This window comes from Phalangium opilio, unplaced genomic scaffold (genome assembly GCF_054372755.1).
Source record: "Phalangium opilio isolate 3A_F unplaced genomic scaffold, DU_Popi_V2 ptg000105l_1, whole genome shotgun sequence".
Classification (NCBI taxonomy): Eukaryota; Metazoa; Arthropoda; class Arachnida; order Opiliones; family Phalangiidae; genus Phalangium; species Phalangium opilio.
This window is the reverse complement of record NW_028324207.1, coordinates 11,508,996-11,653,174: the sequence shown is the minus strand read 5'-3', so window position 1 is coordinate 11,653,174 and position 144,179 is coordinate 11,508,996. Positions and strand designations below refer to the sequence as shown.

General features: G+C 37.0%; 3 protein-coding genes and 6 long non-coding RNA genes across 34 annotated transcripts; 3 read left to right on the top strand and 6 right to left on the bottom strand.

The window, feature by feature from the left end:
* The first annotated feature begins 39,918 nt into the window (after positions 1–39,918).
* LOC149630000 (uncharacterized) lies at positions 39,919–41,299 on the top strand. Its single transcript, XR_016374451.1, has 3 exons — positions 39,919–40,169; positions 40,286–40,494; positions 41,143–41,299. It is a non-coding gene; the product is annotated as an uncharacterized LOC149630000 (long non-coding RNA).
* Positions 41,300–47,123: 5,824 nt separating this feature from the next.
* Positions 47,124–48,816, top strand: LOC149629999 (uncharacterized). Of its 21 annotated transcripts, none has more exons than XR_016374449.1 (6): positions 47,124–47,804; positions 47,892–47,970; positions 48,056–48,148; positions 48,245–48,365; positions 48,422–48,500; positions 48,568–48,816. XR_016374449.1 is itself a non-coding variant. In XM_089851680.1 (6 exons), exons 1-5 carry the CDS (start codon positions 47,727–47,729, stop codon positions 48,424–48,426), a joined length of 249 nt encoding a protein of 82 aa, XP_089707806.1. In that variant the 5' UTR covers positions 47,129–47,726; the 3' UTR covers positions 48,427–48,500; positions 48,589–48,816. The 21 variants fall into 21 exon arrangements, 11 of the variants coding, with proteins under 11 accessions (XP_089707807.1, XP_089707806.1, XP_089707805.1 ...); XM_089851680.1 differs by lacking the exon at positions 47,892–47,970 and adding an exon at positions 48,222–48,244 and having other exon boundaries at positions 47,129–47,804; positions 48,316–48,365; positions 48,589–48,816; XM_089851679.1 differs by lacking the exon at positions 47,892–47,970 and adding an exon at positions 48,222–48,244 and having other exon boundaries at positions 47,130–47,804; positions 48,316–48,365; positions 48,592–48,816.
* LOC149629998 (uncharacterized) lies at positions 48,589–51,515 on the bottom strand. Its single transcript, XR_016374450.1, has 2 exons — positions 51,476–51,515; positions 48,589–51,418 (listed from the first exon to the last, which is right to left on the bottom strand). It is a non-coding gene; the product is annotated as an uncharacterized LOC149629998 (long non-coding RNA).
* Positions 51,516–52,657: 1,142 nt separating this feature from the next.
* Positions 52,658–55,286, top strand: LOC149629997 (uncharacterized). Its single transcript, XR_016374439.1, has 2 exons — positions 52,658–53,412; positions 53,506–55,286. It is a non-coding gene; the product is annotated as an uncharacterized LOC149629997 (long non-coding RNA).
* A 9,894-nt stretch (positions 55,287–65,180) lies between these two features.
* LOC149629996 (uncharacterized) lies at positions 65,181–73,071 on the bottom strand. 2 transcript variants are annotated; one of them, XM_089851666.1, is made up of 2 exons: positions 72,943–73,071; positions 65,181–66,423 (listed from the first exon to the last, which is right to left on the bottom strand). In XM_089851666.1, the coding sequence occupies exon 2, from the start codon at positions 66,344–66,346 to the stop codon at positions 65,798–65,800; it is 549 nt and encodes a 182-aa protein (XP_089707792.1). In that variant the 5' UTR covers positions 66,347–66,423; positions 72,943–73,071; the 3' UTR covers positions 65,181–65,797. The 2 variants fall into 2 exon arrangements, with proteins under 2 accessions (XP_089707792.1, XP_089707793.1); XM_089851667.1 differs by lacking the exon at positions 72,943–73,071 and adding an exon at positions 69,686–71,450.
* Positions 71,932–74,824, bottom strand: LOC149629995 (uncharacterized). 5 transcript variants are annotated; one of them, XR_016374429.1, is made up of 3 exons: positions 73,603–74,276; positions 72,027–73,155; positions 71,932–71,991 (listed from the first exon to the last, which is right to left on the bottom strand). It is a non-coding gene; the product is annotated as an uncharacterized LOC149629995 (long non-coding RNA). The 5 variants fall into 5 exon arrangements; XR_016374432.1 differs by lacking the exon at positions 71,932–71,991 and adding an exon at positions 74,666–74,824 and having other exon boundaries at positions 71,998–73,155; positions 73,603–73,694; XR_016374430.1 differs by lacking the exon at positions 71,932–71,991 and having other exon boundaries at positions 71,998–73,155; positions 73,603–73,694; positions 73,765–74,278.
* Positions 74,825–80,163: 5,339 nt separating this feature from the next.
* LOC149629994 (uncharacterized) lies at positions 80,164–82,137 on the bottom strand. Its single transcript, XM_089852056.1, has one exon. It carries the CDS (start codon positions 81,880–81,882, stop codon positions 80,164–80,166), a length of 1,719 nt encoding a protein of 572 aa, XP_089708182.1. The 5' UTR covers positions 81,883–82,137.
* A 999-nt stretch (positions 82,138–83,136) lies between these two features.
* Positions 83,137–86,988, bottom strand: LOC149629993 (uncharacterized). Its single transcript, XR_016374597.1, has 2 exons — positions 86,747–86,988; positions 83,137–83,288 (listed from the first exon to the last, which is right to left on the bottom strand). It is a non-coding gene; the product is annotated as an uncharacterized LOC149629993 (long non-coding RNA).
* Positions 86,989–104,513: 17,525 nt separating this feature from the next.
* On the bottom strand, positions 104,514–105,191 carry LOC149629992 (uncharacterized). The gene is made up of 2 exons (XR_016374486.1): positions 104,669–105,191; positions 104,514–104,599 (listed from the first exon to the last, which is right to left on the bottom strand). It is a non-coding gene; the product is annotated as an uncharacterized LOC149629992 (long non-coding RNA).
* Between the last annotated feature and the right edge of the window lie 38,988 nt (positions 105,192–144,179).

Sequence of the window (144,179 nt, the reverse complement as noted above, 5' to 3'; positions counted from 1 at the left end):
ATTCGTAGACAATTTATGTTCAATAATAATGACAATTATCTTTTTTAGCTATAAAAAAATCCAAAAAAAAAAGGTAGTTAAGATTCGTAGACAATTTATGTAGCAGAAACGAATTAAAAAACGAATGTATCATTTTCAATTGAAATTAGTGTCATCTAGTTCAAGCAGCTCCAGCTCGCCTTTTTCCAGCTCTGATTCTAGTTCTGATTCAAGTTCTGATTCAAGCTCAGATTCAAGCAATGAAAGTGAAAATGGCAAAAGGCCTGGAAGCCGATCAAAAGGTAAGGCTGCTAGTGCGGCTTAGTGCCTCAAAAGATTAAAAGGGAAAGTTATCATGTTATGCTAATCATAACGAGTTTTTTCAGCATCGTCAAGTGAAGAAGAAAATATTGAAGTTGAAAAATCAGAAAAATGCGATGACAGCAACGCAGCTGAAGGTAAAGAATAAGCGGAAAGCTTACAATAACGTGATAACTGTTGTTAATTAACATCTATTTCAAGGAATTGCTGATCCGTCCGAAATAGAATCAACGGAAAAACATGATGAAAAGGCGGGGGAAATTTCAATTCCCGAAGTTGGAAATGAAATTGAAATTGGCAATAATGAAACAATAAATGCGGTGGCGTCCATCAATAACGAAAGAGATAATGAGGCTTCAAATGAAACTCAAACGATTGTTGAAACACAGTTAGCTTTTCGTAAGTCTGCGTTAAATGAAATTTGATAGTTTACAAACATTTACAAATTTAATTTATTACAAATTAAGTAGAACAATCAAAGGGTACGAAAAGAAAGTATAAAAAAAGTAAAGATCAACAATACGAAGAGGAGGGGGAAAGTGGAATTGAAAAATTAGGTACGGAAATAGTCCCACGAGAAAAAGCTCTTGAGGCGTCCACCCCTCGTAATATTGGTACGGAAATAGTCCCACGAGAAAAAGCTATTGAGGCGTCCACCCATCATAATATTGATGCTCAGATGTCGGCAAGTAACGAAAATGAAAGAAATAAGGGTACGAAAGGAAAGAAAAAGAATAAAAAACATTGTAAGATACAATCCAAACCTAAAATGTAAAATTTTGTTTTCCTATTTGATAATTTCCTTCTTTTTTACAGCAAGAACCGAAAAAAAAATGGAAGCCCAAAATCAAAAAAAAGAAAAAAACACGATTTCAAAAATACTCAAGATTGAATTTCAAAAGTGACAAAAATAGACATTGTAATTAAAAAAATTTCTAAACATATTTACTAAAAGTAACTAACAAAAAAATGTAAAAAATTAAAAACATTTTCAAAAATTTCATATTTAATAAAATGTTACAATGTTTAAAATGACGCAATTTAACAAAATGTTTAAAAATTAATAGAAATTTGAAATATTAAAGAATTTTGAAATGTTAAAAAATTTTGAATTGTTAAATCATCATCTTCAATTAAGTCTTTCGTTTACGATTTATTGGTTTCAAACTTGCTAGAACCCAATTGTTAGGTCGCTATTTTGCAATATCATAGATCATAGCTATATAACATGTCACTGAAAACGTCTCTTGCAACACTTGACAACTAAGTAAGCACCATGAAACTTTTAGTTCGCGTTTGCTTAGCAATATCCCAGGTCATAGCTATATAGACACTTGCGCCATCAATTCGATTTTGGATTGCAATATCACAGGTGATAGCTATATAAATTATGTCAAACAGAACGTCGCTTGAAATCCTTTCCTAAAGACAATGCAATGAAAAACACAGTAAAAGTGCTTTACTGTAGTATTTAAGAGGCTTTGTATTTTCGTGTGTTTTTCCTATGCTGTAAAAGTACCAAGCCCCTCAAATACTCTAGTATAAGTATACATCCTCTCCATGGAAACAGAAAGTAACAAGCCTCTAAATTCGCTTTTGGTTAGCGATATGCCAGGTGTTAGCTATATAAAATAGGTCATTCAAACTCGCTTGTAACCGAGGGGGAAACCACTAAGAAAATTTTGTACACCTGATTTCAGATTTCAAATGACTTCAATTGAGCTATCATAGACTTCATTTGACTTCAAAGACTTCACTAACTGTATTTGATTTCAAATGACTTCAATAAAATTTATAAAGACTTCAAGGGACTTCAATATAATTTAAAAAGACTTCAAGTGACTTCAATATAATTTATAAAGACTTCAAGTGACTTCAATATAATTTATTGACTTCAATATGACTTCAACATAATTTATAGACTTCAATGTGACTTCAACATAATTTATAGACTTCAAGTGACTTCATTAAAGTTTGTAAAGATTTCAAGTGACTTCAACAAAATTTAAAGACTTCAAGTGACTTCAATATAATATGTGAAGACTTCTAGTGACTTCAACATAAGTTAGTGACTTCAATAGAATTTATAGACTAAAGGCGATTTCTATTTTTTCTCAAGACTTCATTAAATTGCAATAATTGAAAAGTATCTATGGACTTTGCTATTAAGTACTATAGGTGCAGAGCAACCGAAAGCAAGTATCGATGCCGAATTATATGGCGCAGATATAAGCCCGAATATAATTGGTCCATTTGATCGCCGCTTATGTCTCACTCTCTAGAATTCTGCGGCGTTATACGCGGGAAAAATATGATCAAGTGATCGGCCGCCATTTACGGAAAGAAGATTTTATATGGCATAGCTAACTCGATCACGTTCGTGAGCGCGTGGGCTGTGTTTTTGTAAGTGATTATCGTCTGATTCATACTCGTATTCATGGTTCAGAGAACTAGATGGCGCAATTTTTAAATAGGCAGCTTTTATATCGTATTCTCTGACCTTTTATTATTTTCTTACACATTTCGAAATTAAGGTTCCCAATTTAGTTAAATAATAGTTTATTAAGCCAATAGGTGATTATATAAAGTATTTGGTCTTGCTGAACTTGTTGAAAATAAGAAATCGTCATCAGGCCGCGATTTTTTACGTGACTTGACACGTGATTTATAGTTAAGCCATGGATAAAGAATGCGCGAGAGGAAATTTGTTTTCAAACTATCCTACAACATGAAAACAAATTTCCTCACGCGCATTCTTTATCCATGATCTTATGATTCTGAGCGCGAGCGCCATTTCTCCAGACTAGATACGTCACTCGATAGTGACGATTTGTTATATTTTTCAATTAACTTATCCTTCTATAAATATTTACCTATAAAACTTCGTCACAAACAAAAATATATCGTTTACGAATATTCTTTGAAAACGGAATGATTAGCCGCCGACAATAAGTCCCAAAAGGCAAAAAATACTGGGGGAAACTGTCTGGCACCGTGGCACGAGGTTCTGGTTGCCTTGCACCTCCAAAATCGGCCAAAAATTGAGTGGCCTCTGTAGAGGAGGCGTTACTCCAAAACGGACCAAGACTCTTGAAAATAATAGTTGTAGAAGAGGAAATTTCCAGCTACGATTTTCCAAAAAAAAAAAAAAAAAAAACCCCGCAAGCCTTAAACATTACTATCGTATACTTTGACTAACATAAGCTTGACCGCAAACATTAGAAGTGAAGTGCGAAAGAACCTCAAAATTTCGCAAAGTAAGCTAGTCACTGGTGTATGTATTTGTGTCAATCAGGTGGAATATCGCTCCATTCCAAACCTAGCGACCCAATCTTTAAGAAACGAAAAGAGAGAAAAAACTCATATGCAAGGAACTTCATGAGACTTGAATAGATTTGAAACGGAATTTCAATAGACTTCAAGACATTTTTAACGGATTTCCTTGGACTTCAAGAGATTTTTCAAGAACTTCATAAGATTTCAAGAGATTTTTCAAGGACTTCATATGACTTCAAGAGATTTTTCAAGGACTTCATATGACTTCAAGAGATTTTTCAAGGACTTCATATGACTTCAAGAGATTTTTCAAGGACTTCATATGACTTCAAGAGATTTTTCAAGGACTTCATATGACTTCAAGAGATTTCCAACGGACTTCATCAACTTCGAGAGATTTCAAGGGGACTTCGTATGACTTCAAGAGGACTTCGTACGACTTCAAGAGATTTCCAAGAGACTTCCGAGAGACTTCGAGAGATTTCCAAGAGACTTCGCATGACTTTAAGCGATTTCCAAGGGACTTCGCATGACTTCAAGGGATTCTCTAGGGACTTCCTAAGACTTCCGAGATTTCAACCAAATTTTGCGATTTATAGAGACTTCAAAAATGGTTTATGGACTTCAATCGTGATTTCAAAAATTTTGTACACCTGATTTCACAAGTGGTTTCCCCCTCGCTTGTAACACTTGCGCCATCAATTTATAGTTCGCTTTTGGTTCGCGGAAGCAAGAAAAGTTCAAGAAAGAATGGTTCACTTGGAAAGTCTGTTTGGTGGATAAATAGGGTTACCAGGCTTTAATATTTCAAGTGTGTGATCACCTTTATTGTAGAGAATGTGTGAAAGAGTACTTTGCGGTTCAAATTAAAGAGGGAAATGTTCAACGCATAACTTGTCCCCAAGAAAAATGTTCGACGCTAGCTCTTCCACAACAAATAAAACACACATTTCCTCTATAACGACACTAAAATTTTGCCTATATATGAAAATTTTAGGTTTTGGACTTGGTTAGAAAATATTTATTCGATCGTTATGACAAAATGTTGTTGGAGTACTGGAACTATATTTTTTGAAAAACGAGTAATATTCGTTTGAACGAATACTCGATTCGGATTTCGAATAGGAGACTTACTATTCGATTCGTATTCGATTCGGTTTGAAAAACAACTATTCGCACAGCCCTACCTATGGCGAAAACCGTTAGTTTGGTGCACCTATTTAGATATCGGGCTCTCTTAAAATGCACGAGGTTCACAACAACCCTTAAGACAATAGTTATGATAACCAATAACTCGGTTAAAAAGTTAAAGAATTGCCCACAGTATATGATACCCACTATGCATTATTTTACTTTGGGCAAAGTTTGCTGTGCCATTAAGACAAACTTTCCTATTTTGTCTACTAGATACCACCTGAGGATTATTCCCACCCTAACGTTAGCAAATTACCCTGGGGGTTTTAAGTTACGATACGACACTAAAGTTAATTTTTAAACACAATGGTGGATTTGAAAATTTTATTTATTATTAGATTGTACATTTGAAATGAAAATCTTATTGACGGACATCATCAACTCTGGATGGCCCTGGGTTTGGGGTATTTTCCGATGAAATATTCTGTTAAAAAAATTTATTTCATTTTCATATCTATGCAAAAATGTCTTTAAAAAACGATTTACCATCTCAATTCCTTTTGGAGAAACTTTGACGCTGGCACTTTCAGATCTTTCTTTATACACGTTTTCGACGTTGGCACTTAACAATCTTTCTTTTACCATGTTTTCGACGTTGGCACTATCCAAGCTTACTTTTACCTCGTTTTCGACGTTGGCACTTTCCAAGGTTTCTTTTACCACGTTTCCTTTTTTTCCCTTGGTTGGTTCGTCCAAAAAAGCTCCTAACTTAGAAGTTTTAGAATAAAATAAATAATAATTAAAAATTGAAATAAGCGTATTTACCATTATATTCGGTTGGACGTGTTCAAAGAATCGATGTTTTAATTTTCTTGCGGATACATTCTTCAATGTTTCAGTTTCTCGTAATAACTCTCGTACTTTGTGCCAAATTTTACGTTTCGTGAGGTCCAGTCCGAAGCATGATCCATTTAATTTCTCAACAGAGGCTAACAAAAGTTTATCATCTTTTAAAGTGAACATTTTTTTTTCCACAGTTTTTCTAAATTGCAAAAAAATCATTAAAATAAAGTATGTATTATACTTGTCGCTACCAAACTCACGAAGTGGAGTATTTTTCCGACGTGATTTTTCCAAATTTTTTTAATGTTTTATCTTTTACTCTAACTGATTTATCTTTTAGGTTTGGTTCAGAGCTCATTTCGTCTCCCTTTTCGACTACGTGTTTTTCTTTGGAAACCTTTTTTCCTTTCGTAGGACGTGATTTTGAGCTACTACCGTCGGATGACAAAACACCGCACGAAAGTTCTTCATCCTATAACGTAGATTTATTGAATAACAAATTTTTACAATTAACTAAACGTATGATAATTACCGATTTAGTATTTTCATGTTTAAAGTTTGTCGTTTTTACTGATTTCACCTTTTTTCTAAATATCAAAGACAAAATTGATGAAACGAAATTACTAATATGACTGGCTAGCAAACTCACGCTTTTTCAACTCTTCTGGCCTTTTTTTCTTCACGAACCGATTTGTCCTTTAGGCTTGGTTCATCGTCTATTTCGTTTCGCATTTTAACTAAGAGATTTTCATTCTCGAAAACTCTTTCCCCCATCTTAGGACGAGATGTTAAATGTTCGGCACTAGCAGTACTTGACTTTGAACTACTGTTGTCAGATGACGAATCATCAGATGAATGGTCATTATCCTATTATATAGTATAAGTCAACGTATTTTTTAAAATGTAGTACACGTTTAATATCTACCAATAAGAGCGGTTTAATGTGATCGAGGAATCGAAACTTGAGGCTAGTAGCTGATCTATTCTTTAATCCTGGGATATGATGCAATCTAGCCTTGATATTATTCCATAAATTATACCCCGAAAGACCAGGTCCGTCGGTTCGACCGATTTCATCGAGCACCGCCTTCTCTATTAGCTTGTCCTCCTTTTCAGTGTATTTTAATCGTCGTTTTCTAGAAATGGGTTATATAACATCTATTAAAAGTCTAAAGACAAATTTTGCCAAAAAAGCATTTTAAAAGAAACTAACTTAGCCTTTATCTCGGTTGAGTTTTCTTGGTTCGTTCTCTTGCGGAAATCCATAACGATCTAACTATCTGAAACTTTTTCTAGGAAATGCGAACTTAGCAGTATGTGAATTTTATATATAGGATTTTCTTTCAACAAATAGCGCCACCTAGCGTTTAATAGCGACATCTAGTGCCATTTTGTGGCAAAACTGGTAAAGGGAGATGAAATTGCAAAAAGGTGAAATAGAGAGGAAAATCTATTTATATTTTCAATTCTAATCCAAGTAAGCCGTTTAAATTTAGTCAACAAAAACCGTAAATACAAGCATTGCCTATTATAGCGTTAATTTATCCTACGGCTTCCTAAAGGCTGTGAAATCAGTCTTAACATATTTCATCTAAAGTTATCATATTTGAATTGAAATTTTACTGGTATAGCGTTAATATCATCTCGAAAATAACATAACATCTTGTTCAAACATAACATAGCATCCTCATCTTCAAACGTTACATAACATAACATAACACCGATGATGACTGTCTATCTGCGATATTCATAGTCAGAAAGATCGAACAACCATGTTCACGCATACGAGCATCTGAAATACCGACGCAAAAGTAATCGAACATCTTCGCGCTAAGAAAATTTCATTTTGTTTATATTTATCAACAATTTAAAAAATTTTGATTATAAGAAGGCAATTTATTTCAATTAAACTGGTACAGTTTACTCGTCTACAAATCAATGTATGGAAAAACTATTTACTGATAACCTCCATGCCATCCCACATTGTTGCTTCCGTAGACTTCTGACTGAAATTAAAGTTTCTAATGAGTTACGGTTAGATCATGGAAAATAATTACATTTTACTACCTCCAGTTCAGCAATATTTTCCTTCACTTTCTTCCAAATATTGAAAATAAACGTAGAATATTTTAAATAAAGTATTGGATTTTTCTTTGCAGATTCTTTTTTCTCGAACGATTTTAAAAGTTTGCCGTGCGTTTCCATTAACATACTGGCCCAGTTTTTTAAGTAATTAATTCTTTCCAGTTTTTCTCTGCGTATGCCGCTAAAGCAAAAAATTGTATTTAAGAAATAGAACTCATAGGTACTCTAGTTTCAAATTTGCAAGAAATTGTTTTATAACCTACCTTAACATAATACTGAACGATTCACTGGTAGGGACGGCAGTAGCAATTCCGTCAACACTAAGGTAACTTTTCCTATAGTAAGACATTGTCCTGAACAACGTCCTCACGCCAATACTTGGTCCAAAATGAGATATAAAATAAAAGACTTGATGGGTAATTGATTTCTGTCAGGGCCCCCTAGCAACGGAAAAAAAATTATATTACAATCTTGCCACTTAATGTGACATATGGCGCTTACGACTAAAAAGTAATGAAATTGGACAAATTAGTGTGCACGATTCTATTTCACTAACCTTACATAGATATTTATGGGTTCCTTAACGTACTTTATTGAATGTCTTGTGCGTGTAAATCACCAAACAACTTCGGGCATTCAATAAAGTACAAAATAAAAAATAGAAAACGTTAGAAAAGTTACCACAATTTAGAAAACGTTAGAAAAGTTACCAGAATTTTACCAAACAAATTATTCGAAACGTACGAATCTTATCTTACTTAAATGCTCACAAACTTAGTATGACCTTAACTATGCCGTGAAAAATTACAACACAAAGAAATAAGGGTTGCACAGCCTTAAAGAATATGGTTCGTTACTAAAAAAATTTAAAAAACCACAAGTCAAAGCCAAACCTAACAAAAGAAAACACTAATACTTTCTATTACGTAACTGGAAACCTAACCCACCCAAACATAATACAGCACGAACCCGTGTATAACAAAGCCAATTCACTGTGTTTATGGATAAATTAGTGAACAACTAGCGCCACTTGTAGATGGTACTTGAAATAAGATTTGTATTTAACCACTGGACTTATTCTTTTTTACAGTGTTTATAATAAAAAGGGACATATTCTCGTAATCTTTAACATTAGAATCTTTAACATGAAAATGGCTATGACAAGGTAAATAACTACAATTCAAATTTATGAAAACTTTTGACACCTCACATTTACAGGCTTTCGTTGTATTTGGCCAATATCTTCTCATGAGAAAATCGAAGGAACGTTTCATTGCGTGGATTAAATTGATGGTCAACGCTAACATTAAACAAGCCAAAGACTGCTGGGAAGCATTATATGTTTACGGCGAAAATTGTGTTTAGTTTCTTTAATTAAGATTTTATAATTTGTATATACATCCTAAAACTATTACAAAACCACGGGCTTTTCGTGACTTTAAAGTAAATAAATATATAATTCTTATAGCTCAATCCGTGAATTAGAATTTAATTTGCGTCTATCTAATAAAGTGACAATATTATTTACAGTTCAACCCGTCTATTAGACTTTATTGCGCCAAGACGTCAAAGTGAATATTGGTATAAGTTCCGATGTTTTACCTACAAATTTTTTCATGTTGAAATATGCAGTTACGTGTAAAATTATATTGTTTCGTCTTCTCTTCGCTTTTGGCAGACATAAGCCTAACGGATAGAAGTTCCCATATTTTATCTGCAAATATTTTCCTCTTGGAATATGCAGTTATGTGTAAAATTATATTGTTTCGTCTTCACCGCGCTTTTAGCAGACTTAAGCCTAACGGTTAGAAGTTACCATACTTTATCTGCAAATTTTTCCTCTTGAAATATGCAGTTATGTGTAAAATTATCTACTTTCGACTTCAATTCATTTTAACAAACTTAAGCCTAACCGATATGAGTAACAATATTCTATCTTCAAATATTTTCATGTTGAAATATGAATTTATGTGTAAAAATATCTTGTATCGTCTTCACTTCGCTTTTAACAAACTCAAGCCTAACGGATATGAGTTCCCAAATTTTATCTGCAAATTTTTTCCTCTTGAAATATGCAAATATGAATAAAAATATAATGTTTCGTCTTCACTTCGCTTTTAGCTGATTTAAGCTTAACCGATATGAGTTACCATATTTTATCTTCAAATATTTTCATGTTGAAATATGCCGTTATGTGTAAAAAAAATTCTTGTTTCGTCTTCACTTCGCTTTTAACAAAATTAAGCCTAACGGATATGAGTTACCATATTTTACTTGCAAATGTTTTCTTCTTGAAATATGCAGTTACGTATAAAAATATCTTGTTTCGTCTTCGCTTCGCTTTTAGCGGATTTAAAAACAACCGATATGAGTTCCCATATTTTACCTACAAATGTTTTCATGTTGAAATATGCAGTTATGTGTAAAATTATATTGTTTCGTCTTCTCTTCGCTTTTAGCAGACATAAGCGTAACGGATATGAGTTCCCATATACTATATGCAAATGTTTCCAGCTTGAAATATGCAGTAATGTTTAAAATGTTTATGTATTATATTGACATTAGTCGTCGTGGCGCTTGTTGGTTTTTAGGACATAAAACATTTCTATATAAACAATTAAAGCATCAAACATTCTACATAAAGACTTCGCCATAAGCTAAAAATTTGAGAATCACTTAACTAGCTGAAAAATATAAAAAAGCATGAAACCGTACCAATATTTCGCCTTACGCGAACTGAATACGAATTGCTTAACACGCTAGGGTGAAAAGTCAAAGACTTCTAAATACTCGGAAAACTTCGCACATTACATACTACATAACGTGCAAAATACTAACTTGCCAGTGTGTTCCGAGTGAAAAGCGCTTTAATGCCTTCTAGCGCATGACGGCTCAGAAATTTGGGTATTTACACAATTCGCCAACACTTCGCCTTACGCGAACTGTATGCGAATTACTTAATTTGCTAAAAATGAGTAGCATGAAATGTACTTCGCTTTTAACTGACTTAAGCGTAACCGATATCAGTTCGAAAATTTAATCTACAAAAGTTTTCCTCTCTGTTATGTATAAAAATATCTTGTTTCGTCTTCACTTCGCTTTTTGCTGATTAAAGCTTAACCGATATGAGTTACCATATTCTCTCTTCAAATATTTTCATGTTGAAATATGAAGTTGTGTAAAAATATCTTGTTTCGTCTTCACTTCGCTTTTAAAAAACTTAAGCCTAACGGATATGAGTTCCGAAATTTCATCAGCAAATGTTTTCCTCTTGAAATATGCAAATATGAATAAAAATATAATGTTTCGTTTTCACTTAGCTTTTAGCTAATTTAAGCTTAACCGATATGAGTTACCATATTTTATCTTCAAATACTTTCATGTTGAAATATGCCGTTATGTGTAAAAAATTTCTTGTTTCGTCTTCACTTCGCTTTTAGCGGATTTAAGGGTAACCGATATGAGTTCCCATATTTTACCTACAAATATTTTCATGTGTAAATATGCAGATATGTATTAAAATAACTTGTTTCGTCTTCACGTCGCTTTTAGCGGATTAAAGGGTAACCGATATGTGTTCCCATATTTTGCCTGCAAATGTTTTCCTCTAGAAATATGCAGTTATGTATGAAAATGTATTGTTTCGTCTTCACTTCGCTTTTAGCTGACTTGAGCGTAACCGAAATGATTTCCCATATTTTATCTGCAAATGTTTACCTTTTGAAAAATGAAGTTACGTTTGAAAATATATTGTTTCATCTACACTTCGCTTTTAGCTGACTTAATCGTAACCGAAATGAATTCCAACAATTTATCTGCATATGTTTACCTCTTGAAATATGATGTATGAAAATATATTGTTTCGTCTTCACTTCGCTTTTAGCTGACTTAAGGGTACTCGATATGAGTTCCCATATTTTATTTGAAAATATTTTCATGTTGAAATAAGCAGTTATGTGTAAAATAATCTTGTTTCGTCTTCACTTCGCTTTTAGCCGACCTAAGGGTAGCCGCTATGAGTTCCCATATTTTATCTGCAAATGTTTTCCTCTTGAAATATGCAGTTATGTATAAAATATCTTGTTTCGTCTTCACTTCGCTTTTAGCTGACTTAGGGTACTCGATATGAGTTCCCATATTTTATTTGCAAACATTTTCAAGTTGAAATATGCAGTTATGTGTAAAATAATCTTGTTTCGTCTTCACTTCGCTTTTAGCTGACTTAAGCGTAACCGATATGAGTTCCCATATTTTATCTGCAAATATTTTCCTCTTGAAATATGCAGTTATGTATAAAATATCTTGTTTCGTCTTCTCTTCGCTTTTAGCAGACTTAAAGTGTTAGAGCCACGTTTTTTGAAAAGTGGCTAATTTTCGTTTTAAAACATCAATTGGGTTATAATAACAGTAGATCCAAGGTAAAAAGTCTAATAGAAATTTATTCACTTTGTAATATGAAATAGAAAATTGATTTTATAATTTAATAATATTTGAAAAATTATAATGCATTATATAAATAGATATTCTGAATCAGAAAGATTTGATCTTTCAGATGGGAATAAAACCTTTTAGTTTTAAAAATAGCGATTTTTGGTGACTCTAACCCTTTAAGCCTAACGGATATGAGTTCCCATATTTTATCTGCAAATGATTTCCACTTGAAATATGCAGTTATGTATAAAAATATCTTGTTTCGTCTTCACATCGCTTTTAGCCGATTTAAGGGTAACCGATACATCAATGTCACTTCCCCCTTTCATTTTTCCACACGCCATCTATGGCCAAATCTAAAAACTTCGCAGTGTGAACAAATGAGGAAAAATGTGAACAAATGAGAACAAATGAGGACAAATGTGAACAAATGAGGACAAATGTGAAAAAATAAGGACAAATGTGAACAAATGAGAAAAAATGTGAACAAATGAGAAAAAATGTGAACAAATGAGGACAAAAGTTGTAAATTTATAAACAATATTGCTCTATGTTAGCAACTTTCGTTGTAACGTATGCTAATAATATAAAATTATTTCAGCCCTTGAAATGAATGAGATAGACCTTATTAATTCGAAATAAATCAAATCCAGCTTGAACAAAATTTATAATAACTTCACGGACTCGAAGCAACCATCCTTCATTTATTTATAATTGGCGCGTTATACTCGACAATAGCATGATATATAAAAATCTTATTTGTAAACATGGTACATTCATTCACATCACATTAGGTTTGGCAGGTCATACAAATTACACAAACAAACGCGTGCAGCACTTGCCTACAAAAATTATTCATACAATTTTCTATTCGCATCTGTTTAGCCATAGACCAGGTAATAGCGAAGTAAAATTGAGTTTCGATAAAAATTTCCGTTAAACTATTCCAAATGCTTGACGCAAGAAAATCCCAAGAACAACAGAAGACAAAAATCTACTGTCTATCACTAAGAAATGAATTGCGTTAAGCGTTGCCTATAAACGACAGTAACACACTCAAAAACCAAAGCATGTTTTTAGAAATTTTCCAGTTAAATTTTATGCCGATGAAAAAGACCTTCAAACGCTTCAACGTACAGATTGTTGATTGACCTAAAATTTTTAAACTTTTCAACGTTATTTTGCATTTGAAAGTCGATTTACCTACATAAATAGACCGTGTATAACATCACCGTTTTCAACACTTAGAAATCTATCAAGAGTTCGACTGATTTGTCTATCGTTGTCGTTTATAGCTAATTCGCTGTCACTTCTGACATGGTATACAGCGTCAAAAAAAACCCTAAAAATTTCGAGATTTGATAAAAAATACATTAGCAATTGAAGAAATCAACGAACAGGTGCGCTTTACGTCCAATATCTCTTAAATCTTCATTTTCATGACGCTTTAACAATATCAAATAATTAAGCCATTTTTCGAAGAAGGCAATTTCTTCCATTTACAAAAATTTCCTAACGTTAAATTGTGAAATTAGTATGCAACTTTTATTTCACAGTGCGTGTGATTTGGGAATGTTTTGTATCCAAAATTTATGACGGCTGCTCTTTACCAGGATTTTATACTAAATGCGTAAAATTTCACGTTACCATCACTAATTATAAAAAGGTAAACAACTGCAGGGCATTAAAAATTTCCCTTACCAAAGGGGATTAAATAGTGGGGATCAAGATACATCTCTACTGTAGGTTACTACGAGGTATTTGAATTACTCACTACGTGGTGCGCTAAATATTTTCAGAAAAAAACTTTCGATCACTGTTTTAACCGTACGGACGTTCAACGGACGGTCAATTTTTGTCTCACATTATATAAAAAAATATGTCATCGACTTCTAAGAAACACCAGAAATTTGTTAGTGAACCGATGAAGAACAAACCTGTACACGCTATACCCGGTATAGGTCCTGCAATTCGTCACCGCCTAGAAAAGCATGGTTTTGAAAAGGTAAGCATTTAAAAAAATTGTGAATTTCCAAATGAAAGTTTCTGTTTCAGGCTTACATGGTTTTCGGACAATATCTTTTGCTAAAAAAATCGAAGGAACTTTTCACAGACTGGATAAAAGATATCGGTGGCGCTAATTCTAAACATTCCACTGACTGTTACAACGCCTTGAGCGTTTATGCAATGGCTTTTCTATAAGCCTTTCAAATTTAATAATGCCTTCAACGAGTTTAAGAATTTTACGTATTGAAATGTCTTTTAAATATTTTAAATGTCAAACATTAACGAATACATAATTTTTAAGTGTAGTATAAAAACTGAAATGTTGAGTTCACTTCTAGAAATGTAACTGTTTAGCTTTAGTGGGAATAAAGAGTGAAACATATGCAATCATCTTTTGTAATCTTACACATTGCCTGTATAGCATTTCCCCATCGGATAACAAAAAATACATAGCAAAAGGCCAGAGGTCTTGCTAATTTTCAAGACAAATGTTTTCCTCTTGAAATATGCAGTTATGTGTAAAATTATATTGTTTCGTCTTCACTGCGCTTTTAGCAGACTTAAGCCTAACGGTTAGAAGTTACCATATTTTATCTGCAAATATTTTCCTCTTGAAATATGCAGTTATGTGTAAAATTATCTAGTTTCGACTTCATTTCGCTTTTAACAAACTTAAGCCTAACCGATATGAGTAAATATATTTTATCTTCAAATATTTTCATGTTGAAATATGAATTTATGTGTAAAAATATCTTGTATCGTTTTCACTTCGCTTTTAACAAACTTAAGCCTAACGAATATGAGTTCCCAAATTTTATCTGCAAATGTTTTCCTCTTGAAATATGCAAATATGAATAAAAATATAATGTTTCGTCTTCACTTCGCTTTTAGCTGATTTAAGCTTAAGCGATATGATTTACCATATTTTATCTTCAAATATTTTCATGTTGAAATATGCAGTTATGTATAAAAATAATTGTTTCGTTTTCACTTCGCTTTTAGCCGACATACGCCTAACTGATATGAGTTCCCATATTTTATCTGCAAATGTTTTCCTTTTGAAATATGCAGTTGTGTGTAAAATTATCTTGTTTCGTCTTCACTTCGCTTTTAGCTGACTTAAGCGTAACCGAAATGAATTCCAAAATTTATCTGCATTAGTTTACCTCTTGAAATATGACGTATGAAAATATATTGCTTCGTCTTCACTTCGCTTTTAGCTGACTGAAGCGTAAACGATATGAGTTCCCATATTTTCTCTGCAAATATTTTCAGGTTGAAATATGCAGTTATGTATAAAAATACCTTGTTTCGTTTTCACTTTGCTTTTAGCTGACTTATGGGTAACCGATATGAGTTCCCATATTTTATCTGGAAATATTTTCATGTTGAAATATGCAGTTATGTTTAAAAATATCTTGTTTCGTCTTCACTTCGCTTTTAGCGAAATTATGCAGATAAAATGTTGGAATTCATTTCGGTTACGCTTATGTTTACCTTTTGAAATATGATGTATAAAAATATATTGTTTCGTCTTCACTTCGCTTTTAGCTGACTTAAGGGTAACCGATATGAGTTCCCATATTTTATCTGCAAATATTTTCAGGTTGAAATATGCAGTTATGTGTAAAATAATCTTGTTTCGTTTTCACTTCGCTTTTAGCTGACTGAAGCCTAACCGAAATGAATTCCAACATTTTATCTGCATATGTTTCCCTCTTGAAATATGATGTATGAAAATATATTGTTTAGTCTTCACTTTGCCTTTAGCTGACCTAAGGGTAGCCGCTATGAGTTCCCATATTTTATCTGCAAATGTTTTCCTTTTGAAATATGCAGTTGTGTGTAAAATTATCTTGTTTCGTCTTCACTTCGCTTTTAGCTGACTTAAGCGTAACCGAAATGAATTCCAAAATTTATCTGCATTAGTTTACCTCTTGAAATATGACGTATGAAAATATATTGCTTCGTCTTCACTTCGCTTTTAGCTGACTGAAGCGTAAACGATATGAGTTCCCATATTTTCTCTGCAAATATTTTCAGGTTGAAATATGCAGTTATGTATAAAAATACCTTGTTTCGTTTTCACTTTGCTTTTAGCTGACTTATGGGTAACCGATATGAGTTCCCATATTTTATCTGGAAATATTTTCATGTTGAAATATGCAGTTATGTTTAAAAATATCTTGTTTCGTCTTCACTTCGCTTTTAGCTAAATTATGCAGATAAAATGTTGGAATTCATTTCGGTTACGCTTATGTTTACCTTTTGAAATATGATGTATAAAAATATATTGTTTCGTCTTCACTTCGCTTTTAGCTGACTTAAGGGTAACCGATATGAGTTCCCATATTTTATCTGCAAATATTTTCAGGTTGAAATATGCAGTTATGTGTAAAATAATCTTGTTTCGTTTTCACTTCGCTTTTAGCTGACTGAAGCCTAACCGAAATGAATTCCAACATTTTATCTGCATATGTTTCCCTCTTGAAATATGATGTATGAAAATATATTGTTTAGTCTTCACTTTGCCTTTAGCTGACCTAAGGGTAGCCGCTATGAGTTCCCATATTTTATCTGCAAATGTTTTCCTCTTGAAATATGCAGTTATATATAAAAATATCTTGATTCGTCTTAACTTCGCTTTTAGCTGACATAAGGGTAACCGATATGAGTTCCCATATTTACTCTGCAAATATTTTCAGGTTGAAATATGCAGTTATGTGTAAAATAATCTTGTTTCGTCTTCACTTCGCTTTTAGCCGACCTAAGGGTAGCCGCTACGAGTTCCCATATTTTATCTGCAAATGTTTTCCTCTTGAAATATGCAGTGTGTAAAATTATCTTGTTTCGTCTTCACTTCGCTTTTAGCTGACTTAAGCGTAACCGAAATGAATTCCAAAATTTATCTGCATACGTTTACCTCTTGAAATATGATGTATGAAAATATATTGTTTCGTCTTCACTTCGCTTTTAGCTGACTTAAGGGTAACCGATATGAGTTCCCATATTTTATCTGCAAATATTTTCATGTTGAAATATGCAGTTATATATAAAAATATCTTGTTTCGTCTTCACTTCGCTTTTAGCTGACCTTAGGGTAGCCGCTATGAGTTCCCATATTTTATCTGCAAATTTTTTCAGGTTGAAATATGCAGTTATGTGTAAAATAATCTTGTTTCGTCTTCACTTCTCTTTTAGCCGACCTAAGGGTAGCCGCTATGAGTTCCCATATTTTATCTGCAAATGTTTTCCTCTTGAAATATGCAGTTATATATAAAAATATCTTGTTTCGTCTTCACTTCGCTTTTAGCTGACATAAGGGTAACCGATATGAGTTCCCATATTTACTCTGCAAATATTTTCAGGTTGAAATATGCAGTTATGTGTAAAATAATCTTGTTTCGTCTTCACTTCGCTTTTAGCCGACCTAAGGGTAGCCGCTATGAGTTCCCATATTTTATCTGCAAATGTTTTCCTCTTGAAATATGCAGTTGTGTGTAAAATTATCTTGTTTCGTCTTCACTTCGCTTTTAGCTGACTTAAGCGTAACCGAAATGAATTCCAAAATTTATCTGCATACGTTTACCTTTTGAAATATGATGTATGAAAATATATTGTTTCGTCTTCACTTCGCTTTTAGCTGACTGAAGCGTAAACGATGAGTTCCCATATTTTCTCTGCAAATATTTTCCTCTTGAAATATGCAGTTATGTATAAAAATATCTGGTTTCGTTTTCACTTCGCTTTTAGCCGACTTAAGCCTAACCGATATGAGTTCCCATATTTTATTTGCAAATATTTTAATGTTGAAATATGCAGTTTTGTGTAAAATTATCTTGTTTCGTCTTCACTTCGCTTTTAGCTGACTTAAGCGTAACCGAAATGAATTCCAAAATTTATCTGCATATGTTTACCTCTTGAAATATGACGTATGAAAATATATTGTTTCGTCTTCACTTCGCTTTTAGCTGACTGAAGCGTAAACGATATGAGTTCCCATATTCTATATGCAAATATATTCAAGTTGAAATATGCAGTTATGTATTAAAATATCTTGTTCGTCTTCACTTCGCTTTTAGCCGACTTAAGCCTAACCGATATGAGTTCCCATATTTTATCTGCAAATGTTTTCCTCTTGAAATATGCAGTTGTGTATAAAATTATTATGTATTATATAGACATTAGAACCTTCGGTCGTCGTGGCGCTTGTTGGTTTTTAGGACTTAAAACATTTGTGTATTAACAATAAAAAATGAAAACAGTTGTGTATTAAAAATTAAAGCATCAAACATTCTACGTAAAGACTTCGCTTTAAGCTAATTGTTTTTATATATTTTCAGAGCTTTTCAATTCTTTATTTAAAAGCTAATGGTTTTTATAGTTTCATAGCTTTTAAATTCCTAAAAACCAACGAGGGTCAAGACAATCAAAAGTTAAATGTTATACGCTATGAATTCGCCAAACACTTAATATTAGCCCATCGCCCCACTTTATGTAAAATAACAATAAATGCGTCAAATATTCTACCTAAAGACTTCGCCATAAATATTTGAGAATCGCTTAACTAGCTGCAAATAAAAAAAACATGAAACAGTAAAGACTAACTATTAGTGTCTGCTATATAATTTCAAAGCTTTACTGTTCTAATATTTTATGTTGTCCTATAATTCAAAGTCACAAGTTCACAACTGAAGGTTCTAATTGTATACGATAAGAATTCTTCGGACGCTAAATATTTGCTAAACGCTTAGCTAGCTGCTAAAAACTAAAAAAAAGAATGAAACATACTACGTTTAGTTCGCTTTTGGTTTGCCATATGCGAGGTCAGCGCTACATAAAATAAGTCAAACTTCATTTGCCACACTAGCCTACAAAAAATGCTTCCATGTAATTATTAGTTAGTTTTCAATTCGATATATCCCAGGTCATAGCTTTATACACCTGCCTACTAAGCACGCACCATCAATGTTTAGATCTCTTTTAGTTAGCCATAATGTCAGACTTTAGAATAATAAATGAACGAACATTTCATTTGTTATTTTTAGCACGCTGATTGAGACTTAGTTTTCTTGAAACATACAAGGCAAAACTGGAGATCCTATAAAGCATTCTTTATTACCGCGATTTCTATGTTACGAAAACCGAGTATACCACAATGTCTGTATTACGTAATCCGAGTATACCACAATTTCAATGTTATAAAATCCTTCGATTGCAAGAAATGTCACAGGGGCAGGATCCAATATACTTCGCCAACACATAGCCTTACGCGAACTGTTTGTGAATTGCTTAAATTGCTAGTACATAACAGCGTTAAAATTAAAAAGACTTCTTAATACTCGGAAAACTCTTCGCACATTATATACTACCTAACGTGAAAAATACTAACTTGCCATATGTTTTCTGAGAGAAAAGCACTTAAATGCCTACTAGCGCATGACGGCTCAGAAATAAAGGTACTATAACAATTCGCCAACACTTCGCCTTACGCGAACTGTATGCGAATTACTTAATTTGCTAAAATACGTAGCATGAAATGTACTTCGTTAGGACATCGATTTGCAAGAATTCCTTAGGTTTTGCGAAAATTTACACATGATATAATGAGGTATACTCATATAAATAAGAAGTAAATCCGAGTATACCCGAGTAATCATTCAATTAATCGGAGCATAGTCAATTATATATATGTGATAAATCCGAGTATACTAGAATATGTGAGAAATCAGAGTATACCAAAATACATACGTTATATATCCGAGTATGCTCGAATATGTGATAAATCCGATTATACTCGAGTACGCTATAAATCCAGGAATACCCATATATATATGATATAAATCCGAGTATACCCAAAAACATGCTACCAATCCGAGTATACTCGAATATGTGATAAATCCAAGTATACCCTAATACATCCGAGTATACACAAATACATCCGAGTATACTTGTTTCTCTATGGGTGTTCAACATGGGAATATTTCTACCGTGAGACACCAAAGGCGTTGCGGGAAATCGGACTCAATCCTCGGGAACAAGTTAAAACACCGTTGACTATGTGAACCGGGGAATATGGTGTGAGAATATGTTAAGTGACGAAAAATCCCCTAGACCTAACCTAACCTAACCTAACCTAACCTAACCTAACCTAACCTAACCTAACCTAACCTAACCTAACCTAACCTAACCTAACCTAACCTAACCTAATCCTTCATCCCCCTAACCTAACCTATCCCCCTTCATCCCCCTAACCTAACCTATCACCCTTCATCCCCCCTAACCTAACCTAAACCCCTTTATCCCCCCTAACCTAACCTATCCTTCATCCCCCTAACCAAACCTATCCCCCTTCATCCCCCCTAACCTAACCTATGCTTCATTTCCCTAACCTATTCTATCCTTCATTCCCTCTAACCTAACCTATCCCCCTTCATCCAACCTAAACTACCCCCCTCTGTCCCTTCATGCCCCCTAACCTAACCTATCCCCCTTCATCCCCCCTAACCTAACCTATCCCCCTTCATCCCCCCTAACCTAACCTATCCCCCTTCATCCCCCCTAACCTAACCTATCCTTCATTTCCCCTAACCTAACCTATCATCAAAAGGGTCCGCAAGAAACCACAAAAAACCGCAAAAAACCGCAAGGAACCACAAAAAACCGGAAGGATCCGCAAAAAACAGCAAGGGTCCGCAAGAAACCGTAAAAAAACCGAAGGGGGATAGGTTAGGTTAGGGGGGATGAAGGGGGATAGGTTAGGTTAGGGGGATGAAGGATAGGTTAGGTTAGGGGGGATGAAGGGGGATAGGAGGGATGTAGGGGGATAGGTTGGGTTAGGGGGATAGGGGGAATGAAGGTGGATAGGTTAGGTTAGAGGGGATGAAGGGACAGAGGGGGTAGGTTAGGTTAGGTTAGGTTAGGTTGGATGAAGGGGGATATGGGATAGGTTAGGTTAGGAGGATGAAGGGGGATAGGTTAGGTTAGGGGGATGAAGGGGGATAGGTTAGGTTAGGTTGGATGAAGAGGGATATGGGATAGGTTAGGTTAGGAGGATGAAGGGGGATAGGTTAGGTTAGGGGGATGAAGGGGGATAGGTTAGGTTAGGGGGGATGAAGGGGGATAGGAGGGATGTAGGGGGATAGGAGGGATGTAGGGGGATAGGTTGGGTTAGGGGGATAGGGGTAATGAAGGTGGATAGGTTAGGTTAGAGGGGATGAAGGGACAGAGGGTGTAGGTTAGGTTAGGTTAGGTTAGGTTAGGTTGGATGAAGGGGTATATAGGATAGGTTAGGTTAGGAGGATCAAGGGGGATAGGTTAGGTTAGGGGAGATGAAGGGGGATAGGTTAGGTTAGTTGGGATGAAGGGGGATAGGTTAGGTTATGGGGATGAAGGATAGGTTAGGTTAGAGGGACTGAAGGATAGGTTAGGATAGGGGGGATGAAGGATGGGTTAGGTTAGGGGTGATGAAGGTGGATAGGAGGGATCTAGGGGGATAGAGGGATATGTTAGGTTAGGGGGATAGGGGGAATGAAGGGGGATAGGTTAGGTTAGGGGGGATGAAGGATAGGTTAGGTTAAGGGGAATGAAGGGGGATAGGTTAGGTTAAGGGGAATGAAGGGGGATAGGTTAGGTTAGGGGGAATGAAGGATAGAATAGGTTAGGGGAAATGAAGGATAGGTTAGGTTAGGGGGATGAAGGGGGATAGGGGTATAGGTTAGGTTAAGGGGGATAGGTTAGGTTGGGGGGGATGAAGGGGGATAGGTTAGGTTAGGGGGATGAAGGATAGGTTCGGTTTTGGGGGATGAAGGATAGGTTAGGTTTGGGGGGATGAAGGGGGATAGGTTAGGTTAGGGGGATGAAGGATAGGTTAGGTTAGGGGGGATGAAGGATAGGTTAGGTTAGGGGGGATGAAGGGGGATAGCTTAGGTTAGGGGGATGAAGGGGGATAGGTTAGCTTAGGGGTGATGAAGGATAGGTTAGGTTAGAGGGAATGAAGGATAGAATAGGTTAGGGGAAATGAAGGATAGATTAGGTTATGGGGGATGAAGGGGGATAGGTTAGGTTAGAGGGATGAAGGGGGATAGGATAGGTTAGAGGGGATGAAGGGGGAGAGGGGGATAGGTTTGGTTAGGTTAGGTTACGTTAGGTTGGATGAATGAGGATACGGGATATGTTAGGTTAGGTTAGGAAGATGAAGGGGGATAGGTTAGGTTAGGGGAGAGGAAGGGGGTTGGTTAGGTTAGGGGGATGAAGGGGGATAGGTTAGAGTAGGGGGATGAAGGATAGGTTAGGTTAGAGCGAATGAAGGATAGAATAGGTTAGGGGAAATGAAGGATAGGTTAGGTTAGGGGGGATGAAGGGGGATAGGTGAAGCTAGGGGGATGAAGGGGGATAGGTTAGGTTAGGGGGGATGAAGGATAGGTTAGGTTAGAGGGAATGAAGGATAGAATAGGTTAGGGGAAATGAAGCATAGGTTAGGTTAGGGGTGATGAAGGGGGATAGGAGGGATGTAGGGGGATAGGTTGGGTTAGGGGGGATGAAGGGACAGAGGGGGTAGGTTAGGTTAGGTTAGTTTAGGTTGGATGAAGGGGGATATGGTATAGGTTAGGTTATAAGGATGAAGGGGGATAGGTTAGGTTAGGGGAGATGAAGGGGGATAGGTTAGGTTAGTTGGGATGAAGGGGGATAGGTTAGGTTAGGGGGATGAAGGATAGGTTAGGTTTGGGGGGATGAATGGGGATAGGTTAGGTTAGGGGGATGAAGGATAGGTTAGGTTAGGGGGGATAAAGGGGGTTAGGTTAGGTTAGTGGGGATGAAGGGGGATAGGTTAGGTTAGGGGGATGAAGGGGGATAAGTTAGGTTAGGGGGGATGAAGGATAGGTTAGGTTAGAGGGAATGAAGGATAGAATAGGTTAGGAGAAATGAAGGATAGGTTAGGTTAGGGGGGATAGGTTAGGTTAGGGGGGATGAAGGGGGATAGGTTAGGTTAGGGGGATGAGGGGGATAGGTTAGGATAGGGGGATGAAGGATAGGTTAGGTTTGGGGGGATGAAGGATAGGTTAGGTTTGGGGGGATGAAGGATAGGTTAGGTTTGGGGGGATGAAGGGGGATAGGTTAGGTTAGAGGGAATGAAGGATAGAATAGGTTAGAGGGAATGAAGGATAGAATAGGTTAGGGGGGATGAAGGGGGATAGGTTAGCTTAGGGGGATGAAAGGGGAGGTTAGGTTAGGTTACGTTAGGTTGGATGAATGAGGATACGGGATAGGTTAGGTTAGGTTAGGTTAGGAAGATGAAGGGGGATAGGTTAGGTTAGGAAGATGAAGGGGGATAGGTTGGGTTAGGGGGGATGAAGGGACAGAGGGGGTAGGTTAGGTTAGGTTGGATGAAGGGGGATATGGGATAGGTTAGGTTAGGAGGATGAAGGGGGATAGGTTAGGTTAGGGGAGATGAAGGGGGATAGGTTAGGTTAGGGGGATGAAGGATAGGTTAGGTTTGGGGGCATGAATGGGAATAGGTTAGGTTAGGGGGATGAAGGATAGGTTAGGTTAGGGGGGAAAAAGGGGGTTAGGTTAGGTTAGGGTGGATGAAGGGGGATAGGTTAGGTTAGGGGGATGAAGGGGGATAGGTTAGGTTAGGGGGATGAAGGATAGGTTAGGTTAGAGGGAATGAAGGATAGAATAGGTTAGGGGAAATGAAGGATAGGTTAGGTTAGGGGGAATGAAGGGGGATAGGTTAGGTTAGGGGGATGAAGGGGGATAGGTTAGGTTAGGGGGGATGAAGGGGGATAGGTTAGGGGGGATGAAGGGGGATAGGTTAGGGGGGATGAAGGGGGATAGGTTAGGTTAGGGGGATGAAGGGGGATAGGTGAATTTAATGGGGATGAGGGGTGATAGGTTAGGTTAGGGGGGATGAAGGATAGGTTAGGTTAGAGGGAATGAAGGATAGAATAGGTTAGGGGAAATGAAGCATAGGTTAGGTTAGGGGGGATGAAGGGGGATAGGTTAGGTTAGAGGGGATGAAGGGACAGAGGGGGTAGGTTAGGTTAGGTTAAGTTAGGTTAGGTTAGGTTGGATGAAGGGGGATATGGGATAGGTTAGGTTAGGAGGATGAAGGGGGATAGGTTAGATTAGGGGAGATGAAGGGGGATAGGTTAGGTTAGTTGGGATGAAGGGGGATAGGTTAGGTTAGGGGGATGAAGGATAGGTTAGGTTAGAGGGACTGAAGTATAGGTTAGGATAGGGGGATGAAGGATAGGTTAGGTTAGGGGTGATGAAGGTGGATAGGAGGGAAGTAGGGGGATAGAGGGATAGGTTAGGTTAGGGGGATAGGGGGATTGAAGTGGGATAGGTTAGGTTAGGGGGGATGAAGGATAGGTTAGGTTAGGGGAGATGAAGGGGGATAGGTTAGGTTAGTTGGGATGAAGGGGGATAGGTTAGGTTAGGGGGATGAAGGGGGATAGGTTAGGTTAGGGGGATGAAGGATAGGTTAGGATAGGGGGGATGAAGGATAGGTTAGGTTAGGGGTGATGAAGGTGGATAGGAGGGATGTAGGGGATAGAGGGATAGGTTAGGTTAGGGGGAATGAAGGATAGGTTAGGTTAGGGTGGATGAAGGATAGGTTAGGTTAAGGGGGATGAAGGGGGATAGGTTAGGTTAGGGGGTTGAAGGATAGGTTAGGTTAGAGGGAATGAAGGATAGAATAGGTTACGGGAAATGAAGGATAGGTTAGGTTAGGGGGGATGAAGGGGGATAGGAGGGATGTAGGGGGATAGGTTAGGTTAAGGGGGATAGGGGGAATGAAGGGGGATAGGTTAGGTTAGAGGGGATGAAGGGGGACCCTAGCGGTGTTTTGCGGTTATTTTGCGGTTTCTTGCGGACCCTTCCGTTTTTTGCGGTTTCTTGCGGACCCTTGCTGTTCTTTGCGGATGAAGGGGGGATGAAGGGGGATAGGTTAGGTTAGGGGGGATGAAGGGGGATAGAATAGGTTAGGGGGATGAAGGATAGGTTAGGTTTGGGGGGATGAAGGGGGATAGGTTAGGATAGGGGGGATGAAGGATAGGTTAGGTTAGGGGTGATGAAGGTGGATAGGAGGAATGTAGGGGATAGAGGGATAGGTTAGGTTAGGGGGATAGGGGGAATGAAGGGCGATAGGTTAGGTTAGAGGGAATGAAGGGGGATAGGTTAGGTTAGAGGGAATGAAGGATAGAATAGGTTAGGGGAAATGAAGGATAGGTTAGATTAGGGGGGATGAAGGGGGATAGGTTAGGTTAGGGGGATGAAGGGGGATAGGTTAGGTTACAGGGAATGAAGGATAGGTTAGGTTAGGGGGATGAAGGGGGATAGGTTAGGTTAGGGGGATGAAGGATAGGTTAGGTTAGAGGGAATGAAGGATAGAATAGGTTAGGGGAAATGAAGCATAGGTTAGGTTAGGGGGATGAAGGGGAATAGGAGGGATGTAGGGGGATAGGTTGGGTTAGGGGGATAGGGGGAATAAAGGTGGATAGGTTCGGTTAGAGGGGATGAAGGGACAGAGGGGGTAGGTTAGGTTAGGTTAGGTTAGGTTGGATGAAGGGGGATATGGGATAGGTTAGGTTAGGAGGATGAAGGGGGATAGGTTAGGTTATGGGAGTTGATGGGGGATAGGTTAGGTTAGTTGGGATGAAGAGGGATAGGTTAGGTTAGGGGGATGAAGGATAGGTTAGGTTAGAGGGACTGAAGGATAGGTTAGGATAGGGGGGATGAAGGATAGGTTAGGTTAGGGGTGATGAAGGTGGATAGGAGGGATGTAGGGGGTTAGAGGGATACGTTAGGTTAGGGGGATAGGGGGAATGAAGGGGGGATAGGTTAGGTTAGGGGGATGAAGGATAGGTTAGGTTAAGGGGGATGAAGGGGGATAGGTTAGGTTAGGGGGATGAAGGGGGATAGGTTAGGTTAGGGGGGATGAAGGATAGGTTAGGTTAGAGGGAATGGAGGATAGAATAGGTTAGGGGAAATTAATTTGAAAGCAGATTTAAATAGAGCACTTTAATTTGAATGATAATTAACTTAATTACAAGCAAAATAAACTTTCAATGTATTTCCTATGGCCCCTTGCTGGGTGTCTTCCCCGCTATACATATCTTAAAATCGCTATATCTTTTAAACCGTAATAGATAGCGTTAATTTGAAAGCAGAATTAAATAGAGCACTTAATTATCTTCATTAGCTGTAATGTTCATTAAATTTAAATGATAATTAACTTAATTACAAGCAAAATAAACTTTCAATGTATTTCCTATGGCCCCTTGCTGGGTGTCTTCTACGATATACATATCTTAAAATCGCTATATCTTTTAAACCGTAATAGATAGCGCTAATTTGAAAGCAGAATTAAGTAGAGCACTTAATTATCTTCATTAGCTGTAATTTTCATTAAATTTAAATGATAATTAACTTAATTACAAGCAAAATAAACTTTCAATGTATTTCGTATGGCCCCTTGCTGGGTGTCTTCTACGCTATACATATCTTAAAATCGCTATATCTTTTAAACCGTAAGAGATAGCGTTAATTTGAAAGCAGAATTAAATAGAGCACTTAATTATCTTCATTAGGTGTAATTTTCATTAAATTTAAATGATAATTAACTTAATTACAAGCAAAATAAACTTTCAATGTATTTCCTATGGCCCCTTGCTGGGTGTCTTCAACGCTATACATATATTAAAATCGCTATATCTTTTAAACCGTAATAGATACCGTTAATTTGAAAGCAGAATTAAATAGAGCACTTAATTATCTTCATTAGGTGTAATTTTCATTAAATTTAAATGATAATTAACTTAATTACAAGCCAAATAAACTTTCAATGTATTTCCTATGGCCCCTTGCTGGGTGTCTTCTACGCTATACATATCTTAAAATCGCTATATCTTTTACACCGTAAGAGATAGTGTTAATTTGTAAGCAGAATTAAATAGAGCACTTAAATATCTTCATTAGCTGTAATTTTCATTAAATTTAAATGATAATTAACTTAATTACAAGCAAAATAAACTTTCAATGTATTTCCTATGGCCCCTTGCTGGGTGTCTTCAACGCTATACATATATTAAAATCGCTATATCTTTTAAACCGTAATAGATAGCGTTAATTTCAAAGCAGAATTAAATAGACCACTTAATTATCTTCATTAGGTGTAATTTTCATTAAATTTAAATGATAATTAACTTAATTACAAGCAAAATAAACTTTCAATGTATTTCCTATGGCCCCTTGCTGGGTGTCTTCTACGCTATACATATCTTAAAATCGCTATATCTTTTACACCGTAAGAGATAGTGTTAATTTGTAAGCAGAATTAAATAGAGCACTTAAATATCTTCATTAGCTGTAATTTTCATTAAATTTAAATGATAATTAACTTAATTACAAGCAAAATAAACTTTCAATGTATTTCCTATGGCCCCTTGCTGGGTGTCTTCTACGCTATACATATCTTAAAATCGCTATATCTTTTAAACCGTAAGAGATAGCGTTAATTTGAAAGCAGAATTAAATAGAGCACTGAATTATATTCATTAGGTGTAATTTTCATTAAATTTAAGTGATAATTAACTTAATTACAAGCAAAATAAACTTTCAATGTATTTCCTATGGCCCCTTGCTGGGTGTCTTCAGCGCTATACATATATTAAAATCGCTATATCTTTTAAACCGTAAAAGATAGCGTTAATTTCAAAGCAGAATTAAATAGAGCACTTAATTATCTTCATTAGGTGTAATTTTCATTAAATTTAAATGATAATTAACTTAATTACAAGCAAAATAAACTTTCAATGTATTTCCTATGGCCCCTTGCTGGGTGTCTTCTACGCTATACATATCTTAAAATCGCTATATCTTTTAAACCGTAAGAGATAGCGTTAATTTGAAAGCAGAATTAAATAGAGCACTTAATTATCTTCATTAGGTGTAATTTTCATTAAATGTAAATGATAATTAATTAATTACAAGCAAAATAAACTTTCAATGTATTTCCTATGGCCCCTTGCTGGGTGTCTTCTACGCTATACATATATTAAAATCGCTATATCTTTTAAACCGTAATAGATAGCGTTAATTTGAAAGCAGAATTAAATAGAGCACTTAATTATCTTCATTAGCTGTAATGTTCATTAAATTTAAATGATAATTAACTTAATTACAAGCAAAATAAACTTTCAATGTATTTCCTATGGCCCCTTGCTGGGTGTCTTCTACGCTATACATATCTTAAAATCGCTAAATCTTTTAAACCGTAAGAGATAGCGTTAATTTGAAAGCAGAATTAAATAGAGCACTTAATTATCTTCATTACGTGTAATTTTCATTAAATTTAAATGATAATTAACTTAATTACAAGCAAAATAAACTTTCAATGTATTTCCTATGGCCCCTTGCTGGGTGTCTTCAGCGCTATACATATATTAAAATCGCTATATCTTTTAAACCGTAATAGATACCGTTAATTTGAAAGCAGAATTAAATAGAGCACTTAATTATCTTCATTAGGTGTAATTTTCATTAAATTTAAATGATAATTAACTTAATTACAAGCCAAATAAACTTTCAATGTATTTCCTATGGCCCCTTGCTGGGTGTCTTCTACGCTATACATATCTTAAAATCGCTATATCTTTTACACCGTAAGAGATAGTGTTAATTTGTAAGCAGAATTAAATAGAGCACTTAATTATCTTCATTAGGTGTAATTTTCATTAAATTTAAATGATAATTAACTTAATTACAAGCCAAATAAACTTTCAATGTATTTCCTATGGCCCCTTGCTGGGTGTCTTCTACGCTATACATATCTTAAAATCGCTATATCTTTTACACCGTAAGAGATAGTGTTAATTTGTAAGCAGAATTAAATAGAGCACTTAATTATCTTCATTAGGTGTAATTTTCATTAAATTTAAATGATAATTAACTTAATTACAAGCCAAATAAACTTTCAATGTATTTCCTATGGCCCCTTGCTGGGTGTCTTCTACGCTATACATATCTTAAAATCGCTATATCTTTTAAACCGTAAGAGATAGCGTTAATTTGAAAGCAGAATTAAATAGAGCACTTAATTATCTTCATTAGGTGTAATTTTCATTAAATTTAAATGATAATTAACTTAATTACAAGCAAAATAAACTTTCAATGTATTTCCTATGGCCCCTTGCTGGGTGTCTTCAACGCTATACATATATTAAAATCGCTATATCTTTTAAACCGTAATAGATACCGTTAATTTGAAAGCAGAATTAAATAGAGCACTTAATTATCTTCATTAGGTGTAATTTTCATTAAATTTAAATGATAATTAACTTAATTACAAGCCAAATAAACTTTCAATGTATTTCCTATGGCCCCTTGCTGGGTGTCTTCTACGCTATACATATCTTAAAATCGCTATATCTTTTACACCGTAAGAGATAGTGTTAATTTGTAAGCAGAATTAAATAGAGCACTTAAATATCTTCATTAGCTGTAATTTTCATTAAATTTAAATGATAATTAACTTAATTACAAGCAAAATAAACTTTCAATGTATTTCCTATGGCCCCTTGCTGGGTGTCTTCAACGCTATACATATATTAAAATCGCTATATCTTTTAAACCGTAATAGATAGCGTTAATTTCAAAGCAGAATTAAATAGACCACTTAATTATCTTCATTAGGTGTAATTTTCATTAAATTTAAATGATAATTAACTTAATTACAAGCAAAATAAACTTTCAATGTATTTCCTATGGCCCCTTGCTGGGTGTCTTCTACGCTATACATATCTTAAAATCGCTATATCTTTTAAACCGTAAGAGATAGCGTTAATTTGAAAGCAGAATTAAATAGAGCACTGAATTATATTCATTAGGTGTAATTTTCATTAAATTTAAGTGATAATTAACTTAATTACAAGCAAAATAAACTTTCAATGTATTTCCTATGGCCCCTTGCTGGGTGTCTTCAGCGCTATACATATATTAAAATCGCTATATCTTTTAAACCGTAAAAGATAGCGTTAATTTCAAAGCAGAATTAAATAGAGCACTTAATTATCTTCATTAGGTGTAATTTTCATTAAATTTAAATGATAATTAACTTAATTACAAGCAAAATAAACTTTCAATGTATTTCCTATGGCCCCTTGCTGGGTGTCTTCTACGCTATACATATCTTAAAATCGCTATATCTTTTACACCGTAAGAGATAGTGTTAATTTGTAAGCAGAATTAAATAGAGCACTTAAATATCTTCATTAGCTGTAATTTTCATTAAATTTAAATGATAATTAACTTAATTACAAGCAAAATAAACTTTCAATGTATTTCCTATGGCCCCTTGCTGGGTGTCTTCAACGCTATACATATATTAAAATCGCTATATCTTTTAAACCGTAATAGATAGCGTTAATTTCAAAGCAGAATTAAATAGACCACTTAATTATCTTCATTAGGTGTAATTTTCATTAAATTTAAATGATAATTAACTTAATTACAAGCAAAATAAACTTTCAATGTATTTCCTATGGCCCCTTGCTGGGTGTCTTCTACGCTATACATATCTTAAAATCGCTATATCTTTTAAACCGTAAGAGATAGCGTTAATTTGAAAGCAGAATTAAATAGAGCACTGAATTATATTCATTAGGTGTAATTTTCATTAAATTTAAGTGATAATTAACTTAATTACAAGCAAAATAAACTTTCAATGTATTTCCTATGGCCCCTTGCTGGGTGTCTTCAGCGCTATACATATATTAAAATCGCTATATCTTTTAAACCGTAAAAGATAGCGTTAATTTCAAAGCAGAATTAAATAGAGCACTTAATTATCTTCATTAGGTGTAATTTTCATTAAATTTAAATGATAATTAACTTAATTACAAGCAAAATAAACTTTCAATGTATTTCCTATGGCCCCTTGCTGGGTGTCTTCTACGCTATACATATCTTAAAATCGCTATATCTTTTAAACCGTAAGAGATAGCGTTAATTTGAAAGCAGAATTAAATAGAGCACTTAATTATCTTCATTAGGTGTAATTTTCATTAAATGTAAATGATAATTAACTTAATTACAAGCAAAATAAACTTTCAATGTATTTCCTATGGCCCCTTGCTGGGTGTCTTCTACGCTATACATATATTAAAATCGCTATATCTTTTAAACCGTAATAGATAGCGTTAATTTGAAAGCAGAATTAAATAGAGCACTTAATTATCTTCATTAGCTGTAATGTTCATTAAATTTAAATGATAATTAACTTAATTACAAGCAAAATAAACTTTCAATGTATTTCCTATGGCCCCTTGCTGGGTGTCTTCTACGCTATACATATCTTAAAATCGCTAAATCTTTTAAACCGTAAGAGATAGCGTTAATTTGAAAGCAGAATTAAATAGAGCACTTAATTATCTTCATTACGTGTAATTTTCATTAAATTTAAATGATAATTAACTTAATTACAAGCAAAATAAACTTTCAATGTATTTCCTATGGCCCCTTGCTGGGTGTCTTCAGCGCTATACATATATTAAAATCGCTATATCTTTTAAACCGTAATAGATACCGTTAATTTGAAAGCAGAATTAAATAGAGCACTTAATTATCTTCATTAGGTGTAATTTTCATTAAATTTAAATGATAATTAACTTAATTACAAGCCAAATAAACTTTCAATGTATTTCCTATGGCCCCTTGCTGGGTGTCTTCTACGCTATACATATCTTAAAATCGCTATATCTTTTACACCGTAAGAGATAGTGTTAATTTGTAAGCAGAATTAAATAGAGCACTTAATTATCTTCATTAGGTGTAATTTTCATTAAATTTAAATGATAATTAACTTAATTACAAGCCAAATAAACTTTCAATGTATTTCCTATGGCCCCTTGCTGGGTGTCTTCTACGCTATACATATCTTAAAATCGCTATATCTTTTACACCGTAAGAGATAGTGTTAATTTGTAAGCAGAATTAAATAGAGCACTTAATTATCTTCATTAGGTGTAATTTTCATTAAATTTAAATGATAATTAACTTAATTACAAGCCAAATAAACTTTCAATGTATTTCCTATGGCCCCTTGCTGGGTGTCTTCTACGCTATACATATCTTAAAATCGCTATATCTTTTACACCGTAAGAGATAGTGTTAATTTGTAAGCAGAATTAAATAGAGCACTTAAATATCTTCATTAGCTGTAATTTTCATTAAATTTAAATGATAATTAACTTAATTACAAGCAAAATAAACTTTCAATGTATTTCCTATGGCCCCTTGCTGGGTGTCTTCAACGCTATACATATATTAAAATCGCTATATCTTTTAAACCGTAATAGATAGCGTTAATTTCAAAGCAGAATTAAATAGACCACTTAATTATCTTCATTAGGTGTAATTTTCATTAAATTTAAATGATAATTAACTTAATTACAAGCAAAATAAACTTTCAATGTATTTCCTATGGCCCCTTGCTGGGTGTCTTCTACGCTATACATATATTAAAATCGCTATATCTTTTAAACCGTAAGAGATAGCGTTAATTTGAAAGCAGAATTAAATAGAGCACTGAATCATATTCATTAGGTGTAATTTTCATTAAATTTAAGTGATAATTAACTTAATTACAAGCAAAATAAACTTTCAATGTATTTCCTATGGCCCCTTGCTGGGTGTCTTCTACGCTATACATATATTAAAATCGCTATATCTTTTAAACCGTAATAGATAGCGTTAATTTGAAAGCAGAATTAAATAGAGCACTTAATTATCTTCATTAGCTGTAATGTTCATTAAATTTAAATGATAATTAACTTAATTACAAGCAAAATAAACTTTCAATGTATTTCCTATGGCCCCTTGCTGGGTGTCTTCTACGCTATACATATCTTAAAATCGCTAAATCTTTTAAACCGTAAGAGATAGCGTTAATTTGAAAGCAGAATTAAATAGAGCACTTAATTATCTTCATTAGGTGTAATTTTCATTAAATTTAAATGATAATTAACTTAATTACAAGCCAAATAAACTTTCAATGTATTTCCTATGGCCCCTTGCTGGGTGTCTTCTACACTATACATATCTTAAAATCGCTATATCTTTTACACCGTAAGAGATAGTGTTAATTTGTAAGCAGAATTAAATAGAGCACTTAATTATCTTCATTAGGTGTAATTTTCATTAAATTTAAATGATAATTAACTTAATTACAAGCCAAATAAACTTTCAATGTATTTCCTATGGCCCCTTGCTGGGTGTCTTCTACGCTATACATATCTTAAAATCGCTATATCTTTTACACCGTAAGAGATAGTGTTAATTTGTAAGCAGAATTAAATAGAGCACTTAATTATCTTCATTAGGTGTAATTTTCATTAAATTTAAATGATAATTAACTTAATTACAAGCCAAATAAACTTTCAATGTATTTCCTATGGCCCCTTGCTGGGTGTCTTCTACGCTATACATATCTTAAAATCGCTATATCTTTTACACCGTAAGAGATAGTGTTAATTTGTAAGCAGAATTAAATAGAGCACTTAAATATCTTCATTAGCTGTAATTTTCATTAAATTTAAATGATAATTAACTTAATTACAAGCAAAATAAACTTTCAATGTATTTCCTATGGCCCCTTGCTGGGTGTCTTCATCGCTATACATATATTAAAATCGCTATATCTTTTAAACCGTAATAGATAGCGTTAATTTCAAAGCAGAATTAAATAGACCACTTAATTATCTTCATTAGGTGTAATTTTCATTAAATTTAAATGATAATTAACTTAATTACAAGCAAAATAAACTTTCAATGTATTTCCTATGGCCCCTTGCTGGGTGTCTTCTACGCTATACATATATTAAAATCGCTATATCTTTTAAACCGTAAGAGATAGCGTTAATTTGAAAGCAGAATTAAATAGAGCACTGAATTATATTCATTAGGTGTAATTTTCATTAAATTTAAGTGATAATTAACTTAATTACAAGCAAAATAAACTTTCAATGTATTTCCTATGGCCCCTTGCTGGGTGTCTTCAGCGCTATACATATATTAAAATCGCTATATCTTTTAAACCGTAAAAGATAGCGTTAATTTCAAAGCAGAATTAAATAGAGCACTTAATTATCTTCATTAGGTGTAATTTTCATTAAATTTAAATGATAATTAACTTAATTACAAGCAAAATAAACTTTCAATGTATTTCCTATGGCCCCTTGCTGGGTGTCTTCTACGCTATACATATCTTAAAATCGCTATATCTTTTAAACCGTAAGAGATAGCGTTAATTTGAAAGCAGAATTAAATAGAGCACTTAATTATCTTCATTAGGTGTAATTTTCATTAAATGTAAATGATAATTAACTTAATTACAAGCAAAATAAACTTTCAATGTATTTCCTATGGCCCCTTGCTGGGTGTCTTCTACGCTATACATATATTAAAATCGCTATATCTTTTAAACCGTAATAGATAGCGTTAATTTGAAAGCAGAATTAAATAGAGCACTTAATTATCTTCATTAGCTGTAATGTTCATTAAATTTAAATGATAATTAACTTAATTACAAGCAAAATAAACTTTCAATGTATTTCCTATGGCCCCTTGCTGGGTGTCTTCTACGCTATACATATCTTAAAATCGCTAAATCTTTTAAACCGTAAGAGATAGCGTTAATTTGAAAGCAGAATTAAATAGAGCACTTAATTATCTTCATTACGTGTCATTTTCATTAAATTTAAATGATAATTAACTTAATTACAAGCAAAATAAACTTTCAATGTATTTCCTATGGCCCCTTGCTGGGTGTCTTCAGCGCTATACATATATTAAAATCGCTATATCTTTTAAACCGTAATAGATACCGTTAATTTGAAAGCAGAATTAAATAGAGCACTTAATTTTCTTCATTAGGTGTAATTTTCATTAAATTTAAATGATAATTAACTTAATTACAAGCCAAATAAACTTTCAATGTATTTCCTATGGCCCCTTGCTGGGTGTCTTCTACGCTATACATATCTTAAAATCGCTATATCTTTTACACCGTAAGAGATAGTGTTAATTTGTAAGCAGAATTAAATAGAGCACTTAATTATCTTCATTAGGTGTAATTTTCATTAAGTGTAAATGATAATTAACTTAATTACAAGCAAAATAAACTTTCAATGTATTTCCTAAGGCCCCTTGCTGGGTGTCTTCTACGCTATACATACATTAAAATCGCTATATCTTTTAAACCGTAATAGATAGCGTTAATTTCAAAGCAGAATTAAATAGAGCACTTAATTATCTTCATTAGGTGTAATTTTCATTAAATTTAAATGATAATTAACTTAATTACAAGCAAAATAAACTTTCAATGTATTTCCTATGACCCCTTGCTGGGTTTCTTCTACAATATACATATCTTAAAATCGCTATATCTTTTAAACCGTAAGAGATAATGTTAATTTGAAAGCAGAATTAAATAGAGCACTTAATTATCTTCATTAGGTGTAATTTTCATTAAATTTAAGTGATAATTAACTTAATTACAAGCAAAATAAACTTTCAATGTATTTCCTATGGCCCCTTGCTGGGTGTCTTCTACGATATACATATCTTAAAATCGCTATATCTTTTAAACCGTAATAGATAGCGTTAATTTGAAAGCAGAATTAACTAGAGCACTTAATTATCTTCATTAGGTGTAATTTTCATTAAATTTAAATGATAATTAACTTAATTACAAGCCAAATAAACTTTCAATGTATTTCCTATGGCCCCTTGCTGGGTGTCTTCTACGCTATACATATCTTAAAATCGCTATATCTTTTACACCGTAAGAGATAGTGTTAATTTGTAAGCAGAATTAAATAGAGCACTTAAATATCTTCATTAGCTGTAATTTTCATTAAATTTAAATGATAATTAACTTAATTACAAGCAAAATAAACTTTCAATGTATTTCCTATGGCCCCTTGCTGGGTGTCTTCAACGCTATACATATATTAAAATCGCTATATCTTTTAAACCGTAATAGATAGCGTTAATTTCAAAGCAGAATTAAATAGACCACTTAATTATCTTCATTAGGTGTAATTTTCATTAAATTTAAATGATAATTAACTTAATTACAAGCAAAATAAACTTTCAATGTATTTCCTATGGCCCCTTGCTGGGTGTCTTCTACGCTATACATATATTAAAATCGCTATATCTTTTAAACCGTAAGAGATAGCGTTAATTTGAAAGCAGAATTAAATAGAGCACTGAATTATATTCATTAGGTGTAATTTTCATTAAATTTAAGTGATAATTAACTTAATTATAAGCAAAATAAACTTTCAATGTATTTCCTATGGCCCCTTGCTGGGTGTCTTCTACGCTAGACATATATTAAAATCGCTATATCTTTTAAACCGTAATAGATAGCGTTAATTTGAAAGCAGAATTAAATAGAGCACTTAATTATCTTCATTAGGTGTAATTTTCATTAAATTTAAATGATAATTAACTTAATTACAAGCAAAATAAACTTTCAATGTATTTCCTATGGCCCCTTGCTGGTTGTCTTCTACGCTATACATATCTTAAAATCGCTATATCTTTTAAACCGTAATAGATAGCGTTAATTTCAAAGCAGAATTAAATAGAGCACTTAATTATCTTCATTAGGTGTAATATTCATTAAATTTAAATGATAATTAACTTAATTACAAGCAAAATAAACTTTCAATGTATTTCCTATGACCCCTTGCTGGGTTTCTTCTTCAATATACATATCTTAAAATCGCTATATCTTTTAAACCGTAAGAGATAGCGTTAATTTGAAAGAAGAATTAAATAGAGCACTTAATTATCTTCATTAGCTGTAATTTTCATTAAATTTAAATGATAATTAACTTAATTACAAGCAAAATAAACTTTCAATGTATTTCCTATGGCCCCTTGCTGGGTGTCTTCTACGCTATACATATCTTAAAATCGCTATATCTTTTAAACCGTAATAGATAGCGTTAATTTGAAAGCAGAATTAAATAGAACACTTAATTATCTTCATTAGGTGTAATTTTCATTAAGTGTAAATGATAATTAACTTAATTACAAGCAAAATAAACTTTCAATGTATTTCCTATGGCCCCTTGCTGGGTTTCTTCTACAATATACATATCTTAAAATCGCTATATCTTTTAAACCGTAATAGATAGCGTTAATTTGAAAGCAGAATTAAATAGAACACTTAATTATCTTCATTAGGTGTAATTTTCATTAAATTTAAATGATAATTAACTTAATTACAAGCAAAATAAACTTTCAATGTATTTCCTATGGCCCCTTGCTGGGTTTCTTCTACAATATACATATCTTAAAATCGCTATATCTTTTAAACCGTAATAGATAGCGTTAATTTGAAAGCAGAATTAAATAGAGCACTTAATTATCTTCATTAGGTGTAATTTTCATTAAATTTAAATGATAATTAACTTAATTACAAGCAAAATAAACTTTCAATGTATTTCCTATGACCCCTTGCTGGGTTTCTTCTACAATATACATATCTTAAAATCGCTATATCTTTTAAACCGTAAGAGATAGCGTTAATTTGAAAGCAGAATTAAATTGAGCACTTAATTATCTTCATTAGGTGTAATTTTCATTAAATTTAAGTGATAATTAACTTAATTACAAGCAAAATAAACTTTCAATGTATTTCCTATGGCCCCTTGCTGGGTGTCTTCAACGCTATACATATATTAAAATCGCTATATCTTTTAAACCGTAATAGATAGCGTTAATTTGAAAGCAGAATTAAATAGAGCACTTAATTATCTTCATTAGGTGTAATTTTCATTAAATTTAAATGATAATTAACTGAATTAGAGCCAAAAAACATTTTCAATGTAATTCCAACGCGAAAACCCTTAGTTAGTTTGGTGCTACGCCATCTATAGCGAGATAAATGAACTGCGTTAATGTTATTTAAACTTTCAAGTTTCAAAGAAATAATTGCGTAGTTAATTACGACTATTTAAGCTTCAATTGCCTCTGTAATCAAAATAATTAAACATTGTAGTTTTTAACATCGGCGCTTGCCTTGTATAGATGTCGCCACACTATTATCCGAATTCTATAAATCGTTATATCTTTTAAACCGCAATAGATAGCGTTAATTTGAAAGCAGATTTAGATAGAGGAGTTACTGGGCATAATTATCTGTAATTTTCATTTAATTTGAATGATAATTAACTGAATTAGAGCCAAAAAACATTTTCAATGTAATTCCAACGCGAAAACCGTTAGTTAGTTTGGTGCTACGCCATCTATAGCGAGATAAATGAACTGCGTTAATGTTATTTAAACTTTCAAGTTTCAAAGAAATAATTGCGTAGTTAATTACGACTATTTAAGCTCCAATTGCCTCTGTAATCAAAATAATTAAACATTGTAGTTTTTAACATCGGCGCTTGCCTTGTATAGATGTCGCCACACTATTAGTCCGAATTATATAAATCGATATATCTTTTAAACCGTAATAGATAGCGTTAATTTGAAAGCAGATTTAGATAGAGGAGTTAATGGGCATTATTATCCGTAATTTTCATTTAATTTGAATGATAATTAACTGAATTAGAGCCAAAAAACATTTTCAATGTAATTCCAACGCGAAAACCGTTAGTTAGTTTGGTGCTACGCCATCTATAGCGAGATAAATGAACTGCGTTAATGTTATTTAAATTTTCAAGTTTCAAAGAAATAGTTGCGTAGTTAATTACGACTATTTAAGCTACAATTGCCTCGGTAATCAAAACAATTAAACATTGTAGTTTTTAACATCGGCGCTTGCCTTGTATAGATGTCGCCACACTATTATCCGAATTCTATAAATCGTTATATCTTTTAAACCGCAATAGATAGCGTTAATTTGAAAGCAGATTTAGATAGAGGAGTTAATGGGCATTATTATCCGTCATTTTCATTTAATTTGAATGATAATTAACTGAATTAGAGCCAAAAAACATTTTCAATGTAATTCCAACGCGAAAACCCTTAGTTAGTTTGGTGCTACGCCATCTATAGCGAGATAAATGAACTGCGTTAATGTTATTTAAACTTTCAAGTTTCAAAGAAATAATTGCGTAGTTAATTACGACTATTTAAGCTTCAATTGCCTCTGTGATCAAAATAATTAAACATTGTAGTTTTTAACATCGGCGCTTGCCTTGTATAGATGTCGCCACACTATTATCCGAATTCTATAAATCGTTATATCTTTTAAACCGCAATAGATAGCGTTAATTTGAAAGCAGATTTAGATAGAGGAGTTACTGGGCATTATTATCTGTAATTTTCATTTAATTTGAATGATAATTAACTTAATTAGAAGCAAAATAAGATTTTATGGTATGGGTGTTTTCGGATCTCAAATTTCAAAAAAAGCAGCTGCGTTAATAGTGTGGCGACATCTATGCAATACAAACTCAAATATTATTTGAATTTAAAACTTCAATGTTTAATTATTTTGATTGCAGGTCATACTATACCTTACTTAATCATAAGTAACTCTGTAATTAGTTTTTTGAAACAACAAAGTTTTAATTAATCACAATGCAGTTCAATTTTCCACATATAGATGGCGAAACCCGCCTATCAAGATACAAGTATAGACGGAGTAGCAAGAATATGTATAGCTAGATCGAGAATGGAGAAATTATTGCTGGAATCGCCTTCTTTGTGTCGTTACTGCCGTCGTGACGTCGTAATCAATCAAAACTACGCAATATTTATTGGCCAGAATGTCCAGTGAGCCCCTCTTTAGTTTTTAAAAGCATTATAGGACATTAAAATATTATTAAACAATGCTTAATTCTCTGTGCTTATTTCCGGTCCTATCTGTGGCCGGCATCAGCTGAGTTCATCATGGCAGCCTGTGCTTAGCTCCTGTGTGACATTTCGTGTTTGCACCTTTATTTAGTTTAATTAAACCAAGTTCTTTCGTTAATTGCAATTAAAAATGGTTAAGAAGTGTTCAAACCATGATTACGCGAAAGAAACTTTAGTTTTTTATTGAGTTTTAAAGGCCAAAGGTAATCGAAAAAGCAATGTTTATAGAAAAGTACCAAGGCTTAAGCAATGTTTAGATAGTGTAGAACACAAGATAGGGCTATTTAAATGTAATTAACGCGTTTTAATTTAATATTAGGGGCAACCCGCTGCAATAATGGATACAAAACAACCCCCAAAAGTACTTGGGGCGTTTAAAACCAGTCGTGTTATCCAAGTAGAGACTGTTATCAAAAGACATGCATGGCAAGGAGCTGTACAGCCGCTACATCGTTCTCCGCTGAAAGATCACTTTGTGTGGGCTCCTACAGTTTGAAGAAACTCAAGAAACACTTCGCTTAATGCCTGGTAAGTACCTCTTTAATTAATTATAGTGTCCAATTAAATAGCAATAGCATTAAAATAGAACTAACTCAAAAGATACAGGCTCCAAATGGTTTACGTTAGGCTTAGGTTTTATGGCTCGTAACTCTGGTTCTACTAGAGATACGGGATTGTCCTTTGAGTATGTTATAGTCCAATTTGTCACCTTTCCATGGATACTTAAAACGTAGGAATAGGACAAACAGGGGCCGAGATATTAAGCAAAACGTAAACAAACCCCCCTCCATAGGAATAACATTACACCCAACTTTGGAGGCTTATAACTCCGGTTCCGTTATAGATACCCGGATGTCCTTTGAGTATGTCATAGTCCTATTTGTCCCCTTTCCATGGATACTAAAAACATAGGGCTATGACAAACAGGGGCCGAGATATTTAGGAAAACGTAAACAAACCCCCCTCCATAGGAATAACATTAGACCCAACTTTGGAGGCCTATAACTCTGGTTCTACTAGAGATAGGGGTTGTCCTTTGGGTATGTTATAGTCCTATTTGTCCCCTTTCCAAGGATACTAAAAACTTAGGAATAGGACAAACGGGGGTCGAGTAATTAAGAAAAACGTAAACAAAGAAACCCCACCATAGGATTAACATTAGACTATACTTTGCAGGCTCGTAACTCTGGTTCTATGATCCTATAGTCCAACGGGGCAAGAAGGGCAGGTCCAGTCTAAGAAGGCCAGTTTCAAAAATACTCACCAAGGAAAGAAATGAAAATGAAAACTCATTCAAATTTGTAATTTTTTAATAAAATTCATGGAAATCTCAGTGAAACTTTTTTAATACGCTTCTGAAACCATTTTTTTCCGATTCCTCGCCTTGAAATTAATCAGGAAATATATTTTCCTTGTTAATGTACCTTAATTAGAAGCCGTAATTAAGGGAAATGCTCAACTGGGGGAAGCGTCACACTTCTAGTTAGACTGTTACTTATAATTTTCACACTAAACTTTGGAGGCTCGTAACTCTGGTTCTACTAGAGATACCCGGATGTCCTTTGAGTATGTCATAGTCCTATTTGTCCCCTTTCCAACGATACTAAGAACATAGGGCTACGACAAACAGGGGCCGAGATATTAAGCAAAATCTTCGTCCCCTCCATAGGATTAACATTACACCCAACTTTGGAGGCTTATAACTCCGGTTCTGTTATAGATACCCGGATGTCCTTTGAGTATGTCATAGTCCTATTTGTCCCCTCTCCAAGGATACTTAAAACTTAGGGCTACGACAAACAGGGGCCGAGTAATTAAGGAAAATGTTCATAACCACCATACCCTCCGTTACACTAACCTTTGGAGGCTCGTAACTCTGCTTCTAACCTTTACGTGTTACTGTTATGACGTTTAGCTTAGGATAGGGGTGTTTTAGAGACATTTTGACCCTTAGAAGGGCAGATACGGAAGGTTTTTCCCATTTTGTGGCTCTATCTATCTCACTCGTTTAACCAACCCACTGCGTCATTCGTTTATCTTACCCACCCCTCGACACAAAACTTAAAAGCGCTGTATCTTTTAAACCGTAATAGATAGAGCTAATTCGAAAGCAGATCTAGATAGAGCACTTAATTATCTTCATTAGCTGTAATTTTCATTAAATTTGAATGATAATTAACGTAATTAGAAGCAAAATAGATTTTCCTGATCGCCAATTTCAAAAAATTCCGCTGCCTTAATAGTGTGGCGACATCTATACAATACGAGCTCAAATATTATTTGAATTTAAAACTACAATGTTTAATTATTTTAATTACAGAATAAAATGAAGCTTACTTAGTCAAAATTAACTATGCAATTAACTCTTTGAAACTACAAAGTTTTAATTAACCCTAATGCAGTTCATTTTTCTACATATAGATGGCGAAACCCGTCCCATTGTAATGCCTCTTAGATGTACAGGTACACCGTCAACACAACTTAAAAGTGAACACATTAGTGTCTGCTATTCCTCCCTGCGCTTGGTGGTGCTATGGGGTTATTCGAGTCCAAAAAACTGGTGAGTAAAAATTCAAACGTAATCTTTTTTTTTCCATCTCCCGCCGTAGTGGCAGCGAGATGAGAGAGAATTTTTCGCAATTTCAATTTTCTGTTGTTTTTAATTTCCCATCGAAATTAACTTAATTAATTAAATTAAATACACTTAATCCGGATGATTAAAACCTCCTGATTCCGATGGTGCTAGTCGCGTCTCTCTACGACTAACCGTTAATTAACTGTTCGCAATTAAACGTCCCGAAACGCAGCCAGTTTTTTCAGTTTTTTTTCTTTCCAACGTCTTTTTGCCTTTCTAATTAACATTAATTTAAGTTTAATTAACCGATTCTGACGTAGAAAACTGTGAGGAATCGAATGAAAGTAGTCCCAATATCGCATGACTAACGGTTCATTAGTTATTGCACTAATTAAGACCATCCCCGTTCCAAACTGTAGACACACCCTGTACATTCTTGGTGTAGATCATTAATTAGAGTTAAAACCTTAATTATCTTAATTTTTAAATGAATATTCTTATTGTGTGTTGTCACGTGACCCGTTAAATATATTTTTCTCGTTAATATACCTTAATTAGAAGCCGTAATTAAGAAAAAAACCACTGACACAAAACTTAAAAGCGCCATATCTTTTAAACCGTAAAAGATAGAGCTAATTCGAAAGCAGATCTAGATAGAGCACTTAATGAAGATTATTAGCTGTAAGTTTCATTAAATTTGAATCATAATTAACTTAATTAGAAGCAAAATAAATATGGCCAATTGCTGGGTGTTCTCGGATCTCAAATTCAACAAGTATAGATGGCGAGGGGACCGTCACTACGCATCAGAGCGTACGAGATTTGAAATCACCACCGATTTTGATGATTTCAATACGATTAATGTGATTTGAATGATTTGTACGATCATAAGTTTATAAGTGATGTTCCATAAGTAAGTCACTACCTATACTTCGTAATGCCAAAGGCTTAATGAGAGCTAGTTCAATAACGACAAGCGAGAATTGACTATACCCGGTTTTGCAGTCCATCCTCCTATTTAGTCTATGGTAAACCTTTGACAGCGCCCCAGTCACCAGGCGTCGCTTTACGAGAATCTATGACTTTACTCCTACGTCACTTCATGACAAACTCTCATTAACACTTATGGAACACATCTTATTTACTTATGGTACGACTCGAATGATTTGGCATTGATTTTAATGATTTGAATTCTTAATTTGACTGCTTTGGATGGTGATTTCACTGATTTGATTGATTTCATAGCGATTTTAGTGATTTTCTAGATTTGGGAAGTGATTTATGTGATTTGAATGATTTGAAAACCTAGGTGTATGAGATTTGAAGGAGTGACGGCCCCCTCGCGTCCCAATACACTGATTCGGACAGACAAACCTCGCTTCGGTTGACTCTCAGTGGTACGACTTGTTTCGTCCAAGCTTTCCCGCCGAACTATTTTCGACCTCCGCCTTTCCAACATTGCTTATCCCTCCGCCTTCAGTCAGTCCCGTTACCGTTGTCTACCCCCCCCTTCTATTTGTAACCGCTCGTCAATGTAGACGTAAACGTCAACTAAACTTAAAAGTGAATACATTGGTCACCCTTATTCCTCCCTGCGCTTGGTAGCGCTATCAGGTTAGCCGCGTCCTAAAAATAAAGAGGCGATAAATTTCAATCTCTCTTGTTTTTCTTTCAACCCGCAGTAGTGGCAGCGCCGTGAGTTACTAGCATTAAACCTTCCGTACATTTAAAACAGGGTGCCATTAATCGAAACCCAATTCATTATTTGGGCTTAAAAATTATTTTAATTGATTTTAACCGCGATTTTTTTACTGATTACTGTTAGTTACGAAGTGCAACGTAGGATAGGGTTATTTTAGAGACATTTCGAAGCTTAGAAGGGCAGATACGGAGGGTTTTTCCCGTTTTAGGCCTAAAATTAGGCCTAAATTAATTAACCCGATATGGATTTCGGGTTAATTTTAGATGAGAAATCGATTGGTGATAGGCGAATCGGCCTAAAATGAACAAGGTGGCCGAAAATGTGGCTGTACGCTTCTGAAACCATTTTTTTCCGATTCCCCGCCTTGAAATTAATCAGGAAATATATTTTCCTTGTTAATATACCTTAATTAGACGCCTTAATTAAGGGAAAAACCTATTTTAAAAACTCCAAAATCAAGTCTTTGCAAACGCATGAAAAGTCTACGGACGGGAGACGTGGTTGATACGCGAGATGGGAGAGAATTTTTCGCAATTTCAATTTTCGGTTATTTTTAATTTCCCATCGAAATTAACTTAATTAATTAAATTAAATACACTTAATCTGAATGATTAAAACCTCCTGATTCCGATGGTACTAGTCGCGTCTCTCTACGACTAACCGTTAATTAACTACGTCATTAAACGTCCCGAAACGCAGCCCGTTTTTTCAGTTTTTCTTCTTTCCAACCTTTTTTTGCCATTTAAATTTAAATTAATTAAACTTAAATTAACCGATTCGGACGTAGAAAACTCTAAGAAATCTAATGGAAGTGGTCCCAATATCGTGCGACTAGCGGTTCATTAGTTATTGCACTAATTACGGCCATGTCCGTTTTTAGTTTCAACCTAACTGTGTAGCGACTGTAAAGGTTATGGTCTACGGCCCCGCAGTACTTCCTGGTATCGAGTTATGTTGATATTCATTAATTAGGGTTAAAACCTTAATTATCTTAATTTTTAACGGAATATTTTTATTGAATATTGTCTCTTGACCCCTTTAGAGTGTCATATTGAAAAATCAGACTGATATCTTTAGAAACGAGGTTTAAAACTGATTATTAGTGTTCCTTGTTTAAATATAATTTATTTTGATGAAACTGATATGGATTATATACTGATTTGAACTGATTTACACATTTCCAGCCTTTTTGTGTTTGTGCCGCCATTTTGGAAAATGGCGGGAAAATAGTTTTCGATATAGGGCCTAAACTACGAACCCGATCTGTACGGGGTTACTCGCGTTGCATTCCCCATCAAATTGTCTACAAAATGACCTAAAGAAAGTTTCAAAATTCTTTATATAATTTGCATAATTTCACTTTTAATTTTTCAAGTTCGGAGGTCAATAGTTCAAAACCTATCAGTAGTACGAGCTCAAAACCAACATTTTCGGCTTTTTCGGACTCTTTTTAGTTTATTCAAGTTAATTTAAGCCATAAATTAAATTTAATTAGGGTTTAAAATCGAAAATGAAAATTGAAAGTAAAAATGACAGAGATCTGAAATTCAAAAAACCCGCCTAGCCAGCCACAAGTATTTACGGAGTAGCAAGAATGTAGACAGTTTGAGCGAGAATGGGAAACTACATCCCCGGAAAGGCCTTCTTTGTGTCGTTACTGTCGTCGTGACGTCGTAACTAATCAAAAATACGCAATATTTATTGGTAAAAATGTCCAGTGACCTTTTTTAGTTTTTAAAAGCATTGATAGGACATTAAAATTCTATTATACAATGCTTAATGCACTGTGCTTATTTCCGGTCCTATCTCAGGCCGGCATCAGCTGAGTTCAGCCTGGCAGTCTGTGCTTAGCTTCTGTCATGTGTGACCTTCCGTGTTTGCACCTTTATTTAGTTTAATTAAACCAAGTTATTTCGTTAATTGCAATTGAAAATGGTTAAGAAGTGTTGAAACCATGATTACGCGAAAGAAACTTTAGTTTTTTATTGAGTTCTATAGACCAAAGGTTATCGAAAAAGCAATGTTTATGGTATAGGACCAAGGCTTAACCAATGACAGTGGGCCAAGGCTTAGTGAAAAGATTGGAATTTGGCGGGATGGTTAAATGTTACGTCAGTAGAGTGTGTTCGGAACATTTTTATAACAGGTAATATATGCATAATTTAATATTTAAGACTCTTCAAAACATTTCTGTGTTCCCAAACTGTACTTTAGCCCTTAGCACATTCAAAATACACAGTTTTTTCAATTAATTTATTAATTTATTAATTTATTAATTTATTAATTTATTAATTTATTAATTTATTAATTTATTAATTTATTAATTCATTAATTTATTAATTTATCAATTTATTAATATACTAATTTATTAATTTATTAATTTATTAATTCATTAATTCATTAATTTATTAATTTATTAATTTATTAATTTATTAATTTATTAATTTATTAATTTATTAATTTATTAATTTATTAATTTATTAATTTATTAATTTATTAATTTATTAATTTATTAATTTATTAATTTATTAATTTATTAATTTATTAATTTATTAATTTATTAATTTATTAATTTATTAATTTATTAATTTATTAATTTATTAATTTATTAATTTATTAATTTATTAATTTATTAATTTATTAATTTATTAATTTATTAATTTATTAATCATGAAATTTGATTGATCCAATGCCTAATTGTCTAACTGCCTAATTGAGATAGATTAAATTTGAAATAACTATTAGAAACAGCGCATTGCATAGAGTAATTGCTCCAAGTATCATGAAATTTTATTCACAAGTAAATTAATTACAACCGAGTTTAATATCGTACCCAAAATTGTAATGTTTATTTTGAACATTTATCTTTAACTGCACCTAAGTAATTCTGAGAGAGCGGTTGCTCTCTTAGATAAGACCTCATACTGCGTTTAATGTATAAGGGTGGTTTTTTGATTCGATGTAACTTTTTTCCTATCATGGTTACTGCTTTGAAAAAATTCCACTGAACTAAAATGCGGACCCTTAATATGTGGTTAAAATTTCAAAGAGATCCCTCTATTAGTTTTCTTCATAGAAAATAAAGTTGCTAAGGGTGGTTTTCATTTCCATAAAAAAATTAAGACATTTTGGCAAAAAAAGGGAAATTTTCCCATAGGAATAACATGGGAAATGTTTGCTGTGATAGCCAAATGGTCTCGACCATTTTTTGAAGACTATTTATTCGATAGGTCTGAAAATGGTTTTAAATGAAAGGTTGAACATTTTTCTGGTGCCTTTCGAAGTTTTATTGAAAACAATTAATATTAAGTATTACTTTTTGTACTTTTAAGCACATACTTAAACTTACGACCTTTTATTCTGTTGGACTTACGTGGTATAATCCTAGCTAAAATCATAGAGAAACGTACTGTTGGACTTACGCTGTTTTACCGCTAATATAGCGAAGTTTTTTGTTTACTAAATGCGTCGTCCGCTCTGTTTATGGACGAGCTTAAGGCGAATTTTTCCACTTTTCATCTAAAAGAAGGGGTTAATCAGTCCCAATTTTATTTTATTCTCGTAAGTTAAACTTCATTATAATTTAATACAAAAGAATTTAAAGTTAAGATTTAGCCGATAATTTTTAAATTCACTGATTTCACTAAGCCTCGGTCAAAAGTTCAAGACAGGCTGATTGTACTATTGTAGACTAGAGACAAATTGGCCGTGTTGCGTTCGTTTTAAGGTGTTTCACCTGGTGCCATTGGCCAACGATAGCCGCTAATTAGGCAATTAGTTTAAATTAAATCAATTTTTGTTGTTTAAAGTAGATCAATGCAAACTACGCACAAGGGTTCGTTCCCTGGTTTCTCGACTGGTGCCGTCAGGCAACGGTTACCGCTACGAAGATACGTTTTTTACTGGTAAAATAAATGATAGATTCAATCACACTATCACTAAACCCTGTCACCAAATCAACCAATATTTTTAATTCAGGTTCTTCCAATCATTTGTACTAGGTAACAATTGAATTATTAATTATTTTGCGCCCATTCTAACGTTACCTAAGAAAACAATAAACAATGGCCAGATTGCGAACGATAAACGCTACAGAGATTATGTCTGGTGCAACCGCCAACGGTAACCACTGCGTAGATCATTTTGTTTGTTTAAATAAGTGGTAAAATAATTGATAGATTAAATCACACGATCACTAAACCCTGTCAACAAACCAACCAATGTTTTTATCCCGGCTCTTGCAATCATTTTTATTAGGTAACAGTTACGTTTTTAATTACTATTTATAACCGCTATTTAGAATAAACCCTTTGGTTTAAATTAGATACATTTTTGATGTGTAAAGTAGATTAATTCAAACTACGCAGAAGGGTTCATTCCCTGGTTTCTAGACTGGTGCCAGCAGCCAACGGTTACCGCTACGAAGATACGTTTTTTGCTGGTAAAATAAATGATAGATTCAATCACACTATCACCATCACTAATTCCATTAAAGGGATGTACAGTGTGTTAATTAATTAATATAAATTTTGGATAAATATGTAACACACTATCATTATTAAATTTCTGAAGAGAGGGGAAAAAAGGTTGAAATTAATTTTTTTTAAATTTAAAAAGCAAATTTGGCGCAGAAAAAACCCAGCACCTGAAGCCTGTCTTATAAAATTTTCACAAGATGATTCGTTCAAGAATGTCTAGAATTAAGTCGCAATAATAGAAGTAATAAATATTTCACCTAAGTCAGCTGATTTGGCCAGGCAGGGCATAGCCCACTCGATCCATGCTCACGGACGCAGCTCTGCATCTTGCGTCGTATTACGCGTGATCGAGTGGGCTATGGGCAGGGTAAACAAATACGGGGCTGCCAGGCTGTCTCTTATACCACAATGATGGTCATTATCCTTTACAGAAATGCTTCCTTGTCCAGTGTGGGAAATAAGGCGGTGGCACAGGGCAGGGCCGGAAATAAGAAAAAATTCTTATAGGACACGCGTCCAGTGACCCCCTGTTTGACTTGAAAATTTATAGGACATTGTCCAGTGTCCACTGGAGTGTGCAAAATAGTGTCGAATCTCTTTAGTCAAGCTATCAAAACTTCGGAAAATTTATTGGTCAAACTGTCCAGTGACCCCCTTAGTTTTTAAAAAAATTATGGGACATTTTAAAATTTTATTGGACAATGTCCAGTGTCTTGTGCTTATTTCCGGCCCTGGCACAGGGCAAATGACCAGTTTGAAAATTAAACCACGGGACCACTAAGAAAATTCAAGGGTAACCAGAGTCCAGACATTAACTGAAAAAGTTTAATTGTCCAATTCCTAAGTTTAGCATACGACGTGACCAGGTCAATTATTATTATATACATAGTTTACAGGCGTGGAGGATTCCTACCACTAACACAAGGAGACCAAGCAACAAAGAGTGTAAAATCGTCTGCTATTTTACACTCTAAGTTGCCAGGTCTCCTTGTGCAAATGGTATGAATCCTCCACGCCTGTAAACTATGTATAGCGCGAGCAGCTTTCGTCCATGAGCGCGGATCGAGTGGGCTATGCTTGCAGGCAGAAACTTTGTCTCAGTTAGACCAAAGAGGGTAGAAAGAGGGGGAGTAGAAGCTAGCGGCTTTGGCAAGGCATTTTGGGTGTTCTCGCTTTTCTTTTTTATTTATTTGTTATATTTTCCTCCTAATATCCGGTTCACCGTATTTCAACCAATAAGAGGGCAGAGAAAGAAGCGCGCGCACACCGGGAGCTTAGAGGTAAACTTTCAAAGCGAGAACACTCCAGCCAAGCCGTCTACTCCCCCTCTTTCTACCCTCTTTGGTTAGACTGCTACAACGAAAACCGAAAACTAGTAACATAAGTCCAAGCCAGTCATCTGAAAGACTCAAAACGATGACTCTGATTCTTCTGAATTTGAAATATCAGTAGAAATGATTCTAGATAATCCTCAGAGTTATTTTAAATATTTTAATACTCAAAGTCAGGGGATAAAGAAAGGCCAAAATAATTTTAGTATGGAAATTTGATGTTTTCAGTGATAAATTAATCTCATTGGTGATAACTGATTAACTGGTACCTGAAACCATTAGTAACTAACTAGCAATATTAGGTCCCTTATGCTTACGCTCCCCTATATTTATGTTTGTGCTTAGTGCAGATTTTGAAAATGCAACAGTTTCTTAACAATCTTAATTAAAATGAAGACTGAAGGAACAGATATTAATCAAAAATGTCTTCGTGGACAAAGACTAGAAAAAGTAAATGATAAGAGAACAAAATGGAATGACCGAAGTAACAGATATTAAATTTTTCAGTTTAAAGACATGATTATAAAGCATCAATTATTTGAAAAAAAATACTTATCTTCGTTTTTTTCACCAAAATTACATTTCTTCAAAAATTTTGTATCATGAAATTTTCCATTCTTTTCAAAATGGTTCGTGTCAAAGCTTTACTATATAACAGATACATGCGACATCGTTTACATTTACAGCTAGATTTCCAGTGTAGACCATGATAGAAACAGTTCCTCGTTAGTGATATTTAAAAGGATTGCAGCTTTTAATTTGAACTACGATACGTTTTAATACTGGAAACTAAACCCAATAGTGAAATAAATACACAGCCCACCATTTTGTCGGTGTCCATTTACGTGTTTCGTGTTATACGTTTGCTCTACAATGTGTTCCTCATAAATAGCAAGTCGAAGTCGTACCAAACTAATTCAATCACAACTTTTAAAACAGTTCTCATGCACTCAAGTTTCTTGTTAATAATATCTTTTATCCAAATTTTGATGATTGATTTATAAAACAATTTAAATCGTCGACCCAAAAAATGGGACCCAATCGAATCGTGGTCGTATAAATGCAGGCGCAAAACCAAAGCACCCTAATGCGACGTTTAAAATGTCAATCATGATGAAAGATAAAATTTCTTCCTTCGGTTGCATTTAGTCGTTTTAATTTCGAAAAGAGGAACCTTTAAAAATAAACCATATCCATACTCGGATATTTATTCTAATCCTTTTCATTCGAAAACTGTTAATACCAAAAAGGATATATCGAATGAATCTTTCTTTCGAAAACAATGCTGCCAATGTAATTTTGGTGAAAAAAACGAAGATAAGTATTTTTTTTCAAATAATTGATGCTTTATAATCATGTCTTTAAACTGAAAAATTTAATATCTGTTACTTCGGTCATTCCATTTTGTTCTCTTATCATTTACTTTTTCTAGTCTTTGTCCACGAAGACATTTTTGATTAATTGAGATAGATTACATTTGAAATAACCATAGAGTAATCGCTCCAAGTCACGCAAAATTGGCTATTAAACTAAATTCCCTACAATGGAATTTGTCTTAGACATAAAATACAAAAATAAATAACTAGACCAGCGGCCACGGGATTCAATTCTCACGGTTTCCATAGAAACCATTGTATTATTATTATTATTATTCTTTAAACCAACCAACGTAACAAGGCCGCGATAACCTTTTAAATAAAGTCGACCGACTTTGAAATAATAACAGAGTACTGGCACTGGCGAAAGTAGATCCCAAAAATAGGCCTAACGTTTAATTGATCGGGAAATTTAGTTTCAATTCCAACCATGGGACCTTTGTTTTAAATTTATTAATTTATTAATTTATTAATTTATTAATTTATTAATTTATTAATTTATTAATTTATTAATTTATTAATTTATTAATTTATTAATTTATTAATTTATTAATTTATTAATTTATTAATTTATTAATTTATTAATTTATTAATTTATTAATTTATTAATTTATTAATTTATTAATTTATTAATTTATTAATTTATTAATTTATTAATTTATTAATTTATTAATTTATTAATTTATTAATTTATTAATTTATTAATTTATTAATTTATTAATTTATTAATTTATTAATTTATTAATTTATTAATTTATTAATTTATTAATTTATGAATTTATGAATTTATGAATTTATTAATTTATGAATTTATGAATTTATGAATTTATGAATTTATGAATTTATGAATTTATGAATTTATGAATTTATGAATTTATGAATTTATGAATTTATGAATTTATGAATTTATTAATTTATTAATTTATTAATTTATTAATTTATTAATTTATTAATTTATTAATTTATTAATTTATTAATTTATTAATTTATTAATTTATTAATTTATTAATTTATTAATTTATTAATTTATTAATTTATTAATTGCAGCCTCACTTACAGCTTGAAGTCATTCAGTCAAATAACGACCTGAAATTGAAACAAAACGTAAATTAGAAAATTTAGAAATATCTTAAACTTCACCATCCCTTTAAAACAACAAAAAAAGCTATAATAAACAACACAAAAATAGTGGCAACATCCCAAGCCTACTACTACACCATGAGTTAATTCTATGAGAGCGATAGCTCTCTTAGATAAGACCTCATACCGACTTCAATGTATAAGGATGGTTTTTTGATTGGTTATAACTTTTTTTGTATCGTATTAACTGCTTTGAAAAAATTCCACAGAACTACAATTCGGGCCCTAAATATGTGGTTAAAATTTCAAAAAGATCCATCCATTAGTTTTTCTTATAAAAAATAAAGTTGCTAAGGGTGGTTTTCATTTCCATAAAAATTTTACGATATTTTGATGAAAATCCTGAAATTTTCCATAGAAATAACATGGGAAAAATTTAACAGATAGCCTTTTTGTGGAAGCCGTCATGAAATAACTATACGTTTGTTTGATTTGAAAACGGTTTCAAATGAAAGCCTCATATTTAGTATTTGTGCTTTCTAGCTTTCATTGATTAATTTTAAGTTTAAGTATGTTTAATTTTAAATTTTCAAAATTACCCCAATCTGCGTTATTTAAGCATGGATAGACTGATTTACTAGAAAATATCAGCGCGACCAAAATTGGCCTTTTTTTGCGTTTAGTTGCGTCATATTAATCCGATTGTTTTTTCTTAATGCCTTTTGGTTGAAATGGCCTATCGATAGTGAAATAAGACTGCTTTAATAGCTCTTTTCCCCTTTTTCACCCCGTTTGTGGCCGCCATTTTTTTAAGGTGAAAAAATTTGAGAGTGGGTCCTTTTTCGTTGTCATTTTCATATATTTTGAGGATTTGCTCATGGATGGATTTTAAATATAATATAAAGTAGGTTTCAAGCTTTAATATAAGCCCAATTTCATAATTTTCCAACTTTTTATTGTCCCACAATCTATTTCTAAACTTGGCACTTTTTTTAAGGCGGTGAAACCCGTGAAATTGCGCTAAGCCTTGGCTTACCGTTAATTTTGCCATTTAAAAAAATTGTTTACCTCTCGTTGCCCGTTACTTCGCCTTCTCGTATCGTCGAATTTTTAAAGTTTAGACTTTGAAAGTAGTGCTTAGTTTTCTTAAATATTATTTAATTGTATAAAATTTTAATATTATAATTGCGTAAAACGAATTCAATGTTTTTTGTTGATGGAACGCGCCTTGCATTTGAATTTCGTTCCCTCGAAACTACCCCCTTTAAGTTACTGGCCGGACTCCGCTGGAGGCTTTTCCTTTATCGCCGCGGTCGCTCCTTCAGCCTCGAAAACAGCTGTAGTGAGAATTGTTATTTACTAAAATGTATACGCTCAGTGTGTTGTTGTGTTTGCATTTTAATGCTTCTAATCGTAGTACGTGTCGAGGTTTACGAATCCAACGTGTGTTGCGAAATGAAAATCAAGGGTGGATACTATATGATCTATGCTTTAAAAGGAATTTGACGGCGACATGCAGCCAAGCAAAACGGTATTAGGCCTTGCCAAAACTTGACTGAGCTATTGCGCCTTGTCATATTATCACCTATCAATGATATAATAAATTCACCCTCGGATATCCTGTGACGAGGAGATGGTTTTAAAGTTACTAACACTCGATTTTGGAGTAGATATTGTCTTGTGACACTTGAAGTAACGATTTAATCTTATAAACAAACTAACATCATGAGCCCATATCGTAAATTAACCGATGTTGATATTAAAGCTTAATTGAAATACTGATACCAATTTTTTTAACTCAATGAATTTTAATATCAACATCAACAATTATCTTCTGAAAGAGATAACTACTTATATTCCATTCAAATTTCTCGCAACATTTCAAATTAACGAGTAGAAATGTGCAAATGAAGTTCAAACTGATTAATTGGGCAAATTGCTATATTGTTCACCGTTACCGATGACAGATAGATTTGCGTCCTTCAGTAGTGTTTATTATACTTGTAAAATGGTAAGCGAAATCTGTGATTAAAGTTTAAAATAGACATGAGCAAAAACAGCTTTATTCATATCAACTCGGTTACCGAATATCTAAAATTTGACCAAAATTAAAAAAATATTCTCTTCGTGATTAAAAATCTTGTTTGAAGCAGCAAGCGGCCATCTAATCCTTATTTACCTTCTTTTGAAAAAAAATAATAGGTTGATACCTCTTTCAGTAGATTGTTCATTGATATTTCAGTTTCATTGAGTTTAAAAAAAAATTAGTTCCACCATTGGTTGATTTTCAATATTGACCAATCAATAATCACAAATTTTAATAACTAAATCACAAAAACCGGTTCAAAACCATATTAGTTTTGAAACGATTAAATTATAATTTTAACCATATATACTAGTTAATTCCTCGTAGGTAATTAGTTAATTGTCTTAGTCAAATTAATGCTGAATATTACATACAAAAAGTAAATAATAAATTAACTTCTAAAATTTAAATGTAAAGTGTGTGCATTATTTCCCAATTAATAAAAGATATCCACCTATTTTCACTCAAATTAATTACTAATTTGTGGATAATGGATAGAAAATGTCGAGCTCTAATTGCGATATAGCTAAAATCAATCCCACTGGCTATTTATAATACAATATAACCTTTGCCCTATGTTTACTATATTGAATTTTATTTGTAAAATTTAAAACATAAAATAGTATTACAATTTATTTAATTAAATAATTATTAATAAATTTCAATAAAATAAATTCTGGTTAAATACATAACACTACTTTTTATTAATTTTCTGAAATTATCAGAGCTAAATATCAAAGACACATATTTAATTGCTCTCATTTTGACACAACTGCAACCGTATAGATTTATTCATTTAATAACATTTCTCATTTCTAATTATTTAAATTCAAAGGGCTGTATTAACTTTTAAAGGTGAAAACCCAGCTGACTTAGAAGTAAAAAAATACCAGGCTGCCAGGCTGTCTCTAACACAACAAAGTTGGCCATTCTCGCTTATGAGAAATGAATCCTTGTCATATGCATCTCTGGACTTTAGGAGCTCCAGGACTCCCAACTGAAGCAGGGTGGGAAATAGGGATTTTTTTAAAACTAGACATTGGGCCAGCGACCCCCCTGCCCTGGAATAAAGAACTGGTCCATGACCATTGACCAGGGCGCGGCGTCTGCTAAACTAAAGAAGTGGGTAATTAAAATAGTTGAGATAATGTCTGGACCCTGGTTACCCTAGAATTTCCTTAGTGGTCCTGTGGACCACTGCTCACCCTCCGATTTAATTTTTAAACTGGTCATTTTCCCTGTGCCACCGCCTTATTTACAACGCTGAACTGAAGATTTCTTTTGACCGGACCATAGCCTACTCGATCACGCGCAACACGTCGCAAGCTGCTTGCGCTATAGCGCGAGTCAGGGTGGGAAATAAGGATTTTTTTAAACTGGACATTAGGCCAGAGACCCTCCTGACTTGGAATAAATAAACTAGTCCGTGACCATTGGCCAGAGCACGTCGTCTGCTAAGCTAAAGAAGTGTGTAATTAAAATAGTTGAGTTAATGTCTGGACTCTGGTTACCCTTGAATTTTTTAGTAGTCTCGTGGACCACTGACCCCCCTCCGATTTAATTTTTGAACTGTACCAGGCAATTTTTAAACTCGTCATTTGCCCTGTGTTACCGCCTTATTTCCCACGCTGGCGCGAGTTGCTTTGCGTTGTCGAGTGCGTGATGGAGCGGGCTATGCCTGGAGTCCCAACCCCCGTTCTTGGAAGAGGGAAGTAACCCCTAGGAGGATGGAACTCGTTCCTCCTAGGTAACCCGTTACTTACTACCAAAATACCCACTAGCATAGCTCACTCGATCACGCTCTCTTTTCCCCGGCTACATATTTTGAAGAGGGCACTTTTTAGGCGTATTTTTAACAATCTTGGATCACCTTTGTGGACTTTTATGGTAGCCCTTATAAATTGAGTCGGCATTGCCCTGACTATATTGTGTTTAAGGTTTATAAGCTTAATATCAAACAGACGTTAGTTAATGCTACAAAAAAGTTCGAAATTGATAATCTCGGATCGTCTTTGAGAAGTTTTAAGGATATCCTAATTTCATATTGGGCTTATGAAAAGTTTGAGCTAAAGGTTAAACAGACATAAATCAGCGTTTTAAAAAATTGTGTAAAACTGTCAATTTGGTCCGATTTGTGGAATTTTTAGGGGAGCGCCTCGCGTTTCAATAAAGGGTTGTAAAAAATTGTATTATGTTAATTACAATAAGAATACAATGAGTTACGTTTTTATTTTTTGGAGTATCATTATAAATAAATGACTGTTGAGCTAAAGTTACGGTCCCCTTTATATATGTTTCTGCTTAGTGTAGATTTTGAAAATGTAAAACAGTTTCTTAACAATCTTAATTAAAATGAAGACTGAAGGAGCAGATATTAATCAAAAATGTCTTGATTAGAATCAAGTCCTAAAAAGTATCGATAAGACTGAGGTTATCACTTGACTGAAGGATCAGATATTAATTTTTCTTTTAATTGAAACTTAAAGGCATGCTTAAGAAAAAGCAACGTTCCATTACCGTTTTCCGTTGAAATAACTTATTTTACAGGTAATCAATTTCAAAAATTTACTTATCTCGGGTTTTCGGGCACAATTCCATTCCCCCAAAACATTTTATCATTACATTAATTACTTTTGAGAGATAACGTGTCAAAATAAGCTTTAAAACAATAAAAAACTGAATGAGCGGTCTGTTTAGCCATGACCAAAACCTTCAAATCAGTGTTGCTAATGTTAGAAAGTGGATGTTCCCACTTCCATTTTAAAAATTTGCCGCATTTCCCACACCCCCTTTTTTACAGTCATATTTATCTGGACTATTTTATCATACTAAGTTTAATATGGAATATCACTCCGCATGGCTTTGACAATATGTACAAATGCTATAAAGCTTTAAAATTCTCAAAATATGCTTTCTTTTTTTTTTCAGTGCCAAACTTAAAATCACCGAATTTATTTCAAAATGTCGCTTGAAATTATTAAACCGGATAAAATTTTCGAAAATGCACTAATTTTAACTGTGCAGTTAAAAATTAGTGCATTTTTGAAAATTTTGCAGAAAATTCCGACATTTGATTAATTTCGGAAAAATATTACTTTTTCCCCACAGAGCCTAAAACCAAACCTAAATCTCCCACGATGTGGAAAATTACCCACACATTGTCAAAACTGCTTTAAAAACTTACAACAAGCACACTTTCGAGACATGTTCTGAACAAATTAGTGCTTAACCCGCTAATAGTACGACCACGGAGAATTGATGTAAACTGTAGTTGAAATATATTCATGTGCGAACTGCGGCACTGAATGGTCTCTAACCATTGTTTGAAACTAGAGAGAGAAATAGTGAGCAGCATTAATCATGTCCTGAGCTATGAGAATGAACAGTATGACTGTTGACTGAAGTACACTAGACATTACATCATTTTGCATAACCACGAGTAAAAATCTAACTGTCCCTACTTAATTTTCCGCCATTTTTTTAAAACGTATCCACTGCGAAGCATGCCGGGCACAAATGAGGGAACCTTTTAAAACTCAATGTCATACACATACTCTCTCAAAAGTAATTAATGTAATGATAAAATGTTTTGGGGGAATGGAATTGTGCCCGAAAACCCGAGATAAGTAAATTTTTGAAATTGATTACCTGTAAAATAAGTTATTTCAACGGAAAACGGTAATGGAACGTTGCTTTTTCTTAAGCATGCCTTTAAGTTTCAATTAAAAGAAAAATTAATATCTGATCCTTCAGTCAAGTGATAACCTCAGTCTTATCGATACTTTTTAGGACTTGATTCTAATCAAGACATTTTTGATTAATAATATGTTAGCTCCCTAACATAATATTAACTCATGGCTGTACAAAAATATTTTCTTAAGGGATTATAAATAATTACTTCAAAATTCTCAAAATATAGGGCTTTATAGGACGATTTGTGAAATTATAGGATAAAAGAGGAGTTTTCCCGCTCTAATCTAGGAGTTTTCCCGCTCCAATCTCGGAGTTTTCCCGCTCCAATCTAGGAGTTTTCCCGCTCCAACCTCGGAGTTTTCCCGCTCCAATCTAGGAGTTTTCCCGCTCCAATCTCGGAGTTTTCCCGCTCCAATCTCGGAGTTTTCCCGCTCCAATCTAGGAGTTTTCCCGCTCCAATCTAGGAGTTTTCCCGCTCCAATCTAGGAGTTTTCCCGCTCCAATCTCGGAGTTTTCCCGCTCCAATCTCGGAGTTTTCCCGCTCCAATCTCGGAGTTTTCCCGCTCCAATCTCGGAGTTTTCCCGCTCCAACCTCGGAGTTTTCCCGCTCCAATCTCGGAGTTTTCCCGCTCCAATCTCGGAGTTTTCCCGCTCCAATCTAGGAGTTTTCCCGCTCCAACCTCGGAGTTTTCCCGCTCCAATCTCGGAGTTTTCCCGCTCCAATCTAGGAGTTTTCCCGCTCCAATCTAGGAGTTTTCCCGCTCCAACCTCGGAGTTTTCCCGCTCCAATCTAGGAGTTTTCCCGCTCCAATCTCGGAGTTTTCCCGCTCCAATCTCGGAGTTTTCCCGCTCCAATCTAGGAGTTTTCCCGCTCCAATCTCGGAGTTTTCCCGCTCCAATCTAGGAGTTTTCCCGCTCCAATCTCGAAGTTTTCCCGCTCCAATCTCGAAGTTTTCCCGCTCCAATCTAGGAGTTTTCCCGCTCCAATCTCGGAGTTTTCCCGCTCCAATCTCGGAGTTTTCCCGCTCCAATCTCGGAGTTTTCCCGCTCAATACAAGATCGGATCAACCAAGTGTACAGATTTCAAATTAAACGTTACGACATAGTCGAGAGGGGAAAAAGATTATTAAAAATATTATAAAGACGCCCAATTAAAAAGGGATTTAAATGAAGGCTACTTTGACATCGAGTCTCGACATCCAAGGTCTGGAACCCTGGATCGAAATCAAAACGAATTTAACACCCAACTTTTCCGCGGACCTTTCATAGAATAACACGTGTACGATTGATTTCTTTTCGCAAACAAAACAAGACTTAAAATTATTATTTCAAAACGGTAAAGTCGCTGATTTTTTTTATCAATAATGGTCATTATTATCTGGCCATTCTAAAGATTTCCTCTAAAAGAGAGACTAAAATAAATCTTAATTGGCAGTGCATGGGATACCGTTAAAGTACTATAGCTTCCATCTCAACAATAAGTACACATTAAGTATTACAAGCACGCGATAAATCAAAGCGGATTCAGCCCACTTACCAGTATATTTTTTGCCATATTGCAGCCTCACTTACAGCTCGCAAGAAATTTCCATCTTGAAGTCATTCAGTCAAATAACGACCTGAAATTGAAACAAAACGTAAATTAGAAAATTTAGAAATATCTTAAACTTCACCATCCCTTTAAAACAACAAAAAAAGCTATAATAAACAACACAAAAATAGTGGCAACATCCCAAGCCTACTACTACACCATGAGTTAATAATATGTTAGCTCCCTAACATAATATTAACTCATGGCTGTACAAAAATATTTTCTTAAGGGATTATAAATAATTACTTCAAAATTCTCAAAATATAGGGCTTTATAGGACGATTTGTGAAATTATAGGATAAAAGAGGAGTTTTCCCGCTCTAATCTAGGAGTTTTCCCGCTCCAATCTCGGAGTTTTCCCGCTCTAATCTAGGAGTTTTCCCGCTCCAATCTCGGAGTTTTCCCGCTCCAATCTAGGAGTTTTCCCGCTCCAATCTAGGAGTTTTCCCGCTCCAACCTCGGAGTTTTCCCGCTCCAATCTAGGAGTTTTCCCGCTCCAATCTCGGAGTTTTCCCGCTCCAATCTAGGAGTTTTCCCGCTCCAATCTAGGAGTTTTCCCGCTCCAATCTCGGAGTTTTCCCGCTCCAATCTCGGAGTTTTCCCGCTCCAATCTCGGAGTTTTCCCGCTCCAATCTCGGAGTTTTCCCGCTCCAATCTCGGAGTTTTCCCGCTCCAATCTCGGAGTTTTCCCGCTCCAATCTAGGAGTTTTCCCGCTCCAATCTAGGAGTTTTCCCGCTCCAACCTCGGAGTTTTCCCGCTCCAACCTCGGAGTTTTCCCGCTCCAATCTCGGAGTTTTCCCGCTCCAATCTCGGAGTTTTCCCGCTCCAATCTAGGAGTTTTCCCGCTCCAACCTCGGAGTTTTCCCGCTCCAATCTCGGAGTTTTCCCGCTCCAATCTAGGAGTTTTCCCGCTCCAATCTAGGAGTTTTCCCGCTCCAACCTCGGAGTTTTCCCGCTCCAATCTAGGAGTTTTCCCGCTCCAATCTCGGAGTTTTCCCGCTCCAACCTCGGAGTTTTCCCGCTCCAATCTAGGAGTTTTCCCGCTCCAATCTCGGAGTTTTCCCGCTCCAATCTCGGAGTTTTCCCGCTCCAATCTAGGAGTTTTCCCGCTCCAATCTAGGAGTTTTCCCGCTCCAATCTCGGAGTTTTCCCGCTCCAATCTAGGAGTTTTCCCGCTCCAATCTAGGAGTTTTCCCGCTCCAACCTCGGAGTTTTCCCGCTCCAATCTAGGAGTTTTCCCGCTCCAATCTCGGAGTTTTCCCGCTCCAATCTCGGAGTTTTCCCGCTCCAATCTAGGAGTTTTCCCGCTCCAATCTAGGAGTTTTCCCGCTCTAATCTAGGAGTTTTCCCGCTCCAATCTCGGAGTTTTCCCGCTCCAATCTAGGAGTTTTCCCGCTCCAATCTAGGAGTTTTCCCGCTCCAACCTCGGAGTTTTCCCGCTCCAATCTAGGAGTTTTCCCGCTCCAATCTCGGAGTTTTCCCGCTCCAATCTCGGAGTTTTCCCGCTCCAATCTAGGAGTTTTCCCGCTCCAATCTAGGAGTTTTCCCGCTCCAATCTAGGAGTTTTCCCGCTCCAATCTCGGAGTTTTCCCGCTCCAATCTCGGAGTTTTCCCGCTCCAATCTCGGAGTTTTCCCGCTCCAATCTCGGAGTTTTCCCGCTCCAACCTCGGAGTTTTCCCGCTCCAATCTCGGAGTTTTCCCGCTCCAATCTCGGAGTTTTCCCGCTCCAATCTAGGAGTTTTCCCGCTCCAACCTCGGAGTTTTCCCGCTCCAATCTAGGAGTTTTCCCGCTCCAATCTAGGAGTTTTCCCGCTCCAACCTCGGAGTTTTCCCGCTCCAATCTAGGAGTTTTCCCGCTCCAATCTAGGAGTTTTCCCGCTCCAATCTAGGAGTTTTCCCGCTCCAATCTAGGAGTTTTCCCGCTCCAATCTAGGAGTTTTCCCGCTCCAATCTAGGAGTTTTCCCGCTCCAATCTAGGAGTTTTCTGGTTCTAGTAGTGATACGGGGATGTCCTTTGAGTATGTTATAGATCAATTTGTCCCCCATCCAACCATACTATAAACTTAGGGCTACGACAAACAGGGGCCAAGTAATTAAGCAAAACGTAAACAAACAAACCCTCCATAGGAATTGCATTAGACCCAACTTTGCGGCCTCGTAACTCTGGGTCTAGTAGAGTTACGGGGATGTAAATAATGTGACCTTGACACAAATGTTCGGATAATTATAAAGGTAATTACATATCCCAAGCAAAAAAAAAAAAAAAAAAAACTTCGCGGTTTCGAACCTGTAGACTTCCGGGAGTGAGGCGGACATGATAACCACTGCACTACAGATATGTTCTGATGTTTGATCGAAAATACATTCCAAATATTTAAGCAAAACGTGAACAAACAAACCCCTCCATAGGAAATGCATTAGACCCAATTTTGCAGGCTCGTAACTGTGGGTCTAGTAGAGATACGGGGATGTCCTTTGAGTATGTTATAGTTAAATTTGTCCCCCATCTAACTATACTAAAGACTTTGGGCTGCGACAAACAGGGGCCAAGTAATTAAGCAAAACGTAAACAAACAACCCCTCCATAGGAATTGCATTTTAGACCCAACTTTGCAGCCTCGTAACTCTGTTTCTACTAGAGATACGGGGATGTCCTTTGAGTATGTTATAGCCCAATTTGCTCCCCATCTAACCATACTAAAAACTTTGGGCTACGACAAACAGGGGCCAAGTAATTAAGCAAAACGTAAAGAAACAAACTCCTCCATAGGAAATGCTTTAGACTATACTTTGCAGGCTCGTAACTCTGTTTCTACTAGAGATACGGGGATGTCGTTTGAGTATGTTATAGCCCAATTTGTCCCCCATCCTACTATACCAAAGGTTTGGGGTTGCGTCATATAGGGGCCGAGAAATTAAGCGAAATATTCAAAAACATGCCATAAAAATAGCGTGACACCCAACTTTAGAGTCTCGTAACTCTGGTTCTAATAGACATAGGGGGATGTCCTCTGAGTATGTTATAGTCCAATTTGTCCCCCATCCAACCATACCAAGAACATAGGGCTACGACAAACAGGGGCCGAGATATTAAGCAAAATGTTCGTCAACGTATGGTATCTTCTCACCTTTATTTGCTATGTTACTTATGATTTTAGCACTGAACTTTGTAGGCTCATAACTCTCGTTCTATTAGAGATACGGGGATCTCCTTTGGATATGTTATAGTACTCTTTGCTCCCCATACAAGGATACTTTAAACTTGAGGCTACCTCAATATCGTCGTCAACTTATTTTTTGTCTCACTTATTGTTAGGAGGTTACTTTTGATTTTTGAAAATAAACTTTGCAGGCTCGTAACTCTTTTTCTAGTAGAGATACGGGGATGTCCTTAGGATATGTTATAGTCCAATTTGTCCCCCATCTAACCATACTAAAAACTTTGGGCTACGACAAACTGGGGCCGAGTACTTAAGCAAAACGTAAAGAAACAAACCCCTCCATAGGAAATGCATTAAACTAAATTTTGGAGGCTCGGAACTCTGGTTCTACCAGAGATACGGGGATTTAAATAATGTGACCTTGACACAAATGTTCGGATAATTATAAAGGTCTTTACATATCCCAAGCGAAAAAAAAAACTTCGCGGTTTCGAACCTGTGGCCTTCCGTGAGTGAGGCGGATGTGTTAACCACTACACTACAGATATGTTATTATGGGTGACCGAGAATACAGGGCCGAGTAATTAAGGAAAAAGTAAAGAAACAACTCCTTCCATAGGAATAGCATTAGACCCAACTTTGGAGGCTCGTAACTCTGGTTCTAGTAGAGATAAGGGGATGTCCTTTGAGAATGTTATAGTGCAATTTGTCCCCCATCTGACCATACTAAAAACGTAGGGCTACGACAAACATGGGCCAAGTAATTAAGCAAAACGTAAACGAACAACCCCTCCATAGGAAAAGCGTTTGACCCAATTTTGGAGGCTCGTAACTCTGGTTCTAGTAGTGATACGGGGATGTCCTTTGAGTATGTTATAGATCAATTTGTCCCCCATCCAACCATACTATAAACTTAGGGCTACGACAAACAGGGGCCAAGTAATTAAGCAAAACGTAAACAAACAAACCCTCCATAGGAATTGCATTAGACCCAACTTTGCGGCCTCGTAACTCTGGGTCTAGTAGAGTTACGGGGATGTAAATAATGTGACCTTGACACAAATGTTCGGATAATTATAAAGGTAATTACATATCCCAAGCAAAAAAAAAAAAAAAAAAAAAACTTCGCGGTTTCGAACCTGTAGACTTCCGGGAGTGAGGCGGACATGATAACCACTGCACTACAGATATGTTCTGATGTTTGATCGAAAATACAGGCCAAATATTTAAGCAAAACGTGAACAAACAAACCCCTCCATAGGAAATGCATTAGACCCAATTTTGCAGGCTCGTAACTGTGGGTCTAGTAGAGATACGGGGATGTCCTTTGAGTATGTTATAGTTAAATTTGTCCCCCATCTAACTATACTAAAGACTTTGGGCTGCGACAAACAGGGGCCAAGTAATTAAGCAAAACGTAAACAAACAACCCCTCCATAGGAATTGCATTTTAGACCCAACTTTGCAGCCTCGTAACTCTGTTTCTACTAGAGATACGGGGATGTCCTTTGAGTATGTTATAGCCCAATTTGCTCCCCATCTAACCATACTAAAAACTTTGGGCTACGACAAACAGGGGCCAAGTAATTAAGCAAAACGTAAAGAAACAAACTCCTCCATAGGAAATGCTTTAGACTATACTTTGCAGCCTCGTAACTCTGTTTCTACTGGAGATACGGGGATGTCCTTTGAGTATGTTATAGACCAATTTGTCCCCCATCCAACCATACTATAATCTTAGGGCTACGACAAACAGGGGCCGAGTAATTAAGCGAGTCTCGTAAGTCTGGATCCACTAGAAGCGCTATAGCCCATTCGATAGGTAATTAAAAGCAGATTCCTCTGTTGGTAAAGGAGTTAGGGGCGAGCGAGTTTCAACGATGTGAACTTTTGGTTTTTCTATCTATACACTTTTGATAAAACCCTTCCAAATTTCTTCAGGATAATGTAATTACTTTTCTATTTAGTATCAACTTTGCAAGCCAGATCCTTCTTAATTCCTCTCAATCCCGTTTCAAAGGGCTAAGTAATTAATTGTCTTAAAGTAATTAATTAAGCTAACTTTGGAGAATTACGAACTAAGTTTATAAAACGCTTATTTATTGTTGACGGGGGAAGTTTGTAAAAATGCACTGAAACTAAAAGACGCGTTCTTTAACATTTTATTCACAAATTTAAACAATTGCAACGGCTTAAAAATTTAAACAGTTTACGAAATTTAAAATATTTTACGTAACCATTAGGTGGCAATTTACATTAAAATTTATTACATTAAAAAATAGTAATAAAGATTAAATTAACGCAAAACAATTAATGGAATGATAAAAAGTTATAATTAATTGAAACAATAATATTTAAATTAAAAGAAAATTTAAAAATTTAAAATTTAAATACAATACAAAAAATTTTATGAACATTATTTAATTACTTTGTTCGGCATGGACCCTCGATTTCACCTTCTGCATGTTACGTTCACTTTTGCACAGATTTCTCCACTTATCATAAAGCTGTTGACTGGATCCTTTAATCCGGTATTCTCGGGCTATTTTCGACCAGCAGCGACCATAATTTTGTACGCCAATAAACAGCGGGTCTTCCTCGTCCTCTGTCCAAGGCGTCCTGCTTTGTTTGGTCTTAGGCTTCGGCTTCGATGTACCCGGTTGGCCGCCTTTTCTTGAAGCGTCATCGCTATCGATGTGGCTTAATTATGGGCTAGACCATCTTGTTTCTACTCAAACGAGGTATTTTATAGAGTTTCATAAGTACTGATCACATACGAAGGGTTTTTCACCTCTGTGAATGCGTTGATGCGCGATCAAATTACCCTTCTGCGTGCTTGAAAAAACACACTGATCACACTTGAACAGTTTTTCACCGCCATGAATACGTTGATGAACGATCAAATTACACTTCTGCGTGCTTGCATAGTCACACTGATCACATACGAAGGGTTTTTCAGCTCTGTGAATGCGTTGATGCGCGATCAAATTACCCTTCTGCGTGCTTGAAAAGTCACACTGATCACATACGAAGGGTTTTTCACTTCTGTGAATGCGTTGATGCGCGATCAAATTACCCTTCTGCGCGCTTGAAAAGTCACACTGATCACATACGAAGGGTTTTTCACCACTGTGAATACGTTGATGCGCGATCCAATTACACTTCTGCGCGAATCCACGGTCACACTGATCACACTTTAACAGTTTTTCACCGCCATGAATGCGTTTATGTTTGATGAAATTGTACTTATCCTTGCAAGAATAGTCACATTGTTCACATTTGAAGCCCTTTTCTTCTTTACCCATTCTAACGCGACGTTGTAGAGCCTTTTTATATTCAGTTGAATATTTGAAGCCCTTTTTACGTTTCTTCTTCAATTTCCCTACAAAAAATATAAACCATAAACATCACCTTCTCAAAATAATTTTTGTTCAATCGTTTTAACTTATTGCCAGATCTAACTTATGTTTAAGAATGTAGGACTGATTTAATTACTAAAATAAGAGGTTCAAAATTTTTATGACATTTGTTGTAAGTTCCTCCATGTGGAGGTTAGACAGTTCCCGTAATCTTACCCCTAACGACATAAGGACATGATCTCTCTAAGGGCCCAAGCGCATCTATTAGCAAAAACATCTAGTTCTGCTAGATGTGACGTAGATTTTGTATAGGGGCTCCTTCCGAATTTTTCGTCAAATTCGCGGGAGAGAAAAATAATTTTCAAAATCAGCCACGACCGATATCCTAAGCCGGTCGTGGTCTAGACGCGAGCTTTGAGATAACGCTCCCAAGCGGTTGGGAATCAAACTAAAACAGGCGGGGAGGCGAGAGAGGAAGGACTGAGGGGAAAAAATAAGTAAGAGAATTTCCAGAACCCCCCAGCTCTCTCAGACACAAGAGGTAAATTCGCGCTTAGTAAAAATCACGAAGAGCTGTCGTGAGAAATCTTTGAAGGAGGGAAAAATGTTCAATGCCGGATTACTCTGCAGCGAATGCGCTCGGCCTCTGTTTAGGCTATACAATTATTATACCACTTGAGATGAGACGGATAGCTGACCAAATCGGACATACATACATCTCAACCGTAACATAGAATCTTGGGCCCTTAGAGAGATGATCTCCTTATGCTAACGATTATAATGGAGTTGCAGACTTGCAGGCAATCATTTGATGATGAATAGCGAAATTCCGTGAACATTTAGCCCCCCCCTCCCCAAAAAATAATCCGTAAACCCTACCAAAAAATTGCTGTTAGCAACGTAAAATTCTGTAGCAATATATTAAAATTTTTAAACATCAAACAGTAAAATTTAGAAGAAAAAAAATCAGATGGAGACAAGAAAAATGTTTCATGTTCTTTCGAAGGGAGTCCCAGTAGTGTGTTCTAAAAGCTAACCACAACTAAAAATAAACCTAAGACGAGTGAAAATCCTACATAATCGGTTCCGTAGTCTTTATACATAAAAGGTTGTATATCTTTAAAATACGAATAATTTCACGTTGACACAAATTTACTAATAGTTTTAAAGGTCTACACATTTTGCAATGAACCCATTATGCAATTTTTAGCCACATCGTAGTATACGATAGGCTCTTAGTTTGACCCGAGCCGCAGTATTACTGGCCGGGGTTTTCGCTTTCGTTATCGTCAGATTTTAGCGTAAATGGAACCAATAGTGGTAGCTGAGCTCAGTTAGAGATTCTATTTTAATTAAAAAAAACTTTTCACACCGCACCCGGGAATTGAACCCGGCTGGCTGGCGCAGCAGTAAGACACGCTACCACTGTGGGGTCGGACACTTCTGATTTATTGTTTAGGGTCTTTGAATTTTTTCTTTTTATTTATGCGCTAATTAAATAGATAACGATGTGGCTACTATTAAGTCCCAGCCCTTGGGCCATCTTGTTTATATTAAATTCTTATAATAACTTTAAAATAGTTTGCCCAGATTTAGCCCCCCCCCCAAATTTCAAACCCTAGCGACGCTACTGGCAACGCTGGAACATTAACCGACGTTGCAATTTTCATAAACTCGAGAAATTTTCCCCGATAAAATAAAATATCCGTTGACATTGATCAAATTCCCTGATCTACTTGGCCTATTTATAAATTCCCTGACATTCCCTGATCTGTGGCAACCGATACCGAATCATGTACTAATTAGTATGTACTTGGCCAAGTGCCACGTAATTAGCCTTAGCCATTATACACAAAGCCGTTTCAGGCCTAAATGGACTTGAAATTAAAAATGGACAAACTAATGACGCCCCTATTCTTATCAAAAGTAGTCCACGGAATCCCTAGCTGCCCTGCGCCAACGAAACTTTCGCGTAATGAGATGTTTAACAAAGTTCTAAGATGAATTGGGATAGGTACAAAACTAGAAGATTTCGTACTAAACGTAGTACCATCATAAGTCTATTATGTAGGGTCCCCATAAGTTTTGAGACAAAGACAATTTAGGTCATAAGCAAATGCCCCTAATGAAGGTAAGGAAATTTCATCGCCCCCTGGCGGATTCTAGAGGTACCACGAAGCGGAAATGAAATAATCCAAGTTCGTATTGCGCGTGTCTTAGTCTTAAAGATTGAATCGTAGGCAGCCGTTTAAAAATGGCGGCGGCCAGGAACGCAGCTAACTAAAGTTATATTTATATTTAAATGAAGGAGTGCATTTAATTAACAGAGAAAGAGATAGAATGCATTCAATATTAGTAGAAAACAATTTGCACGAAAAGTAGATTATCTTCTTAACACCGTTGAAGATGTTCAATCTGAGGTTAAGCCTTGCCATTTAAAGTCTAATCGAGAAAAACTGCCAGATAAATTACCTCAGACAGTTAACTGAAAGTGTAGCTTGTTTTCATGTTGTAACTTAACTTAGTCCTCCACGTAAAGATAACAATGACCGCTTTTATTATATTTAAAGTATGCGACATGAATTTACCAATTAAACAGCAATGTAAACGGTACCCGCCCCCCCCCTTCCCCAATTGGTGAAAAAGTTGAAAGTCCTATCCAAACTTCCGGTGGTATAAGCATGGATGAAGGATGCGCGTGAAAAACATTCGACGCTCAACAGGATGTGCAACTCCCTTTACTAAAAAGTAGACAAGTCGATACTAGCGCGGCCTGGCTACCAGCGCTGGAAACCCTCGCGGGAAAAATAAAAAATACTGGACACGAGAAAAAAAACACGCGCTACTGTCGTTTTTTTCCTTAGCGTCGTCTGCTAGAAGCAAAACAGTGTTTTTTTCTTATGTCCAGTATTTTTTATTTTTCCCGCGAGGGTTTCCAGCGCTGGTAGCCAGGCCGCGCTAGTATCGACTTGTCTACTCTTTAGTAAAGGGAGTTGCACATCCTGTTGAGCGTCGAATGTTTTTCACGCACATCCTTCATCCATGGTATAAGCAAACAGCCTAGGAACTAGAGATGGCGCTTTTATCGTACCCGCCAAATTTTCAAAATGCTAATACGAGTACAGTGCCGCCGGCAGTATAGGACCTAATTGGGGACTCATACTTATGGGGACCTTACATAATAGACTTATGGTAGTACCAGTACACTAGGCTCTTTCTGTTCTACCCATAAAGAACGCGGCTATTCAACCTTGTCCCCTCGTTATGAATTTCAAAAACACATACCTGTATTTTGGAAATCTTTGCGTCAATTTTGACTGAGTGACGAATCTCTTGCATTTGCTGAAATGTCACCAGTGCACTTTCATACTGGAACTCCTTCACCAACCTTCTGGCTTCCCTTTTAAGTTGAATGTAACGTTCCTTGTCACGGTTAACATCATCCTGCTCCAGATCCGACATGATAGTGTGCTGTGTGCTCTACGAAACAAAATTTTAAATGATTTAAATCACTGTTCCCATGTCTTAAATAACCAGTCAGAAGCAGAGCCCACTCGATCACGCGCTCACGGACGCGAGCGACTCGGCTACCAGGGCCTGAAATAAGACAGGTTTACAAGTCCAAAACCGGTTTTTTAATTGCTCGGAGTCGGCTACAGCAGCCTGGAAAAAAGTCACCCCAGCGCCGTCTACAATAAACTGGTTTTTTCGACCATTTACCCCTTACCCTATCCTAAATTTTTTACGTATACAAATTTAATAAATATTTAGATAGTTCAACCCTTTTTGAACTGTACGATTAAGATTCCCTACAAAAAATTCGGAATTACCAAAACAATGGTGTCAGACCATTAATGGAATTGAATGGACTCCAAAAAAGACATTTGCGGTGATCATTTTTGTCAAGTTGACTATCACGAAAGCTCAAAAATACATATACTATCGGCATAAGGACATTATCTCTCTCTAAGGGACCAAGATTCTATGTTACGGTTGATATGTATGTATGTCCGATTTGGTCAGCCATCCGTCTCATCTCAAGTGGTGTAATAATTGTAAAGTCTAAACAGAGACCGAGCGCATTCGCTGCAGAGTAACCCGGCATTGAACATTTTTCCCTCCTTCAAAGATTTCTCACGACAGCTCTTCGTGATTTTTACTAAGCGCGAATTTACCTCTTGTGTCTGAGAGAGCTGGGGGGTTCTGGAAATTCTCTTACTTACTTTTCCCCTCAGTCCTTCCTCTCTCGCGTCTCGCCACTCGCCTCCCCGCCTGTTTTAGTTTGATTCCCAACCGCTTGGGAGCGTTATCTCAGAGCTCGCCTCTAGACCACGACCGGCTTAGGATATCGGTCGTGGCTGATTTTGAAAATTATTTTTCTCTCCCGCGAATTTCACGAAAAATTCGGAAGGTACAAAATCTACGTCACATCTAGCAGAACTAGATGTTTTTGCTAATAGATGCGCTTGGGCCCTTAGAGAGATGATGTCCTTATGCTATCGGTTAATGTAGTTCCTTCTCTGTTTTTACTCGAATCTAGCAATTTACTTTCATTATCATAGCGGTTTCTAAACATTTCCTATCTATAATACGAAGTTATAGCAGACGATTATCTACCATTGGGTCGAATCCCATTGGATCGAATGTCTCGTTCGACCGAATCCCATTAGACCGAATACCGCAATTTGGGCGGTTTTCCAATCATGAATTTTCCTTTCAATCCTATTTTTCTATTGATTTTCCTATTAAACTTCTTGTTATTGCAGAAAATACTAAACCAAACGTAACCTAATATAACAGTAATGTTTTGGAAAAGGCATATTTTTGGAGAAGTCAATGAAGCTAAATTTCATTATTTTGGAAAAGGCGTAACATTGTTAAATGATTTATAAATTATTACTAACCTAATTTAACCAAACCTAACCTAACATAGAAGTAATGTTTTGGAAAAGGCATATTATTTGAGAAGTCAATGAAGCTAAACATCAATATTTTGGAAAAGGCGTAACATTGTTAAATGAATTATAAAATATTACTAACCTAACCTAACCTAACCAAACCAAAACAAACCTAACCTAACATAACAGTAATGTTTTGGAAAAGGCATATTATTTGAGAAGTCAATGAAGCTAAATTTCAATATTTTGGAAAAGGCGTACCATTGTTAAATGATTTACAAAATATTACTAACCTAACCTAACCTAACCTAACCTAACCAAACCTAACCAAACCTAACCAAACGTAACCTAACCTAACCAAACCTAACCAAACCAAACCTAACCTTACCTAACCAAACCTAACCTAACCAAACCAAACCAAACCAAACCAAACCTAACCAAACCAAACCAAACCTAACCTAACCAAATCAAACCAAACCAAAGCTAACCTAACCTAACCTAACCTAACCAAACCTAACCTAACCTAACCTAACCAAACCTAACCTAACCTAACCTAACCTAACCAAACCTAACCAAACCTAACCTAACCTAACCTAACCAAACCTAACCAAACCTAACCTAACCTAACCTAAACTAACCTAACCTAACCTAACCTAACCTAACCTGACCAAACCTAACCTAACCTAACCTAACCTAACCTGACCAAACATAACCTAACCTAACCTAACCTAAAAATAAAATTGATTTTCTTATTAAACTTCTTGATACTGCAGCAAATAATATGTGTTCACCAATAACATTCTTCAATAAATTTCAGAAAATAACTTCCATTTTTGGAAATTGTCTAACCCTAACCTAACCATACCTAACGTAATCTAACCTTACCATTAAGAGATCTCCCTCCCAAGTACTGACGGCGCTCGATGCTGCTTAACTTCTTCGATCATCCAAATCACTTTATCCATTGCGCTACTGGAGCCCGGCAACTCAAGGAAAACGCTATGATTTTATATGTGTAAACCCATCCCATTCAGTCGAAAGCTCTTCCATATAAATATTCCCATTCAGTAGAAAATCGCTCTTTGGGCTATAAATTGTTTTTAATTTGGCTACAATTTTAGAAATTTGAATTCGATCCAACGGGATTCTATCCAATAGGATATTACCATAGCAGACGCCATAGTAACAAATATGTATTTTTTAAGTGAAATAGATAAAGTTATCCATCCGTCCCATAATTTCAAAAACGATGGTCGCGCGAGCGCGAAAACCCGATATCCAAATAGAACTCTAGAAGGATATATGTTCTGAACTCAATGGCCACTATCCCTAACCGGAGGAGACGAACATTTTGCTCAGTTACTCGGTCCCTGTTTGTCCTAGCCCTAAGTTTTTAGTGCGGTTGGATGGGGGGCAAATAGGACTATAACATACTCCTAGTATGAACCAGAGTTACGAACCTCGAAAATGTATTGCTAAAAATCTCAACTAAACGATGTGGCTTAATTATGGACTAGACCATCTTGTTTCTACTCAAAGGAGGTATTTTATAGAGTTTCATAGCTCAATCGGGGATAGATGCAATTTTAGAAGTGGCGCATGCGTATTTCAGTGAAAAATAATTCAAAGATGATATAATTTTACCGGACTGACGGTGTTATCACCAAACCGGTGGATCCACACACGGTTAGGTTCCGCTTCAGGCTGTCCAATGTCCAGCCCAAAGAAAACGAAACCGGTAAGATCCACGCATCGTTCGTGTTTGATTCTAGGTGACCAGTGTCCGGCCTGTTGATTACCATACCTGGCCACCAAGAATCTTGTCCAAACGATGTGTCCGTGCCCAGAGTCCGGAGTCTAAAGTAAATAAATAAATAAATAAGTAAATAAATAAGTTAATAAATAAAATAAATAAATAAATAAAATAAATAAGTTAATTAATAAAATAAATATAATAAATATAATAAATAAATTAAATAAATAAATATAATAAATAAAATAAATAAATAAATAAATAAATATATAAATAAATAAATAAAAAAAAATAAAATAAATAAGTTAATAAATAAATAAATAAGTAAAATAAATAAGTTAATTAATAAAATAAATAAAATCATTAATGGGGAAAACAATCCTATTTAATAATAATAATAATAATATTGTCACGGGACTTAATTTTAAACTATGTGGATTTTCACAAAAAAAAATAATAAAATATGTCAGGCAAATATTTTCGCTCTTAATTCACTCTTAGTAATTTAGGTAATCAAATAAATTAAAACTTTTTAATTAATAGTTACTTACCAGAAGAGAAGTTTTAGCCCAATCAGGGAAAATTAACTGACCATAGTCATCAACGCACGACATGTTTGATGCTTGCAAACTTTAAATCTAAACTAAAGACACAAACACGAGCCAAATATATAAGGCAAAGAAAACCCACCAATTCCATAAAGTATAATTTACATTACTGGTTTTCAGGAAGTCTGTTTTTAATTAGTTCTTAGGAAAAGGAAAAAGGTGGAGGTCCAAAGGATACAAGATAAAATAGTACGCCCCTCTTTTTTCTTACTTTTCTTTCAGAGGAAACCAAGGCTTGAATTTATACCTTATCTTTTTAGTTTCCTCAACACGCCAACTTATACTCCCACTTTATCATAGGTTAATAATTTCCTGTATAAGTTTCTAAGAAGGACCTCCTGTAGCCTAAACTTAATATCTCGGCCCCTGTTTGTCGTTGCCCTAAGTTTATAGTATGGTTGGATGGGGGACAAATTGGACTATAACATACTCAAATGAATTCCCCATATCTCTAGTAGAAACAGAGTTACGAGCCTGCAAAGTTTATTTTCAAAAATCAAGTAACCTAATAACAATAAGTGAGGCAAAAAATAAGTTGACGATATTGAGGTAGCCTCAAGTTTAAAGTATCCTTGTATGGGGAGCAAAGAGTACTATAACATATCCAAAGGACATCCCCGTACCTCTAGTAGAACCAGAGTTACGAGCCTGCAAAGAATAGTCTAAAGCTATTCCTATGGAGGGGTTTTTTGTTTACGTTTTGCTTAATATCTCGGCCCCTGTTTGTCGTAGCCCTAAGTTTTTAGTATGGATGGATGGGGGACAAAGTGGACTATAACATACTCTTAATAGGTGGCATTAGAAACTTTTTACAAATTTCAATGGAAGAAAATTCTGCTTACATGGCCTTAATGGAGAGTTTCATACTTATAGGGAGCTCTATATTTATTTTCTTATGGTATAATTTATATTACTGGTATATATTTCCCCCGGTTTTCAGGAAGTCTGTTTTTAATCAGTTCTAAGGAAGGAAACCAAGCTCCATAACGAAGGCTTGAATTTATACCTTATCTTTTTAGTTTCCTCAACACGCCAATATTAAACTTTTACTCCCACTTTATCATAGGTTAATAATTTCCTCTATAAGTTTCTAAGAAGGACCTACTGTCTCCTAAGCTTAATATCTTGGCCCTTGTTTGTCGTAGCCCTAAGGTTTTTAGTATGGTTAGATGGGGGACAAATTGCACTATAACATATCCAAAGGACATCCCCGTATCTCTAGCAGAAACAGAGTTACGAGCCTGCAAAGTATAGTCTAATGCAATTCGTATGGAGGGGTTTGATTGTTTACGTTTTGCTTAATTACTTGACCCCTGTTTGTCGTTGCCCTAAGTTTTTAGTATGGTTGGATGGGGGACAAATAATAGCGCCAACATTTAAAAATTTTGTAATGGCACGTGCAGCCTTTTACTGTGCTAAAGTCTCGTGACTACGATCTTCCCAACAATTCTTAAGCTGGGCTTTTGTTTTCGAATTTAATTAATTTTAAGGGGTCATCCGTAAATGATCCTTATCATAACTTTTAAACGGTGGCCTGGATGACAAAATTCCATAGAACATTTTCGACTTAAAATCGCTCATAGAACCCGCAGTAGTTCGGTTATACCACCATTTTAGAATAACCCTGTATAGGAGCATTTTTAGTCCTATATTTTCCTATAAAAACACTTGATTTTATCTCCTATAAAATCCTATAATTCCGGAAAAAAATTCCTATTTTTTCTATAAGGAGTTTAAATTTAAGAGTGGGCTCCCTGCCAAGGAGCATAGATAACACTACGATATACTGTAAGGTTGTATGTCCATAAACAGGCTAATCCTTTCTATGCGCAACGACAGAATCTTGTTGTTCGCGATTTTTACTATTAGCTCTATGGCCAGTTTCATACTTCCCCCCGAAGGAGGGTTATTATGAACTCCTGATATTACCTTGTGCTTATAGTGTCGAACTTATGGATATTACCTTGTGTTTATAGTGTCGAACTTATGGATATTTCCTTGTGTTTATAGTGTTGAACTTATTGTTATTGCCTTATGCTTATAGTGTCGAACTTATTGTTATTACCTTATGCCTTCAGTGTCGAACTTATGGATATTACCTTATGCTTATAGTGTCGGACTATTAGTAATTTAGTAACGGGCGTTGGCGATATTTGATTCTCTTTGCCAAGCAGCCATTGAAAAATTATTCCCTCTGACCGGTATATTAGGGGATATTTCACTAGAAGTATATTTATTGTAGTAGGGATAGCGAGAGTACGTAAACGATGTGGCTTAATAATGGGCTAGACCATCTTGTTTTCAATTATGGACAGTCTGGGACATCAACTTCCTCTGGTCCAAAACCAGTTTATTAATTCCTTGGACTAGTTTTTTTTAATTCAAAAAGTGGGGGTTACTGGTCCTCGGGACCAGTTTATTAATTGCAAATCTATAGGAGAACAAAGGCGGGGACCAGTCCGGAGACCAGTTTATCATTTAGGACACTAGGGGGTCACTGGTCCCAAGGACTTGTTTAAAAAATATCCTTATTTCCCAGACTGATTATGGAACATTTCGAAATTTTATTGTTCCAGTGTCCTTTGCTTATTTCCGGCCCCGGAAAACGACATGAATCGAGAAGAGTCGTCTGCTTCGAGTTCTTCAAATTGGTTCCTTAAACCAAAGAAAATATTGGACTATCGTCAAACTTTTCCAGCGCGTGACTCGGTGAGTAGCGAACTGCCGATGTGGAATTGTTCTAGTATTTGGATTTCGACGAAGAGTAAAATGTGGGAGCTAGCGCGCAGTGCTCGCGTTGCGTCAACAATCGGCAATTGGCATTTGCGTGAATAGAAGAGGATGACAGGCGATGATCTATGGAGGATGATACAAAGGGGGTAAGCCTTGGTTTATTTCAATTTGGGGAACACTATTTTGCACGAGGGGGGATAAGATTAATTTTGATGGTGAATTCAAAGTACGAGATGGTCGCCCGTCCATTCCTGGACCACTCAACTTAATTAAAATTGGCGTTACTTCTACATCAATGCAAAGCCCTAAACCCTCGATTGCTTACCCCAGGAAGGTGAACGCTAGTTTCGCCAAGGGTGATGCGAAATCTGAGATAAATCGGCCAGCGCGCTAACTGTGGAACGGCCGAGGTTGGGTGGGACGCCAAGAAAAGGGGGAGGAATAGCCGGACTCAATTGTAATGGGTCAAGAGGAACCGATTACAATTGAGTCCGATTATTCCCCCCCCCCTATTTCTGGTGTCCCACCCAACCTGAGCCGTTCCACAGTTAGCGCGCTGGCCAATTTCTCTCAGATTTCGCATTCCTTCCCACCCCATCATCATCCTTGGTTTCGCTGTCAGAGTGAGGGACGTGACCCTTAAAAATGAAAATGGAACAAGTGCAGTTTAGAGGGCACTTGTCCATATTCGTGTTCTGTTCTGTTCAGCACCCTCAAATTAGCTTGAAACCACTGAAACATTTTAAGAAAAACTGAAAAATAATGTTTTTAAAATAAATGTTTTTTTCGAATGGCACTCTTATCTTAACCAAACCCCCATGATTCACCACCATCCGGGAAGAGCCCATGTTCTTCTGAGAACCACATTTCATAGAAAAATTTCAAAATTACATAGGAAAAGTCATGGTACTTCTTCTGATTAGGTTGAAAAATAGTTTCGTTAAAGGCCGACTTCCAGCAGCGAAAAGGGTTCTAGCGAACTGAAAATCGAGCATCGAGACTAACAATGAAGCGACCGTGCCGATTTTCGAATCCCCTCTGGGGTTAAAAGATGGAAGGGTTCTCGCTAACTGAGAGCCGTGCAATGTGGTTGGTTCTAGCGAACTGAAGATACGCGATAGAGAATTTCCTTCAGGGGGAAAGCAAAAATTCGAGAGGAAATAAATTGAAAAGGATTTCTATTGTTCATCTTCAGTTCGCTAGAACCTCCACATTGCACGGCTGTCAGTTAGCCAGAACCCTTCCATATTTTGACCCAGCGAGCCTTTGGAACGGTCGCTCCATTGTTAGACTCGATTCTCGGTTTTCAGTTCGCTAGAACCCTTTTCGCTGCTGGAAGTCGGCCTTTAAACGAACTATTTTGGTGGAAAAAGAAACATGATAAGTAGGCCTAATTCTTTCAAGTAATTTATGTTGCCTTTAAAACTGAAAATTATAATATCTGTTACTTCACCCAAATGATTTTGACCACTTATCTTTTAATTTTCAAGGCTTTGTTATCAAAGACACTTTTTTTATTAATTGGAAGTTTTATTCATTGCCAAGTTAAGATTAGTTTAGGCGCAAGGACCTTGGGTTTAAAATTGACAGAATTAAAATTATAATTTCACCAAAAATTAAACTTAAAAATAACATTGGAAATAATTAATTCTACGATAATTCAAAAAGTCCTGGAATATTTTGGAAAATCCCAGGAAACTAAAGGGATAGTAGCAGAGATCTGCACGAGCGAGCCCGGCCCGGTATTTAGCATTTTGAAAAAGTCCGCAACCCTAGTATATAGTTTGTTTTCCGACCCGGCCCGTTACATGCATTGACCAAGCGCGACCCGGCCCGACCGATTGCAAGAATTGACCAGCCACCTTGCTATTTTTTTTACATATCATCAATGAGTTGCATTCCTATTTGCTTTAGCGTTGAAAAGCCAGACCCGACCGGCCCGATAAATTTTTCAATTTTGGAAAGCCTGGTCTCTGGATAATAGCGCTCAATTTTATAAAAATCATTAAAAGGTTTCAAATAATTGAAAATATTAAACATTGAGAAACTACGCCTAGTTAGGTTTGATCAATTCTTATTTGAAACAAAATTTAAAGTTTCGATTTTTGCTCTCCTAAATCTTTCAATCAAATTTAATCGTTACAAAAAATATATATTTTAATTTTCATAGAAAAAACTCTTAAATTCATGAGAAAAAGACGAATAAATTTCGCAAATAATCTGATTCTTTCGTTCTTGAAAATGCCCATTAAGTTCGCTGGACATTATTTAGAATGAACGGAAAATTAATTCTTCGTTGCATTTGCGAATTAAAAAAGGTTAATGAATTATTTACAAAGTTGAAATATTTGGCGAAAAAGGTAATTCGAAATGATTGAGTTATTTGGTCCGGAATTATCGCGAAACCTTAAACGGGTAGTTCTTGAAAAAGTTCACCAAGACTCGCGACACAAATTAATAAAATGTTAAAAACTAATTTAAATATTTTAAAATCCGTAAATGGTTTAATTGTTCGTGAATCTCGTCACTAATTCTTGAAATTGTTCAAAATAAATAAAGACTAATAAATTGCAAATGGCGTCAATTCGTCAAATTGTCGAATCCCGAATTGGGGAAATGAATAACGGAAGTTTGTGAAGGCGGTCCAATGATGAGGGAGGTCAAAGTTCGTTCGTGGTTAAAGTGTAGAAGAGGGAAGACTCTTTTAAGGACACCGTTTAGTCGGGGGAAGAAGGTGGTGTCCAGTTGTCGGGACAGTGGTCGAATTGGCCGATAACAATTCCAGATGAAGGGAAAGTGAAAGGAACCACGAGAAAGAACTGCGAGAAAATTCTCAAAGGGAGAATGAACTGTCCACTTAAATCTAAAAAGATTTAATAATGGTCGTCTGTCCATTTTCCCTTGACCACAATGTCCTTGTTCACCAAACAGAGCCTATCTCCTCAGTAGAAGAGGGAGGGGGTTAGGTTTGGATTAAGGTAAATATTGGGTTTAGGTATAATTATGAGGTTAGGTTAGATGAGGGGTAAGGTTGGTTTGGTTTAGGATTAAGGTTGGTGGGTTATAAGAGGTTTCCCCTTCCCCGAGGTCAGGCTTCCTGAGTTGGTGCGGTCACTTTGCTTCTCTTAGGAAGGGGGTCAAAATGGGAAGCGTAGTTCTTTCCCGTGGTCTTTCACTCGCTCAAACTCTTAAGGTTCATTTTCCTTCATTTGTAATTGATATATCTCGACCTCATCCGTCTGGACGTCTGACGCTACGATGACTTGAAGTTGTCAAACTTGTGGCGTTTCACGTCTGGAATGGTGCCACGCATACACGTTCTTTCTTCTCCGCAACAGATATCATTAGCGACGCTGATCCTAAAAAAAGAAAGGGAAGAACGCGTCAATAGGATAAGTTCCAATTGTTTGTCTTCCCTCACATAAAAGGCTCGACGAACAACGTTGCGCTTGGTGCCTTATTTTTAAAATATACCTTATTTTTGGGTGCATTGCAAACACCATTCAGTATTTGTTAATTTTGGTTACGACTTTAGTTGTGTGAAACAAGGAAATATCGCACAGTTTGATCGCGACTCAACTCACCATTTAGATGAAACTCAACGCTTGTTCGATGAGATGTTGATGTTGGCTTGTCCGGCGTCGGCTGCATAGTTGTGGTTGATTACTTATACTGGCGCGTAGACGTTGGCAAAGTTTGTCTCTATTTGCAGTAGCGCCATAAATTATTTTTTTTATCAATGGATTGCGTAGTTTGATCTAAACTCACCATTTAGAAGTTGATGTTATTCCCTTGTCCGCCTTCCACGGATACGTTCACCGTCCCGTAGAAGTTAGTGGTGATTATTTCAGTGTTCAATTGACTAATCAGTTTACGTAGGCTTTCAATCTCAATGACCAGTTTCTTGTTTTCATCACTCAGCTCCGCGTTGCGATCGGTCAGCTCCGTGTTGCGACTGGTCAATTCTTCGACCTGGTTCTCGAGTTGCCGAATGATGGCCTTCAGACAAGCTATTTCGGCGTCCCTCTCGGAGATTTTCGTTTCCAGCCGATTTCTCAGTTCCTTTATTTCGGCCTCCTTTTTCCGATCGTAGCTGTCTTTTTCGGCCAAGAGAGACGCGATGAGTTGATTCCTCTTACTTAAGGACTCTGTCAGTTCGACCGTAAGTTGTTCTTGGATCTTGATGTCGTCGCTCGAGGAGCCCGCGGTGTTGGTCAGAGATCTGTTCAGTCGGCTCGTTAGTTCCAATCGTTCTCGCTTCAATTCGTCAATCTCTGCCGCTTTCTCTTTGTCCGACTCCTCTTTCTCACTCTTGACCCTTGACAGTTGGCCTTCCAGTTTGGTCACTTGTTCGTTCAAGCTCGATACACTCGCTCGAAGTTTCCAAATCTCTTTCTCCCGTTCAGAGCCACTTGACTTTTCTGTTTGACCGGATCTCGATTCCGCCGCCCCGCTCTTCGCTCCTTCATTCGAAATTTCTCTTTCTTTGGCCTTCCTTTTTTCGTGATCATCAAACAATTTTTCAATTTCTTTTTTAACGGAATCTTTCGCGTAGGACGAGGCAGTGCGACCAGCATTGTTAGTCAAGTGGATGTCGGCGCCGTTTTCCAGCAACAATCTGATGACGTCCAAGTGACCCATATAGGAAGCCATGTACAAGGGTGTGAAGCCATCTTTATCGGCCTGATTGACTTGCGCCCCATTTTGGATCAAGTGAGCGACGACGTCCAAATGACCATTCTGGGAAGCGAAGTGCAAGGGTGTGAAGCCATCTTTCAGTGCCTGATTGACTTGCGCCCCGTTTTTCATCAAGTATGTGGCGACATCTAAGTGACCATTCTCAGAAGCGATTAACAAGGGTGTGACGCCATCTTCATCGGCCCGATTGACTTGCGCCCCATTTTGGATCAAAGGAGTGACGACATTCAAATGACCATTCTTTGAAGCGAAGTACAAGGGTGTGAAGCCATCTCCATCGGCCTGATTGACTTGCGCCCCATTTTGGATCAAGTGAGTGACGACGTCCAAATGACCATTCTGGGAAGCGGTGGACAAGGGTGTGATGCCATATTTTTGTGCCTGATTGACTTGCGCCCCATTTTGGATTAAGTGAGTGGCGACTTTCAAGTGACCATTCCGGGAAGCGGCGAGCAAGGGTGTGACGCCATTATTATTGGCCTGATTGACTTGGGCCCCGTGTTGGATCAGATGAGTGATGACGTCCAATTTGCCTTCCCAGGATGCCAAGTATAAGGGTGTTCTGCCTTCATTGTCGATCGCCTCAATTCGAGCTCCTTTTCCAAGAAGTAGTTTGACGATTTCTACATGTCCATTTTGGGCAGCGAAGTGTAAAGCCGTGCCACCATTTTCCTCCTCCTGCTTGTCGGGGTCTTCCCCTCTCGCTAATAATGTCTTTACTCTATTTACGTCACCATCCCGCGTAGCTTCGTGAATATTCGTTGAATCCCGTTTTCTTCTGAACCACTCCATCAGTTTCCAATTGTTTGATTCCTAAGAAAGTTCTTGATTCATCTCGAGAGGGCGATTGTGGACCTCAATTTTAAGGGTGGCAGATTGGTGACTGCGTAATTCGGGACATTGTTCCTCCCAACACATTCCCGTATTTACACGGGAAAGTACACTAATGGCTGGTGACGTCAGGGACAGGGAAGTAACAGTGTTCGGGAGCTCCATCGTGTTGCTCGTTGTCGGTTGACGCTCATTTCATTTCAGCGCGTTCGCATTTCGAGTCTGAAAACATTAAAGAAAAGCCGTCAAAACCCAACATTGAAGAGCTCTAGCATATTTCATCTAAAATTGATCAACTGATAGAGATCTCGTTCTAAACTGCACTCACTTGGATTGAAATGGTCCATTAGGCTGGGGACTTTCAGCGGCGTGTCGGTGTTTTTCGTTGAAAATGTCTCCATTGACCTCAAATTCTTGTTTTTCCAACTCGAGAAACGGTCGTCCGCTGTAAGACAGATGAATCAGTGATTTGGAACCTTCAACATTCGCAATTACTCGATTCGACGTAGTTTGCTCGAACTAAAATTGTCTCTGTCGTGAAATTACCTGGAAAATGTCTTTGACGCAGTTTAGAGAGGCCGAAGACTCCGTTGTTTCATTAGAGATGGCCGCGGGTCATTGAAATCCCTGGAATATACATTGAGTTTTGTAATTGACCGCCAAAAAATGCCTCAAAATTAAAAATATTTTAGCCAGGGAAGGCAATTTGATTTCAGTGGAAAACAACAGTTCTTGGGTTTACGAGAATTGCAAAATTGCGCGATAAATTTGTGTTTAAAAGATAATTGTTCAAATGAAGAGTTGACTTGTTTGTAACTCAATGACATTCATAAGAAATATCCCTATTGACATTGACAACTAGCTTTTGAGCTAAAGAATAATTAGGGAAATAAAATTGAAGGGATCATTTAAGAAATCTGGGAATTTATTGATAACCCTGAACAAGTTGTTTCCCGAACTGAACTGAACTTTTCCATGATCAAGTTCTACCTTTTGAATTTCGTTGTCGTCGATTGAGATTTAAGATCAGAAACTATTTGAAAATGAACTTTAGCATTTCGACGTCCGTCTCTCGATTGTTGCACTTTGAAGGAGTTGACACTGTCGAGAACGAACGACCACCTGCAATTAGAAAAAGATTAATATGCGCCCATTTATTAAAATACAAAACCATAATTCAAGAAAGAACTTTAAAAATTTGATGAGGTAACCTCGAAAGACTTTGTTTCTTTGAGGGAGATTCGAGGGGCGTTTCACTCCGCCGTTCCGTGGAGCGGACCACCTACTCTAAGCTCGTGTCTTCATTCGCTGCTTTTTGACGTTTCCGAATGACGAGTGCCACTCCCCCATCAACCAGCTCCCAAATCCTGAAAATTTTCAATTTAAGCACTTTAGTCAAAGAATCGGTACCAATGGTCGTGGCGCTTTTCAAGTACAATTTAAGGGTAGGTGACTAGGGGGTCTTTAAAATAAGTCAAGTTTCGTCAGAAGTTAATGACTTCTTATCCTGGGAAGTATTGCACACTAAGGCTTTATATAGTAACCATCCCTGCTAGTCAAAATGGCCTATGGCAATCGTAAAAGAGGGTCAAAAGTTTCCTCCCCACCTGAAAAACTATCTAATCTACTGAAAAAAATCCTACGCCGAGAGGCTGTGGGGCGTGTTCAAAACTTCTTCAGCGCCAATGGTTGAAAAGCCGTCTGTCGAGAACTCTATGAAAATCCATTACAATCCGTGGGCCTAGGACCCCACGCTAGGTTGACCGGAATTTCTAGCAAACAGCTGTTCTTGTCACCGTTTCTGATTCGTTACCTCAAACCACAGGACACACCTTAAAGTTTCGTTTCTTTCCCGCTACTGGCGCGCAAATCAACCTGCCAGCTCAAAATGAGGGAAACGCCGTAGGTGGCGCGATGATCGGACCTAATAAGAAGTTGGCTTACAGAGATGGTTCCGGATATGGTTAGAGTCCAATACTTCCCAGGATAAGAAGTCATAAACTTCTGGTTTCTTTAAAATCGGTTCACATTTCACCGAGATTCGAATTTTTTGAAACAACTTAAAACTGGGGTTCAGCCACTAATCGATTGTGATAATCGCAATGCGCGGAAATTATTTCAATTCCTCGTCAAAATGACGTAAGAGGTCGAGAGCCAGCCCCTCGCGCGCTTCAATTCAAAGTTTCAAACTAGGCTTAGCAACGAAATTAAGCCTTGGATTAGGCTTAAACCTAAGGCTTATTTCTCGTTGACTTACCACCTTTCTAAGGCATCGAATACTAAGTAATAAACGCATTTAAAATATTACGATTTAATTGTGAAAAACTTTACGGTTTAGCTCTTAGCACATTCAAAATACAGTTTTTCCAATAAATATCTTTGCTTGGAGGTGAATTATACGTATGATAATTAATTACATTTATGTCGCGGCGGAAACTAACTTAAATCAATATTTTCTTGAGCATAAAAACCCGGGCACCAATTCCTTCTTGCTAGCCACCAAATACCATAAAATATCGAAAAATATAACCTAACCTAAACAATAATATGAAGGATAAAATGTAGACATAAAACATGGAAAATATATTTTATAATTAATTTCCGCGCACATTAATTTTAACAAATTATCCTATAATTAACCTTGAATAAATGATATCAGAAGTGAGATGAGACTAGAAGCGAAGGGCTCTAGCATTGGTAGTAGTAGATCCTGCAGGCACTAGTGAACAAATTTGAGCAGATTTTATGCCGCTTCCATCGCGCCTACACTAGAGAGAAACAAGGCGACCCAAGGGCTCGTAATAGTAGCCACATCGTACCGTAGTTAACAGGCGTACACAAAAAATTTGAGTGAATAGCCTCTCGTTGTAAATTATTACTTATTTTTTTTACTTCTGTTCTAATTACAATAGTGTGACACGAACTGAAAACGTGAGTGAATACCCCCACGATGCGCATCCTTTTACAGTGGTAAAACGATATACCAGAAAACAGCCATTAAAATAAGTACTGAAGATCAGAGTGAATAGCTCCTCGATGCCCCAACAAAAAATTATAACCCTTAATCCTTTACTTACGTTATAATTGTATTATCTGAGGCCCCAAGCTTGAACCTTAAACTCTTCTCATTTTTGGGGAAATAAACGCAACTTCCAATAATAAACACCGCCTTAAAACCATTCTAAATATAACGTCGGTATATACTTCCTTTTGCTTTTTAAATATTACCTTCGATTTCTTTGAATTTCGAAATAGGGGAGCGGGGTTGAAAGCGTGAAACCATTATGGTAGACGGGTGACAAGAATTTTAAAGGGAGTATTAAACCTCCAATTTAAATTAAGGCAATACCATAATCCTCTCTCTCCCGCTTGAAATATATCGAGCAAACGTAAAACACAATTCTCATTGCTTAACTTTACTAGTACAAATAAATCCAATTCTAAAATTTACTGTTATAATTACCTTCCTTTTAAAATGCACGAACAAAAATATCACCTCACCACAATTCTCTCCCTTCAATGACGATCGAAAAATTTTATACTGTCTAAGGCAGTTCTCTTTCACGACGCCCACACCACCACCACCAACAGGCCAGGTCAAACTAAGACCCTCATCGTAGATGTTCATCATACGATGTGGCTAAAAAACACTTGTTTCAATGTTTTCGTCTATCAATACACGTTTTCATATCGATGGTGATATTGCAATGGTCCAATCACAAGTTTAAAATAAATAGCAAGCCTCTATTGCTGAATAGCCTAACCTAACCAAACCCTACCCAAACCAAAGCTAAGCCAGGGTTCGTACACGACCTGGAAAACCCGGAAAAGTCAGGGAAATTGAAAATGGGCCTAAAACGTCAGGGAAAAGTCAGGGAAGTTGAAAATGGGCCTAAAACGTCAGGGAAAAGTCAGGGAAATTGAAAATGGGCCTGAAAGGTCGGGGAAATGTCAGGGAAAAATATATTGGAGGGAAAGTCCGAATAAGGGTGACCAGAAAATGTGTTGTCTGAGATTCGAGCAGAGCCCAAAATTGGCTGAACTCGTTCTGGGTATTTGAGATTTTATTTAGTTACAGTTAAATCGAAACGAAAATGATTCGAGTGAATTTAGATTGGGTTTCACATATTCACGGAATGCACGTTATTGCAAATTGTCAGGGAAATTTGTGGAATTTAGTCCGGGGAAACCCGGAAAAGTCAGGGAATTTCATTCCCAAAGTATTTTGTACAAATCCTGTAAGCCTAAATCTTTGCAGAAATGGGTTATGGTAAAAAGGCTGAACTAAAATTTCTTTGTAAAACTGTGCGCGAGTGGGCCATGAAAATTGTGCGGAATTGAGCTATGGTTCTCTAAAATTGTGCGGAAATTGGCATTCTCGCGAAATTCTATAAAACAGAAACGAAACCAATGTTCCATTTTTCCTAAACTCGAGATTCTATAACAACTCTTTATTATTTGATCTGAAGTTCTACTAGAAATTTGATATTACCGTAATTTTTAAAAATGGTAATTTACCGGGTAAATTACCGAAAAATTACAGATTAAAACTTTGAAATTACCGTAATTTATGGTATTTTATGTTTTAACATACTTATTACCGCGGTAATTGTGTAATTTACCGGTAAATTACCACTCTGAAATTACGGTAAGATATAAATCTGTAATTTACGCGGAATTTAGTAAATTACCGGTAATTTACGGACGGGAAATTACCGACTCACATCTCTAAGTTCTACTTAACAAATATCCTATTTTTCACGAACAAAAGGAATATTTTAGGAGTCGCGCAATTTACTTAAGAACTCTAAACTGCATCACTTACCATTTTGATGTCTGTGACTTGTTGGACCTGGTTCCTAATCGCACATCGATGGGCGTCCTTTTGACGCTCGCCTCTCCCACAGCAACGCTTTTTAAACGTCGAAATTGCGACACACCATTGTAATCCAACGAACCCAAGGTGACCCCTTTTATCTCCCTCAAGTGTTTCATGGACCACGTGATGTTTGTTAGATTAAGTCACGCCATTTCTTTCTCGAATCCGCATAATTTGCCCCGAATTGATTAACCTATCTTTCCCTCTCTCTGTAATAAATCTACCTTGATAAGTTCTTTTTATCGGAGATAAGAGAAGCGACTGACTCCATTGTTTGTCGCGGTAAGATCACACTTGGAACTGATCGTTTTGAAATCTCCCTTCGAAGCATTGGCGACAGTCTCCTCATGGGTTTCAAACGAGGGGGCCCTCATTACTCATGAGTGCGTACGAGATTTGAAATCTTTCTCGATTTTGATGATTTCAAAGATTTAAGAATGATTTGAACGATTTGTACGATTTGAATGATTTGAATGACTGGTGACTTAACGAGGATTTGAATGATTTGGTGTGATTTGCATGATTATGTAGTGATTTCAATGATTTGATGCGATTTCAATGATTTGGTAGTGATTTGAATGATTTGGTAGTGATTTGAATGATTTGGTGTTGATTTCATAGAGATTCTAATGATTTGATTGATTTGATGATTTCTTGATTTGACTGCTTTGTGTAGTGATTTCACTGATTTTTCAGCGGCGTGTCGGTGTTTTTCGTTGAAAATGTCTCCATTGGCCTCGAATTCGTGTTCTCCCAACTCGAGAAATGGACGTCCGCTGTAAGACAGATGAATCAGTGATTTGGAACCTTCAACATCAGCAATTACTCGATTCGACGTAGTTTGCTCGAACTGAAATTGTCTCGGTCGTGAAATTACCTGGAAAATGTCTTTGACGCAGTTTAGAGAGGCCGAAGACTCCGTTGTTTCATGGTGCGCGTATTAAAGATGGCCGCGGGTCATTGAAATCCTGGAATATACATTGAGTTTTGTAATTGACCTCCAAAAAATGCCTCGAAATTAAAAATATTTTAGCCAGGGAAGGCAATTTGATTTCAGCGGAAAACAACAGTTCTTGGGTTTACGAGAATTGCAAAATTGCGCGATAAATTTGTGTTTAAAAGATAATTGTTCAAATGAAGAGTTGACTTGTTTGTAACTCAGTAACATTCTTAAGAATTATCCCTATTGACATTGACAAATAGCTTTTGAGCTACAGAATAATTAGGGAAATAAAATTGAAGGAATCATTTGGGGAATCTGGGAATTTATTGCTAACCCTGAACATGTTGTTTCCCGAACTGAACTGAACTTTTCCATGATCAAGTTCTACCTTTTGAATTTCGTTGTCGTTGATTGAGATTTAAGATCAGAAACTATTTGAAAATGAACTTTAGCATTTCGACGTCCGTCTCTCGATTGTTGCACTTTGAATGAGTTCGGGCGTCTTCCTTGACCCCGCCCAGAAGGAACGACCACCTGCAATTTGAAAAAGATTGAAATGGGCGCAATTAATAAAATGCAAAACCATAATTCAAGAAAGAACTTTAAAAATTTGATGAGGTAACCTCGAAAGACTTTGTTTCTTTTTGGGAGATTTCGAGGGGCGTTTCACTCCGCCGTTCCGTGGAGCGGACCACCTACTCTAAGCTCGTGTCTTCATTCGCTGCTCTTCGACGTTCCCGAATGACGAGTGCCACTCCCCCATCAACCAGCTCCCAAATCCTGAAAATTTCCAATTTAAGCACTTGAGTCAAAGAATCGGTACCAATGGTCGTGGCGCTTTTCAAGTACAATTTAATTGTAGGTGACTAGGGGGTCTTTAAAATAAGACAAGTTTCGTCAGAAGTTAATGACTTCTAATCCTGGGAAGTATTGCACACTAAGGCTTTATATAGTAACCATCCCTGCTAGTCAAAATGGCCTATGGCAATCGTAAAAGAGGGTCAAAAGTTTCCTCCCCACCTGAAAAACTATCTAATCTACTGAAAAAAATCCCACCCCGAGAGGCTGTGGCTCTCAAACTGTGGGGCGTGTTCAAAACTTCTTCAGCGCCAATGGTTGAAAAGTCGTCTGTCTAGAACTCTCTGAAAATCCATTACAATCCCTTGGGCCTTGGACCCCACGCTAGTTTGAACGGAATTTCTAGCAAACAGCTGTTCTTGTCACCGTTTCTGATTCGTTACCTCAAACCACAGGACACACCTTAAAGTTTCGTTTCTTTCCCGCTACTGGCGCGCAAATCAACCTGCCAGCTCAAAATGAGGGAAACGCCGTAGGTGGCGCGGTGATCGGACCTAATAAGAAGTTGGCTTACAGAGATGGTTCCGGATATGGTTAGAGTCCAATACTTCCCAGGATAAGAAGTCATAAACTTCTGGTTTCTTTAAAATCGGTTCACATTTCACCGAGATTCGAATTTTTTGAAACAACTTAAAACTGAGGTTCACCCACTAATCGATTGTGATAATCGCAATGCGCGGAAACTATTTCTTTTCAATTCCTCGTCAAAATGACGTAAGAGGTCAAGATCTAACCCCGTCGCGCGCTTCAATTCAAAGTTTCAAACTAGGCTTAGCAACGAAATTAAGCCTTGGATTAGGCTTAAACCTAAGGCTTATTTCTCGTAGACTTACCACCTTTCTAAGGCATCGAATACTAAGTAATAAACGCATTTAAAATATTACGATTTAATTGTGAAAAACTTTACGGTTTAGCTCTTAGCACATTCAAAATACAGTTTTTCCAATAAATATCTTTGCTTGGAGGTGAATTATATGATAATTAATTACATTTACGTCGCGGCGGAAACTAACTTAAATCAATATTTTCATGAGCATAAAAACCCGGTCACCTGTTCCTTCTTCATAGCCACCAAATACCATAAAATATCGAAAAATATAACCTAGCCAAACCAAACCAATAATATGAAGGATAAAATATAGAAAAACATGGAAAATATATATTTTAATTAATTTTAACAAATTATCCTATAATTAACCTTGAATAAATGATATCAGAAGTGAGATGAGACTAGAAGTGAAGGGCTCTAGCATTGGTGGTAATAGATCCTGGCACTAGTGAACAAATTTGAGCAGATTTTATGCCACCTAAGACCATTAAACACAGATGGACTGGAATGGAGATAGGGCGGGTGGTTCCTTGTGGGAAGCGTCTCTCTAGCGCCTCGCTAGCGCCACGCCGCGACCAATATTGAAACTATTTCGAATCAAGCAAACAGGCACGTGAATTAGCAGACGACATTAGGCCCGTTAAAGCTCGAAAGTCTATGTTAGGTTAGAACACAACCTAAGTTAGAGAAAATGTTTAGTTGAATATAAGTAACTTTCAATTATATTTCGTATTTAAATAGGTATAAGAATTACTATACAAGCCTTAACCCATAGTTCACTTTTAGAAAGTTGATATTTGGGGTTTGGTATTGTGTAGAAAGTAATGCCTTTCATATCAGAATAACGTTGATCATTTTTTACAAACTCCGAATACGCACCTTTTGCTTGGCATCTTAAATACCCAAATTAATCCTTTAAATTACTTTTAAGAAAATGAAAATAAAAGGCGAAAAAGCGGGGAGGGAAAACCTAACCGTGCCTAGACCGTACAAACATGAAAATTCTACAGAGCAGACGACATAATAAAGGTCACATCGAAAAGTTTCGGGAGTCTCCCGCTAGGGGCGACGATAGGCGCTGAAGTTTGAAGATAGGGGTTTTAGCTTATCATTCTAGTCCATCTGTGTTTAATGGTCTTAGATGCCACCGCTTTCATTGCGCCTACACTACAGAGAAAGAAATTGGTCGAGTTACAAAAACATTTCCTACCCCCTTCCCCTCAACCTAATGCCGCGGAACACGGACGAAGCGGGTGCTTGAATCTAGTTCAGCCCCCGTCTACCGCCACGAGCGTCTCACGTTTTGGAGGGAAAACCGCTACCAGAGGGACAACAGTTGGTGTGTTAACAAGAATATTCACTTTCGCCGAGTGAAGAGTTTGGTTAGCTCAGTACTTCAGGTCTCATCGCACTTCTGATGATATTTATCGAACAAAACTATGTATTTTGAATGTGCTAAGGGCTAAAGTGGCAAAGTTTAGCCTTTAACTGAGAATTGTCCCTTGAACAGAAGCTATCAAATTGCATTTTCAATTACCAGTTTCCCACGTTACTTTCCCCACGAAAGTTTGATAGATCTTCTACAACAATAGTCCTACAGTATGCGGAGAATTTACTCCTATTATTTTCTCATCTGAAATTCGGAGTTCTATTTTTGACACCTTAATAACCCATAAACCCCTTTCAGCACAATTTGCAAAACTCATTTCAGCACTGATTGCAAGTAAAACATGTTTAATTTCTTGTTGATTACATTTTAACACCCTGAAACTTAAACCGCTGGCCCATTGGACCGAATCCCATTGGCCCGAATATAGCCAATATGTGAGTTTTATGATCGTAAAATGTTCGATGCTATTTAACGATGCATTTATTTTTAATGCAGTTTTTACAAACGGAATTAATAAATAAAATGCATCTTTTAATTTTATTATTTAACATAAAAACACTTGTTTAATGCTTTCGTCTTTCAATACACTTTTCGATGGTGATATTGCAATGGTCAAATCACAAGTTTAATAAAGATCAAGCCTCTATTGCTGAATAGCCTTACCTAACAACACCCTATCCAAACCAAAGCTAAGCCAGGGTTCGTACACGACCTGGAAATCCTGGAAAAGTCAGGGAAATTGAAAATGGGCCTAAAAGGTCAGGGAAATGTCAGGGAAAAATGTATTGGAGGGAAATTTAAAGTCCGAATAAGGGTGACCAGAAAATGTGTTGTCTGAGATTTGAGCAGAGACCGAAATTGGCGGAACTCGCTCCGGGTATTTGTGATTTTATTTAGTTAAAGTTAAATTGAAACGAAATAGTTGGCTTATTTTTATAACAATAACAACTCGGGCGAAAATAATTCGAGTGAATTTAGATTGGTTTTCATATATGTTCGCCATTCACGTTATTGCAAATGGTCAGGGAAATTTGTGGAAATTAGTCAATTAAAACCCGGAAAAGTCAGGGAGTTTCATTCCAAAAATTTTGTACGAACCCTGTAAGCCTAAATCTTTTGCGGAAATGGGTTATGGTAAAAAAGGGTGAACTAAAATTTCTTTGAAAAAACTGTGCGCGAGTGGGCCATAAAAATGTGCGGAATTGAGCTATGATTCTCTAAAATTGTGCGGAAATTGGCATTCTCGTGAAATTCTATAAAACAGAAACGAAACCAATGTTCCATTATTCCCAAATTATCCTATAAAACCTCATTATTATTAGATCTGAAGTTCTACAAAACAAATATCCTATTTTTCACGTACAATCGGAATATTTTGGGAGTCGCGCAATTTACTTAAGAACTCGAAACTGCATCACTTACCATTTTAATGTCTCTGACTTGTTGGACCTGGTTCTTAATCGCACCTCGATGAGCACCGTTCTGACGCTCGCCTCTCCCCGAGCAACGCTTTTTAAACGTCGAAATTGCGACACACCATTGTAATATCCGAAGAAACCAAGGTGACCCCTTTTATCTTCCTCAAGTGTTTCATGGATCACGTGATGTTTGTTAGATTAAGTCACGCCATTTCTATCTCGAATCCGCATAATTTGCCCCGAATTGATTAACCTATCTTTCCCTCTCTTAGTAATAAATCTACCTTGATAAGTTTTTTTTATCGGAGATTAGAGAAGCACCTGACTCATTGTTCTTCGTGGTAAGTTCACACTTGGAACTGATCGTTTTCAAACCTCCCTTCAAAGCGATGGTTACGGCTCGTCATGGGTTTCAGCAGAAGTAAGATGAGACTAGAAGTACTGAGCTAACCAAATTCTTCACTTGGCGAAAGTGAATATTCTTGATAAGGCACCAACGGTTGTCCCTCTGGTAACGGTTTCAGAATTTTTCCTCCAAAACGTGAGACGCTCGTGGCGGTATGCCGAACTACATTCAAGCACCCGCTTCGTCCGTCTTCCGCGGCTTTAAGATGAGGGGAAGGGGTGGGAACCTTTTCTGGAACTCAACCAATTTTCTTATCTCTAGTGTAGGCGCGATGGAAGCGGCGAATAAAATCCTCAAATTTGTTCACTAGTGCCAGGATCTACTACCAATGATCTTTACTTCTAGTCTCATCTTACTTCTGGTGTTCAGTTGTCAGTGTCAACGCGGCTTCCTGGTGTTATCGTTCGAAACCCTTCACCTTCCCAAAGTGAAGAGTGCCACTCTTCCCAAGAGTTAACCAGATACGAAATATTTTTGAGTTTAATTCCGTTTATCAATTTTGAAGATAAGACAGGTAGTCAACGAAAACAACAAACAACTTGAAAGACTCATACCTTTTACATTAGATTAGCCAGGATATGAATTTGGCACGTTTAAGTTAATGCCAATTAATAGTTAATGCTGCCCCCCAAGCCCCTCCCAAAATAAGGTTCAATTTACTTTCCAAGAACAAATGAGGAGGAATTCTGGAGAAGTTTGAGCACACAAAATAAACATCAATAGCTTTGTTTTCCCAAATTAATTGTAAGTAGCTAATTGCGGAGACACTCGAAACTACACTCCTTGATCCATCCTTTATCAACATTAAATGATTAAATTAATCGACATGATTTCTTGTCCGCTATTCAATACTAATGCTACAATAGCAACGAGCAACCCAAACCTAAAGGTTTTCATGCTTTTATTACCGTTAAAAATCCTTTAAACAAGATGGCCCCGGTCAGATTAGAACCCCATCGTTTTGTAAGGCTCCATCTATCGAGAACATTGTACCATCTTTGTTAATAAGGATAAGTTACCCTTGACCCCAATCCATTTTAATTCACCAATGACTCCCTATCGCTTTCAAAATTACCGATGAAAGAAAATCTTCACTCGACGCCTTTAACAGTGCTAAAATGATTTCCCGTAACCTCATAGTGATCCTTAATAGAAGAACAGAAAGTTTTAGTGATCATCTCCTCGATGAGTTACCCTCAACAGTGTTGAACGGATCACGCACAGAAAGTTGCAGTTCACTTATCGCATCTTATAAATTTTTAAGAAGCGTTTGAAAGAGAAAGGATTCGGTAAAACGCCCAACTCGAGTTCTTGCACTGCGTAAATTCCAAAGTTTTTGCTAGGTGTTGTTTATGAAATCACACCTAGCTTTGCGATGGTGTTTTGTGTGTGTGTGTGTGCTTGGCCCCGGACACACGAAAAACCGATTAAGGCAAGATCCATAACCACCTTAGAAATCGTAATGTGAAAGAATTGCGAAAGGAAATACATTAGTTCTATGGTATGAGTTAAAGGCAATGTTCTGACTTCGGATGGACGTAAAACAAGTTGGTCGGGACCCTTGTTGAGAAAAGATCCTCTTCCGGCTCTTGGAAATATTGGGAAAGAAATAAGATTGGTATGTTCAAAGTATTCACCCGGTTAGATTGCGGTAACCCTCGAGATTAAGGTTAATTTGATTGACGCCTGTAACGAAGCCGATTTCTTGGAAAGCGTATTTAAAGCTCATAACTCTCGTTCTATCAGAGATACGGGGATCTCCTTTGGATATGTTATAGTCCTCTTTGCTACCCATACAAGCGTACTTTAAACTTGAGGCTACGTCGATATCTTCAACTTATTTTTTGTCTCACTTATTGTTATTATGTTACCTTTTAGCAATAAACTTTGGAGGCCTATAACTCTGGTTCTACTAGAGATAGGGGGATGTCCTTTGAGTATGTTATATTCCAATTTGTTCTACATCTTACTATACCAAAGGTTTGGGGCAGCGTCAAACAGGGGCCGAATAATTTAGCGAAATGTTCAAAAACATGCCATAGAAATAGCGTCACACCCAACTTTAGAGGCTTGTAACTCTGGTTCTACTAGACATAGTGGGATGTCCTTTGAGTATATTATAGTGCAATTTGTCCCCCATCGAACCATACTAAGAACATAGGGCTACGACAAACAGGGGCCGAGATATTAAGCAAAATGTTCGCCAACGTATGGTATCGTCTCACTTATTGTTATTATGTTACTTATGATTTAAACACTGAACTTTGTAGGCTCATAACTCTCGTTCTACTAGAGATACGGGGATCTCCTTTGGATATGTTATAGTCCTCTTTGTTACCCATACAAGCGTACTTTAAACTTGAGGCTACCTCAATATCGTCGTCAACTTATTTTTTGTCTCACTTATTGTTAGAAGGTTACTTTTGATTTTTGAAAATAAACTTTGCAGGCTCGTAACTAAACTCTGTTTCTACTAGAGATAGGGGATGTCCTTTGAGTATATTTTAGTGCAATTTGTCCACCATCCAGCCATACCAAGAACATAGGGATGCGACAAACAGGGGCCGAGTAATTAAGCAAAACGAAAACAAACTTACCTCGATCCATCGGAAAAGCGGTACACTGAACTTTCGAGGCTCGTAACTCTGATTCTACTAGAGATAGAGGGATGTCCTTTGAGTATGTTATAGGCCTATTTGTCCCCCATCTAACCATACTAAAAACTTTGGGCTACGACAAACAGGGGCCGAGTAATTAAGAAAAACGTAAAGAAAGAAACCCCTTCATAGGAATTGCATTACACTATACTTTGCAGGCTCGTAACTCTGTGTCTACTAGAGATACGATTTAGCGTGGTTCATTTCATTTGCTGTACAGACTGTTAAAGAAGTCTTTGCGCGTTGCGTTTTTCAAACATATTTTACTATATTTCAAAAACTATTCAAACTAGCGCTCTGGAATAAAGTGCGTTATAAAAGTTTTGCATTTCTCTTTCATATTTTACCCGTTCCAAAGTTGTCCTTTGCATACTTATACCGGAAACCGGAAATGTCAAAATTATCAACTTTGAAAATATTGATTTCTCGAGGATATAAATGTGATTTTCGGATTCCTTGGGGTCGATTCATATTTGAAAAGTGTTCACCAAATTCAATTCGGATGAATAGGTCACGAGTAATCAGCCTTTATTCAAAATCTGGCAAACTTGGTTGGAGTGGCGATAATTCATCATCGAGTATCGAATCTTTGTCGTAATAATGCTTGTTAGATGTTTTGGCACTTATGCGTATATATATGATTGGTCTTGTGGCGCAATACTTTGAAACAAATCAGACGTTCATTAAAGGGATGGTGAAGTGGAAAATGAAGTAATTTTTTATTGATTCTTCTATGAGACCAATCTGCATAGTGAAACCTCCAGGAAATAACACCGAACGATTTTTAAACTACGATTAGTTTGAAATTTCAGGAATAATTTTAAATAAGGACCTCCGACCAATCGCGTAGCGCCCTGCGTTTTTATCAAACATTTTCTCTTAGCACGCTCCGTGTTGAATAAATTTATCGCGAGACTTGAAAAAATTTGCACGATGTGACAATTGTGGCGCGAGTAGGGCCGTGCAGACTATTCGTTACTATTTGGTCGGACCAAATAATTTGGTCAAAACTGACGTTTACTATTCGCACCGACGAATCGAATAATGATTTTCAAAATTCTAGAATACCAAATAATGAGCTTCGAAAAACCGACTATTCTATAGCGGATAAAACCACGAGAAAATGAATGTTTTTAACAGTCTATTGACCAAATTATTTGGTATTCGCAACCAGTTTTTGAATTTTTCTGTTGATTTTGTGAATTTGAGGGCGCTGTCATAGAGATAGAAACATAAATGTTACGCTCCTATTCCTATGGGCGCTGTCATAGTGTCCGCTGGACCGTGGCCCCATAGATGACGCGACTCGGCAGACACAGCCTTAAAATTCTGACGTGGCTACTGTTATTAAAAGTATTACCCGCGTTCACTGAGTCGCGTGATCTAGGAGGCTATAGCTGGAATCAGCCACTCAGTCTTTAGAAGTTCATGAGACAAGAATAAATCATTAAAGGTTTTAACTTAAAGGGTACTGGTTATTATCAACTTCTCGCTGCGGAGCTAACTATTGAACTTCCTAATAATATGTCACTATAGTATACCTATTAAAAAATATAGTATCATGGAAGAGGTCATGATACATTGCAAAGCGAGTAGGGATATATTGACAACCAACCTAATTTTGATTAAAATAAAACCTTTGATTCGTTCAAAAATAAGTTTTCAGCCGTTCAAAAGTACCTTTCCGTGTCCCATTATTTATAAATTTGAAATTTGGTAGAATAGTTTTATAGAAATTTTAATTTGGTCGAATTTTTGAACTTCACACTATTTGGTCAAATTATTTGGTCATTTTCCTATTCCGAGCCGAGAGATGGCTCCCAAAAACACTGCTATTTGGTATTCGACAAATACCTTAAAAAGTACTATTCGCACAGCCCTAGGCGCGAGACATGGTATTTCCTGAATTTTTCATTATGCATACTGGTCTCATGATTAGTAGAAGAATCAATAAAAAAATCACTATATTTTCCACTTCCCACTCCCTTTAAGAGAAAACTCGCGTCTTTTGAAGAGGAGAAGCGGTTTGATAATATTGTTATTTGGGCCATGATATCATAATATTTAGAACTCACATTAATTACGATTGTCTCTTCAGCCCATTCAAAATCTCATTCATAATGGCATATGCGCTGCACGAGATCCCTTCAAATAGACAAATTCGACTATTCCATACATGAAACAACTTCAGAGAAGAGGGCTTCTATGCTAGGAATGTTCGCTACGCGATTGAGCTTCTTTAAACGGAGCCTGAGGCTGGCTATAGCCTCCCGCGTTTATCGCAAATGTGAGGCCAGGGATAGATTTAATTTTAGAAGTGGGAATAGAGAATAGAGTAATCTAAGAGCGCGTCAAATTACCGGACCTCCTTCCACGGAAAGGAGGGGTATGAAAGAAGAGGCGTGTCAAAGCGACAAAGGTAAAAAGGAATAACGTAATTCTTGCCGATCCCGTCAGCAACGTCATAAAAACCTAGTTTAAGTGAGCCAATCTGAAATTTTAAACTTTTTATTACCTGTTGGAGGGAGGGGCTCTATACAGGGCTCTGAGTCGGACTGAATTAAACGCTAACCGTTCTCTATTCCTACCTCTAAAATTAAATCTATCTCTGTTGAGGCTTAATAATAAAGCCGACCGCAACCAAAAATGGGCAAAGGCGTGTTTCACAACTGACGTTCAAAGCTACCGATGGAAAAGCCTAAAAATTAAATGAAAAAAAAATGAATGCCGGTAACAATGATCACAACTGAAAATAACAGCTAACAGCTAAAACGAACGGTAAACACTTGAAGTTGGTCTCTCTGCGCTGCTGGTCTGCTACTCCTTTCGTTTATTTTCTATGGCAAAATGATAACTTTGGGTGGTATTGGGATATTAGGCCATTTTGTGTTATAAGACTTTTATTGTGTAGGAAAGAAAACGACCCTGTTTAAAGAAACTTTGGATAACTATTAATATCATTATTGATAACTAGTTAAAAGTTGAAAAATATAAAATTTGGACGAAAATTTTCAAATAACAAGACTTCCTTCGAGTTTCAAATTAAAGAATGCTCGTGTGCTTTATTGAACTATTTTATACAAACAGGACAGTCACTTTCAGCTTGAATTATGCTTGATATTTTATTGGACATCCCCTAGCCCTTAAAGGGAGGATGAAGAGGACAATAAAGTAATTTTTTTATCGATTCTTCTTCTAATTATAAGTTATTTTGCATAGTGAAACATCCAGGAAATACCGTCTGCGTTCTTGAACTATTTATTAACAACAAGACTGTCACTTTCAATTTCAATTGTAGCTTAATATTTTACTTAACCTCCCTTAGCCCTTAAACACATTTTTAATCTTTTATAAAATGACAGACATAAACGCTAAATCGGATTCAAGTCGGGCGAGAGAGCGGGTTAATCCAAAGCGTCAATTCCTTCGTTCTCCAGAAATCTTGCAACGAGTCGGGACGTATGGGCTGGGCATTTGTCCTGCTGAGCCTGAAACCATACACTAAAACAATGTTTTAAGTTAGTTATTAATATTAATACCGGTCACGACGTGGGCTGGTTACTCATACGGAGAAAAAAATACCAGCGAACAGGGCGGATCTCTATTTTTAATATTACAATGCTTTACCTTCTAATTTCATTAGAGTTTATGTCTGTCTTTTAGAATACGATTAAGAATGTGTTTAATGGGAGGGTGAAATGAGAAATCAAATAATTTTTATAGATTCTTCTACTAATTATAAGAGCATTCTGCATAGTGAAACATCCAGGAAATATATCCGAATGATTCAAATTAGGTTCAGATTTTACGGAAAATTTGAAATAATGACCTCCGACCCATCGCGTAACGCCCTGCCTTCCTATTGACAAAATTCTCGTGGCACACTCCACGCCGAATGAAATTTATCGCGAGATTTAATAAAAGTTGCTTGCGATGTGACTATCGTGGCACGAGAGCGTGCAACGGAAATTTTGTTAACAAGAAGGCAGGGCGTTAAGCTATTAGTCAGAGGTGCTTATTTGAAATTATCTTTAAAATCTGAACCTAATTTGAAATTTAAAATCATTCGGAGACTGTATTTCCTGGATGTTTCACTGTGCATATAATGGTCTTATAATAAGAAAAATCGATCAAAAAATCACTCTATTTTCTTCTTCATCCTTCCTTTAACTGCTAGGGGATGTCCAACAAAAGCAACAATTGAAACTGAAAGTGACTGTCTTTATTGTAAAAAATTGTTCAATAAAGCACACCAACATTCTTCGATTTGAAACTCAGAGGAAGTCTTGTTATTTAAAAATTTTCGTCCAAATTTTATAAATAAATTTCAACTTTTAACTAAATACTAAAAATTATCCAAAGTTTCTTTAAACAGGGTCGTTTTCTTTCCTACACAATAAAAGTCTTATAACACAAAATGGCCTAATATACCCAACACCTCCCAAAGTTAGTATTTTTGCCATAGAAAATAAACGAAAGGAGTAGCAGACCAGCAGCACAGAGAGACCAACTTCAAGTGTTTACCGTTCGGGTTCGTTTTAGCTGTTAGCTGTTATTTTCGGTTGTGATCATTCTTACCGGCATTAATTTTTTTTCATTTAATTTTTAGGCTTTTCCATTTGAACGTCAGATGTGAAATACGCCTTTGCCCATGCTTTGGTTGCGGTTGGCTTTATTATTAAGCCTCAACAGAGATAGACTTAATTTTAGAGATAGGAATAGAGAACGGTTAGCGTATAATTCAGTCCGACTCAGAGCCCAGTATAGAGCCCCTCCCTCCAACACGTAGCAAAAAGTTTAAAATTTCAGATTGGCTCACTTAAACTAGGTTTTTATGACGTTGCTTACTGGGACGGCGAAAAATACGTAATTCCTTTTTACCTTTGTCGCTATGACCAGCCTCTTCTTTCCTATCCCACCGTCCCGAGCAAGGGGGTCCGGGACTTTGACTCGCGCCCACATTACTATGTTCCCTATTCCTGTTTCTAAAATAAAGATCTTTCAATGGCCTCACATTTGCTCTAAACGCGGGAGGCTATGGGCAACCCCAGGCTCCGTTTAGCGAAGCTTCATAGCGTAGCGGATGTTCCTAGCATAGAACCCACCTCCTCTGAAGTTGTTCCATGTATGGAACAGTCGAATTTTTCTGATTGAAGGCATCTCGTGCAGCGCATACGCCCCATGAATGAGATTTTCACTAGGCTGCAATGAGTCGGGCTGAAGACCCAGACGTAATTAATATGAGTTCTAAATATTATGATATCATGGCCCAAATAACAATATTTTCAAACCGCTTCTCCTCTTCAAAAGACGCGAGTTTTCTCTTAAAGGGAGCGTGAAGTGGAAATTAAAGTGTTTTATTTATCGATTCTTCTACTAATTATAAGACCAGTCTGTATAATGAAAAATTTAGGAAATACCTCCCATTGATTTTAATATTCAAATTAGGCTAAGATTTTAAGAATAATTTTAAATAAGGACCTCCGACCAATCGCGTAACGCCGTGCCTTTTTGTTAACAAAATTTTCGTGGCACGCTCCATGTCTCGCGCCACAATTGTCACATCGTGCATTTTTTTTTCAAATCTCGCGATAAATTGATTCAACACGGAGCGTAACAAGAGAAAATAGTTGATAAAAAGGCGGGGCGCAACGCGATTGGTCGGAGATCCCTATTTAAAATTATCCATGAAATTTCAAACTAATTGTCGTTTAAAAATCGTTCGGCGTTATTTCCTGGAGGTTTCACTATGCAGATTGGTCTCATAGAAGAATCAATAAAAAATTACTTTATTTTCCACTTCACCATCCCTTTAATGAACGTCTGATTTGTTTCAAAGTATCGCGCCACAAGACCAATCATTTATATATGCATAAAGTGCCATAACATCTAACAAGCATTATTACGACAAAGATTCGATACTCGATTATGAATTATCGCCATTTAAATCGAAGTTGCTAGATTTTGAATAAAAGCTGATTACTCGTGACCTATTCATCCGAATTGAATTTGGTGAACACTTTTCAAATATGAATCGACCCAAAGGAATCCGAAAATCGCATTTTTATCCTCGAGAATCCAATATTTTCAAAGTTGATAATTTTGACATTTCCGGTTTCCGGTATAAGTATGCATAGGACAACTGTGGAACGGGTAAAATATGAAAGAGGAGTGCAAAACCTTTATATAAAAAAACGTCTTGGTTTGGACCAAGGCTGAAAAAACAAACGATATGTGTGAGGTTTATCATTTGACTGAAGTTTCAGATATTATTTAGTTATTTTTATCCATTTAATCCTTAATCAATATTAAATTCAATCAAATGATTTTACTGTTAATCGTTCCATTCCCTCTAAATTAATTGAAAAAATTACATATCTACGCTTTTTCAAGAACAATTACATTTTCCGAAAACATTTTATCATGAAATTAATTATTTTGAAGGGAGTACGTGTTGAGGTATCAACATAGAATATTTGAAATATTCTATTGACTTTCTAAAAAGAGCAAGCGAACTTTGACATAATTCGAAAGGAAAATGTAAAAATTTAATCGAAATGCAACATTTCTATTGTCGCCTCTATGAAGAAAAGATTGCACTGCAATTTCCCTCTCCGTGCTTTAGAATTTCATTTGAAACGTCACCACCCCTTTCTACATTGTTGGCGCTACTTGTACACCGGTTGCGTATTACGCGTAATCATTTTAGCACGCTTAAAGACCATTTCGGAAAACACACAGGGGGCGAGGCCACCATTGGGGTATTCTCCCTCGCACCAAGGGTCACCGCCAGACGGTGCCAAAGTTCACTACAGGCAAGAGGCTAGTCAACTCGCTCTGTCTATAGCGGTGCTTCTAGGCGAGAGAGAGAGAAGGCCCCAATGGCGGCATCACCCTTGTGTTTTAGTTTCTCTGTATGTAATTTCTAAAATGGTCTACTCACTTATAAATGTACACAAATTACACTGAGTGATCGGTCCTTCAGGCGCTAGCGAGTGACAAGCCACAACCATAATCATTCATGTACACGAATGTTTAATAGTTTTAGGTTATTAAGGTTGGCGGGCAAGTCCGGAGAGTCACTAATGTGAAAAGGTTTCGAACTATATGGTATTATTGGCTGAGTGTGTTGCGACGGCTCAGATGACCCATACACTTGAACCACTGGTGCTTTTAAAAATTTTTATATTGGGAAAATAGAGGAAGGGGGGTCGGAGTAAAGTGTGACCTTCGCATAACTGGTAATGAATAATGTGTATACCCATATTATTTCCGCATGAAATGAAAATAACAAGTCATTGGTACTGAGAAGTATTTCTATTAATGTAATCTTTACCCTTACCTTTGGTTATATCAGAAGTAAGATAAGGGACTAGAAGTAACGAGGTAACCAAACTCTTCACTTGGCGATGAAAGCGGCATAAAATCGTCAAATGTGTTCACTAGTGCTAGGCTCTATTACCAATGTTAAGGCACTTTAAATCTAGTCCCTTATCTTACTGCTGGTTATATTTATACCGATATCATATTTTTCCTGTGCTACAGAGAGCCACCTACTAAACGAAACCACACAGGATAAACATTGTTGCTTTGTCTCAAGAAGACGACATAGTTTATAAATTAGTTTGAGAAAAAAAGTTCTTTATCATATTTTCCCTAACATCAGTCTTCTCAGAAACTTACTACAGATTTAAACTTTTTTGGTGCAAACTTGAAAATTTGTTAAGCCAGCAACAATTAAAACTATGTCCGTCAAGGTGCTTACAAGTTAGTGAGCAACCACACGAAATCCCTTCAAATTAATTAATTTCGGAAAATGTAATTGTTCTTGAAAAAGCGTAGATATGTAATTTTTTCAATTAATTTAGAGGGAATGGAACGATTAACAGTAAAATCATTTGATTGAATTTAATATTGATTAAGGATTAAATGGATAAAAATAACTAAATAATATCTGAAACTTCAGTCAAATGATAAACCTCACACATATCGTTTGTTTTTTCAGCCTTGGTCCAAACCAAGACGTTTTTTTATAATATCTGTCACTTCAGTCTTATTGTAAATAAAATTTGAATAATTTTATTTTTGCTTTACCGTCATACATTTGGGGTTGATCTATTTCTAATTGCTTAAAGAAGTACTTAAGTATCGTTAATTACTTTTAACTTATATTCAAAAACATTGATTTCGATAAGCAAATAATGTTGTACTCGAGGGGGTAGACACTTGAGAACTCAGGTGTACAATATGTCTTGAACTCAATGTACTGTCAAAGCTGAATTGTGAGTTCCGAAGGCTTTGAACTCAATGCACTGCCAAAGCTGAACTCTTTTTAACTCAGGTGTACACAGAGATCCAGAGCGTCTACCCCCTCGGTTGTACTTTATTTATGAAAGAAGTTTAAAAACGACGGTATTTGAAATATGGAAGAAAAATATTTGTTTCGTACACTGTATACATATACAGTGTTAGCTTCCTTTATGTAAAACCCCCAATACTGCCAACGGGAGATGTCATACTAAATTAATACAGGGTGTAAATAAATGTTTAGAATTCATGTTTATTTGAATTTTTTACCCTAATTGCAATGTTTAATATTTTTGCCATATATTCATCATTATGGTACCCTAAACTTTTGAATTTAGCGGTACTTTAAAGATAGTTTAAATTAACTTAAGTGTGAAATAGAAAATTTTGGGCTTTACCAATGGCTTGGGTAGTTTTAATCATAATAAAACAGTTTATTTAAAAGTTATTTGAGCTTTTATCCAAAAATGTATATTTTGGTTTAATTTCACGTTAAGTATATTAAATTGAGTTAAAATTAACGTAGGATTGTGTTTTGGCAGTGTACATTTAGGTTATAAAATGAGTTTAAATGTATGCATCACCTTAATTGCAATTTTTAGTGGAGTTTTCGATTCTCATTCTATGCTAAACTTTTGAATTTCGCGCCTATTAAGGTACTTTGGAGATAATTTAAATTAGCTTAAGTGTGAAAGAGAAAACATGGGGCTTTACCAACGGCTTGGGTAGATACAATCTTAATCAAGAACATCATTTAAGAGTTATCTGAGTTTTCATCCAAAAAATGTATATTTGGGGTTTAATTTCACGTTAATTATACTTAATTACGTTGAAATTGACTTGTCGTCAGTGCTCATTAAGCTTATAAAATGAATTTCAACAATTAATTCACCTTAATTCTAATGTTTAGAGGAGTTTTTGATTATTTCCAACAAATTGCGTTCAATTTTTATCATATCCTGTGCTAGGTTTGTGGTAACATAAAGATTATCTATACAATATGTTAATGAATGATGTTATTCTATAGTTTAGCTTGAATACCAGTAATTAAATCAAATACCTATACAATTCATAGCAATTTAAACCAATAAACAAACGGCAATGTGGACTGTGGAAATAGCAAACAACGTAACCCTCCGTTTCTAACGTGGTTACGTTGAGAGAATCTGTGATGTAAACCTGAAAATTATTTCACTAATTAAATTATATAACGACACTGTCCTCCTGGATTAACCAGCACAACTGTTACTTATGAATTGAACAATCCACTGTTGGTAACAAATAGTTTATAAAATGATAACGTAACATCACAGTATGACTGATTCAATAGGATCAAAATTGTTTTAACGAATAATCTGGTCCTCTACATTGGTTTAGTTTTAGGAATTATACCACACACCTTCACAATTAGTAGCATTTTAGTGAGATTAACAAATAATGAAACCGTGTATACCTGTCCTCAAATGAGAATGTTGAATTAAACGCGCTAACGTAAACAACACTCTTTTAACTGCCGTAGGGAAAACACATTGAACATTTTGTCATCTTTCCTGTAATATTTTGAAGTTGAATTCTTCACAGGGTGAAAACACTACCGTTGACTTCTAAACCATAATAATTTGGATAGATATGCCATTTTTTACTTAAAACTAGGAGCGCCAGCAAAAAAACAGTCATGATGAATACAGTATTAAGTTACGTAGCCTAAAACCTAGGCCCTAGGCAGTCTTGGAAATAGCACAGGTCCACAGGTCAAAAACCAGTTTATTAATTGCTCGGACCAGTTTTTTTATTCAAAATCCGGGGGTTACTGGTCCTTGGGACCAGTTTATTAATTGAGAATTTTTATGAAAATTCAGGAGGGACCAGTTTAAAAATTCTAGTCATTATAAATTTCTACTCCATGGATATAGCCTCCTAGCCTTGACATTTTCTCATTCTTGCCTAAGTTGCCTTCCTTGCTACAACCACAGCCCACTCGATCACGCTTTGGCTTCACACAATGTTTTTCCTATGTAAAAGCGCGTGTTGGTAATTATGAGCTTTTTCGCTCGAAAAATCCAAGGAGCCAGCTTTTAACATGACCGGCTATGGGAGGAACACAGTTATTTTGCCCTAATTTTGAAACTACTGGTGCAAACCTCTTGAAATTTTAAAGTGATGTGCAAAACAACGTTTGCTATGTTTTGGAAATTTTAAAAAGTTTCCCTTCTATAGTTTTTTTGTATAAATATTAGAACGAAAATTAGCCCTACTTAAAGGGCTTGGTCTTGGAACGGTTTAATAAGTTTTTCCGTTTCACTTGTTCGAATCTCTTGAAATTTTAGGTAGAGGCACATTGAACGGTTTTAAGTTATGATGCAAAGTTTCAAAGTTTTCAAAGAAACAATTCACTTCCAAAAAATTCATTAAAATTGTGCTTGTGCATAATCCTACAACCTATTTAGTCGCTTAGGGAAATTTTAGGAAAAAGACTATTCGTTTTAAAAGTTCGAAATTTTCCACAATAATTTAAAACCTTTAAATATGCCTTTCACTAAAATTTCAAGAGACTCGAACCAGTGAAGCTGAAGGAAACAAATTTAAACTGTTTGAGACTAAGCCATTAAATTATGGTTCATTTTCGTTTTAATGTTGTTACAAAAAGCTTTGTAAGAGAAAAACTTTGCACAAAAATACCAAACATTATTTTGCAAATCTCATTAAAATTTAAAAAGATTTCAAACAGTATTTTCAAAATTAGGACCAAAAACCGGTGTTCCCCCCAATGACGGAGTTAACTCTGATTTTTGACATAATTTTGCATCTATAGCCCGATCGAATGGGCTGTGCGTCAACGAAATACTCCCTTAATTTTTCAATAGGATTAGTAAAAAAAAATTAGGGATAGGGTCACTGGTCCCAAGGACCAGTTTAATATTGTAGATGCTGGGGGTCACTGGTACTGAGGACTAGTTTCAAAAAAATCCTTATTTCCAAGACTGGCCCTAGGGTTAGGATTTGTAGCATGAATCGAAGCAGACTGCGTATTTTTGTAATTCCAATCCAAAACAGTGCTGGAAATAAGCTTTCTTATAATCTTTAAAAGGAAAGACACTATAAACACTATATAACATAGAGTAACTAAAATACAACTTAAGCCTTGGCCGTAAAGAACGTCGAAAAGCTTACTTTAAATGATATAAAAACCTCTGTTAACTGTAATTATTTACCTGAATTACTTTTCTAGACGAAAATTCGACCTGATAACGACGTATTTCTTATTAAGGGTGCTACAGTTAATTAGAAAATACATATAAAGGCGCTCAAGCTCGGATGAAATACCAAAGTAATTTGTTAGCGTCTACTGCTAAGAAATTAGGAAAATCAGCAAGAAACCCAACATTTGAAATTTGTCAACGTAACTTGTTAGCACCCACAAACCTAGGCCCTTCTAGTTGTCAACGAGAACGAAATGAGGAAATAGGTTTAAGCGCGCTATAAGGTTAGGCTGACATCTGACCCAAAAGTAATTTTTTGACGTACTATCTTAATTAGTTAAATTACAAAAATTAGAATTCATTAATTAAAAATCGAAACAGGTAAGTTTCTCATTTAAGAAATGCTTGTTAATTTAGAAGTATTCCGAAAACTAACTTCGCTATAGTTTTTCCGTATGGCCGGCTTCAATTGCCTTAAAAAACCGAAAAATTTTTAATGCTTTTTCTATGGGACGCTAACCCTAAAAACTGTGAATTTTCTTTTAACATTACGGAAGGGTGTCATGTCATATCTACAAGGGCCTACCGGCCCTGTAGAATAACGCACTTTATTCCAGAGCGCTAGCTTGAATAGATTTTGAATTATAGTAAAATATGTTTGAAAAACGCAACGCGCAAAGACTTATTTAACAGTCTGTACTTGAGATAAGCAAGGTCAACTGTAACATTTTGTTATTAAATAATTTCTTGTAAAATTTGTTCTTGACTAAGTAAAATAATTAACTCACAAGTTAATCTTAGAGTTTATTTTCTTTTTACCAATTTTATTTCATAATTATTCAGAGTTAAAATGGATCAGAAATTCATCTTTCTTTCTTTTAGTTTTCAGAAAATAATATGCTCGGGGAAAAAAACCAACTTGACACATAATTTTGGAATTTTCAATAGCTAAATTCCACAATATTCAATAATTACCAGCGTGACAATCAAATATTCATAAATTTCATATATAAAAAACTTGCATTTTTGCTGGGGACAATAGATTAATATAAAAATTTATTCTTGTATCATTAACTTACATATTTCTAAAACGAGTGACATTTTCCAGCCACTAATTAATCTTAGTTAATTTACAAGTAGCCTCTTTGCCACTCTTTCCCATAAAAACAGAGACACGGAGTCATAAAATGAATAAAAATACAAAAAAATATAATAAAATAAAATAAAATGTGATATAAACGGGAATTAAAATTGTGACCTCGTGTCATATTTCTAAAATTAGATTTCCCATAAAAACAGAGCGATAAAATGATGAAAATACAAAAAATATAATAAAATAGAATAAAATGGTGATTTAAGTGGGAATCAATTTAGATCAACAGGATATGCAATGTTCTCCTTCGCCATAAAATGAATAAAAATACAAAAAAATAAAATAAAATGTGATATAAATGGGATAATTAAAATTGTGACCTCGTGTCAAATTTCTAAAATTAAATTTCCCATAAAACCAGAGCCATAAAATGATAAAAATACAAAAAAATTAAAAAATAAAATAAAAAATAAAATAAAATAAATAAAATAAAAAATAAAATAAAAAATAAAATAAAATAAAAGGAATTTACGCGACGTGAAACGTTTAACGTCATCTTGGCTTTCCTTGTCCGAAAGGTACTGGTAATCTCGTCATCGCTGGAAGACGGGACATATTCACTATCCTCGAAATCGTCAGATTCCGTGACATCTTCGTTTAGCTGAATTACCTGTTAAAGAAAGGGTTAAAAGTTTGTCATGATTGCAAATTAGTGACCCGGTTGAGTGGTCCCTTCTAGCTTGGTTTATACCTTAGTGCCGGTCGCTTTACATCCCGTTTGGTGTCTTTTGTGACTACGAGAAAATGTGAATGATCTGTCACATTTGTTGCATTTAAATTTTCTAGACTTTGAAGACACCAGCTCATCTTCGGCAGCGCTAATTGGTGGTGGTAGATTCTGACGAACAGAATCATCGGGAAGTGTCGCGACAGTAGATTTATTGGCAGTCGACGCAATGTTAATCCTTTTTTGGCCAAGGTGGAAGAAGTCGATGTTGATTCAACAACATTTTGCGATTCCCTGATTCAGCATGCGTCAGCAAATGAACTTGGAGCTTGGATTTAGTCGGAAAACTATCTTGACAATGGCGGCAAGAGTGCCTTTTCCCTTTAGGAGGCGGCATATTCGTAGATTGGATATCAATATATATAATTCATTTACCAACTGGAAGAAAAAAAAATTAAAATTCATGATATAAATAATTAATTTTAAATAAAATCATGTAGGCATTGTAACTCCCGATTTAATTGAAAAGTCATTCTAAAACCGCGTTTTGTTTAGAATTGAAAGGTAAACAGACGTTTAATTGCTATTTCCTGCATAGCTTTGGCCATACACTGCAAAAGCTAACGCCCAAGGCCAAGGGGCGCCATTTTGTATTACAAGGAAGCTCCCTAGGACTTTTTTTTTTTTTGTTGTTGTTCCTTTTCAGCGACGAGCTAGGGCTAAAACAGCCTTACAGCTCCAAAAAAATTTATATATCTATACACATATATATATGCTAGTTTAGGTAATGCCTACTTTTAAAATAATTCCATAGAATAATAACTACGTTTTCAAGAAAATCAAGACATTCAAACCGTAATTCCATGGATAAACAATTACAATTAATCAAAGTAACATACTTTCCCCCCACGATGCACGCTATATAAGACGCGGGATTATACACTACGGCGAACCTACGTAAAAAAACCGCGGTCTTTCCCTCCAACTTCCCCCAAAACCAAAATGACTGTGGCCCTCATTACAGGGGTCAAAATTAGACTGTCTATCGAATAATAGCTGCTGTCAGCTGCGCCTGTAAATGCTTCAACAAGTTGGGAAACCAAAATTAAGGCCTCTCCGAGTCGAGACGAGGGCTATTTCACCCCCCTTAAGACGTTTTTCTTAAATAATTAAATAAATATAATTGATATTAATTATTTTAATCGTCAGTAATTTACCTCAATTCTAAGAAACTTTATTCCTAAAATCATTTTAAACATAGCTTTTTTGTTGACGTTTCAATTCTAGCTATGCCTCTTTAACAATTTTTGGAAGTTTAGGCTAAATAAAGCGATTGATTCCAGATAAGGGGGTAATAAATAGCACGAACCTTTGGTGGAAGAACTGCCATTGGGAGAGGGCTAGACGTTTCTCGTAACCCTACCCGAACGCCGCGTACATCTTAAAGGGACTGTAAAGATGTCGGCGGACCGTTGAATTTCTTTTTTCAAAAAACTCACCCCGAGTCACCCGACCCATCCTCCCCTCTCTCGTGATTGGTTGTGATCCGCCCTGCTTCGGTGTTTCCCCAGTTCTGACCCGCGAGAGTCCGAAACCCCCGCTGCGTTTGCTAAAAGGAAAGACTTCCGTTTTGCTCACCCCCCGGGGATTGTGACGTCAATAACGACGTTTTCAAAAAATATTGCCAACAGTCCGCCGACCTCTTTAGAGACCCTTTAACCCTAACGATAACAATTGAGTAGATGTGAATATTGGTTTCTGTGAATTGCGAAAGCGGTCCGGATATGGCGAACAAGTTTGCTAAAATTTGTCAACTATAAACGAGGTGACAGACAGACAAAGACACGTCCAGTTTAATACCTCTCGGAGTGGTAAAAAGTATAATACCTCTACCAGATAGAATTAACCTTTCGAGTATTTCCTCTAGTTTTTAGCCAACGTTGGAAAACTCTAGATATTTTATTCTGGCAGCCTTATTCCTTGACTTAACGTTAAAACTTACTGATATCTGCTGATTTTCCAGGTTTTTCTCCTTCACGTTGTGGCAACTTAGGCCTAATATTTTCATCGAATAGCGTGTCGCGCACAGTGCACAGTGGGAGAGCTATACACCTTAACTTGTTACTTGAAATTTAATAAAAACTTTTTAAACAAGATGAACTTATTTTATTACAAATCCAGTTTAAGGTAACTTTAAATTAAATTATCTAATTAGTAGAATAAAGTTTGCTCTTCCGGAGCTATGTCTCTAATTCGTAGAGCTGGGCTTAAGTCTGTGACCATTTGGGTCCGCGTACAATTCGACAGTAAGAAAATTTCTGTTTAAAAGCTTCCGATTTTAACTATATTTTTTAACTAAGCATTCATTTCTTTCAGTATAAAAAATATTACAGATTGGGAGAAAAAACTAATCTTTTTATATTTAAAAATATCCAAGTTGATAATTAGCTTTCAAATTTAATTTTTTTGTACCTAATTTTTACACCAATTTTTACATTTAAAATTTAGACTATTTTTAAGGGAAAAATTTAGCTATCATAACACTATACCAAGAAGTGATAACTAGTTTATTAGGGAGAAGGTATAAGATGCCCAAGTATTCGCGCGCCATAGTTCTAGTTCCCCTTTCGAAATACAGGGGGGGGGGGCGTAAAAGGAGGCCGGGCTATTTCGCTACACTCTCCTCAGTCGGAAAATACAAGTAATTTTCGTACCCATTCGCGTCGCGCTGACGTGAGATTTCAAGAACCAATGAGATGCTGCTGGTTGTAATTTAGAGGCGGCGGGAATTAAACCCGGACCTACGTTCGGACTGGAGACGCGCAGGCCGATTTCTCTCAGATTTCGCATCCCTCCCACCCCATCATCATTCTTGGTTTCACTGGACGTGACCCTTAAGAAAGGAAAATAAAACAAGTGCAGTTTAGAGGGCACTTGTCCATATTCGTGACTTTTCGTGTTGTGTTCAGCACCCTCAAAATAGCTAGAAACCACTGAAAAATAATGTTTTTAAAGTAAATGTTTTATTCGAATGGCACCCTTATCTCAACCTAACCCCCATGATTCACCACTATCCGGGAAGAGCCCATGTTCTTCCGAGAACCACATTGCATACAAAAATCTGAAAAGTACATAGGAAAAGTCCCTCATAGTTCTTTCTCTTTTAGGTTGAAAAATATTTTCGTTAAATGAAAGATTTTGGTCAAAAAAGAAACATGATAAGTAGGCCTAATTCTTTCAAGTAAATGATGTTGCCTTTAAAACTGAATTTTTGTATTATACCTTACTTCACCCAAATGATTTAGACCTTTTAATTTTCAAGGCTTTGTTATCAAAGACACTTTTTTTTATTAATTGGAAGAATAGGTCCGCCCTTGCCAAGTTTAGATTAGTTTAGGCACAGGGACCTTGGGTTTAAAACTGACAAAATTAAAATTATAATTTAACCAAAAATTAAACTTAAAACATTGGAAATAATTAATTCTACGATCATTCAAAAAGTCCTGGAATATTTCGGAAAATCCCAGGAAACTAAAGGGATAGTAGCAGAGATCTGCACGGGCGAGCCCGGCCCGGGATTTAGCATTTTGAAAAAGTCCGCAACCCGGCCCGGGTCCGAGTATATAGTTGCTTTTCCGACCCGGCCCGTTGCATGCATTGACCAAGCGCGACCCGGCCCGACCGATTGCAAGAATTGACCAGCCACGTTTCTATTTTTTTTACATATCATCAATGAATTGCATTCCTATTTGCTTTAGCGCCGTGTATTTTTCACTTTTATTAATAATAGTCCGTCACAACGTCACATTTGTTCTAAGAAGCTGATACTCGTTTAAATTATCTTTCATTTGAATTATGAATTAAAGGAGAACAAAGTCAGGCCTGGCCCGAATTTTGAAAAATAAACGAAAGCCCGGCCCGGGTCGACCCCTTAATTTGCAAAATTTGAAAAGCCCGACCCGACCGGGCCGATAAAATTTTCAATCTGGTCTCTGGATAATAGCGCTCAATTTTAAAAATAATCATTGAAAGGTAACAAATAATTGAAAATATTAAACATTGAGAAACTAGGCCTAGTTAGGTTTGATCAATTCTTATTTGAAACAAAATTTAAGTTTCGATTTTTGCTCTCCTAAATCTTTCAATCAAATTTAATCGTTACAAAAAATATATATTTTAATTTTCATAGAAAAAACTCGTAAATTCATGAGAAAAAGATGATTAAATTTCGCAAATAAATTGATTCTTTCGTTCTTGAAAATGTCCATTAAGTTCGCTGGACATTATTTAAAATGAACGGAAAATTAAGTCTTCGTTGCATTTGCGAATAAAAAAGTTAATAAATTATTTACAAAGTTGAAATATTTGGCGAAAAAGTTAATTCGAAATGATTGAGTTATTTGGTCCGGAATTATCGCGAAAACTTACACGGGAAGTTCTTGAAAATGTTCACCAAGACTCGCGGCGTCAATTAATAAAATGGTGAAAACTCATTTAAATATTTTAAAATCCGTAAATGGTTTCAATTGTTCGTGAATCTCGTCACTTATTCTTGAAATTGTTTAAAATAAATAAAGAATAATAAATTGAAAATGGCGTCAATTGAAGAATGGTTGAATCCCGAACTGGGGAAATGGATAACGGAAGTTGGTGACTCACTGGAAGGCAGTCCAATGATGAGGAAGGTCAAAGATCGTTCGGGGTCAAAGTGTAGAAGAGGGAACACTCTTTCGCGGACACCGTTTAGTCGGGGGAAGAAGGTGGTGTCCAGTTGTCGGGACAGTGGTCGAATTGACGGACAACAATTCCAGATGAAGGGAATGTGAAAGGAACCACGAGAAAGAACTGCCAGAAGATACTCAAAGGGAGAATGAACTGTCCACTATAATCTAAAGAGATTTAATAATGGTGGTCGTCTGTCCCTTTAACAACCTTTACAGGTTGTCCTTGACCACAATGTCCTTTTTCAGACGCAGAGCCTGTCTCCTCAGTAGAAGGGGGGGGAAGGTTTGGATTAAGGTAAATATGGGGTTTAGGTTAATTATGAGGTTGGGTTAGATGAGGGGTAAGGTTGGTGGGTTGAATGAGGTTTCCCCTTCCTCGAGGTCAGGCTTCCTGAGTTGGCATGCGGTCACTTTGCTTCTCTTAGGTAGGGGGTCAAAATTGGAAACGTATTTCTTTCCCGTGGTCCTCCACTCGCTAAAACTCTTACGGTTCATTTCCCTTCATTTGCAATTGATATCTCGACCGTATCCGTTATCCGTCTGGACTTCTGACGCGTACGCGACGAACACTCGTGTCTTTTCATCCGGAATGATCCCCCGCGTTCGCGTACACGTTCACCCTTCCCGACTTCTACGGAGTGACGATGAGATTACGTTGATCCTGAAAATAAAAACAATGAAACGTCTCTGTTGCAATGAAACTTTTCAAGAATTTCAAAATTGTACCGACCTTACGTTAACTTGGATGAAACAAGAAAAATTTTGTCCGTTCAAAACAAGATCTTCAAAATTTGCCGCAGCCGGTAGTTGATGTTAGTTTCCTGTGACGTAGAAGGTAAAAAATGTAAGAGAAATAAGGCTTAGCTCAATCTTAAGCGTAATTTTAAGAGTGGCTGAAAGTGCGCATCTTTTTAGGGTAGAATGGAACTAAAATAGGAAGAAATTTGAGAGATGATATTAATCAAGATACCAATATCGGTATCGGTTCCGATATTTGGCACAACCGATATATCGGTATTGGCCCATTTCTCATAAAAACAGGCGCATATTTAGCCGCGCCTGTAATGTTCTTGCTAAGCCTTGTTTGAGAATTTCAATTTAAGCGCGCGACACGCGAACTCTCGCGCGTGAACCAAGCTCTTATGGAAATACTGCATATTTTGAACGGACTCACCTAAACATTTAGATGCAATGTTGATGTTGGCTTGTCCGGCGTCAGCTGCGTAGTTGTGGTTGACTACTTGCACAGGCGCGTAGACGTTGCTAATGTTAGTCTCCAGGTGAAGTTTCCCGATCAACTGATTTAGTCTTTCGATCTCCCTGTCCCGATCGCCCACTAATCCGACCAGTTGCTCATTGCGGTCACTCAGCTCCGTGTTGCGACTGGTCAGTTCTTGGACCTTGTCCTCGAGTTGTCGAATGATGGCCTTCAGACAAGATATTTCGGCGTCCCTCTCGGAGATTTTCGTTTCCAGCCGATTTCTCAGTTCCTTTATTTCGGCCTCCTTGTTCCGATCGTAGCTGTCTTTTTCGGCCAAGAGAGACGCGATGCGTTTGTTCCTCTTACTTAAGGACTCTGTCAGTTCGATCGTAACTTGTTCTTGGAGCTTAATGTCGTTGCTCGAGGAGCCCGCGGTGTTGGTCAGAGATCTGTTCAGTCGGCTCGTTAGTTCCAATCGTTCTCGCTTCAATTCGTCAATCTCTGCCGCCTTCTCCCTGTCCGACTCCTCTTTCTCACTCTTGACCCTTGACAGTTCACCTTCCAGTTTGGTCACTTGTTCGTTCAAGCTCGATACACTTGCTCGAAGTTTCCAAATCTCTTCCTCCCGTTCGCTCTCACTTGACTTTTCTGTTTGACCGGATCTCGATTCCGCCGCCCCACTCTTCGCTCCTTCGTTCGAAATTCCTCTTTCTTTCACCTTCCTTTTTTCGTGTTCATCAAACAATTTTTCAATTTCTTTTTTAACGGAATCTTTCGCATAGGACAAGGCGGTGCGGCCAAAGTTGTCAGTCAAGTGAACGTCGGCGCCGTTTTCCAGCAACAATCTGACGACATCTAAGTGACCATTCTGGGAAGCGGGGTACAAGGGTGTGAAGCCATATTCATCGGCCTGATTGACTTGCGCCCCATTTTGGATCAAGTGGGTGACGACATTCAAATGACCATCCTGGGAAGCCATGTACAAGGGTGTGAAGCCATTATTGACGGCCTGATTAACTTGCGCCCCATTTCGGATCAAGTGTGCGACGACGTCCAAATGACCATTCTCGGAAGCGATGTACAAGGGTGTGAAGCCACCTTTAGCAGCCTGATTGACTTGCGCCCCATTTTGGATCAAGTGAGAGACGACGTCCAAGTGACCCATCTCGGAAGCGACGTACAAGGGTGTGGCGCCTTTTTCCTCTGCCTGATTGACTTGCGCCCCATTTTGGATCAAGTGAGAGACGACGTCCAAGCGACCCATCTGGGAAGCGATGTACAAGGGTGTAGCGCCATTATTATTGGCCTGATTGACTTGCGCCCCATTTTGGATCAAGTGAGAGACGACGTCCAAGTGACCATTCTGGGAAGCGATGTACAAGGGTGTGGCACCATTTTCCTCTGCCTGATTGACTTGCGCCCCATTTTGGATCAAGTGAGAGACTACGTCCAAGTGGTCATAGTAGGAAGCGGCGTACAAGGGTGTGATGCCATCTTTACGCGCCTGATTGACTTGCGCCCCATTTTGGATCAAGTGAGTGGCGACTTTCAAGTGACCATTCTGGGAAGCGGCGATCAAGGGTGTGATGTCATTACTATTGGCCTGATTGACTTGGGCCCCGTTTTGAATCAGGTGAGTGATGACGTCCAATTTGCCTTTCCTGGATGCCAAGTATAAGGGTGTTCTGCCTTTATTGTCGATGGCCTCAATTCGAGCTCCCTTTCCAAGAAGGAATGTGACGATTTCTACATGTCCATTTTCGGCAGCGACGTGTAACGCCGTGCGACCATTTTCCTCCTTCCGCTTGTTGGGGTCTTCCCCTCTCGCTATTAATGTCTTTACTCCTTTTATGTCACCATCCCGCGAAGCTTCGTGTAAGTTCTGTGAATGCTGTATTCTTCTGAACACCGCCATCAGTTTCCAAGGGTTTTATTCCTAAGAAAGTTCGTGTTTCATTTCGAGAGGGCGATTGTGGACCTTAATTTTAAGGGCGGCTGATTGGTGACTGCGCAATTCGGGACATTGTTCCTCCCAACACATTCCCGTATTTACACGGGGAAGTACACTAATGGCTGGTGACGGCAGGGACAGGGAAGTAATAGTGTTAGGGAGCTCCATCTAGTTCCTCGTTGTCGGTTGACGCTCATTTCATTTCAGCGCGTTCGCATTTCGAGCCTAAAAACATTAAAGACACGCCTTCAAAACCAAACATTGAAGAGTTCTAGAATATTTCATCTAAAATTGATCAATTGACTGCGATGGCGTTTTAAACTGCACTCACTTGGATTGAAATGGCCCATCAGGGTGGGGACTTTCAGCGGCGTGTCGGTGTTTTTCGTTGAAAATGTCGCCATTGGCCTCGAATTCTTGTTTTGCCAACTCGAGAAAAGATCGTCCGCTGTAAGACAGATGAATCAATGATCAAAGGTTTTCAACATCCGCAATTACTCGATTCGACGTAGTTTGCTCGAACTGAAATTGTCTCGGTCGTGAAATTACCTGGAAAATGTCTTTGACGGAGTTTAGAGAGGCCGAAGACTCCGTTGTTTCATGGTGCGCGTATAAAAGATGACCATGGGTCTTTGAAATCCTGGAATATACATTGAGTTTTGTAATTGACCGCCAAAACATGCTTCGAAATTAAAAATATTTTAGCCAGGGAAGGCAATTTTATTTCAGTGGAAAACAACAGTTCTTGGGTTTACGAGAATTGCAAAATTGCGCGATAAATTTGTGTTTAAAAGATAATTGTTCAAATGAAGAGTTGACTTGTTCGTAACTCAGTAACATTCTTAAGAAATATCCCTATTGACATTGACAAATAGCTTTTGAGCTAAAGAATAATTAGGGAAATAAAATTGAAGGAATCATTTGGGGAATCTGGGAATTCATTGCTAACCCTGAACAAGTTGTTTCCCGAACTGAACTTTTCCATGATCAAGTTCTACCTTTTGAATTTCGTTGTCGTCGATTGAGATTTAAGATCAGAAACTATTTGAAAATGAACTTTAGCATTTCGACGTCCGCCTCTCGATTGTTGCACTTTGAAGGAGTTGACACTGTCCAGAAGGAACGACCACCTGCAATTAGAAAAAGATTGAAATGGGCGCAATTATTAAAATGCAAAACCATAATTCAAGAAAGAACTTTAAAAATTTGATGAGGTAACCTCGAAAGACTGTTTCTTTTTGGGAGATTTCGAGGGGCGTTTCACTCCGCCGTTCCGTGGAGCGGACCACCTACTCTAAGCTCGCGTCTTCATTCGCTGCTCTTCGACGTTCCCGAATGACCAGTGCCACTCCCCCATCAACCAGCTCCCAAATCCTGAAAATTTTCAATTTAAGCACTTTAGTCAAGAATCGGTACCAATGGTCGTGGCGCTTTTCAAGTACAATTTAAGGGTAGGTGACTAGGGGGTCTTTAAAATAAGACAAGTTTCGTCAGAAGTTAATGACTTCTTATCCTGGGAAGTATTGCACACTAAGGCTTTATATAGTAACCATCCCTGCTAGTCAAAATGGCCTATGGCAATCGTAAAAGAGGGTCAAAAGTTTCCTCCCCACCTGAAAAACTATCTAATCTACTGAAAAAAATCCTACGCCGAGAGGCTGTGGGGCGTGTTCAAAACTTCTTCAGCGCCAATGGTTGAAAAGCCGTCTGTCGAGAACTCTACGAAAATCCATTACAATCCGTGGGCCTAGGACCCCACACTAGTTTGACCGGAATTTCTAGCAAACTCTATTTCTTATTCGTTACCTCAAACCACAGGACACACCTTAAAGTTTCGTTTCTTTCCCGCTACTGGCGCGCAAATCAACCTGCCAGCTCAAAATGAGGGAAACGCCGTAGGTGGCGCGATGATCGGACCTAATAAGAAGTTGGCTTACAGAGATGGTTCCGGATATGGTTAGAGTCCAATACTTCCCAGGATAAGAAGTCATAAACTTCTGGTTTCTTTAAAATCGGTTCACATTTCACCGAGATTCGAATTTTTTGAAACAACTTAAAACTGGGGTTCACCCACTAATCGATTGTGATAATCGCAATGCGCGGAAATTATTTCTTTTCAATTCCTCGTCAAAATGACGTAAGAGGTCGAGAGCCAGCCCTTCGCGCGCTTCAATTCAAAGTTTCAAACTAGGCTTAGCAACGAAATTAAGCCTTGGATTAGGCTTAAACCTAAGGCTTATTTCTCGTAGACTTACCACCTTTCTAAGGCATCGAATACTAAGTAATAAACGCATTTAAAATATTACGATTTAATTGGGAAAAACTTTACGGTTTAGCTCTTAGCACATTCAAAATACAGTTTTTCCAATAAATATCTTTGCTTGGAGGTGAATTATATGATAATTAATTACATTTATGTCGCGGCGGAAACTAACTTAAATCAATATTTTCATGAGCATAAAAACCCGGTCACCTGTTCCTTCTTCATAGCCACCAAATACCATAAAATATCGAAAAATATAACCTAGCCAAACCAAACCAATAATATGAAGGATAAAATATAGAAAAACATGGAAAATATATATTTTAATTAATTTTAACAAATTATCCTATAATTAACCTTGAATAAATGATATCAGAAGTGAGATGAGACTAGAAGTGAAGGGCTCTAGCATTGGTGGTAATAGATCCTGGCACTAGTGAACAAATTTGAGCAGATTTTATGCCACCTAAGACCATTAAACACAGATGGACTGGAATGGAGATAGGGCGGGTGGTTCCTTGTGGGAAGCGTCTCTCTAGCGCCTCGCTAGCGCCACGCCGCGACCAATATTGAAACTATTTCGAATCAAGCAAACAGGCACGTGAATTAGCAGACGACATTAGGCCCGTTAAAGCTCGAAAGTCTATGTTAGGTTAGAACACAACCTAAGTTAGAGAAAATGTTTAGTTGAATATAAGTAACTTTCAATTATATTTCGTATTTAAATAGGTATAAGAATTACTATACAAGCCTTAACCCATAGTTCACTTTTAGAAAGTTGATATTTGGGGTTTGGTATTGTGTAGAAAGTAATGCCTTTCATATCAGAATAACGTTGATCATTTTTTACAAACTCCGAATACGCACCTTTTGCTTGGCATCTTAAATACCCAAATTAATCCTTTAAATTACTTATAAGAAAATGAAAATAAAAGGCGAAAAAGCGGGGAGGGAAAACCTAACCGTGCCTAGACCGTACAAACATGAAAATTCTACAGAGCAGACGACATAATAAAGGTCACATCGAAAAGTTTCGGGAGTCTCCCGCTAGGGGCGACGATAGGCGCTGAAGTTTGAAGATAGGGGTTTTAGCTTATCATTCTAGTCCATCTGTGTTTAATGGTCTTAGATGCCACCGCTTTCATTGCGCCTACACTACAGAGAAAGAAATTGGTCGAGTTACAAAAACATTTCCTACCCCCTTCCCCTCAACCTAATGCCGCGGAACACGGACGAAGCGGGTGCTTGAATCTAGTTCAGCCCCCGTCTACCGCCACGAGCGTCTCACGTTTTGGAGGGAAAACCGCTACCAGAGGGACAACAGTTGGTGTGTTAACAAGAATATTCACTTTCGCCGAGTGAAGAGTTTGGTTAGCTCAGTACTTCAGGTCTCATCGCACTTCTGATGATATTTATCGAACAAAACTATGTATTTTGAATGTGCTAAGGGCTAAAGTGGCAAAGTTTAGCCTTTAACTGAGAATTGTCCCTTGAACAGAAGCTATCAAATTGCATTTTCAATTACCAGTTTCCCACGTTACTTTCCCCACGAAAGTTTGATAGATCTTCTACAACAATAGTCCTACAGTATGCGGAGAATTTACTCCTATTATTTTCTCATCTGAAATTCGGAGTTCTATTTTTGACACCTTAATAACCCATAAACCCCTTTCAGCACAATTTGCAAAACTCATTTCAGCACTGATTGCAAGTAAAACATTTTTATTTTCATCTTGATTACATTTTAACACCCTGAAACTTAAGCCGCTGGCCCATTGGACCGAATCCCATTGACCCGAATATAACCAATATGTGAGGTTCATGATGGTAAAATGTTCGATGCTATTTAACGATGCATTTATTTTTAATGCAGTTTTTATAAACGGAATTAATAAATAAAATGCTTCTTTTAGTTTTGTTATTTAACATAAAAACACTTGTTTTAATGCTTTCGTCTATCAATACCCTTTTCTATATCGATGGTGATATTGCAATGGTCAAATCACAAGTTTCATAAATAGCAAGCCTCTATTGCAGAATTGCCTTACCTAACCAGACCCTACCCAAACCAAAGCTAAGCCAGGGTTCGTACACGACGTGGAAAACCCGGAAAAGTCAGGGAAATTTAAAATGGGCCTAAAAGGTCGGGGAAATGTCAGGGAAAAATATATTGGAGGGAAATTTAAAGTCCAAATAAGGGTGACCAGAAAATGTTTTGTCTGAGATTCGAGCAGAGCCCGAAATTGGCGGAACTCGTTCCGGGTATTTGTGATTTGTTTAGTTACAGTTAAATTGAAACGAATTAATTGGCTTATTTTAATAACAACAACAACTCGTTCGAAAATGATTCGAGCGAATTTAGATTGGTTTTCATATATGTTCGCCATGTACGTTATTGCAAATGATCAGGGAAATATGTGGAAATTAGTCAGGGAAAACCTAGAAAAGTCAGGGAATTTCATTCCAAACATTTTGTACGAACCCTGTAACCCTAAATCTGTGCGGAAATGGGTTATGGTAAAAAAAGGGTGAACTAAAATTTCTATGTAAAAATTGTGCGCGAGTGGGCCATAATAATTGTGCGGAATTGAGCTATGATTCTCTAAAATTGTGCGGAAATTGGTATTCTCGTGAAATTCTATAAAACAGAAACGAAACCAATGTTCCATTATTCCTAAACTATTCTATAACACCTCATTATAATTTGATCTGAGGTTCTACAAAACAAATATACTATTTTTAACTTATAAAAGGAATGTTCAATTTTTTACTTGACTCCCCGCGATTCGCGCAATTTAATCAAGAACTCGAAACTGCATCACTTACCATTTTGATGTCTCTGACTTGTTGGACCTGGTTCTTAATCGCACCTCGATGAGCACCGTTCTGACGCTCGCCTCTCCCCGAGCAACGCTTTTTGAACCTCGAAATTGCGACACACCATTGTAATCCAACGAACCCAAGGTGACCCCTTTTATCTCCCTCAAGTGTTTCATGGATCACGTGATGTTTGTTAGATTAAGTCACGCCATTTCTATCTCGAATCCGCATAATTTGCCCCGAATTGATTAACCTATCTTTCCCTCTCTCTGTAATAAATCTACCTTGATAAGTTCTTTTTATCGGAGATTAGAGAAGCGCCTGACTCTATTGTTTTTCGTGGTAAGATCACACTTGGAACTGTTCGTTTTGAAACCTCCCTTCGAAGCGATGGTTACAGCCTCGTCATGGGTTTCAGCAGAAGTAAGATGAGACTAGAAGTACTGAGCTAACCAAATTATTCCCTTGGCGAAAGTGAATATTCTTGATAAAACACCAACGGTTGGCCCTCTGGTACCGGTTTCTGAATTTTCCCTCCAAAACGTGAGACTCTCGCGGGCGGCGGTAGAGGGCCGAACTAGATTCAAGCATCCGTGTCAGTGCTCCGCGGCTTTAAGATGAGGGGAAGGGGGTGGGAAATTTTTCTGGAACTCAACCAATTTTCTTCTCTCTAGTTTAGGCGCGATTGAAGCGGCGAATAAAATCCTCAAATTTGTTCACTAGTGCCAGGATCTACTACCAATGATCTTTACTTCTAGTCTCATCTTACTTCTGGTTTCAGTTGTCAGTGTCAACGCGGCTTCCTGGTGTTATCGTTCGAAACCCTCCACCTTTCCAAAGTGGAGAGTGTCATTCTTCCCAAGAATTAACCAGATCCGAAATATTTTTGAGTTTAATTCCACTTATCAATTTTGAAGATAAGACAGGTAGTCAACGAAAACAAACCACTTGAAAGACCTTACCTTTTACATTAGATTAGCCAGGATATGATATGAAGAGTCTCCCGCCCCCCTCCATTTGGCACGTTTAAGTTAATGCCAATTAAAAGTTAATGTCGCCCCCCCCCGACCCCTCCCAAAATATGGTTTCAATTACTACCCAGGAACAAATGACTCGAGGAGGAATTCTGGAGAAGTTTGAGCACACAAATTAAACATTAATAGCTTCGTTTGGCCAAATTAATAAAACCTTTGCAAGTAGCTAATTGCGGACACTCGAAACTACACTCCTTGATCCATCCTTTTTAAATTATAAAATTAATCGACATGATTTCTACAGATTTGTGGTCCGCGATTCAATACTAATACTACAATAGCAACGAGCAACCCAAACCTAAAGGTTTTCATGGTTTTATTACCGTTAAAAATTCTTTAAACAAGATGGCCCCGGCCAGATTAGAGTCCCATCTATCGAGAACATTGTACCATCTTGGTTAATAAGGATAAGTAACCCTTAACCCCAATCCATTTTAATTCACCAATGACTCCCTATCACTTTCAAAATTACCAATGAAAGAAAATCTTCACTCGACGCCTTTAACAGTGCTAAAATGATTCCCCGTAACCTCTAAGTGATCCTTAATAGAAGAACAGAAAGTTTTAGTGATCATCTCCTCGATGAGTTACCCTCAACAGTGTTGAACGGATCACGCACTGAAAGTTGAAGTTCACTTATCGCATCTCATAAATTTTGAAGAAGCGTTTGAAAGAGAAAGGATTCGGTAAAACACCCAACTTGAGTTCACTTCTTATATTCCAAAGTTTTCGCTAGCTGTTGTTTATGTAATCACACCTAGCTTTGCGATGGTGTTTTGTGTGTATGTGTGCGTGGCTCGGACACACGAAAAACCGATTAAGGCAAGATCCATAACCACCTTAGAAATCGTAATGTGAAAGAATTGCGAAAGGAAATACATTAGATCTATGGTAGTATGGTATGAGTTAAAGGCAATTTTCTGACTTCGGGTGGACGTAAAACAAGTTGGCTCGGACCCTTGTTGAGAAAAGATCCTCTTCCGGCTCTTGGAAATATTGGGAAAGAAATAAGATTGGTATCTTCAAAGTATTCACCCGGTTAGATTGCGGTAACCCTCGAGTTTAAGGTTAATTTGATTGACGCCTGTAACGAAGCCGATTTCTTGGAAAGCGTATTTATTGAAATACTTACTTTATAGACCGGTTTGTTGGGTTGGCGTCGGGGGATGTGGAATGCGGGCACGGTAGCCAGAATGAGAGATCATTTTCAAAACGGAAATGCTGGGTCGCTGTTATTCTAGGAGAGCGATAGCTCTCTTAGATAAGACCTCATACCGACTTTAATGTATAAGGATGGTTTTTTGATTGGTTATAACTTTTTTTGTATCGTATTAACTGCTTTGAAAAAATTCCACAGAACTACAATTCGGGCCCTCAATATGTGGTTAAAATTTCAAGAAGATCCACCCATTAGTTTATTGTATAAAAAATAAAGTTGCTAAGGGTGGTTTTCATTTCCATAAAATTAATCAGCCCTTTTGGTGAAAAAGTTAAATTTTCCCATAGAAATAACATGGAGTTTTTTTCAAATTTAGCCATTTTGTCGCCACCCTTTTGAAATGAAATATTCGTTTGTTACGTTTGGGAATGGTTTTATATCAAAATTTAAACCTTTTTCTAGGACCATTTTTAAGGTTTTTGAGAAAAATTAATTTTAAGTATGTTTAATTTTAAATTTTAAAAACTACCCCAATCTGCGATATTTTAGCATTTATACACTGTTTTATTAGGAAATATCAGCGAGACCAATGTTGGCCTTTTTTAACGTATAGTTGCCTCATAATAATCCGATTGTTTCTTCTTAATGCCTTTTGGTTGGAATGGCCTATCGATAGTGAGATAAGACGGCTTTAATATTGCTGCAGTGACGTTGACGCGGCCGCTACAGCGACGCCATCAAAACACACGGGTCTAAATTGTCGCGGATATAGTCAAATTCAAACTAGCTTAATGGACATTTTAACTTTTCCCTGCTAATTATTCTGGATTACCAATAAAAGATAATTAAACTAGACTCCCAATTAAAGATAAAAAACTAGATTACGAATTTAAATAATTAAAGTAGTTTACCAATTAAACGTTCTTAAAATAAATTATCAATTAGAGTTAATTAAACTAGACTACCAATTAGAGGTTATTAAACTAGATTACGAATTAATGGTTACTAATTAAATTACGAATTAATGGTTACTAATTAAATTACGAATTAATGGTTACTAATTAAATTACGAATTAATGGTTACTAATTAAATTACGAATTAATGGTTACTAATTAAATTACCAATTAAGGGTTACTAATTAAATTACGAATTAATGGTTACTAATTAAATTACCAATTAAGGGTTACTAATTAAATTACCAATTAAGGGTCACTAATTAAATTACCAATTAAGGGTTACTAATTAAATTACCAATTAAGGGTTACTAATTAAATTACCAATTAAGGGTTACTAATTAAATTATCAATTAAGGGCAATTAATCTAGATTATCAATTAACGGTAATTAATCTAGATTATCAATTAACGGTAATTAATCTAGATTATCAATTAAGGGTAATTAATCTAGAATACCAATTAAGGGTAATTAATCTAGATTACCAATTAAGGGTAATTAATCTAGATTACCAATTAAGGGTAATTAATCTAGATTACCAATTAAGGGTAATAAATCTAGATTACCAATTAAGGGTAATTAATCTAGATTACCAATTAAGGGTAATTAATCTAGATTACCAATTAAGGGTAATTAATCTAGATTACCAATTAAGGGTAATTAATCTAGATTACCAATTAAGGGTAATTAATCTAGATTACCAATTAAGGGTAATTAATCTAGATTACCAATTAAGGGTAATTAATCTAGATTACCAATTAAGGGTAATTAAACTAGATTACCAATTAAGGGTAATTAAACTAGATTACCGACGACTGGTAATTAAACCAGATTACCGACGACTGGTAATTAATTCAGATTACCGGCAGTTCATTTTCAAACCTTATCTTTTACACTTTCCAGTCTTTGTCTACAATGACAGATTTTATTAATTTATTTAGAGTTGTCGTTGAAAACTTCTCCTGACCCTTCAATATGTCTAGTTGTTATAGGTTTTTATCTACGAGTGTTTAAGGCATACTGGGTTTACGATTATGATCTGTGAGTGTGTATGTTTGTGATTTGTCTGTGGAGGCTGGATAGACGAAAAGACCATTTTAGCTAGGTGTGATAAGACCTAAATGTACCCCAACCATTGGGCCATCTCGAATATTACCTTAGCGAGTTAGAAAACATGAATACTGTACTACATTAGCACATACGAAACTAACACGCCCTCCCCAACCCCAACCACACCTAGCTAATACGTAAAACGTTTTCCTGACTTGTCTTTCAATAGTTGAGGTAAGCAAAGAGGGGGAGTAGGGATACGTTCAGTAACGATTGATGGGCTCGAGACGTCACAGTGACGTTAAAAGGTTGTTGAACGGAAAAGGGACATTTTGAAGTTAGCGCTGTTTTCGAAAATGGAGTTGGGAAAAGCCTTACTGGTCCTCAAAACGTTACGAAGCGCAAATGGCCCTTTTCAATTATTAACGAGCTTGCGAATAATGAAATTGTTTAAGAAAATTACGTCCATTTGAATGGTAGAAGTAGTTAATACAATTACTGTATCAACTGAGCCAACTTTTCGTCTGTCAAGATTTCAAAAGTCAAGATGGTTTATTTGATGGGTAAGCGCTGAGCATCATGACGTCAAAACGGGAAACGCGGAAAAGGCGTACAGTAGGGAAAATCCGACATCGCTTAGTAAGCGCTGTCATCAAAGAGGGATACTGAACGTACCCTCTGGGTAAAGTAACTGATCCCTGGGGCTTGACCATGAAGTCAAGCTAGTAAAACTTTCGGAAAAATGTAATGGTCAAAATTTCCAATCGCCCCCTTTGTTTGTTTTTTTAAATTATGGACAGTCTGGGACATCAACTTCCTCTGGTCCAAAACCAGTTTATTAATTGCTTGGACTAGTTTTTTAATTCAAAAAGTGGGGGTTACTGGTCCTCGGGACCAGTTTATTAATTACAAATCTATAGGAGAACATAGGCTGGGACCAGTCCGGAGACACTAGGGGGGGGGGTCACAGGTCCCAAGGACTTGTTTAAAAAATATCCTTATTTCCCAGACTGATTATGGAACATTTCGAAATTTTATTGTTCCAGACTCCAGTGCTTATTTCCGGCCCCGGAAAACGACATGAATCGGGAAGAGTCGTCTGCTTCGAGTTCTTCAAATTGGTTCCTTACACCAAAGAAAATATTGGACTATCGTTAAACTTTTCCAGCGCGTGACTCGGTGAGTGGCGAACTGCCGATGTGGAATTGTTCTAGTATTTGGATTTCGATGAAGAGTAAAATGTGGGAGCTAGCGCGCAGTGCTCGCGTTGCGTCAACAATCGGCAATTGGCATTTGCGTGAATAGAAGAGGAAAACAGGCGATGATCTATGAAGGAAGATAGTAAGGGGGTAAGCCTTGGTTTATTTCAATTTGGGGAACACTATTTTGCCACGAGGCGTGATAAGATTAATTTTGATGGTGAAATCAAAGTACGAGATGGTCGCCCGTCCATTCCTGGACCACTTAACTTAATTAAAATTAGCGTTACTTCCACATCAATGCAAAGCCCAAAACCCTCGATTGCGTACCCCAGGAAGGGGAACGCTAGTTTCGCCAAGGGTGATGCGAAATCTGAGAGAAATCGGCCAGCGCGCTAACTGTGGAACGGCCGAGGTTGGGTGGGACGCCAAGAAAAGGGGGAGGAATAGTCGGGCTCAATTTTAATTGGTCAAGAAGGGCTACGGAGGAACCAATTACAATTGAGTCCGATTATTTCCTCCCCCCCCCCTATTTCTGATGTCCCTCCCAACCTGAGCCGTTCCACAGTTAGCGCGCTGGCCGATTTCTCTCAAATTTCGCATCCCTTCCCACACCCATCATCATCCTTGGTTTCGCTGTCAGAGTGAGGGACGTGACCCTTAAAAAAGGAAAACGGAACGAGTGCAGTTTAGAGGGCACTTGTCCATATTCGTGTTCTGTTCAGCACCCTCAAATTAGCTTGAAACCACTGAAAACTTTTATGAAAAACTGAAAAATAATGTTTTTAAAGTAAATGTTTTTTTTCGAATGGCACTCTTACCTTAACCTAAGCCCCCATGGTTCACCACTATCCGGGAAGAGCCCATGTTCTTCCGAGAACCACATTTCATAGAAAAAATGTTTCAAAATTACATAGGAAAAGTCATGGTACTTCTTCTGATTAGGTTGAAAATTAGTTTCGTTAAAGGCCGACTTCCAGCAGCGAAAAGGGTTCTAGCGAACTGAAAATCGAGCCTCGAGACTAACAATGGAGTAGGGACCGTGCACCGATTTTCGAATCCCCGCTGGGGTAAAAGATGGAAGGGTTCTCGCTAACTGAGAGCCGTGCAATGTGGTTGGTTCTAGCGAACTGAAGATACGCAATAGAGAATGTCCTTCAAGGGGGAAAGCAAAAATTCGAAGGGAAATAAATTGAAAAGGATTTCTATTGTTCATCTTCAGTTCGCTAGAACTACATTGCACGGCTGTCAGTTAGCCAGAACCCTTCCATCTTTTGACCCAGCGAGCCTACGGCACGGTCGCTCCATTGTTAGACTCGATTTTCGGTTTTCAGTTCGCTAGAACCCTTTCGATGCTGGAAGTCGGCCTTTAAATGAAAGATTTTGGTGAAAAAAGAAATACGATTAAGTAGGCCTAATTCTTTCAAGTAAATGATGTTGCCTTTAAAACTGAAAATTATAATTAAGACAAATAATTTTGACCACTTATCTTTTAATTTTCAAGGCTTTGTTATCAAAGACACTTTTTTTTATTAAAATTTTGGAAGAATAGGTCCGTTCCTTGCCAAGTTAAGATTAGGTTAGGCGCAAGGACATTAAGTTGACAAAATTAAAATTATAATTTCACCAAAAATTAAACTTAAAAATAACATTGGAAATAATTAATTCCACGATCATTCCAAAAGTCCTGGAATATTTTGGAAAATCCCCGGAAACTAAAGGGATAGTAGCCAAATTTTCAGGTCCGATCCGAAACCGGCCCGAGATTTAGCATTTTGAAAAAGTCCGCAACCCGGCCCGGGTCCGAGTATATAGTTGGTTTTCCGGCCCGGCCCGTTACATGCATTGACCAAGCGCGACCGATTGCAAGAATTGACCAGCCACGTTGCTATTTTTTTTTACATATCATCAATGAATTGAATTGATATTTGGTTTAGCGTCGTGTATTATTCACTTTTATTAATAATAGTCCGTCACAACGTCACATTTGTTCTAAGAAGCAGATACTCGTTTAAATTATCTTTCATTTGTGTAATATTCTTTATTTATTTAGTTAGAATATCAAACTTGCTTAACCTTATTATTTAGTTGGTTAAATAATTGTGCATTGTCCTTTAATGTTAAGATAAACTTTAATCTTATTTGGGATACATTTAGACATCGACTAGGCGTCGATCATAACAAAACAATACTGGGGAATGCGCGTTGTGGCGAGTCACGGGAACCCAGCTGCTTATGCTTACAACGCCATCTGGTACACTAAAGTAACATATATATCAATTTGAATTATGAATTAAAGGAGAACAAAGTCAGGTCCGGCCCGAATTTTGAAAAATAAACGAAAGCCCGGCCCGGGTCGACCCCTTAATTGGCAAAATTTGAAAAGCCCGACCCGACCGGTCCAATAAAATTTTCAATCTGGTCTCTGGATAATAGCGCTCAATTTTAAAATAATCATAGAAAGGTTTCAAATAATTGAAAATATTAAACATTGAGAAAATAGGCCTAGTTAGGTTTGATCAATTCTTATTTGAAACAAAATTTAAGTTTCGATTTTTGCTCTCCTAAATCTTTCAATCAAATTTAATCGTTACAAAAAATATATATTTTAATTTTCATAGAAAAAACTCTTAAATTCATCAGAAAAAGATGAATAAATTTCGCAAATAATCTGATTCTTTGGTTCTTGAAAATGCCCATTAAGTTCGCTGGACATTAATTAAAATGAACGGAAAATTAAGTCTTCGTTGCATTTGCGAATAAAAAGGTTAATAAAATATTTACAAGGTTGAAATATTTGGCGAAAAAGTTAATTCGAAATGATTGAGTTATTTGGTCCGGAATTATCGCGAAAACTTACACGGGAAGTTCTTGAAAAAGTTCACCAAGACTCGCGACACAAATTAATAAAATGTTAAAAACTCATTTAAATATTTTAAAATCCGTAAATGGTTTCAATTGTTCGTGAATCTCGTCACTAATTCTTGAAATTGTTCAAAATAAATAAAGACTGATAAATTGGAAATGGCGTCAATTCGTCAAATTGTCAAATTGTTGAATCCCGAACTGAGGAAATGAACAACGGAAGTTGGTGACTCACTGGAAGGCAGACCAGTGATCAGGAAGGTCAAAGGTCGTTCGTGGTCAAAGTGTAGAAGAGGGAAGACTCTTTCGCGGACAGCGTTTAGTCGGGGGAAGAAGGTGGTGTCCAGTTGTCGGGACAGTGGTCGGATTGACGGACATCAATTCCAGATGAAGGGAAAGTGAAAGGAACCACGAGAAAGAACTGCCAGAAGATACTTAAAGGGAGAGTGAACTGTCCACTATAATCTAAAGAGATTTAATAATGGTGGTCGTCTGTCAATTTTCCCTTTAACAACCTTTACAGGTGTTGCTTGACCACAATGTCCTTTATCTCAAGCAGAGCCTGTCTCCTCAGTAGAAGGGGGAGGTTTGGATTTAGGGTAATATTAGGTTTAGGTTAATTGTGAGGTTGGGTTAGATGAGGGGTAAGGTTGGTGGGTTGTAAGAGGTTTCCCCTTCCCCGAGGTCAGGCTTCCCCAGTTGGTGCGGTCACTTTGCTTCTCTTAGTAAGGGGTCAAAATTGGGAATGTAGTTAATTTCCGTGGTCCTTCACTCGCTAAAACTCCTACGGTTCATTTCCCTTCATTTGTAATTGATAGCTCGACCTCATCCGTCTGGACTTCTGACGCGTACGCGACGAACACTCGTGTCGATTCATCCTGAATGATCCCCCGCGTTCGCGTACACGTTCACCCTTCCCAACTTCTACGGAGTGACGATGAGATGACGTTGATCCTGAAAATAAAAACAATGAAACGTCTCTGGTTACAATGAAACTTTTCAAGAATTTCAAAATTGTACCGACCTTACGTTAACTTGGATGAAACAAGAAGAGATTCGTCCCCTCAAAACAGGAGCATCGAAATTTAAGGCGACTGGATGTTGATGTTAGTTCCCTGTGACGTAGAAGGTGAAAAATGTAAGAGAAATAAGACTAAGTTCAATCTTAAGCTTAATTTTAAGAGTGGCTGAAAGTGCGCCTCGTTTTAGGGTAGAATGAAACTAAAATAGTAAAAAAATGTGAGAGGCGGCAATAAACGAGATATTTAGCAATAATTTGGGGGTTCAAACATGTCCAATTTGTGATATTTTGGAAAGGTTGGAAATCTATCAGTTGATAGAAACAGGCGCATATTTTGCCGCTCCAGTAATGTTTATGCTAAGCCTAGTTTGAAAATTTAATTTCAGCGCGCGACACGCGAGTTCTCGCGCGTGAACCAAGCTCTTACGTATTTATGACGTCAAAGGGAAAAGAAATAAATGCCGCGTATTTCGAATTTCACAATAGATTAAAAGGGTGAAGCCGCGTTTTAAATTATTTCAAAAATTTGCGTCTCGGTGAAATGTTGACTCTATTTAACGAATCTTGTCTTATTTTAAAAGTAAAGGAACCTCCTACCTCTTTAAATTGGATGTAGAGGCTTAAGCGCATTCTCAGATAGCGTCGAGACAGGGATAGATTTACTTTTAAAAGTAGGGATGGAGAACAGAGTAATCTAGGCTCGTGTCAAAGTCCCAGACCCCCTTCCCCCTTGGGACGGACAGGAGGGTATGAAAGAAGAGGCGGGTCATAGCGACAGAGGTAAAAATGAATTACGTATTTTTCGCCGTCCCCGTCCGCATCGTCATCGAAGCGTAGTTTAGGTTTCAAAATCAATAAGATAATTTAAACTTTTCTTTACGTGTTGGAGGGAGGGGCTCTATACTGGGTGGGCTATGAGTCGGACTGTAGTAAATACTAACCGTTCTCCATTCCTGCTTCTAAAATTAAATCTATCCCTGGTCAAGACTTTCCCTATCGCCGGAAGTTAGGCTAATCTCGGGATTCGTGGAGGGAATAAATTCGTCTGTCGTCTGCTACAGTACATATTTTTGGCCTTTGTAGCAGAAGACAGACTAATTTCTTCCCGTTATTCCCCTCCACGAATGCCGAGATAAGCCTAACTTCTGGAGGGCGATAGGAAATAAGGTGGATTATTGACGGTTTAATTAGTTACCCCAGAGTTGTCTCCCAGGGTGAAGTTTTTCTGTTCTATCGGGGTGCTGATGTTGTTTATAATCACCGATCCGTCGATGTTTATGGTCCCTTGATTCACCAAGTTGATCTGTTGCCCTTGACTCGCCCTCGCAGAACTGTCTATGGTTTCCTCCTTCTTTTCTCTTGCCAACAGAGATGCAACGAGTTTGTTTATAGCCTCCGTCAATTGGACCAGTTCTCTTTCCAAGGCCACTATGGTAACCTGTGGACCTTGATTAGCCGGCGCAGAACTGTCTGTGAGTTTCATCTTCAATTCGGCCAATATTGATGCATTGCGTTGGCTCATCTTGGACAGGGTCTCCGTCAATAGGCCCAGATCCCTTTCCCGGGCCTCAATCTCGTCAATGTCATTTCTTGAAGGGCCGGCGGTGTTTAGTTCCGGCGTCTCACTCGATCCGCTTAACTCCGATCTTTCTCGCTTCAGTTCTTCAATCTCACTCTCTAATTTCTCTTTTTTAATCCTGAGCGACGACAGTTGAGCTTCCAAACTATCCTTGTCTCCGTTCAAGACGGGAAGATTTGAAGTCTCTTCATCAGGATCTTCAGTCTGAACGGATCTCGATCCCGCCGCCTCGCTCTTCGCTCCTTCGTTCGAAATTTCTCTTTCTTTCACCTTCCTTTTTTCGTGATCATCATACAATTTTTCAATTTGTTTTTTAACGGAATCTTTCGCGTAGGACAAAGCGGTGCGGCCAAAGTTGTCAGTCAAGTGGATGTCGGCACCGTGTTCCAGCAACAATCTGACAACATCTAAGTGACCATTGTGGGAAGCGGGGTACAAGGGTGTGAAGCCATCTTCCTCTGCCTGATTGACTTGCGCCCCATTTTGGATCAAGTGGGTGACGACGTCCAAGTGACCATTCTCGGAAGCCATGTACAAGGGTGTGGCGCCATCTTCCTCTGCCCGATTGACTTGCGCCCCATTTTGGATCAAGTGAGAGACGACGTCCAAGTGGTCATAGTAGGAAGCGGCGTACAAGGGTGTCATGCCATTATTATTGGCCTGGTTGACTTGGGCCCCGTTTCGGATCAGGTGAGTGACGACGTCCAATTTCAATTCCCTGGATGCCAAGTATAAGGGTGTTCTGCCTACATTGTCGATCGCCTCAATTCGAGCTTTCTTTTCAAGAAGTACTTTGACGATTTCTAGATGTCCATTTTGGGCAGCGGCGTGTAACGCCGTGCCACCAAGTTCCTCCTCCCGCTTGTCTGGGTCTTCCCCTCTCGCTAATAATGTCTTCACTCTATTTATGTCGCCATCCCGCGAAGCTTCGTGTAAGTTCTTAATGCCTAGTATCCTCCTGAACCACTCCATCAATTTCCAAGGGTTTAATTCCTAAGAAAGTTCTTGTTTCATTTCGAGAGGGCGATTGTGGACCTTGATTTTAAGGGCGGCTGATTGGTGACTGCGTAATTCGGGACATTGTTCCTCTCAACACATTCGTGTATTTACAGGAGGATGTAGGAGGTAGTGACGTCAGGGACAGGGAAGTAACAGTGTTCGGGAGCTCCATCTTGTTGCTCGTTGTCGGTTGGCGCTCATTTAATTTCAGCGCGTTCGCACTTCGAGCCTAAAAACTTTAAAGAAACGCCTTCAATACCAAATATTGAAGAGCTCTAGCATATTTCATCTAAAATTGATCAATTGATAGCTATGTCGTTTTAAACTGCACTCACTTGGATTGAAATGGTCCATCAGGGTGGGGACTTTCAGCGGCGTGTCGGTGTTTTTCGTTGAAAATGTCTCCATTGGCCTCGAATTCCTGTTTTCCCAACTTGAGAAACGGTCGTCCGCTGTAAGACAGATGAATCATTGATTTGGAACCTTCAACATCCGCAATTACTCGATTTGACGTAGTTTGCCCAAACTGAAATTGTCTCGGTCGTGAAATTACCTGGAAATTGTCTTTGACGGAGTTTAGAGAGGCCGAAGACTCCGTTGTTTCATGGTGCGCGTATTAGAGATGGCCGCGGGTCATTGAAATCCTGGAATATACATTGAGTTTTGTAATTGGCCGCCAAAAAATGCCTCGAAATTAAAAATATTTTAGCCAGGGAAGGCAATTCGATTTCAGTGGAAAACAACAGTTCTTGGGTTTACGACAATTGCAAAATTGCACGATAAATTTGGGTTTAAAAGATAATTGTTCAAATGAAGAGTTGACTTGTTTGTAACTCAAAAATGTTCTTGACAAATAGCTTTTGAGCTACAGAATAATTAGGGAAATAAAATTGAAGGAATCATTTGGGGAATCTGGGAATTTAGTGGTAACCCTGAACAAGTTGCTTCCCGAACTGAACTTTTCCATGATCAAGTCCTACCTTTTGAATTTCGTTGTCGTCGATTGAGATTTAAGATCAGAAACTATTTGAAAATGAACTTTAGCATTTCGATGTCCGTCTCTCGATTGTTGCACTTTGAATGAGTTTGGGCGCCTTCCTTGACCCCGCCCAGAAGGAACGACCACCTGCAATTAGAAAAAGATTAAAATGGGCGCAATTATTAAAATGCAAAACCATAATTCAAGAAAGAACTTTAAAAATTTGATAAAGTTTCATGGAAAGACTGTTTATTTTTGGGAAATTTCGAGGGGCGTTTCACTCCGCCGTTCCGTGGAGCGGACCACCTACTCTAAGCTCGTGTCTTCATTCGCTGCTTTTTGACGTTCCCGAATGACGAGTGCCACTCCCCCATGAACCAGCTCCCAAATCCTGAAAATTTTCAATTTAACCACTTTAGTCAATGGTCGTTGTCCATATTGAAGTAACACCGCCCCCCTACGGCAGTCGCTTAAACCTAGCGCTATTTTTGGAGGTGCAATGCTGCCATTTTTTTGGACTGGTTTTCGTCGGCTACTATTCATCCCGTTTTTAGACACAGAACATGCGTAAAGGTTAATGTTTGTTTATGGAAATTTTAATTGGCTTAATTTCAAAACTGTTTAAAGGAATAGCGACGTGTTTTAAAAATTATCTCAAATCTAAAGAAAACCTTACTTTTTTGAGAGTTTAAACTCTTCTGATTCCAAAATATGCTTGATCAATATTTAAATATGAGGGAAAACACAGAAGAAACACGTACAAAACTTGAAATTTGGGGGCAAAAGCAAATTTGCGGAGAAGATTTTTGGCGGGCTTTTCTCCTTGATACGTCATTCGCGGAAATACCAAGCGCGAGCACCCGAGACTCCCGAGTCTACTAATACCACGCGAATCTGAATAAAATAGGCTTAACGCGGTGCTGAGACACTAACAGGCGTGACGTGAGCGACATCTAAAGAGTAAATGTCTCCTTACTACGTCATCAAACGAAATAAAATTTTAACTAGGCCTTTTTTCAATTGATTGCAATTTTATAAATTGCTATGAAACCAAATAAAAAGGAGTAAACATATCATAATAAACTAGATTTTGCAAGGATTTTTTTCGAGTTTTAAGTTTGTGGAAGACGAAAATTATGTCACTAACACTTTAACTAAATTGGAGACCTCAATTTGTAAACGTGGATGAAAGTGTAGTAAACATTAAAAGAATTTTATAATTGTGCCCTCTAGTTCTCTCAATTATGAAGCGGACGATAATCAGTTTCCAGAACCACGGCCCACCCTCTCACGGGCGTGATCGAGTTAGCCATGTTAAAAGAAAATCCCTCACTCCATAAATGGCGGCCAATCACGTGATCATATTTTTTAAGCGGAGTTCTTGAGATCTCAGCGGCGCTCAAATGGACCAATACTATTTAATACTCGAATGTAGTTTGGGATAGAGACGCCAGTGCTTCGAAAGTATGAGACTAGCTATCCTTTGTGACAGCAGCCAACATAACATGATTACACGCGTTTCTGCGTCATCATAATTACCATAAGGACATTATCTCTCTCCAATATCCAAGGAGATGATGTCCTCATGTAATTACAGATCAACTTTCCAATTCCGATTCAAGAAGCCGGAAATAGTCTCAGTTGATAAGTAGTCTCTTATTGGCCTCGAAATAATTATTGGCTGACTGTCTCTAGGACTTAAATGGGCGAGCCGGTTTTTATATACACTTTTCAAGTACATTTTAAGGGTAGGTGACTAGGGGGTCTCCTTCTCTTTAAAATAAGACAAGTTTCGTTAAAATCGCTCAACATTTCACCGAGATTCCAATTTTTTTCAAATTATCTAAAACTGGGGTTCACCCACTAATCGATTGTTATAATCGCAAAGCGCGAAAACTATTTCTTTTCAAAATGACGTAAGAGGTCGAGAGCCAGCCCCTCGCGCGCTTCAATTCAAAGTTTCACACTAGGCTTAGCAACGAAATTAAGCCTTAGATTAGGCTTAAACCCAAGGATTATTTCTCGTAAACTTTTCACTTATCTAAGGCACCGTATTTATAGGTAATAAACGTATTTAAAATATTACGATTTAATTGGGAAAAACTTTACGGTTTAGCTCGTACATTCAAAATACAGTTTTATATTTTCGACACCTTAAAAACCCATAGCCCCTTTAAGCACAATTTTTGAAAACTCATTTCCGCACAGTTTGCGAGTAAAACATTTTTAATTTCTTGTTGATTACTTTTTAACACCCTGAAACTTAAGCCGCTGGCCCATTGGACCGAATCCCATTGGACCGTATTTAGACAAAATGTCTAAAATGTTCGATGCTATTTAACGATGCACTTATTTTTAATGCAGTTTTTATAAACGGAATTAATAAATAAAATGCATCTTTTTAGTTTTATTATTTAACAAAAAAACACTTGTTTTAATGCTTTCGTCTATCAATACTCTTTTCTATATCGATGGTGATATTGCAATGGTCAAATCACAAGTTTAATAAATATATAGCAAGCCTCTATTGCAGAATAGCCTAACCTAACCAGACCCTACCCAAGCCAAAGCTAAGCCAGGGTTCGTACACGACCTGGAAATCCTGGAAAAGTCAGGGAAATTGAAAATGGGCCTAAAATGTCAGGGAAAACTCAGGGAAATTAGAAATGGGCCTAAAATGTCAGGGAAAACTCAGGGAAATTAGAAATGGGCCTAAAATGTCAGGGAAATGTCAGGGAAATTGGAAATGGGCCCAAAAGGTCAGGGAAAAATGTATTGGAGGGAAATTTTAAAGTCCGAATAAGGGTGACCAGAAAATGTGTCGTCTGAGATTTGAGCAGAGCCCGAAATTGGCGGAACTAGTGGTCGGCATTTGGATAGGATAATATCTGTTTGAATTATCTTTATCCATAATTTGAAATTATCCACGGGAAGTCTATGATTAATGCAATGTAATCACGAATAATTATCTGATTATTATCCATGGATAACTGATTAATCAAAATTCTGTGGATTATCTTGTCCACACGCCGACCACTAGGCGGAACTCGCTCCGGGTATTTGTGATTTGTTTAGTTACAGTTAAATTGAAACGAAATAGTTGGCTTATTTTAATAACAATAACAACTCGGGCGAAAATTATTCGAGTGATTTTGATTGGTTTTCATATATTCACGCCATGTACGTTATTGCAAATGATCAGGGAAATTTGTAGAATTTAGTCAGGGAAAACCCGGAAAAGTCAGGGAATTTCATCCCAAAAAAATTGTACGAATCCTGTAAGCCTAAATCTTTGCGGAAATGGGTTATGGTAAAAAAGGGTGAACTAAAATTTCTATGTAAAAACTGTGGGCGAGTGGGCCAAAACATTTGTGCGGAATTGAGCTATGATTCTCTAAAATTGTGCGAAAATTGGCATTCTCGCGAAATTCTATAAAACAGAAACGAAACCAATGTTCCATTTTTCCCAAATTATCTTATAAAACCTCATTATTATTTGATCTGAAGTTCTATAAAACAAATATCCTATTTTTAACTTATAAAAGGAATGTTCAACTTTTTCGTTTGACTCCCCGCGAGTCGCGCAATTTAATTAAGAACTCGAAATTGCATCACTTACCATTTTGATGTCTCTGGCTTGTTGGACCTGGTTCCTAATCGCACCTCGATGAGCACCGTTCTGACGCTCGCCTCTCCCCGAGCAACGCTTTTTAAACGTCGAAATTGCGACACACCATTGTAATCCAACGAAACCAAGGTGACCCGTTTTATCTTCCTCAAGTGTTTCATGGATCACGTGATGTTTGTTAGATTAAGTCACGCCATTTCTCTCTCGAATCCGCATAATTTGCCCCGAATTGATTAACCTATCTCTTTCCCTCTCTCTGTAATAAATCTACCTTGATAAGTTCTTTATCGGAGATTAGAGAAGCGACTGACTCCATTGTTTGTCGCGGTAAGATCACACTTGGAACTGATCGTTTTCAAACCTCCCTTCGAAGCGATGGTTACGGCCTCGTCATGGGTTTCAGCAGAAGTAAGATGAGACTAGAAGTACTGAGCTAACCAAATTCTTCACTTGGCGAAAGTGAATATTCTTGAAAACACACCAACGGTTGACCCTCTGGTAGCGGTTTCTGAATTTTTCCTCCAAAACGTGAGACGCTCTCGGCGGTAGACGCCCGAACTAGATTCAAGCACCCGCTTCGTCCGTGTTCCACGGCTTTAGGTTGAGGGGAGGGGGTGGGAAATTTTTCTGGAACTCAACCAATTTTCTTCTCTCTAGTGTAGGCGCGATGGAAGCGGCATAAAATCCTCAAATTTGTTCACTAGTGCCAGGATCTACCACCAATGCTAGAGCCCTTCACTTCTAGTCTCTTCTTACTTCTGGTTTCTGTTGTCAGTGTCAACGCGGCTTCCTGGTGTTATCAATCGAAACCCTTCACCTTCCCAAAGTGAAGAGTGCCATTCTTCCCAAGAGTTAACCAGATACGAAATATTATTGAGTTTAATTCCACTTATCAATTTTGAAGATAAGACAGGTAGTCAACGAAAACAACAAACCACTTGAAAGACGCGTACCTTTTACTTTAGCTGAGCCAGGATATGATATGAAGTTAACGTTTAAGTTAATGCCAATTAAAAGTTAATGCTGCCCCCCCCCCCCAAGCCCCTCCCACAATATGGTTTCATTTCCTTCCCAGGAACAAATGACTCGAGGAGGAGGAATTCTGGAGAAGTTTCGAGCACACGAAATAAACTTCAATAGCTTCGTTTGGCCAAATTAATGAAAACCTTTGTGAGTAGCTAATTGCGGACACTCGAAACTACACTCCTTGATCCAGAAACATGATAAGTACGCTTAATTCTTTCAAGTGATTGATGTTGCCTTTAAAACTGAAAATTATAATATCTGTTACTTCACCCAAATGATTTTGACCACTTATCTTTTAATTTTCAAGGCTTTGTTATCAAAGACACTTTTTTTTATTAATTGGAAATTTTATTAATTGCCAAGTTTAAATTAGTTTAGGCGCAAGGACATTAAGTTTAAAATTGACAGAATTAAAATTATAATTTAACCAAAAATTAAACTTAAAAATAACATTGGAAATAATTAATTCCACGATAATTCCGAAAAGTCCTGGAATAATTTGGAAAATCCCAGGGAACTAAAGGGATAGTAGCAGAGATCTGCACGGGCGAGCCCGGCCCGGGATTTAGCATTTTGAAAAAGTCCCCAACCCAAGTATATAGTTGGTTTTCCGACCCGGCCCGTTACATGCATTGACCAAGCGCGACCCGGCCCGACCGATTGCAAGAATTGACCAGCCACGTTGCCATTTTTTTTACATACCATCAATGAATTGAATTGATATTTGCTTTAGCGTCGTGTATTATTCACTTTAATTAATACATTTGTTCTAAGAAGCTGATACTCGTTTAAATTATCTTTCATTTGAGTTATGAATTAAAGGAGAACAAATCAGGCCCGGCCCGAATTTTGAAAAATAAACGAAAGCCCGGCCCGGGTCGACCCCTAAATTGGCAAAATTTGAAAAACCCGACCCGACCGGTCCGTTAAATTTTTCAATCTGGTAGCGCTCAATTTTATAAAAATCATTAAAAGGTTTCAAGTAATTGAAAATATTAAACATTGAGAAACTAGTTCAGTTTGATCAATTCTTATTTGAAACAAAATTTAAAGTTTCGATTTTTGCTCTCCTAAATCTTTCAATCAAATTTGATCGTTGCAAAAAATATATATTTTAATTTTCATAGAAAAAACTCGTAAATTCATGAGAAAAAGATGAATAAATTTCGCAAATAATCTGATTCTTTCGTTCTTGAAAATGCCCATTAAGTTCGCTGGACATTATTTAAAACAACGGAAAATTAAGTCTTCGTTGCATTTGCGAATAAAAAAGTTAAAAAATTATTTACAAAGTTGAAATATTTGGCGAAAACGTTGATTCGAAATGATTGAGTTATTTGGTCCGGAATTATCGCGAAAACTTACACGGGAAGTTCTTGAAAAAGTTCACCAAGACTCGCGACACAAATTAATAAAATGTTAAAAACTCATTTAAATATTTTAAAATCCGTAAATGGTTTCAATTGTTCGTGAATCTCGTCACTAAGTCTTGAAATTGTTCAAAATAAATAAAGACTAATAAATTGGTAATGGCGTCAATTCGTCAAATTGAAGAATTGTCGAATCCCGAACAGAGTAAATGAATAACGGAAGTTGGTGACTCACTGCAAGGCAGTCCAATGATCAGGAAGGTCAAAGGTCGTTCGTGGTCAAAGTGTAGAAGAGGAAAGACTCTTTTAAGGGCACCGTTTAGTCGGGGGAAGAAGGTGGTGTCCAGTTGTCGGGACAGTGGTCGGATTGACGGACATCAATTCCAGATGAAGGGAAAGTGAAAGGAACCACGAGAAAGAACTGCCAGAAGATACTTAAAGGGAGAGTGAACTGTCCACTATAATCTAAAGAGATTTAATAATGGTGGTCGTCTGTCAATTTTCCCTTTAACAACCTTTACAGGTGTTGCTTGACCACAATGTCCTTTATCTCAAGCAGAGCCTGTCTCCTCAGTAGAAGGGGGAGGTTTGGATTTAGGGTAATATTAGGTTTAGGTTAATTGTGAGGTTGGGTTAGATGAGGGGTAAGGTTGGTGGGTTGTAAGAGGTTTCCCCTTCCCCGAGGTCAGGCTTCCTGAGTTGGCATGCGGTCACTTTGCTTCTCTTAGGATAGTGGGTCAAAATTGGAAACGTAGTTCTTTCCCGTGGTCCTCCACTCGCTCAAACTCTTAAGGTTCATTTCCCTTCATTTGCAATTGATAGCTCGACCTCATCCGTCTGGACTTGTGACGCGTACGCGACGAACACTCGTGTCGTTTCATCCTGAATGATCCCCCGCGTTCGCGTACACGTTCATCCTTCCCAACTTCTACGGAGTGACGATGAGATGACGTCGATCCTGAAAATAAAAGCAATGAAACGTCTCTGTAACAATGAAACTTTTCAAGAATTTCAAAATTGTACCGACCTTACGTTAACTTGGATGAAACGAGAAGGGATTCGTCCCCTCAAAACAGGAGCATCGAAATTTAAGGCGACTGGATGTTAGTTCCCTGTGACGTAGAAGGTGAAAAAATATTGGGTAAATAAGATAAAGTTCAATCTTAAGCGTGATTTAAATTTAAGAGTGGCCAAAAGTGCGCCTCCTTTTAGGGTAGAATGAAACTAAAATAGTAAAAAAATGTGAGAGGCGGCAATAAACGAGATATTTAGCAATAATTTGGGGGTTCAAACATGTCCATTTTAGTGATATTTTGGAAAAGGTGGAAATCTATCAGTTGATAGAAACAGGCGCATATTTTGCCGCTCCAGTAATGTTTATGCTAAGCCTAGTTTGAAAATTTTAATTTCAGCGCGCGACACGCGAGTTCTCGCGCGTTAACCAAGCTCTTACGTATTTATGACGTCAAAGGGAAATGAAAATAAATGCCGCGCATTTCGAATTTCACAATAGATTAAAAGGGTGAAGCCGCGTTTTAAATTATTTCAAAAATCTTGTCTTATTTTAAAAGTAAAGGAACCTCCTACCTCTTTAAATTGGATGTAGAGGCTTAAGCGCATTCTCAGATAGCGTCGAGACAGGGATAGATTTAATTTTAAAAGTAGGAATGGAGAACAGAGTAATTTAGGCTCGTGTCAAAGTCCCGGACCCCTTCCCAGGGGCGGGAGGTATGAAAGAAAAGGCGGGTCAAAGCGACAGAGGTAAAAAAAAAGAATTACGTATTTTTCGCCGTCCCCGTCAGCAACGTCATCAAAACTTGTTTAAGTTTCAAAATCAATAAGATAATTTAAACTTTTCTTTACGTGTTGGAGGGAGGGGCTCTATACTGGGTGGGCTATGAGTCGAACTGAAGTAAATACTAACCGTTCTCCATTCCTACTTCTAAAATTAAATCTATCCCTGGTCGAGACTTTTCAGTTTATTTCGAGAATAACTTACTTTTTGTTGCCAGAAGTTAGGCTTATCTCGGGATTCGTGGAGGGGAGTAACGGGAAGAAATTCGTCTGTCGTCTGCTACAGTGCATATTTTTGGCCTTTGTAGCAGACGACAGACTAATTTCTTCCCGTTATTCCCCTCCACGAATGCCGAGATAAGCCTAACTTCCGGAGATAGGGAATTTGAATTGACGGTTGAATTAGTTACCCCAGATTTGTCTCCCAGGGTTATGTTTTTCTGTTCTATCGGGGTGTTGATGTTGTTTATGGTCACCGGCCCGTCGATGTGGATGGTCCCTTGATTCACCAAGTTGAACTGTTGCCCTTGACTTTCCGGCGCAGAACTGTTCTTAAGTTTCATCCTCATTTCGGCATTGCGTAGGTTCATCTTGGATAAGGTCTCCGTCAATTGGGCCAGTTCCCTTTCCCGGGCCTCAATCGCGTCAATGTGCCTTGTCGAAGGGCCGGCGCTGTTTATGTCCGGCGTCTCACTCGATCCGCTTAATTCCGATCTTTCTCGCTTCAGTTCTTCAATCTCACTCTCTAATTTCTCTTTTTCAATTCTGAGCGACGACAGTTGAGCTTCCAACCTATCCTTGTCTTCGTTCAAGATGGATACATCCGCGGGGAGATTTGAAGTTTCTTCAGTCTGAACGGATCTCGATTCCGCCGCCCCACTCTTCGCTCCTTCGTTCGAAATTTCTCTTTCTTTGGCCTTCCTTTTTTCGTGTTCATCAAATAATTTCTTGATTTCTTTTTTAACGGAATCTTTCGCGTAGGACAAGGCGGTGCGGCCAACATTGTTAGTCAAGTGAACGTCGGCGCCGTTTTCCAGCAACAATCCGACGACGTCCAAATGACCATTCTGGGAAGCGGGGTACAAGGGTGTGAAGCCATCTTTCATTGCCTGATTGACTTGCGCCCCATTTCGGATCAAGTGAGCGACGACGTCCAAATGACCTTTCTGGGAAGCGATGTACAAGGGTGTGGCGCCTTTTTCCTCTGCCTGATTAACTTGCGCCCCATTTTGGATCAAGTGGGTGACGACATTCAAATGACCATTCTGGGAAGAGATGTACAAGGGTGTGGCGCCATTATTTTTAGCCTGATTGACTTGCGCCTCATTTCGGATCAAGTGAGTGACGACGTCCAAATGACCATTCTGGGAAGCCATGTACAAGGGTGTGGCGCCATTATTATTGGCCTGATTAACTTGCACCCCATTTTGGATCAAGTGGGTGACGACGTCCAAGTGACCTTTCTCGGAAGCGATTAAAAAGGGTGTGAAGCCATCTTTATCGGCCTGATTGACTTGCGCCCCATTTTGGATCAAGTGTGTGACGACATCCAAGTGACCATTCTGGGAAGCCATGTACAAGGGTGTGTCGCCATCTTTCAGTGTCTGGTTGACTTGCGCCCCATTTTGGATCAAGTAGGTGACGACATTCAAATGACCATTATGGGAAGCGATTAACAAGGGTGTGACGGCATTATTTTTGGCCCGGTTGACTTGGGCCCCGTTTCGGATCAGGTGTCTGACGACATTCAATTTGCCTTCCCAGGATGCAAAGTATAAGGGTGTTCTGCCTTCATTGTCGATGGCCTCAATTCGAGCTCCCTTTTCAAGAAGTAGTTTGACGATTTCTACATGTCCATTATCGGAAGCGGAGTGTAAAGCCGTGCCACCATTGTACTCATCCCGCTTGTCGGGGTCTTCTCCTCTCGCCAATAAT

What these genes read in the sequence shown, in the direction of transcription:
- LOC149629999 (XM_089851672.1), top strand. Translation starts at nt 47,727, where the DNA reads ATGGACGAGCTTAAGGCGAATTTTTCCACTTTTCATCTAAAAGAAGGG. An exon ending in CTTCCAATCATTTGTACTAG is followed by an intron (nt 48,245 to 48,315) that starts GTAACAATTGAA and finishes AACAATGGCCAG; the next exon opens with ATTGCGAACGATAAACGCTA. An exon ending in TTTGTTTGTTTAAATAAGTG is followed by an intron (nt 48,406 to 48,588) that starts GTAAAATAATTG and finishes TGATGTGTAAAG; the next exon opens with TAGATTAATTCAAACTACGC.
- LOC149629996 (XM_089851666.1), bottom strand. Translation starts at nt 66,346, where the DNA reads ATGGGTAAAGAAGAAAAGGGCTTCAAATGTGAACAATGTGACTATTCT.
- LOC149629994 (XM_089852056.1), bottom strand. Translation starts at nt 81,882, where the DNA reads ATGGAGTGGTTCAGAAGAAAACGGGATTCAACGAATATTCACGAAGCT.